This window comes from Castanea sativa, chromosome 8 (genome assembly GCF_040712315.1).
Source record: "Castanea sativa cultivar Marrone di Chiusa Pesio chromosome 8, ASM4071231v1".
Taxonomy (NCBI): domain Eukaryota; kingdom Viridiplantae; phylum Streptophyta; class Magnoliopsida; order Fagales; family Fagaceae; genus Castanea; species Castanea sativa.
The window spans coordinates 53,668,412-53,791,305 of NC_134020.1; the positions used below are offsets into that span (position 1 = coordinate 53,668,412).

A 122,894-nucleotide genomic window follows, 5' to 3' on the forward strand; every position below is an offset into this window, starting at 1 on the left:
TTCCCACCGGTCAAAACTGTCACCAACCGCCCAAAATGATAAAAAGTTAAAAATGTAAAATTTTTAACCCCAAAAAAAGAAAAAAAAGGAAAAAAGAAACTAAAGCACCGTCTCATTTCATCATCAATAATATTGATGAGGGTTGAGGGGCTGGGTTCACTTCACCGCAAAGAGAACCAAGCGAGGAGATCCCCACCGACGCGCCGGGAAGCGAGTGGGACGCGCTGATCAGAAACTAGCGGGGACCGACACAGAGGACAATTAAAGTTAAGGTGGTCGAGCCAACCATCGAAGCAATCCTTATGGAACACGTGGCAACAATCCAGCTTTCGAACTTGGTCCCCATCTCTGAAACTGCTAAGGCACACCACGCACTCGGGTCGGGCCACCCGACGACCCATTTCCGACCCCGACCCAGTTGCCGCCTCATCATCATCTTCTTCTTCATCTTCATCTTCTTCATGTTCATCTTGTTGTTGTACGGAGCAGTACTGGTAGGAAAGGGCACGGTTGAGGTTGAGTTGATCGGCTAGGACAATAAGGCCGGCGAGACCCGACCCGACTGAGCCCAAGAAGGCATCGTCGACGTTGTGGTGGTGGTGGTGGTTGAATCGGGTTAGGCCCATGGATTGGAGGAGGCCCAATAGGAAGGAACGGAGGTAGCTGATAGAGTTGGCGATGAGAGCCACAAAGAGTAGTGGGATCGAGTCCGATGACACGTCGTTTAGCTGGCTTTGTAAACCCATATCTCTTCTTCTCTTTTTTTTTATTACTATATTTTGTACGCTTTTTTTGTTTCGGCTTTGGTTCTATTGGTTTTGAAGAATTTTGAGAGAAAAAGAGAGAGTGTGGGGGGTGAGGATATGAAGGGAAGATGGAAGTGTTGTGTTGTGTTGTGTTGTGTTGGGATGGGATATAAAAACGAATTCTAGAGAGAGAGAGAGAGAGAGAGAGAGAGGGAAAGTGGTAAAATTAAAGAGAGAGGAGTTAAAGTTAGAGGATATGGAAAGAGAGATGGGGTAGGCAACAAGGCAGACTTTTGTTGTTGTTTGTGATGAATTGTGATAAGTTTTGTAACAAGCCACCACTTTCCTTGTCATTTTAGAATCCGTTTAGATACTGATTATTGTTAAAAATTAAAAATTGAAAGACAAAAACACTGTAACAAAATTTTTAAATTGTAAATAGTATTATAGAACCCAATTTTAAAGTTAAATTTGTATTTTTTTATATTTGTGGAACCATGGATCCACTAAAAAAACACAGCTACACAAACTCATACTTAAATTATACAAACTTTTTTCCTTTTAATCATTTGGGTTAGGTCAAATTTGTTAGAATCAACTATATTGGTAAGTTATGATTTGTGTAACATTGTTTTTTAACACTTTGCATGTTACAAAATTTTCTCTTTGATCACTTCGTATTGAAAATAAATAAATAAATAACGTGTAGCATACTATGATTGATAAAGTATAAATTAAAATACTTAAAATGAGATGAGTGATTTTTATTCCATCAATGTTAGTTTTTTTTTTACTACTCAATATGTCATCTCAACCGCTATGAAAAAATTTAAATTAAATTGTATATAGATGATATGAAAATAGTACGTAACTAACTTTTTTTTTTTAATTTTAAGAATCACCTTCAACATTTACGTGTAAATAAATGAATCATTAACAAGTGTATTTTCCTTATTTAAAAAACTCGAACATTAATATTGTTAGCATGTGCTTTTAGAGCACTCTTCAACAATATACTACAGTAAATAATGATTTATTTTATTGTGAATATTTAATTATGAATAATAGTGTTAATCATTTAAAAATGAATAGAGAAGATTCTTGTACAAATGAAATTTAATACTCAACTAACACATCAAATCAAATTAGACTTTATGTGTAAGGTTCCGGCCATTCAATTTAGGTTATGTTTGCAAAGACAAAAATGAAAGAAAAAAGAGAAGAAGGTGGATGGAAAGGAAATATAAGTCTCTTCCTTTAGATAGTTGGAAAGAAAAATAGGATTGGAAAGAGAAGGCAAAATGAAGGGAAATAGAAGATAAAGACTATAATTTTTTTTCTTTATTATGTGTTAAAATAAAATATGTAGAGAGAGTGAGAATAAATGCTTACATTGTTTGGTCTAATAGCCTTCATCCACAATGAAAAGACCATGGTGGCTACATTTTTATTATTTTAACTTGTTTTTTCTATAAACCTTAAATAGACTATTAATAAGAACTAAAGTTGACTTAAAATAATTTCTTGATTTGACTAACATAAAAGACAGTTAATTTTCCTCGATTAACTACAATTAAGGATATTAACATGTGCTAAATGAATATGACATGCATGACACACCAACATCATGCAAGAACCACAATTTAATTTCTTATACCTTTATTTTCCTCTAAGCGACCAAACACTACAAGAGAAGCAATTTTTCGCGTCCTTTCCTTTTCCTCCCTTCCATCTAAAAAAAGGTCCATTCTACAAATTAATTGAAGAGGAATTTATAGTTTTTTTTTACTCATTTATCTAAAACACAAAATTTATTGAGCATGATAGAAAAAGTATATAGTTATTTATTTTAACTTCCTTTTTTTTTAATAAACTCTTAAACGCATTAGAATAGAAAAAATATATTTATTTATTTTTGATTCATTTATGTCTATCTCTTCCCTTATCCTCTTTTTTTCTCTTACTCATTTTACTCCATCCAAACACACCCTTAATTTGATGAAATTTAGAAATTTCCTTGATTATTTTATGAGTAGGTTAGATTTTTTTAAAAAAAAATCCATTTCATATTATCAGTTATGAGTCTTATGACATTTGCTTTTGTAAAGATACAAATGCTTGTTTGGTTGAGATATATTTTCTCCTAAAAGAAGAGAATGTATAATTTTCATTTTAAAAAATAACATTATCCTTTATAATAAATAGCTCTATAGAATAAGTTAATGAAAATAAACTCATCCAAACACACCCTACAAATGATGATATTGCCTCTAGTTCTTAAAATTAAATTAAAGAAATTTTGTTGTCTTAAAATCAAAAAGGATCGGCGCTTCCTCAGAAGACACATTGAAAATTGATTTAAAATAATGCCGACCACATGAATTTGGGTCAATGAAGCTAAACTAGTGTAAACTTGTGCGAAAAGATCAAGTGGAGAGAAGAATTTTTTGTTTATCTAAACCACTTGAGATTAGATAAGGATAAAGCTTGCGTCTTTCAATTTAGATTGCTAACCCAATCCATTCATCACTTGGCGTGGATGCCTTTTCAAGTTTCATACAAAATTGGTCTCAAAGTAAAAAACAAAAAAGTGATTGCTTAATGTCAGAAAAGTTTGCTTTGTTTTAATTTTAAGTTGTCCTTTCTATTTAGTGATATATTTTCATTTGAAAAAAAAAAGATTTTTTTTTTCCTTTCATTTTTATTTTCTACATTAATTAAGTAGGGAAAGAGGGTCGAATCCTAAACGTTCTCTTTGAAAACGTCAAGAGTTACTAATTTACTCAAAAGTAATTAGTTGTTTTCCTTCAAGTCTACAATAAAAGTATATAATGGTTTAATTTTCTTTATTCTTAGGCCCATATTATTGAAACCTCGTACAAAATCCACATCAAATGTAGTAGATAATATTTGCTCTTTCGATGCATCAGTGTATGCAAGTTTTGCATAACACGAAAGCAAAAAAAATTAACAACAAGACATCTAAACAAATTACGAGAAACCTCTCTCTCGCTCTCACACACAACACATAAATATAGAAGAAAGGAAAAGAAAATAATTGAATCTTAGCAAATCGAAATGCATTACTTTTTTTTGTTACTTAAAACCTGCACAATATATTATAGTAAGCTTGCAAATTCACATTGAAAGATACCTAAACTAAATTCACCAATGAGAATTATACTTAGGTATAGATTTTCAAGTGAACATTTTCAGAGAGAGAGAGAGAGAGAGAGAATTGTCAAGAATCTTCGCATGGCATCAGAAAATGGTCACGTTATCATCACTGATGTTAACTGATCAAAGTTAGTGATTATTATCATTGATTTTGATAAGAATAAAACACGAAAACCAGCCCCCCTACCCTCCTGCAAGAAGTCTTTTTTGTTTTACACAAACCCCACATATCAGATATCACATGCAATGTTCGACGAAGGCAGACGCGAAGCTAGGCTTTATTTGAAAGAGGAATATTGCGCAGATCTTTTATGAGGAATGTTACCAGAAACATGTGCTGCAATTACAGTGATCGATGACTAATTAATAAGAGAAGCGTGGAGGGATAGAGACCTCAATTCTAGTTTCAGCTTTTGTAAGATCGATGCAAAGGCCAATTTCATTTTATAAAAAGTTGATCCATCATTCATAGGCTTTTTTTTTTTTTTCATTATTGTCCTTTTTTTTCAAACCTCTCTCTCTCTCTCTCTCTCTCTCTCTCTCTCTCTCTCTCTCTCTCTCTCTCTCTCTCTCTCTCTCTCTCTCTCTCTCTCTCTCTCTCTCTCTCTCTCAAAAGTATGCATATTAGAATAATTCAAATTACATTACTTGTTTTTACTAGAATAATGATTAAACGATTAGATACATATTTTCTTAACATCTTAAATTATAGGGAGAATGCGTAATTTATTTGTTTGTTTTCGTAGTTTATATCTTCTGCTCTTCTCAGATATTTATTCTTCCACTTTAAAGGGTTTATGAGACACAAGATTTTTCATTGGTGAATCTTTAATTAAAAGGTTTCTTTTTGGTCAAATTCTTAACTTGTACGAAATTAAATCAGTATTTTGCTTACAACACTCTTGTCCAATCCCCAAAACTAAAATGATAATTTTCAACTCATACAAGCATCTATCTCAATCAAAAGAGTACCATCTACCCAATAGTCCCATAAATTCACTGAATTAATAAGCTATAATGTCGGGTGAAACAAAAAAGAGGGGCTTGAGGGATCCACTTGTACTAAAGTAGATATCTTGCTTCTTAATAATAATGAGCTTTTCAATGTTTTTCTTTCCACCTATTTGTTTAGTAAACCACTTGGATTTATACGAATATCCTTTCAAGTTTAAGCAACTGTTCTTTGTTGATTAAGATGCTGCCTTGGGGGTGGTAGTGAATAAAAAATACTTCAACATGTATAATTTACAATTTTATGTACCATATGATAGTGAGAAGAAAAATAAAATCTAATATGTAGATTAGACATTGATTTGAGCACTCCAATGTTGATTAGATGCATGATTGCTTTGTGTTTGAAATTTTGTGAAAGGGCTTGGTTTGATTGTGGGCAGTTGAGGGGTGTTTTGGCTGTTTTCTAAATGCATGCACTTTCTAATAAACATGGCTTGTACTACTAGTATATATAGCTTTGCCAGATATGCTCTCATCCTCATCTTCACAACATTCATCTCAAAATTCATAGTCATTCTAGTCATATCTGCTAAAATCACTAAAAATATATATTTTTAAAAAAAGCAAATAGAAGTTTTTTAACCTAAGAGAAAAAAAAAATTATGGGAATCAGAATATATTATTTTGATAGACATGTTAAATTTGAATCTTTAATGTCCACTTATAAAGATTGGTAATGGGTGTGACCAGATTGTGAAAATAATGGAAAGGAAAAAAAAAAAAACAAATATAGAAGGGAGAGAGAATATATTTTTACCCTTTTTTTAAGGGTGATGTGTAATGACAGTTAGAGGATTGAAGTATTGAACCACATGTATTCAAGGTACAAGTTTTCATACCATGGATAAGTAATGTATAATTGTCTCACATTACAAGTGGACAAAGTATAATTATTTCTAAATTCTTTTTAATAATATATAGTTGGGGAGGAGGAATTTGAAACCTAAACGTTTTCGTTGGAAACACCAAAAAGCATAAGCTAAGTTACAAGGCTTTTGACACTGGATAAAGTTTGACTTCAAACCCGTATTATGTGACAAATTATAAAACTATCTATATGTATTATTTAAACAAATCACATAACTCATTAAAAAATTCATATGATTAAACTTACACACAGATAGTCTTTTCAATTACTACATAATATATTAAAGCAAGATAGCTCCCAGTTTCAACTTTCAAGCCAATCTTTTTCTTTTAACAATTATCCCTTAAATTTTGAAAAAATTAGTTCTATGATTTTTTTTTTAATCAACCCTTGCCTAAATGATTGTAATATTAATCTTATTGAGTTGGTAATCCAAGGAAATTAAAGTGCCCCATTTAGAAAGGGGGGTGGCAAAAAGAAATTGTCTCCAAGATTTCCAACATGCATGTGATTAAATAAACAAATAAGATAAACCGGGTTGGGCGGTGGAGGATTAGACAATTAATAAAGACAGGGACCAACTCTGAGATAGAGAGATTTTCCGCGATCTCAGCTCATTAATATTTACAATTACAGGGTTAATACTAATAATTACTTAGGACCACAAAATAAAATTAAATAAGTACAAAATTAATCATAGGCTTAGAGTTGAAATTGACAAGCTTTAGCATCATGCTATCTCAACCGTCCAAGAAGATCCGCAGATCCACCGACCAAATAGATTTTTGGCTTTAAAAAAATCTCCTATTTGAAAATTGAAACTATTCACAACTTGTTGTTATTAAGCAATTATAAGTTTTCGATTTCAAATACGGCCTGTATCCCGTATATTAATGCACTGTACACATTGAAATACAAATACTTAAAACTGGATATGCGTTCGCATTTTAACATATCCAGTGCATTTTGATGCACTGGACACAACTCACAAGCTCTTTCTTTCAACTTCAGTCACTTGCCAATTTTTTCCATGGGGGTCCTTCTCACTTGCCACCTTTGCCATGCATGGTTTTGACAGCTTTGTATGGTATATGACAGCTTAACCTAATGATTTTTTGAACTCTATTTGGAATGTTGCTTCATCGGGTACCCTATCATCCTTATCACCAATTGTCATAATTGGAATACTTGGTCATAATTCAATTGGGAGAAATTAACACAGTAAAGTGTGTTTTTGTAGTGCCAAACGTGTGGTTGACACTAACACTAGGCTTTCCCATCCACTCACCCCCTTAATTGGTGTGAACTATTGACTTCATACGTAATGGGTGGAGTTCAAGGACTTGGAGAGCACAAATGTTTATTAGATATATATGGTCATCCCCAAGTATGATTCATCAGTACTTTTGAACCTTTTGATACATAATAAACTACACCTATTTATGCTTAATTTTAATTTGTAATTTAACTATTAAAAAGTTGATGATACTAATCCATTGTTAATTCTCGTTACACACACATAATTGGTGGAAGAAAAGAAGAAGTTTAAAATGTTATTTACGGTTAAGTCTAAGGGATTTTTCCAAATGATTTCTAAGATCAAATGAAATTTATGAGGTCTTCGATTCAAAACTCCTAAAACTATTGTTGTTAATTACTTAATTTACCCAATAACGATTTGTTGGATGGAAAAAAGAAATTGACATTATTTGTAGGTGGGCTAAGAACAAAAATGTGGCTGATCATAAATGAATGAACACATCATCATCATCGTTGCATTTAAGTTGCATTTAAGCCAAAGAAGAAATACTAATTCCAAAATTCACATAAAATTAAGTTCCAAACCACCTAATTTCTTACTTGATAACTGTTAGGTAGCAAATTAGCAATATACTTCAACAAGAAAATAAACTTCACTTTGGTACGAGCTTGTACAAAAATCCACCACTTTCACATTGTCCTTGCATTGTGAAACTTTACACCACTCGTTTCACACGTAAATTCAAGAATTCTTCTATTCTTTGTGCATGACCCTACCACGATCGAGCACCATACTTCTTCAAGAATGTACTTGCTATCACGTTCCCTAATTCAAGAATCGTACGTACATACCACCTTTCAACATGAAGCAATGCTAAATAAAATAAAATAAAATAAAATTTGAAAAAAAAAAAATCTAAAATCATATTCTAATGTGCCACAACTTTGTCGTCGTAACTCTAACGTGACAGTGACAAGTTGTGTGTAGTTAAAAAAATAATTGTGAGTTAATGTAAAAGTGTGACATATAATCATAGTTTACCATATAAAATAATTATAGAAAATTGTATGGTAAAATGTGTGGCATTAGAATTATTCCAAAAAAAAGTGAATACATTTTTTACAACAGTCGAATTGGCAAGCTTATATTAGCTCTTATTTGGGTCCATCATTGACATTATTTTTTTACTTGCTATTGACAATCTAGCACAACAACTAGTGTCAAATCTTTTGAGTCTCTTATTTTTCGTCTCTTTTGAGCCATTATTCTTACTATCATTTCTAATACCTTACTGTGAGCTTTAATTAATGGTTAGGAAAGTCTTCGTATTCAATCTTGATAGTTAGGAAAGGTATTGTTTATTCTCAAAAAAAAAAAAAATTCTTGATAGTTAGGAAAGTCTTCACAAAACTAGGTTAACCTAAAAGTTCAAAGCTTTTTAAGTTCTAGGTATAGGGTTCCAATCATGTACGTGATCAATCTCTCTCACTTTTATGTTATCCTTACCGTTTAGGACTCTACATTATTCACCTAGCTAGCTAATACTAGCTTCTAGCTACCATTAAATTAGAAACATGAATCAACAACAACCACAAATCCGGCCAAAGCTTTGGGGTTAGTTATGGTCCCTCATAAACTAATTACATGTATTCTTTTTTAATTATTCCTTATATAAAATTATAATTATTATTACAATTATTATTTATTAAGTTATATAACATGTTAATTTTTTTTATAAATTAACATGTTAATTTTAATTTATTGTATAAGACCGTGCCACACGTCAAGAAAGGTAAATAGAAGTCCAATAGAGGACCCTTTTTTTTTTTCTTTTTTCTTTTTTAAATCGCACTGCAACTTTTGAAACAGTTTTTTTTTTTTTTTAAAGATTTTTAAACAGTTTTTAAAATTGCATCTCGTTGGATATTTAATGCCTTGCAATTTTTTTCCCCCAATGATTACTACTTCTTAGTGATAGAGTCAGGGATTTGTCCTTTGGGGACAAATTAAAAAAATATGGATAATTAGTATTTATGTGTACTGTAAAAAAGTATATTTATTAAACTTGACAAATTTTGTAAATATTGACAAATTTTTAAAATTATTGGGCACTAAAAAAGTACAAAAATAAATAATAATTTTTTGAGAAAGTAAATAATACAGTAATAATTAAAGGTATGTATCTTTATTTAATTACAATCTATAGTACAAAATCTAACTACACAACTTGTAAAAAATTATATGCTTTTAAAAAATATATTTTTTATTTATAAATATATAAATTTTTAATTGAGATTTAGACTTTAGAGTATTATAAGCCTAGCTACTTTCCCTTTTCGTATGTATAATTTTTTTTTTTAACTTATACATAAGTAATATATTTTTAATGAATTTACATAAGATTTTTACAATTTTGAGGGACCCGACCCTGATGTAGTTTCGCCAATCTGTACTCTCTTGGATATAATAATCATTTTAAGATCACTCCTAAAGCACATTAAAAAATACAAAATCCTACTTAGGTGTAACAATCCGGCCCAAAGAACATTTTTTATTATTTCTTTTTTGCTTGACAAGGCTCTAGAAACTTGGACTATATAGGTAAGTCTTTTGAAAGATAAGCAAGGAGATTATAAAATTACACAAATGCTGAAAATGGCAAACTCATCCCCATTATAGAAAGATGAGAATGTCCCAAAGAAATTGTTTTCAAATGGGCCTCCCTTCCTTTCTCTATCTCTCTCAACAAATTCAATGCGTTCTTCATTCTGATTTGTTACCGCTGAGTATGAGTTTGTTTAGCACTGTGTCCGCGTTGAAGTTGCGTTTTTGTTTTTTGGCTGGTCCCATGGCACTGTTCATGGACCAACCAAAACACAAAAACGCGTGAATAGAATTTGAATGATGACGATAATAATGACAATAACATATAATTATATATATAAAAGGGATTAATTTAAAAGATCACCTCAAAGAGTAGATTGAATTAGAAGAAACAAAATTGTGCAATAAAAAATTATGTTAGGAAATGGTACTTTAATCGATTTGAAGAGTCTAGAGTATAATTAAGAAAGTCTCTTGGTACATATAATAAGTGAATTCAGCCTAGAAGATTCTTTAATTAATAATTAGGTATAGATAAAACTAATGGAAAATCATGCCCATTCGTTGTATATGGGTAGCCTCAGAAGAGAGAACAATAAACATTAAAGAATAAATTAAGAGCATCATCACAAGTTCATACTTTCAAAGGATCCTCAAAAGTGTCACCATTTAATAACTAGCCACAATATTAGATGTAATTAAACATCTATAGTCTAGTGACTCATTGATACTAAATAGATATCTCATAACAAAGAATCTAAATGTATCGAAATATACACCATCTCTCTCATAGTGTGTGTGAATTATATAGTTGCGTAAAATCACACACTATTAGAGGGAGAAATCATATATCTGAAATTATAGACAACCTCTCAAAAATTCAGGAAAAAAACCAAGTTGGTGCGAAATGAAAGTAATAAAACTATTGTGGTCTAAAGCCTAACTCAGATTTATACAAACACACTAATAACTATCCCTAAAATTTTCAAAAAATAGACACCAGCAATTTCATTCCATGGAAAATTGCACCTTTGCATCGATTTATCTTCTTTTTTTTTATCTTTTTTTTTTTTTTTTTGCTAAAAAAAAAAGAGTTTTTAATGTAAACTCATCAACCCCATATAACGGTATAGACAATATCACGTGTACCACTAGAGTCTTGATAAAACTATTGTTGTGGATACACACAACACATTTTTTTAAGAGTCATTATTCAAACCACTCAATTCTTATCAAGTATCATGTGAAGTATAGTGTAAAGTAACATGAGTACTATAACCACGCCACACCCCCACGTTAGTCCCTTCATCGATCTATCACTACCGTCAATTTGCAACCAGATATGCCCATAACTCTAGGTCAGTTACCTGTAACTTCGAGAAAAAATCTAGCACAAAAGCCATTCTTAGTGATGTTAGGTACTGCATTTGGTCACATCATCAGGACATGGTTTATGTTGCTACGTACATGCCTACAAATTTGCTCGATGGTGATTTTCTGCAGTCTGGGTCGTTGCTATAGATGCGGTCGATCATGTTCACGTGGACAAACAGAGAAAGGTAGAGACTACGATTGATGATAGGTCTATATTTGTAGGGTCTTGGCTCTGCTAAAACTTTTCTTGATAGGAAGGTACAAGAAGAATCCAAAAGGACACTTGACAGGTTCATGCATTCCACACCTTCCAATTTTGTAATAAGGACTTTGCAGAATATAATAATATGGGTAACTTTTACTTTCACCTCCATATGGTTTTACAAATTACTGAAAATACTATAAAGGTATTCAAATTACTGGACCTTAATTTTTAGTTTTTATAGCTTTTCTGTCTTGATTTCAAGAGGTTGTGTTCTCCCTCACAGAGAGTGATAAAATATTTTTGAAATTTTTATTTAAATTTTACAAAATAAAAAATTAACTTGAAAACTGAACTTAGAAGTGGGTTTGTAAAGAATTAAGCTGAAATAATCCAATTTCTTGGGAGCAATTTGATGCCTATCTTATTATTTGTAGTTTTGATATTTCATAGGATACCTATCCTTAACCATTTGTTATGTAGAGTGTAGTACGATTGGATATGGGTGCTGAAGTGGGTTGATAATAGGGATATAGTGGCTTTTGTCCAACAATTATTCTCTTTTTCCTCAAAATTAAACAAATTTTCAGTCGTGTAGTAACATAATAATACATCAAACGAGAACCCTACGAACCACATCCTTAAAACTTTGTGGATATGGGTTAGTACTGTAGTAGGCCCTCAATATTGAAGAGAAAGAGACCTTTGGAAGAGCCAAATCTCTGGGATCTTCTAAGATTTGATTTGTCATTTTAGCGAAAATATAAACATGTAACATAGGTGCATTAATGCCAGTATATCTTTTTCGTTACACTTCTTTTGTTTATTTTTTGTTTTACCAATGTGGAGTAAAATTTATGGTTGGCTTATTATTAGATTGAGAATTTTCCAACCCAACCCATCATATATGTAAAAACCAAAGTCGAATTAGACCGGTGAGTTGTGCTTATATGTCTTACAAAACATTAGATTTTCATTAGCCATTAAATTATTTTTTTTAATAAATTATTACAACATAATATGCCTAAATTGTAATGCAATTCCATATTTGTCAAAACCAAAATAAATCAATCTAAAAAATTACAATAAGAGTAATAAAATATAAACTAATATATTTGGTTAGTTGAGTTTGGATCATATAAGTTAAAAAAAACTAGGACTCAAAATAAGATTTTTAACCCAACCCAACTAAACATCCCACAAAAACCAATCCGAGGGGACATAGAATTGAGTTGGATTGGTGAGTTAGATGCACAACCCAAGTTGGGATTAGCAAAGGTGCTCTTATTGGGTCCAATAGGGATCTCATACGCTAATTTTGACCAGAGGTAAACCTGCACTGTTACTTTGTTGGCTTCAAGTCTTCAACCTTGTTTTGGACCTTCTATCATAAAAAAGGACATTAGAAGCCCATCAGAATGTTTCCTCAGATTACCACATCGTTCTGTTGCTTTGTTTAGTTTATTTTTTCTCTTTTAGTGGGAATCTAAGAAAAAAAATAACTGTAAGATGGGACACCTTTGCAGTTACTACTAAATTTTTGCAAAGGAACTACTTTCATTAAAGCTGAGAGCGCATTTTACTGTAACTACTAACTAGTAACTAGAAAATACTAGCACAAGTACATCGACTATGATTTGATATATTTCATTGTTAGCTGATAATGAGACATTGCAATTAAGCTACCTCATGTTATCAACAAAGGGCTAAGGAAAGTAGATTTTCCATGCTACCAATTACCAAGGCAAAGAAATACCCCAATTACCCCTAATATATTACCAACAAAAGCCTATGCAATAATGCAAAATATATGTATAACCAAGTGTTGATGAGGATTAGATTCTGCAAATTTACAACTTCAGAAGTATGACTTGCATGCGAAATAGCTCATGAAGTGGGTTTCTGTAACCTCTTGAATAATTCCTACGAATCAAAACCAACGAGATCAATCAATAAATGGTATATAATTAGATCCTCCTAATAACCTTTTTCCATATATATCAGATGTACCATACCTGTTTGGTTGCACCAACTGCCAGACGTTGCCTTTCTTTCTTCTCACGTTGACACTCTCCACACCATTTAGAGAAATCTTTCTGGTATTTTTTCAGCTCTCTGAATACCGAACTACAGTAAAGATTGTGCGTACAAATTGACCAAATTAGTAAACAGCACTACATGATAAACAGCAATCATTGCATAACTTATGACTCTGCTTGGAAAATCGGGCCAATGGTTTAAAACCCAACATAACATGGACATTCCCCGTAAGGATACATAGAAAAGCTTCACAAATCTAATTGTTATGGTACACTTAAATGATAGTATTTCAATGTCAAGGTTCTCTTACTTTTCCTTCTCGACGGACTATTGCAACTTGCATGTTAACACTAAACAATGACCAGCAAAGACTTGCATATTGAAAAAGTAGAAATTCATGCATCAAACAAGAAGGTTCTCATACTTTCCTTCTTGACAAACATATTATTGCAACTTGCAGTTACTGCTACATAATGACCAGCCAAGAAATGCATTGCAAAAAGTTGAAACATTCATCATTATAGAAATTGATGTTAGTCTCCATTATTAAATAATAATTAAAAGAAAAATAAGAAGAAACAACAACCTTGCATTATATAATGAGTGAAAAAATTCATTTCATTTTGCTTCCACAAGAGTTAAAGCATGTATACACAAGATATCAAAACATTATACAAGTACTGCTAAATATGAAAAAATCAGAATCAGTACCCAGTTTAAAGAAGATAAAAACAGAAGACAAAAAACATAAAAGTAAATCAAACAAGCAAACATAAACCCCTGACAAGCAAAAACTATGTTATTACAAGCAAATAAGTTGTTTGGAGAAAGAATTTGATTTCGCAAAAACTGGCAGTGTTGTCATGAACCAATTATGTAAGGACATAAGGCTCCAAATAGCCAATGAAGTTTAGTAGACTCCAGGTTCATGGTGTGTTAGAATGTATAAAAAAAAATAGAGAGACGATTCATATCAGAATGCAGAGACAGTTCATTCAGAAAATTAACTGAAAAGAAAGAAATCCAGTTGTTCAAGGATCAGCCTCTTGGAGAACTTGGAGAAAACAGTTTCAGACTTCAAACTTTTCTTTTTCAAGACTCTTCTGGATTGGGTTGCAGTGTTAGGATGTCAATCTTTCATTTCAGTCCATGATTTATTTTCTGTTCATGGGTTTTTGGATTTTTGTACTTTATGCTCTTGATTTGTAGTTTTGTACTTTGTCCCTGATATATACTCCCTGTATACTCAGGTGACACTTTTTCTTCTTTTAATAATATATTTTTATTACTTATAAAAAAAAATAAATAAATAAAAAAGGATCAGCCTCCTCTCCCAAAACATAATAACTATACAAGGAAAGAAAAATCAGAGCAGCAGCAGAAAAATATGATACAGTTGTGTAGCAACACCCTCAATCGACAGTTCCAAATTTAACACACTGAGATTTCTGATATAGTCCTTTCTTTCTTACCAAATATTTTAAATATAACTGTAATGCTAGTGTCCCCAAATTATTAAGAACAATATCTACTCATATTCTATTTCCCCAGCTAATGCTAATATTCAGACCATGAACAAATTGGAAAGTAGTATTTGAAGTGGTATTCTTTTCATATGGGGGAGCAAAGTGATGCTGATTTCACAACTTGGACTAGGCTTCTTGCAAATTTTTAAGGGAGTAAACACAGAGGAAAAGGTACCTTCTACACCACAAAAGTAAGTTGACCCTCTGCCCAGATGTTGTGGCTCTAGCACCATGCCGATGGCGACCACGATGAAGAACAGCATGCCCAGGAACATGGGAGTAATCTATTATTTCCTACGAATTACCATTTAGGGGGAAAGCAACAAGTAAGACTACAAAAAATAAGAAATGATAACCTAAAATAAATAACAAAATATTCATATTAAGAAATATAACAAAAGTTTCCACGTTGGGCATAGTTAATAATGGAAAGGAGCAGGAAATTTCATTGTTCATCAATTATTAGTTTGTTTTCCTCTTCTTTAATCTCCTAATTTAGAATAGAATAAAGAGTTGCAAAGGACCAGCTAGTGAGTCACATTAAGGCCTACCACAGTAAACTATTAGCCCTGAAGTGCAGGTAAAAAATAAATAAATAAAATAGGACTAGAAGCATCAATGACCTTTAATGGGTCTTTTCTTTTCTTTTTTGGAATTTAATGGGCCTATTTTGAAACTCGGTAGAATTGAAAGCTTTCTTATGAATTTTATAATGATTGAATATGATTTTAGAAAGAATATGCAAGTTTTAAAGCTGAAGGATTAATTAAAATATGACCGGTTGGTTAGTGAATCAAAGATAAGTGCTGCTTCCAGAGGTCGTTGGACTCAAAGAAACGATATTAAGGTTACTATACCTCTGGTTGGGACTCTGAGTGTACATGTTCATCACATCTAACACCACGGAAGAACAAAGCTCCACCAGAAAATTGCTTACCCAAGCAAACATTCAATGTAACTTCCGAGTCATCCACATGGAAACCTACATAAAAATAAGCAGCCCAAATTTCATAAAACTTATGAAGCTACTAACCAAATAACCAGAGTTTGAGAAAGTGAGGCACAAATACCAAGAAATAGAAGAAATTAATAAAGGAAAAAAATTCATTACAAGTAACCATAAATTTACACTTTGTATCAGTCATAAGAAATGCAGCAAACTAATAAAATTGAGAGAAAGCAAATCTAATGGTGCAAAACCTTAAAAGTAAAGCTGTGGGAGAAAATGAGAAGTAGTTACATGAAGTCAGATATAAAAGAAAGAGGAGTCAAATCCTTGACTCGGTTCTCATTGCGAATGAGTGTGTGGATAGTCGTGGGAAAAGTAGGGTTCCTGGAGTCATTTGTAAGCTCGATATGGAGAAAGCCTACGATCATGTGAATTGGGAGGCTTTGTTGTATCTTCTGAATAGGATGGGTTTTGGAGTGAAGTGGTGTAAGTGGATCCGTTCTTGTATATCCACAATTCAGTTCTCTGTTTTGATTAATGGGTCCCCAGCTGATTTCTTTGGTAGCTCAAGGGGTTTAAGACAAGGAGATCCGCTATCTCCTATGCTGTTTTTGATCTTGATGGAGGTGCTTAGTAGGATGTTGAGAAGAATGGAGGGAGCTGGCTTGATTCGTAGTTTTAATTTTAAGGGTAGGAGGGATGGTGGGGAACGTGTTTCACATCTATTATTTGCAGATGATACCATCCTCTTTTGTGATGCAGATGTGAAGCAAATTCTTCATATTCGGTTGTTGCTCCTTAGTTTTCAGGCGGTAACAGGTTTGAAGGTCAATGTGCATAAGAGCGAAATGGTTCCTATAGGGGAGGTTGGTGATGTGCATGCTCTGGCGGATATATTGGGCTACAGAGTTGGATCTTTACCTATGTTGTATCTTGGCATGCCGCTGGGGGCTCCTCACAACTCCCCTTCAATCTGGAATACAATTTTGGAAAATATTAACTGAAAATTATCTAGATGGAAGAAGTTGTACTTGTCTAAGGGGGGTCGTTTGATGTTACTCAAGAGTACGCTTTCTAGTCTTCCGACTTACTTTCTATCGTTGTTCTCAATTCCTACTCATGTGGCTAATAAAATTGAAAAGATGCAAAGGGATTTCCTGTGGGGAGATAGCAAGATTCATTTGGTAGGATGGGACAAAGTTTGTGCGCCTATAGCCAATGGTGGCTTAGGGATAAGGAAACTCACTACCTTTAATAAGGCTTTATTGGGGAAATGGTTGTGGCGGTTTGGTAAGGAAGAGGGTCATTTATGGAGGCGGGTAGTAGCTTCAAAATATGGGGAAGATTGGGGGGGATGGACCTCAAAGCTGGGTAGGGGAGCTCATGGGTGTGGTTTGTGGAGAAGCATCCACATGGGTTGGGAGGATTTCAGCAAAAATTGTTAGTTTGTGGTTGGGTTGGGGAATAGGGTGAGGTTTTGGCAGGATGGGTGGTATGGGGATCAACCTTTTCAATTGGCTTTTCCTAGGCTGTATGGCATTGCCATTGATAAGGAGGCTTCTGTTGAAGCTTCTTTGCATAGGCAGAGGGCGGAGGATAGAAGATTTTGGAATGTTCGGTTTAGTAGATTTTTTAATGATTGGGAGATGGATGAAGGGCTGCGGTTTCTTCGTATGTTGGGTGCTATAATCCCTCCTATGGATGTTGGAGACCGGATGAGTTGGAAATTGAAGCCTAATGGGGCTTTTGACATCCGGTCGTACTATAACAAATTAAGAAATTCTCCTTCAACTATCTTTCCTTGGAAAGCTATTTGGAGAGTAAAGGCCCCTAGGCGAGTTTCTTTTTTTGTTTGGTGTGTAGCTTGGAATAAGATCCTAACGGGAGACAATCTGAGATTGAGGAGATTGGTTTTTGTGGATTGGTGCATTATGTGCCGTCATTGTGGAGAGACGGTAGATCACCTTCTTCTTCATTGTGAGGTGGCCTATCGGTTATGGAGCTTTGTTTTTAAAACTTTTGGCTTGGCTTGGGTTATGCCTAGTTCGATTCCAGACTTGCTTTTTGGATGGTGGAATTGGCTGGGGAAGCATTCGTCTCAGATCTGGAATTTAGTCCCGTTGTGCATCCTTTGGTGTATTTGGAAGGAGCGGAACCGGAGGACTTTTGAGGACTTGGATAGCTCTAGTGATCAGTTGCTTGCTTCTTTTTGTGGAACTCTATTTGATTGGTCTCGGGCATGGAGACTCACGTCTAGTGATTCCCTCCCCTCTTTTCTTTGTTCCCTTCTCCTATTGTAATTTCTTTGTGTTTATGTTTTGCTTTTGTTACCTGAAAGAAAGAGGAGGTTGCCTGAAATTTAGCCGTCAATGTCCAAACATTTTTTTCCTTCATGAACAAACTTTTTTTTTCCAAACATATCTAACTAATTAATAGGCTGTTGCACTTATCACTAACAATCTATCAACTAACTTTCTACAAGCAAAATGAACTACTTATCATACAACATAAGCACTAGTAAACAACTAGCTTTACCAGTTAGGCAAGAATGACATTTCTTGTAGATTGCTTGACAACTAAAATGCTGAAGAATTAGCCAGAAATCCTGTTTTAGTTATTATGTACTAGGATCAATATGGGGGGATTCCGAAGTTTCTTCATTGAATCTAAGTTTTTTCAGTTGGTGGTGGAGGAAGGAGGGAATTTTTTTTCTCTTAAGATCTTTGAACGGGGAAAATTCTACATGCAATCGGTGTTTTTGGGCAAGAGAGCAGCCCTTTGGTTGGTACGGAATCTGGAACACTTTGTGATTGGGGTTAGTCCTAAGCAATTTTTCACGCTTAGGGAAGGTGCTACGGCGTACACCTTACAACGGGGGTCCAACTCTTTTGGGCAGTACGCATCAGTGACAGAGCTTAAGGTTGGTGGGCGGCGGCGAACTATCATTATTCCTGCAGGTAAATTACAACATGGATGGAGAATTTTTGGGGTTGAATTACGAAGGATGTTGGAACCAGCCCAATATGCGCTGGGTGGAGTGCAGTTTGTACCGTATAGGTCTAAGCAGATCCCCAAACATCATCCTCCCAGGTCTTATGTGGAAGCTGTCAAAGCTCCAGTGCAGGCGAGGTTGAAGCATGTTCAGCAGCCCTTCAACAATGATAAGCCTAAGGCTGATTTTGTGAAGAATATTGTGGAGTTTCCTAGTGAAAAGTCTCATACACAGGTTGTAGCTTTTGAAACGCAGGATGGTAGTTCTCATCAGGCAGCCGTGGGTGGTGGGGAGGGTGGAGCAGGTGATATTAATGGCAAGAATAAACTTGATGAGAAAATCTTGGAAGGAAATAATTGTAATATTCCTTTGAAAGTTAATTTGAATTCAAAAATGGTGGAGTTTGGAAAGTTGCGTGATAATAGGAAGGGACGTTGGCTGGGGAGAGGGCTGACTGTGAGTGTGAATGAATTTGGAAAGAGGCGGGTATTATGGGATGCTGTTAAGGGAGAACAACAGGCTGGCAAATGGGTTCCACGTAATTCTGTTTCTACTAAGGCGGTGGGTATGGGTCCATCCAAGCTGAAGGCCCAAGCCTCGTTGGGTAATGAAGAACCCACGTTGGGCCTGGGATTGTTAAGCCCAACTAATTTTGAGGCCGGTGAGAGCTCACTTAGTGGATCTATGAGTCTGGAGTCTTCTTTCCAGGAAGGAGTCACTTTGCCAAGTCCAGGTGGAAATAAACTTACTGCCACGAAGGTGTATCGGCGCTCAATGGTCAGACCCAACACATCGGAGCATCCAGCGATGCCGTCGAAGGCATCTGCGATCTCTTCCAGCACATCGGAGCACCTGGTGACATCGCCGACAGCTCCGATGGTCACACCCATCACCTCGGTGCAAACTTCGACAGCGCCGACAGCTCCGATGGTCTTCGCTGTGACGGAGGTTGAACTTGAGGGTGGTCAGCTCAGCTCGGTTCGTCTAGTCCAGCCACCCACTGAGCCGACAGAACCGGTGGTGGTGGCCCAAGTCTCCCAAGAACAGGTTCCGCTGTTAGATGCTCCGTTTGGGTCAAGGTTGGGGCCGGTGGTGTCATCGGACTCAATAACGGAACAAGTTATGACTCTTGATGACCCGATAGTGTCGGAGGTGGTACCTTTGTCGTCTTCAGTGGCATCGGAGGATGGGGTTGAGGACTTTGTGGGGTTGGAAGGATTGGATTATTCTGACTCTGAGGGAGTTCATCTCCCTGGCCCAAATATAAGGGAATTGGTTGGAGATTTGGATAAGACTTGGGGTAACTCCAAAGACTGGATTTTACAAATGCGTGATGGCCGGCAATTAGTACTCCCATTATCCCTGTATCGTTCTCCAGATTGTTTGTCAGTCTGCTCTAGTATAGAGGGTGAGTGTGTACCAGGCAGCGTTCCTTGTACTAATGGAGGGCAGAGGGTTACTTGGGCAGATGAGAGTGAGGGGCTAGTAAACTCCTTGGCTGTGGTTCCCGGATTAGTAAGTGAGCCTTGGGAGTCTGATGGAAGGTTGAGGTCTTCTGAGGGAGGTGATGAGCCGTTAGTTGTGGTACCTTTGGCCACTGAAGGTCCGTTGGAGTTGGAGTCTAGTCCTATGAAGGAGATTGGGTGTAAGGAGAATGCAGATAATTGTCAACTTTCACAATGGGTAACAAATAGGATTAGGGCTTTCAAGAAATCTGTGGGTACTTCACTAGAAGGTTTTGAGGAGCAGATTACAGGACTGTTATTAGCCATAGAGGCCAGAAAGAAAGATAGACAGAAACTTGTGGTGGGTGATCAGACGAAGTTGGTTAAGTCCGGACAGAAGGGGCAGCGGGAGCTGAAAAATTTGCTGTCTTCTTTGAATGTTGAGTATGATATAAATAAAGCAAGGAGTGCAAGTTTTGAGCGGGCGGTTGTGTCTTATCAATGAATTTGAAGATTATTTCTTGGAACGTTAGAGGGTTGAATGAGCGGGATAAAAGGTTCAGGGTTAGAAACTTGATTAGGAAATGGGGGCCAGATGTGGTTTGTCTTCAAGAAACCAAAATGGGGCTGATTAATAGAGCAGTGATTCGTAGCTTGTGGGGTAGCCAACATGTTGACTGGTCATACTTAGGCTCTTGTGGTGCTTCTGGTGGGGTATTAGTGATGTGGGACACTCGGGTAGTGAATAAATTGGAGGAGGCAGTGGGGAGATTTTCGGTTTCCTGTAAGTTTACGAGTGTGTCAGATCAGTTTGTATGGGCGTTTATGGGTGTTTATGGTCCTAATTTATACCGAGATAGGAGATTATTATGGGAGGAACTTTGTGGCTTGAATAGCTGGTGGAGTGTCCCATGGTGTGTGGGGGGTGACTTTAATGTGGTTAGGTTCCCTTCTGAACGATTGGGGTCTACTTCTTTCACTACTGCTATGAGGGAGTTCTCCAATTTTATCTCAGAACAGGGTCTCATTGATCTGCCATTGCAAGGAGGTACTTTCACTTGGTCTAATTCTAGAGAAGCTGTTTCGAAGGCTAGGTTGGACAGATTTTTGTTTTCTGCAGATTGGGAGGATAAATTCCCAACAATTTCTCAAAAACGGCTGTCTAAATTGTGTTCAGATCATTTTCCAATTGTCCTTGAGGGTGGATTTTTTCAGAGAGGGAGTATGCCATTTAGATTTGAGAATATGTGGCTGAAGGATGAAGGTTTTGTGGATAGGGTTCGGTCATGGTGGGATTCCTACCAGGTTCATGGTGTACCGAGTTATATTCTGGCCACTAAATTAAAGCTCCTTAAAAATGATCTGAAAAGATGGAATGTGGAGGTGTTTGGTCATGTTGATGTCCGGATTAGAAAATTGTGGAAGGACCTTAGTGTTCTAGAGAAAAGGGAGGAGAGTCAGGGATTATCAGCAGAGGATAGGGTGGAAATGGGCAGAATTCGTGATGAGTTAGAGAAAGCTATCCTGTTGGAAGAGATTTGTTGGAGACAGAAATCCAGAGTTCTTTGTGTTAGGGAAGGAGACAAGAATACTAAGTTTTTCCATCGTATAGCTAATTCTCACAGGAGGGTTAATTCTATTGATAGGCTTATGGTGGATGGGGTGTTGTCATCGGACCCGGCTGCGATAGCAAACTGTATCTCTCAATTTTATAGGCAGCTTTATTTTGAGGAGGTGGCTCACAGACCTGTCTTAGATGATGTAGATTTTTCTAGCATCTCGGTGGAAGATGCGAGTTGGTTAGATAGGCCTTTCGAGGAAGAAGAGGTGTTTCAGGTGATCCATGACTTTAATGGTGATAAGGCACCTGGCCCGGATGGCTTTTCCATGGCATTTTTCCAGTCTTGTTGGGGTGTTTTGAAAAATGAAATTATGGCTGTATTCCACAACTTCCATACTCAGGCGGTTTTTGAGAAGAGTCTTAATGCTTCATTCCTAGCCCTTATTCCTAAGAAAGTGGATGCTGTGGAGGTCAAGGATTATCGGCCTATTAGCTTAGTTGGTGGGATGTATAAAATTATTTCTAAGGTGCTAGCTAATCGGCTTCATAGGGTGGCACATGGACTTATTTCGGATTCACAAAATGCTTTTGTGAAGGGCAGACAAATTTTGGATTCCGTCTTGATTGCTTCTGAATGTATTGATAGTAGATTGAAGTCGGGAGTTCCGGGGGTGCTATGTAAGTTGGATGTGGAGAAGGCGTATGATCATGTGAGTTGGGATTTTTTAATGTATATGTTGCGGCGTTGTGGTTTCTCAGAAAAATGGAGAAAATGGATAAGGTATTGCATTTCAACTGTGAAGTTTTCCATTTTGATCAATGGTAACCCATCTGATTTCTTTGGAAGTTCTAGAGGACTTCGGCAAGGGGATCCCTTATCTCCATTGTTGTTTGATATTGTGATGGAGGCGTTGAGTCGTATGTTGGATGTGGCTATATCCACTGGGCAATTCTCAGGCTTTTCTGTGGGCAGTATGACTGGTTCTTCAGTAATGGTATCTCACCTTTTATTTGCGGATGACACATTGATTTTTTGTGATGCTGAACCTTCTCAGATTGCTAATTTGAGGGCGATTCTTGCTAGATTTGAGGAGGTGTCAGGGCTTCGTATTAATTTAGGGAAATCTGAGTTGGTACCTGTTGGAGGGGTACCCAATTTGGAGGCTTTGGTGGGTTTGTTGGGGTGTGGACAGTCTTCTCTGCCCTTGAAATATTTGGGCCTTCCTTTAGGTGCAAAATTCAAGGACTTATCTGTTTGGAACCCTATTCTTGAGAGAATGGAGAGGAGATTAGCAGGTTGGAAGAGAATGTATTTATCTAAAGGAGGTAAGGTGACACTCATTAAAAGCTCACTCTCGTCCTTACCTACATATTTCCTTTCCCTTCTTCCTTTACCGGGTAAGGTGGCTAAGCGTATGGAGAAGTTACAGAGAGATTTTTTGTGGGATGGGATTGGTGGTGAACCTAAATTTCATTTAGTTCATTGGGCCAAGGTTTGTAGGCCTTTGCAGGATGGGGGGTTGGGTATAAGACAGTTGAGTAATTTTAATTCTGCCTTATTAGGTAAATGGTTGTGGAGGTATGGTACCGAGACTGATGCTTTATGGAGGAGGGTTATAGAGGCAAAATATGGGAACATGTGGGGTGGTTGGTGTACGAAGAAGGTGACAAGTCCTTATGGGGTCAGCTTGTGGAGATATATTAGAAGTGGTTGGTTGAACTTCTCTAAACTTCTTGTTTATGATGTGGGGGATGGTACTAGAGTAAAATTTTGGAAGCATGTATGGTGTGGGGATTGTACTCTCCAAGAGGCCTTTCCGGAGCTATATTGTCTTAGTAGGTCCAAGGACTCCTCAGTGGCTGAAGTTATGGGTTGGTCTGCTGGGAGGTTTCATTGGAACGTGCAATTTCGTCGTCCACCACAAGATTGGGAAGAGGAAGCTTTTGACCGGTTCATGGGGCTAGTCTATTCCTCGTCACCGAGAGGGATTGGTCCAGATAAGGTTTGTTGGAAGTCTACAAGGAATACAAGTTTTGAGGTTAGAAGTTATTACAGTTCCTTCTACCCTAATAATCTTGTTTCCTTTCCATGGAAAATGATATGGCAATCGAAGGCGCCTCCAAGGGTAGCCTTCTTTTCTTGGTCTGCTTCCTTAGGTAAGATCTTAACAACAGACAACCTTCGTAAAAGACGAGTGTTAGTTCTTGACTGGTGCTTTATGTGTAAGAGGTGTGGGGAGTCGGTGGATCATCTCCTACTTCATTGCACCATAGCTTGGGAGTTGTGGTCTTTGGTTTTTTGTTTGTTTGGCATTCAGTGGGTTATGCCTCGTACTGTTATTGAGGTGTTTGAGGCTTGGCAAGGAAAGTTTGCGCGACATTGTCACATTGATGTTTGGAGATTAGTACCTCACTGCTTGATTTGGTGCATTTGGCGAGAAAGGAATGCTAGAAGTTTTGAGGGTTGTGAACGATCTTTGCTGGAGATTAAGTCATTTTTCTTACACACACTTTTTGAATGGAGTGTGGTTTTTTCTCATTTTTCTTGTTCTTCCTTTTCTATTTTTCTTGACCGTTGTTCTTTTGTTTCTTGATTTTTGTACCCATAGTACATCCCCAATGTACTCATCTTGGCTTTTTCTTTATTATTTTTAATAATACTCTTACGTTATTTATCAAAAAAAAAATTTCTTTGTTGTTTGGTTTTCTCTCTTGTTTCTCTTTGTTTTCTTTTTCTTGTATTTCTGGGTTGCTATGTGTTTTTCAGGCATAGAGTAACTTTCGTATATATATCATTCTTACTTATCAAAAAAAAAAAATAAATAAAGAGGAGTCAGATGTTCCAGAAGCAAAAATAATCTTTTGATCAATTTGGGATCAATCAAGAACTCTCAAAATGGCTTCAAGAGTTAGACTCGGTATAAATTAGACTCTTCATTATAATGTAGGATGGAATAAATGTATATGCCCCCCCCCCCACCCGCGCCCACCAAAAAAAAAAAGGTAGGCTACCTTCAGTCACTGTAACCAGCTAGATAACAACAGTTAATTGAACACGAGATATAGGGAGGCTTAAGTGAGAAGGGGAGCATGCACATAGTGAACACCAACCCACGGGTATTATTGGCCAAATGCTGGACAGCAGTAAAACCTTGCATGTTGGAGTGCTAAGAGATAGAAGCAGTAATGGGTTTGAGAATGGAACTAATAGTAACAGTTTTTTCAGATCATATCACACAACATGTGCATGCAATAAGTCGGACAATATTTTAATTGACAAAAACTGGTAAGAAAAATAAAGAAGGTTAAGGTAAGAACCTACCAAGCTCGACATCTCTATTCACTCCGTATTCAACAACAAAACCATGATGAGAATCCAGAGTGGATCCACCAACTTCTGGAAAGAAAACTACAAATATAAACCACAAAAAATGAGTCTAAACCATAATGCCGATCCATCTACCCTATGTCTAAGTTTCCAGGAAGAATCTCATGGCGGATAGAAATATATTACCTCTGGATATAGGACATATAAAGCCCTCCATTAACTTTTCAAGCATGGTTTCAAATCCAAAGTCATCAAGAACAGCACCATATCTGTTCATTGTGTTAGGTCGCATGATTCTGTATTTTTTCTCATGGACCCATCTTTCAAAATTTTCCACCTAAGCAATCAGAACCTGATAAGAAAACATTAAAAAAAAAAAAAAAAACTATATGAAAGAAAAAAATCAAAATCTTTCATGCAGAAGACATGAAGAAAGGCTGATGATACCTCAGATAACAACAATTCACAGAAGCGTGGCTGAAGCATTTCAAATGTATAAATTCCTGGAGAGGGCTCAGCCATTATACTTCTAAAACTCTCCTCTGTATTTTCAGCGATTGCTTTAAGAAATGAGGGGACAAAGAAGTTTGCCTCATGCATAGTATATAGCTCCCTATGTAGAGGCTGCAAAAAAAAAAAAAAAAACAAATGAGAGAGAGAAAACAGGGGGCCGCCAGGGGGGTTGTAAGTTATGAGGATGATTAGCATTTATGCCATAAGCAAAAAGTAAACTCCAAACAGTTGAAAATATAAGCATCAACAAAATGCAACTCACATTTCCTCTATGACACCCACAAAGGGTCTAATCATGATTTAATAGATTTATCCCACAAAAGTAAATACTCAATATTATTGCACTAGTTTTGAGGAGATACCCCAAGCAAAAGTCACCACAAAACACACCTGATAGTTTAATATTATCTTCTGCCTGTATTCTTTATGCCTTTTAACCTGTTACATAAAACACGGGAAACTATGAACAATAGTTTGTCCAATGAATAAAGAATAGTAAAAATCAGGGGAAAAAAATGTTGCCATTGATACTTGTCCCAGAAAATTGAGTCGTTAGGAAAAGATGAATTTAATCATTTGACCATTATGCTAACACTCCCCTTCACATGTGGCCCCACAATTCCCCCTTAATAAACGGGGCCAACACATTAGATTTTTAATTTTTTTTTTTTTTAAATGGGAAGTAGATTGCTAAGAATGTTGGAAAATAATAGATACGGCTGACCCTAACTAAACCGGTAAGGATCCATAGCGGACCCAAAATTTTTTGGTCTAAGACTTTGTTGTTGTTGTAATTGGGAGGTAGATTGGAGAGACATGCTCAAACTCAGAACCATCTGACCTGATAACGTGATAAATTACCACTAATTCCAAAAGCTTAAGCAGTTAAAAAATGGTGAATTTAATTGTTTAAACTTTCTAACTGCTGACACGGAAATTTTATCCACATGAGGATTGAGGAGAGGGACAAAGAAAAACAATGAGTCTGTGAGTCAACACCTAAGATTACTTGGAGTCAAACACTAAACATGAAAATAAGGATAACCCAAGAAATGAAGAAAGATTGCTTGCACTGGACGAAAATTTCTGAACAAATATCCTTAATTTCTCAACCTAGCAAAGTAAATAACAGCTCTACAGAAATGAATTAATTCCGAATTCTTCAACTTTAATCCAAAATAGTAACAATCAAAACCAACACATTTTCCATTTTTACGTGTCTTCTTTTCGTTTTTATAAGTGCATACTACTTTCATGTGTGATATTGATTTGCATTTAAAGTTCTTCACTTTCTTCGTTCCCTACATTTTCTTAGCAACCAAACAAAAAACAAAGCAGATTTTTTTAAAAAAAATAACTAAAAGTAGAAGAATAAGAAGAAGAAAGTGTTACAATTTCACGTTTCTTTATTCTAGATAAAGTGCGTATTATTTTTCATGTGTGATGATAACAAAAAGAACAAAACATTTTTATTTTCAAAACTTCTCACTTTCTCTTCGTTTTCCTTCATTTTCTTAGCAACCAAACAACAAGAAGAAAGTGTTACACACTTACACGAGCGCGTTCGCCTTCGGGAGAGTAACGGAGGAGAATATGGCGCATGTACTGGAGCTTGAGTTCACGCGAGACGTGGAGCATGTTGAAAGGCAAGTACTGCTCGAGCGAGCTGAAGAGCAGAGGGCTAAACTCCAGTTGCATTTGCAAGTCCTCGTAGCTCTCCGGCTTGTGATTCTCGTTCGCTCGTAGTTTCAGCCTCAGCTTCTCCTCCTCCTCCTCCTCCTCCTCCTCCCCCTCCTCCTCCTCCTCCTCCGCCGCCGATGCGACGCCGTTTGCGTTTCCGTTTACGGCGGTCGGAGCTTGGGGCTGCTTTCTGCGGTCCACGGAAGCTTCCATTGAAGAGAGAGAGAGGGATTGGAATTAGGGTTTTGGGGGGATTGAGAGGAAGAAGAAGAAGATGAAGAGTTGAGAAAGGGAGTGAGAGATTTGGGCTGTGCCAGTTGGATTTGGCGTTCTCTTTTTTTTTTTGGGGGTGGACTTGTTTTCGGATCGGGAAAGGTGGGGAGTCAGCTTAGTCTTGAAGTGGGCCCGGTGATGACGTGGCAGGGCACTGTCCTAATCTCCATATTTTTTCTTTTTTTAATAAAAGAATAATTATGAAATATTCTCTCAGTGTAATAAATGTGATTGGCTCATGACATGTAGGGCTGTCACTGTTCCGATTGAATCAGGTTTGGGCTCAACTTGCATCCGACCTGAACTGATCGGATGTAACAATCATCAACCCGCCGTCAACTAGGGGAGAATCGGATCGGGCAGTCGGAGTTTTAACAAATGTCGGGCAAATCGATCGGGGTTGAGGATTTGGAAAACATCAATAATCATGCGAGAAAAGATGAAAAATGACCAAACTCCAGTGAGAAAAAAAAATTGCAAAACGGCCTAAATCCAAATCTTCCCAAAAAAATCCTAGATAGCCCTAATGACATGTAAGACTTAAAAATAATTGATTTTTTAATAATTTTTTATATTCCTATTTTCTATAAAAGTAATATTAGAAGTTTCCTAAGATTGTTAACTCGGACTTTATTTAAAAGCTAATATTTTTTCACCCAATATAATTAAAAACATGACTTGATTTCAAATTGCCCTTATTTAAACAAGTTACATGACTATTTAAAAAGATATATGACTAAAACTACACATAAATGATCTCTTCGATTACTAGTTTACTTCATAATAACTTCTTCTTTTTTTTAGAAGAATTATATAATAACTTAAAGTAAGATACATTCAAACATGTTTAGAGTCAAACTTGTCTCATATTAATTAGTGAAACTTACTGTTATGTAAAAAGAAAAATTAAGCATTTCTTATATTCCTAAAGTATTCTATAATACTTTAGGAATACTTGTGGGGTGTGGGAGTAAGGGTCGAGGTTTAAATAAATAATTATTCTATAATTTTCCAATAAGTCTTGAAAAACTTTTTTTTTTTGGGTTAAAAAAAATGGCCAAAAAGGGTAACCAATATAACTTCTCTACCTAAACATAACCATAATCGTCCCTAACCACTCCTAAACTAAGACCTCATTTTGATAAATTATAAGGAGCATCAATATATTGTTAGTGGGAAAGGGATAACTCAAACCCAAAAGACTCCATATAGCGAAGTCTTGTTAGCCCAAGGCCCAGCCACTAGGCCACCAATCATGTTGATAATCTTGAAAACTTACCAGAATGTGGAGAGATGTCTTAAACCCAGGCACAAGGAATCAAGCATTCTTTCCATTTTATGCTAAATAGAGTAGTTAAAATTTTATTTCTAAAGAAAATTGATTAATTTCATGTTGAAAAAAGTGAGTATATTACTACATTCCCACTATTTATTTAGTGAAAAAAAAACTTTAAATAATGTGATGTCATTGCTTTAAAAAAAAATAAAAAAAAATGTGATGTCATTCTCATATACACCCTTTTTTAGACGTTCATATACACTTTTAAGTTAATGAAAACTAAATTTGAACCAATAAATAAACTCTTTATATTTCGAGAGTAACCAAATAAGCTAATACTTTAAAAGGACCTTCTTCTTTTTTCTTTTTTTTTTTGAGAAACTTAAAAGGACCTAAACAAGAAATTTTATACAAGTCAATTTAGCTCTTTAATTAGAGAAACTCATTATTATGTAAGATAAAAAATTACGTCATTATTGTACTCTCTGAGTATTATATAATTTCCCCTTAAACAGGCCTAATAAGAGGCTAAAATATGAGATATAAGTAAATTGATCTAAGAATGCATACTCAGGGACGGAACTACCTTGGGGCTGAGGGGGGCCACCCTCCAGACTTTGAAAAAAAATTCCCTAGTATATATATTAGCATAAAAAATATGCTTTTGGCTCTGAAATTAATATACTTTGGCCCCCCTCTCCCAAAAAATTAACAATTTGACCCATGAAACCAAAAATGAAAAAAAATTATCAAATCATCCCTTGTCTAGTTGTCCCAATAATATCAAGAAAAACATTTAGCTAAACATTTTGACAATTTACAAATCCGAATAACAAGGAAAATCTACAAAACAATTCACATATTCAGATAATAAAAAAGATCTTTGGACATGGTCTAAGTAAACAAAAAAATTATAAATTCTAGCAAAACAAATCACAAAAATCCAATAATCTTTACCCAATTTCTACCTCTCATTTGAGAGCTCTTTATCCCTCTTAAATAATTCCACCCCATAGTCACAAAGACAACTCCTATGCTGCTAATCATTCCATCCACACACCAATTAGTGTCTCCAGCAACTTGGATCAGTTGCTGTCTTCAAATCAATCAATGAAAAAAAAAAAAAAATATATATATATATATATATATATATATATATATATTTTAAAGAGCTACTGCTCTTTAACACAAGCCGTGGAATATTTTTTTATTTTTTTTTATTTTTGAATGATAGAATTTTATTAATTTTTAATGTTTTATTAACTTTAGGACACATTTGGCATGCATGCATAAATGTAATACACGTATGAAACAACAACAATCTACTGTTTTGTGTCTTGCCAAAATTGCTACCAGATTATGTGTGTAATTAGTTTATTAGTAATAAACTTTGTGCCTTAACTAAATTAATTTAGTGATGGAAAAAACTTTATTATTTACATAGTTGAGGGATCAAAATTACCGTTCATTATTATGTGATTGTTTAACAGGTCTTTTTTTCTTTTCTTCCTTTACTACTTTTTTCAAAATGGAAATTTTTTAAAGGAAAAGATCTCACATCTTTATGCTACCTCACCTTAACTAAGTAATTATATAAAAAAATCCTTAACCAAGACATCAATAATTGTCTCACCCTTTTTATGCTTATTATTAGTGCATGATGTTGATTAACCATTTTAGTTATTTTATTAAAGTAATACTAGACATGGATTTGAACTTTTAACTATAGCTTTTGATTTTTTTTTTTTTTTTTGAATCTTTTATATGTAGCATTATGAAGTTATTAGGTATAGAATTATGTGAAAAGAATAAATAGATTTATATATATATATGTGGATAGAATAAAGAATTGGTCTAACGTTAGTTAGACCTTAAAAATATCAAGACGTGCCAATTGACTTATAGAACTCTTGATTATAAATATCTATAATTGCTTTTTTTTTAAAAGAAAAAATACAAAAAAAAATTAATCCTAATAATACATCGCTGTTAACCTCTAATATTAATATTCCAACTTTTTAAAATTATTCAACAAAGAACTTTGGCCCCCCCCCAAAGTTTGAATCTTGGTTCCGTCCCTGTGCATACTTTCTTATAGGGCCACTAATCCAAGTCTAATGAACTCCTTATATTTGTGAAAGTTACTACAATATGATTCTTCATCCCTTTTCCCCCTCAAATTTTTGGAGCATAACTGCATCAGCAAGGATAAACCACCAAATTTTGAGATTTCTTGAGATAATAGGATAGTGTGACCTTTATCCCTAAACCATCAATTTTAAGTGAAATTCAATATTAAATCACTAATATAATACATACCAGCTACACTAACTGAATCACCTAAACTTTAAGATTTACATTCTAGATTGAAAATATTAATGACACCAATAACATTCTCCTGTTGTGAGGCTCAAATTGGTTTGAGGCTAATACTTGGGTTGTTAAGAACTTAAGACATTTTCTAAACACATTCAAATATCTTACCAGCCTCAAGTTGTAGTTGAAACTTAGAAGGGATGGAAGTAGATCACTGACACTATTAATCAGGGGCCTTTTTCCTTTGATTAAGTCACAGCTCCCAACTCAAACCATATAAAAGCGCTAAACTGATATTAACACAAGTGCTTCACATACAAAAGAAAAGGCTTTTAACTATGGATAACCCCTGCCAATTTACACAAAGTTAGCAAGATAAGCAGACTTTTTGTTTTTTGTTTTTTTTCAAAATGACTATATATATATATATATATATATATATATATATATATATATATATATATATATCCCTAAGCTTGGTATTTGCCATATATATCACCCCTGGCTAATTACACCACCTGATCAACCCAGAATGTCATCTTGTAATAAGAGCCTATCTATTGCTACTACCTTCAGATCAATGTGTCCAATGGTCCAAGCTCGGTTACAAACTTCCAAATTAATTCCAAGCTGGGGCTTAGTTGCTGTGGGCTCATTTGAGGCTGTAGATCATATTCTTGCATGGTAAAAGGCACACCCGCATTCCCAGCTAGACTAGCCACTGCAGGAGGTTGGAGAAGTGATTTCATTTCCTCTAGCTGCTGCAGCATATGTAGTTGTTCTGGTAATTGTAGATGCATCTGCCGCTGGTTGTTCAAGTTACTTGCCATGCCTGGAAGATTCAATGTGTCCATTGTCATTCCACTAGTAATTCTCTGACTTGGAACTCCACTGAACAAGGTTCTCCCTTGTCCTTCTGCTGTCCTCAGCATTGCCATATCTACTGCTGGATGATTAGAAAATATGTTTCCAGGGGAAAGCAAGTGATATCTAGAGAAAATGTCTGGTGATAGTAATGGCATGGCATTACTGGCTGAGAAGCTGGAAGGCATTGGATTGAGCATGGAGGATGATATCCCAGAAATCAAAGTTGGGGAAGGAAGTCCAACTGTTCCAGTTGCTGGAGTAGCATTAGCTATGACAATTGACTGAGGACTGCTAGAGTCAACATCAGTGTCAAAAGAAATAGGCTCTACATGATTGAGAGCTATGTGGTATCCTTCATCCCCCATCTATAGAATAAAATAGGAGTAATAAATAGTTCTGATTAAGAATCAAAAAGATCTTTCACATAAAATAACAAGTGCAATTAGCCTACCAATGAGGTGAACTGAGAAGCAAAAAGGTCCGCTGAAGGCTGCCAAGCAAACACCAAAATATCAGAATGATCAATTTAATCAAATAATTCAGATAGTAAGCTGTGTTAAGTTTGTGACAGATTTAACTACCAGAAAAAGTCCTACAATACTAATGTGTATGCAGCACTAAAAGATAGTTGAGACCTTCTGCAACAAGTCATACAGCAGTATGATTCTAAAATGAAAATACTCACCGTGCACCCCCTCCCCCCACCCCCTTCCATTTTCCTCAGATGCAGGATAACAATTTATATAACAGAACATAGGCTGACTAGATATATATTATTTATTCATACAATGAATAAATTATGGTGCAACCATTGTGTAATTAGACAAAACCCTTTGAAAGCCTGAGATTAAGGCAATGCCTAATAATAAGTGTCCAGGTTTGTTAATTAGAGCATTTCTTTTCTTTTCTTTTTTGCTTTTCTAGGGTCAAAGGTGATCTTATTGAGCTCTAGTCAATTTTAAGCCCTAAACCCTTTTTCCACAACTCTAAACCCTAGATTTACAATTTTCCTAACATCAAATCCATCACAAGCATAGGTAGATAGATTCAATAAACTTCAATTATATTAATATCACATTCCAACATCAAACTTCATATGCTAATGTGCTCTAACTTAAATGGCACCTTTTATGGGGTGGACGATGTGGCTGTGAGTTCAACCACACTCAGAAGAGGGGGGAAACATCAGTAAATTGTACAAAAAGTTGTTATTCAAGCATCATTGAACATCGTAACAAACAAATATTTAAACGTTATATTGTAGCATGGAAGACAGATGTGAGAGAAAATTATGTTAAAATGATTGATTCCGAATTGACAAAAAAATAATTGAAATGATTTGATATAATTTCTGATTTGAGAATATATAAACAACTGAAGTCAGCACAATTCGGCATATTCATCTAAATAGAGAAAATAGAAAACAGCACATTAGCTATATTCACAATACCTGTTAAACATCAGTAAAATTATTGATATTAGAAAATCATATAGATTCCATGTACTTGATGGAAAAGGTTTAGAGTTGTTATCAAATCCAAAGAATTATCAAACAAACATTTATCAGAAAAAGAAATTTTTTCAGTTATGGTAAATGGTGAACTCACAGTGCTAGAAAAAGCGAGAGGGATAACAAAAGAATTAATCTCTTCTTCATTTCCATAACGAAGACTTGCTTCCAATATTCCCTCTCTAAGTTTTTCTGATATGACCAGTGTGATCTGATCCTTGCTTTCAACCATATGGATCTCATTTCCTACAAATTACTCAGCAAGAGAAAGATCATAAGACCCGATATGAGAAAAGGTAAAAGAAAAGAAATGAAATGAAAACAGAAGCACTTTCTTACCTTGATAAACATGACATTGACGTACAAATTTCATGGTTCTAGTCTTACAGACATTAGGTCTCCTGTCCATAGACATAGGAACTTCATCTATAGCAGCATCCTTTGACTTTCTGTTCCCCTCAGAACATAAGAACTGCAAAGCAATTGGAGAAGTTGTACATAAAACCGAGTTTCTTTGCAGAAACTGGTTTAATTTGCGCTTCATGTTGTTCAGTTCATACCTAAACAAAGTGCAATGTCATGCATCATAACCCAGTAAGATCACAAATGATAAGAATATGCAGTACATCAAATGTAAGAATAATGAAAAAGGATCCTCTCCATTTGATTTTGAAGTGGAGAGGTGATGCAGGAGTCTAATACATACATGGATAATGATGATATGGCACATGGTAATGTGGTAAAGGCCAGCTGAGTCTAAAGGCTGAATTTCACATGTGCCATATAGCTTTTGTAGATTATTTTACATGTGCCAAGTTTGTTGTACTATTTGAAAATTGGAGTGAAAATCAGTTAGTAGCACATGTGAAATTCAGCTCTTGGGCTTAGCTGCCCTTGTGGCATGTCACCCCTCATGCCACATTACCATGCCACACCATCTTCATCCATATTATGCATTAAAATCCTGCATCAAGATTTTTACCAAGACATGAACCCTCTTCATTTCAGAGCAAATGGATAAAATCTTGATCCAACAAGAATTATGACCATACCGTCGAGTCACCCCTTCAATCTTTAAGAATCTCTCAAGAACAGGGTTGACTTCAGTTTGTGAAGGCTTAAGTAAAGGAACATTTCCAACTGGAAGGTTGCTTCCATTGGCTGCATTCGAGTTTCTCATGCTAGCAGAAGAATCAACTACTTTTATATTCAAGCCTGTAGACTGAAAAATTTTTGTTTTCTGCTTTGCAGGATCTGATGCTTTTTTTGCCAGATAATCATTGTGTTGAGAACTTATATTTGCACTTCTCAAAACAGTTGTAGCCTGTGGATTCTGCAAAGCTTTTCTCTTGTGAGTGGCACTTTCATTTCTCAGACTTTTGTTAACTTGAGCAACTTGATTACACAATGAGTAGTTAGGCAGGGCCTGGGCATTGGCTCTTAAACGTGGTGATGGTTGTTGTTGTTCTGATTGCTGAAGAATATATTGACTAATTCTTCTATCCATCACAAAGTTATCAGTTATCTTTCTAACATCTGAACCACAGAAACTAGTTTCTGCAGGCTCTTGTTTCACAGAAAAAGTGGGCATTCCAGCAAGCAGCCTATGAATACCACTGTTTGTTAACAGCGAATTTGATTCGTCCTGAAAATTTTCACCTCTAAGTTTTTCAGCCACATTTTTCTGATGTAACAGGTTGTTCATCCACTGTAGTTCAGGTGTGAGAATGCTTTCAGGTTGATTTCCAGGAAGCTGCTTTTGGCAAAACTCTACAGGCTCTTGCTTGGGTTTCTTAAGGATGTGTTCTTGAAGTGCTCTTGTTTCACATCTAGCATTCTCACCAGGAGCCATTAACAGGGATTTTGTCAGATCACTTCTACGGTTACTAAAATGTTGTTTTGGTATGCTGACAATATTCAATGTGGTCAGAGCCGTCAAACCAGATTTGTTACAACCATCTGTTAATCGATTGTTTGCTGTCGAAGGATTGGATTGTGATGTAGTCTCTACCACAACATTTCTTTCTTGTGGATTAAGATTAGAGTTCAAAATCTTATGCTGTAAACATGTAACTTCTCGATCTTGATTTGCTATGCCAGATTGAGAACTAGAATTCTGGACAGCAGAACTACCTGAAATTTGGGCAGCAAGATATGGATTGCTGAATGTTGTATCAGTCGCTATTGTATCACTCACCTTTCTCCTTTTCCAGCTCCAAGCAATTCCCAAATTGAGCTGCCAGAAACCAACATTTTCATGGATATTTAATCATGCATGCTGAAAAGGATTTTATTAATATCTCCATTGGAATCTCAATTTCAAATTGAGTTGAGAATTACTCACTGTTGGCAATAACCCAAAATCATGTATGATGCAGACACAAGATATGAGCCTCCCTTTATGCAAAAGGAAAACAGCCTAACCTATGGTCTAGTGGATGGAGCCTATTATTAATTGGGCCTAAAGACCTAAGCCCAATCTCCTAATAATAAGGATTTCATTTTATGTGATTGGTTATTTTCTTTTCCTATTTGTTTTAGGAGTTTAATTTATTTTCTTGCAAAAGAAGTAAAGTTATTTTCTATTCCTACTTGGAAAATAAGTTTGGAACTCCTTTTAAAGAACCCAAGTTTCAGTTTTGTTTAGTTAATAAATTTTTTTGGTAATTTTTCCAATGTTTGGTGTTGACTCTTAGGAATTTCTCTGCTGATGCTAACTCCAAGCAGCCTAGGTGCCAACTCCTAGGTCATCTATTCTTAATGCAGAAAAGGAGAAATAGATGTTGGCAATCTGAAATCAGTCCCTAATACATAACTCAGAAGTTTAAACATACAGTTCTGTAATTGTTTGTCATAATCACCAAAAAAAAAAACTGTATGTGATAACTTTAGGTTATAGACTTGTAATAAGACTCATAAATTTTAAACTCCTCCAAAACATACAAGATATTACCAAAACTACTACCTTCTTTGTCAGGGCTTCACCGTAATATCTGTCCTGCAATGGCTTTGGGTTCAGGTGTAGATCAGGTTGCAAAGACTTAAGAATACGGGACTCGATTTTCTGAAAAAAAGAATGACCGACTGTATAAAAGATCAGCGTAATATGCTGGAGAGGAAACCAAGAAGTGAACTAATGCTCATTAGAAAAGCTTATTCACCAATAGATCTTCATAGGTCCAAGAATCCTCCGAAATCAAGGAGATATCCTTGACCACCTGTTCCATACACATACGTAGTAGCACTTTATGAACAATTGGAGAGCTCTCCATTGAAGCAGCAGTACCTCCTTTCTGGGTCAATAAATTACGATAATCTCGAATCTGAAAAGGAACCATGTCTAGTGGTTGATATAGATTGTTAGATTAAAATCATAAACTACAATCATCCACTATGGCATAAAATATTTGAGGATTTTTCATATCTCAAAAGAATAGATATCGCTTCAGTGCAATCAATATTCCATGCAAAATGAGCCGATTCACATCATATATTAAACAAAACATATCAATTTTCAATCTGTAATAGGTCATGCACAGAATTTAAAAAATCATTCAGTGTTGTACCAATCAATATTCATTGTTATGATGAAGTGGACACTTTTTTTAGGCCAGATAATGAAGTAGCATTTGAGACTAATCATCTACTAATTACTAGAGAATACATTTCTTAAGAAATCCATGCAGTTAATTTCTTTCACAAGTAATAAAGAATTTTATTTAAGAAAGAAGAATTCAAGTATACATGAAGTAATCATTGATGCAGTTAATAAGAGACAATTGTATTGTCTATCATTCTCTTTCTTTCTCCCACAAGCCAACAGATAAAGCTGCTGAAGTAAACTTCACCGTCTTCCTCTTCCCCTTAAAATCAAGCATAGTGTTCACTGTTCACTCTTAAAAAAAATTAAGACACGTGGAAGCATGGAAGTGAGACAGAGAGTGATCCAATGCTAAAAATATATAAAATGAAATATGTTGTCTTGGTACGCTGACATTATCGTATTGTGTCGTGTTCATGTACATTTCCATGCTTCTTCTACCGCAATCAACAATATATACAAGAATATCAATAAGTGAATCACTAAAAAACTTCTATTCTAAGGAGGAATATGTACATACAAACTTTTATATAGTTTTGCCTCACCTCACATAGAAGTGCCCCGTTGACATATTTGCAGGGTATATCATCAAAAAGATCGCCAGGTAGTCGACCATATTCAATTGCCTAAAATGAAAAACAAGCATGGAGAAAGATAACAGATTAGAAAAACAGACCATCAGTAATCTGCAGCTCACTTCTCAAACTGGGAAAATGTTGTAAAGATAACTAATAATAAAACTATTAAATGCATAGGAAAATGTTAGCTGAATGCATATCAAACACTTGGTATCTTCCATTCTAGTAATCAAATTTCCAATTTCAATACATCTTTGGAATACCAAATGTTTATAAATTAATTTATGGCCTAACATGAAAATTTGGGATGAGAATGTTTGCAAACATGCTAGAAGAGAAGATGGGACAATTCTCTTAAAGATGAATAGCTTTACCATCAATTGACCTTCCTATCTTTCAAATGTTCTTTTCCAATTTATCTTTGGCAATCATTTTTCCACTTCTTAGAAAGCAAGAGACAAAATAATACTAGACGGACTTCACAAGCAAGATTGACTAGCTGAAGAAGTAGATTTCCAATGAATTCTATGCATGGAAAAAGAAGCAGCTAGAAAAGGTAAATCCACCCGTCAATAACCGTATCAAATAAGACTAAATTAAAATAAATTTTTCCTTGCTCTTCCTGCAACAAAAGGTTAGGCTTTAGAAAAACATTGTTCTCATGGTAATGCACTCCTAAAAATCTTCAAAAGTATTTGCATTTAAGAAAACCATGGTGCCAGTTCAAGTCCTCTGATGGATAAGATTCCAAAGGTTTAGACCTTAAAATAAATTTCCTTATAAAAAAATTGAGGCATGCTCGGAGAAACTTCAGCACAGCCAGTGGCAAAAGTAAAATGACATAAAGAAAACAAGCCTGTAAGTTAGAACGGAACATTTTGTAGTTGAAAATATGAGACGGGAATGGAAGCACAAAAACCCAGGAACGTATGAGTATGCATGTATTAACTATTAAGTATGAGAAAGGTACTTAATTATACAATTATTGAAAGAATTGAACAATTGGCGATGCTTGTGTGCGAATATTTTACTTCAAACCGCAGAGAATTGTGTTGCCTCTTTATCTTGTTGCCAGCATAGGCCCCATGAGTAAATAAATAGACACAAGGCATATAAGGTAAAGAAGAGAGTTTCAGGGGGATACAACAACTGAACCAAAGATTATTTTGCTCATTATTTCCCAATGATCATCATTGATCAAAGAACTAATTGACTGGATACATTCATTAGACACAAACACTTCATGCTGCATATACTATCAAGAATTTGCACATGCTTATATTTATATTACACTAATGTGCATATAGGCAAGATCTCTATGACTAGTTGCAATATGATCACTATTTGTTAAAGCATCCAATCGAGAAGCGTAAGGTAACAGGTAGGGAGACCCAAGTAGCAAATAGAACTCACATTTAAATTACAATGAACAAACTTACAGAGAAAAGTGTCTCTGATGTCCTATCATAGGGATGCCATTGCTTTGGTTCATCATTGAACAACTGCAACATAATTAGAGATCATGCTAATAGTCATTGGAAGCAATATATGACCTTATCGTTCTATAGATAAATAAAATAACTTCTGAAATTTTATAATGTTACGGTTGCTGACCTCAGTAGCTTTTCCAATAGAAAATCCATTTGGAAATAAATTCAGTGAAAAGGACACTTCAAGATCTACACAAACGCAAACTTTCAAACATGTAGGGCTTCGCAGCACATCATTAATACATAATAAAAGTGGTTTGCATTACCATCTGAAACTGTGTCTGGTGCAGAGTTGCTCAACACATTTGAATGCTCAACAACCTTGGCTCCTATTCCAGAAATATTGCTAATGCCCTACACCCAAAACAGCTAAGCTATGCGTTCATTTCAAGTAAATAAATCGTGTACAAATATATCACCATGTCACAAACTTTGTCCAATGTATTCCAGTACAAGATGTTGAAATAATTAATTAACAATAAATAATGTTGTGCAAGGAGCAATTCAGAACAGATATAGTTACAAGTTGAACAGAAATCTGGCATATCTCTTAATCTAATAAAACAACACAGATAATAATAAGCCCACTGAACCACACCCCCCCTGCCCAAAAAAAAAGAACCTTTCCCCTTTTCAAAAGCAAAATAAATAATCAACCATTCATAGTTGAAACACTTCTTACAACAACAAAGTCTTAGTCCCAAAATTTTGAGTTCTCGAAATCTTAGGAGCAAATACAAGAAGTTGTATATTTGAGGAAGACCACTTAAATCTTAATAATTAACACATGATGAACCACTCTACAAAGCAAGCCAAACATAGATAATAGTAAAGCAAACAACGAGCATTTCCCATCCTATACACGGGAACATAATTGATAAGGATGAGTAAACTAGCTAATAAATAACTCTTTTAAACTAATCCCCAACACAATCAATTAGAACAAAAGCACTACAAAAGAAATGCATAATTTATTATTATCTAATCTCCCACTCTATGTCCCAACAGCCATCGAAGATTCATGAACACTTCATTTGGGTGTCGGACCCGTGTTGTAGTGGTGTCTTATTGTATCATGTTATAATTTTTCAAAAAAATATTATAATTTTTCAAAAATTACTCATGTCGCCTATTGTACCTGTACTCTTGTCCGTGCATCTTAGGTAAGAATTAATCACCTATTGCCCCCCAAAAGGATAGCATGCAAATGTAATTTGCACCATATCAACATGAAAAGAAAAACAAACCCAATAAACCATTTTTAACTTACACTATGCAAACATTGAAACATCCATAGTTGACAGCATCACTAGTATTAGCCCAATTCAAAAAAAAAAAAAAAAAAACTGATACCCCCCATTAAACCAAATACAAAACTAAAATCTCTCCCATAAAATCCCGCAAAACAACCTGAAAAAATAACCCATGTAACAGAAGAAAAAAGTTTTTTTTTTTTTTTTTAAATTTAAAAAAGAGTATAACTGTGCGTATACATTAGTATATATAGTTATAGACCTCTTTAACACTATGCTTATGAGACTCAGTGTCAGAGGCGCTGTCGTTGTCGTTGTCGTTGTCGTTGTTCTCAGTCTGAATCTGCTTCGGCCGGTATCTCCTACCTGTCTTTGAAACCTTGAAAGACACACCCATTTTTGGCTCACTTTTGTGTGTTTTGTGTTTCACTGAGAAATTTGAGCAAACACTTTGTGTGTGTGTGTGCGTGCGCTGTGGGGGTTGAAATCTTTGAGAATATAAGAGGAAGTAGAAGAGAGCGTTACGGGCACTGTGCCCACAGCGCAAGAAAAACTGCCGAGTACCGAGTGGAGTACGTTCTTGCTTTTATAGGTTGCCAACTTAGCCATGAAGGTTTTACACGTAGAAATATATATTATTTGTGGACCCTTGTTAGTTGATTAATTTACTTTTAATTCCTTTTTTTTTTTTTAGTTTCCTTTTTTTTTTTCTTTTGATTTTATTATTATTATATATAGGTCGTGTTTTATATTAGAATTTTTTATTATTAATAATTTGATAGTTATGGGTGAGTATGTTTTAGTTTGAAGCACTAGAAATATTGATTAAGTTACAAGTTTTTTAGTTTTTTTTAAAAAAAATTACATGATTCTTAGTATTTTATATTAAAAAGTTAAAGAATAATTTTTTTTTTTTTGGTTAATAATAGCAATCGGGAAATATGGATTTAAATTATGATTCGCATAAAAAAAAGAGTAATGATGATACTGAGTTACAAAACTTTTGACTAAAGAACATAACTTGTTATTACATTTTTTTTTTTCACTAATGTTATAAGTATTATCTATACTACTATTTAAGGAGCTTCTCCTGTTTGGACCGGATTTTTTTTGTTCTAAAATACCCCTACATCCTTATGTTTAAGTAGAGACAAAACTAAAGGACAATCCGAAAAAAATACAATCCTAACTTCTACTAAAACATTGCCTAAAAAATAGGGTCAGTCTTTTATTGATTTTCAAATTTATTTATCCACTTATAAATTAAATTCTCAAAATAAAATTATATATATAATAAAAAACATAGTTTTTTTTTTTGCTACTACCACTAAAAAAAAAAACTCTCATCGCACATGCAAAGCGCTTGTGATGAGGCTAGTAAATTTTACTCATATCAAAAAGATAATAAAATTAAAAATTAGGAAATTTAATTATTTTTTAATAAAAAATTAAGAAAATTTTTTTTTAAAAAATTATTTTGTTGTTGAAGTTGGATTGTGGTGTTAATCTCATGCATTGTCATATTAAACAAATATTTTGTAGAGTAATTGGTAATATATTAATCATTTTTCCAAAACTTTTTCATAAATTGTTGACTTTACTAGTTGTGCTAATGAAGTTGTGCAACTTGTACCAATGAAATTAAAAAATAAAAATAATAATGGAGAAAGAGATTACACTCCATTTACAGTTACAACCTCAATGAGTTACAAAATCAACTGCACAAATTTTCTTGCAATTGAATTTAAAAACTAAAAATAATAATAGAGAAAGAGATTACACACCATTTACAGTTACAGCTTCAATGAGTTACTAAAAAAAATGTGAAGTAAAAGCCAAAGGCCATGGCCATTTGGCACCTATGTTGCATGGCATAAATGTGTGTTGAGGGTTTGGTGAGATTTGCTTTTCTCTTATCTTATCTGACTATTTATTGCTTATTAATTAATAAGTTGACCAAGCCACTGTGTTACTGTGGTCCATGGTTTTTGTATGGACACTACTACTATCAACCGTTGATTTGAAATTGTTGTGGATTGAGTAATGCGCATGGCCTTTATAAAAAAAAATTCTTAAAAAAAAAATAGCCTCATTATACTCGTTTGGTAAGTGTAATGTGTCTTTTTCTTTTCTTTTTCTTTTTTGGTTTAGTATGATAGTTTTCTATTCATTCATCTCTTTTCGTGAACTAAAAACCTGTGGTGAATTTGAGTTTGTTAAATGCATAGAAATTTTTATGTTCAAAATAAAAGAGAATGTAAAAAAACAAAGAAAAAAAATATAGAGTGCGTCTGTGTAAATTTTAAAAAAAGATAAGAGATGGGGAGCTAAATAGGGTGCGTTTATTTAAATTTCAAAAAATTAATAAAGATAAGAGATTATAAACAGTTGAGAACGTGGATTTAGTGGAAAGTTTTAAATTATGAGCTATTATTTTATGAATTTGTCCACTTAATTGAAAATGTGTTAAGTAAACATGGAGGGGATATTTTGAGATATCTAACTGTCAATGCCTTAAACGACTTGGAAGCCCCTTAAATAGTAAGTAGTATAGATAAGTCATAAAAAGATGGTAAAACCAATTTAGATTTCTATAATTTTAATGGTCCGGTTAATACAAGCCTTTAGGGCATTTGTTAATGGGTTATTTTAGGAGAGTTTTAATATCAGTAATATGGCAAATATAAAAATATATTAAAAAATCAATTATTTTTTTCTTTTCCTATAAAAAGTTTCTAAAAATACTTCCTAAGCCAATTCTCTTATGTGGTATTTGGTACGGGATAATATTTTAGAATTTTCAAGAATGTTTAAAGATTCCCATGTTTGGTTGCAAATCATGCTAGAGAATCAAATGTCAGGGGAATTTGGATTCCCCTTTAAACTTCTCTCAGTAGTAATGTGGATTCTCTTTAAAACAGGTGAGTATCCAGATTCTCAAGTTTAAAGAAAATTGTATTTTTTTATAAATTGACAATTTTAACCTTTTTTCTTTATCATTTAAGCAATTAAGATAAAATGTAAAACAAATCATCAATATCTTTTTTCTTGTCTTTATCTTTTCCTGCCAAAATAGCATAAACAGGATAGACAAAGTTCTATTCAGGTTTCACTTGGGGGAAAAAATGTTTGAAGGGGACCCTCCATTATTATCAGGTATTTACTTTTGCTGGTGTGTGTGTAGCTCAACAAATTATTAATAGTTTATATTTTTTTTTTCATTATTTATTTAGAGGAAGATTTTTTTTAAAGGATTTGGTAGTTCACATTCAAATATAAGGATTGAATAGGAAAAATAAATAATTCATTTAAGATTCCTAGGAATAAACCAAACATTATCATCTCACATTCTTAGACATTCAGATTGCAAGGAATCACATTCCTAGGAATCTGGATGCCAGGAGTAATGCAAATTCTCCCATATCAAACACTACATTAGGGCATCCATTAACTTTTCCCTAAATTTAATTACAACAACAATGCTATACCATGTTATAAAGCTGTAAGATTTCATATCTTCCTATCTTAGTGTAAATTGTAGAGTGGTCTTATTTGCAATTAAATGCAGCTGATTAGGCTAATACATGCTTCCTTTACTTGATGGAATTCTGTTCTGCAGAAACATTTCTGGGTCATTCTTAAGGGGATATCTTGCACTAGAATTGGGGCAACTTGCCTACTTGCAAGAATTGTATGCTCTTGTTTTTCTTTTTTATTTATCCCCTACACCTGAAGTTTTTTTTTTTTTTTCTTTTAATATATTGAGAATATGATGGTTAAAGCTTTATTTCATAGATTGATGGTTTGTAGGATATTGCATGGGAACAATCTGATTGGGATAATACCTAAAGAAATGGCATGTTGACATTCCTCAAGATTTTGGATTTGGGGATGACAAGTCTAGTGAAAATGTAAAAAGAATTGGGTTAGTGATCTGTTGTTTAAAGTTAGGCTGTGTTGGGTTCTCAGAATTAATTAACTTTTGTTGTTGCAGAAATCTTCAGTCAAATGGATTGACTGGTTTAATACCTTCCTGAGCTTAGCAATTTGAATCATCTCCCAGATTTCTCATCTGATATACGTGGAAAGTAAGTGGAAGATACTTCAAGTGGAAATGTTTGATTAAGTTCTGAAGATGATGCTCCATTTAGTGTGCAATTCTGGTTGTGGATGTGTGTGTGTGAAGATGGGTACAATATAAATCTTAATATCCCAATAAGAAGAATTGATCAACTGATGCTAAAAGTATGCATTGCATAATCTGCTTTCCTTGCAAATTTATTGAGTTTCAGTATATGCATATATAATATAGATAGCTCATACACAAGCAGTGTGGTGTCATCAAATACATCTACATCTTCTTTTTTTTGACAAATTTCACCTGTTAGAGGGGAGTTTAAAAAGATTCTCTCTTCTTATCATTTTTGTATAATTAATTTCATCTTTGCTTTGGCAATGGATATGGTAAACTGCTCATCTGTCCTATGAATGTGAATATGGAAATTTATTTAACTCTTAGCGTCTAGTATTGATGAGACAAGTCATCTTGGCTTTGGCAATGGATATGGTAAACTGCTCATATGTCCTGTGTGAATATGGAAATTTATGTAACTTTTAGCGTCTAGTATTGAGACAAGTCATCGCGAGTAATGTTCTGGGGCTTCATTCAAATTTGGTGTATGGTGATATTAATTTTAAGATATTGGGTGGCTTACTAAAATGGAAAATGTTGTGTTACTTAAACCTGCTTAAGGTTTTGATTTTATTAAAGTGTATCTCTCCAATTCTGCTTCAGGTATACCTCAAGTGCAAACATAACTGGCTTCTGTCGCAGTTCTCAATTACAAGTTGCAGATTTCTCATACAACTTCTTGGTTGGGAGCATACCTAAGTGCTTGGAGCATCTTCCAAGGTTCCTTCTTCTGAGCTTTTCTCATGCTTGCTTCTTTTTGCTTAAGTCTTCTTTTACTTGACATTTTCCATACAGGTCAAGCTTTCAAGGGAACTGCCTCCAAAACAAAGATCCCAAACAACGTTTAACCGTGCAATGCAGTATATAAGTTTTCCCTCGTGCAATGCTGTTTATTGGGACACATATACATATAAGTTTCAGTAAATAGTAAATGCAAAATGAAGAACAAACCCTTGAACATTTAAACTTGATGACAATATAATATGCTCTAAGCGAACTAGCTTAATCAATTTTTCAAGAACATCCTAATTTGCAATTCAATGTCAAGCTGGTGATGCAATTGGCTGATCCCAGTTTCTGCACTGGAACTGAACTCATTCTCACAATTTTATAAGCCTTGTGGCCTATAATAATTAATTTCTAACTATTGTAGTTAGTAGTGACAGTTTTTCTTTTGTAGGTGGTGCTCCACCTTCCAAAAGCCATCCAGGACCCAACTCAAACCACCAGCCAACTGATAATATACCCAAGCATCAGGGGGCATCAAAACCTACCTGGCTTTTGGCTCTGGAAATAGCAACAGGAACCATGGTCGGTTCTCTCTTTCGGGTTGGTATTATCACTGCTCTTCAGAAGCTCAATGGCAAATCTTCTATCATAATGCCCTGGAAGAAATCAGCAAGTGGAAAGGACCATATGACTGTATACATAGGTTGGGTTCCTTAGCTCATGCTATCTCTGCCTAAATGCATTTGAAGTTCAGAAGACTAGAAGCGTATTGAAAAAAAATCTATTGGTTAATTTGGTGGGTTTTCTTTCAGATTCTGAAATATTGAAAGATGTTGTAAGATACGGCAGACAGGATCTAGAAGTAGCCTGTGAAGACTTCAGCAACATTATTGGCTCCTCACCAGACAGTGTGGTCTACAAAGGTACAATGAAAAGTGGGCCTGATATAGCTGTGATATCCCTCTGCATCAAAGAAGAGCATTGGACAGGCTATCTTGAGCTTTATTTTCAGAGAGAGGTAACCAGTATTATTACTGCAAAAAACTGTAGCCTAAAGCATGCAACGAAAAATACAATCACAGAATGTAAGGGGCCGTTTGGTAAAGAAGTTTAACAACATGTTTTCAGTTTTTAAACAACATTATACGTATTTTCACGTACTTTTTCACTCACGCGTATTTCCAAAAAATACAAACACCGTTACTAGAACAACGTTACTAAACGGCTCCTAAGATTTGGCAATTCAACCATGTTCAAAACAACCATTTGACCTGAAATGCCATCCAGGTGGCAGATTTGGCAAGACTAAATCACGAGAATACAGGAAAATTACTGGGATATTGTAAAGAGAGCACTCCCTTTACAAGGATGCTTGTTTTTGAATATGCATCAAATGGAACACTGTATGAGTACCTACATTGTAAGTCAAATTTCGTAATTGCGATGTTTGTCTACTTTCACCTGCTTCACTGGAAATTTATTCTTTTACATGCTTCACTGACTCAAACCCTGAGCATTTATCTTTTATTGCAGATGGAGAAGGATGCCAATTTTCTTGGACTATGCGTATGAAAATTATTATTGGCATTGCACGTGGACTCAAGTATCTTCACACAGAACTTGAGCCACCATTTACCATATCAGAGTTGAATTCTAGTGCCATTTATCTTACAGAAGATTTTTCCCCCAAGGCATGTCCCAAGCCTCTTCTTTTTTAATTTATTTGTTTTTATCGTGACATAATGAATATCTATTTCCTCTTCTTAATCCAATGGTAAATCAGTGAGCTATCTTTGTTTTTGCCAGAATAATAATTCTTGTCACTGTTTATCCATTTTTTAGATAGTGTGGTTTTTAATACTAGTAAAAATGTTTTGATAAAACTCCAAATCCCTCTTCATAAGTCCTTTTGTACTGGCTTTTCCTCATAAAATTCTGAAGTACATTCATCTTCGCTTCAACTGCAGCTGGTTGATTTTGAAGGTTGGAAGACAATTCTTGCAAGGTCAGAAAAGATTTCAGGTGCTATTGGCAATCAAGGTGCTATCTGTGTTCTTCCAAATTCTCTGGAGGCACGCCATCTGGATGTCCAAGGCAATGTGTATGCTTTTGGTGTACTTATGCTGGAAATAATCAGCGGAAGACCTCCATATTGTAGGGATAAAGGGTGCTTGGTAGATTGGGTAAGAAACTCTCTAAATTATGAATATGTATGACTATAACAAGCTTCCTTTTAAATTAAAATGTGATCTTAAAGGGATGGTTAAAAAGTATATAATAGTTTAAGGTAGTTAATGCACCAAAACTTCTCTCTGCTGCAGGCTAAGGAATATCTTGACCTGCCAGAAGTTATGTCTTATGCGGTGGACCCAGAGTTGAAACATTTCAGATTTGAAGACCTCAAAGTTGTATGTGAGGTAGTTAATCTTTGCATTAATCCTGACTCCAGCAAGCAGTTGTCCATGAAGGAACTGTGTACCATGTTAGAGAGTGGAATTGACACATCAATATCGGTCGACTTTAAGTCATCTTCTTTGGCATGGGCTGAACTTGCTCTTTCTTCATAAATAAGTTGAAGCCTAACACACTGTAAAGCGGGAGTATACAGTAGTACATTTTTCTTTCTTTCTCTCCCACCTCAATTTTATCAGTTCCTTGTAAATGCTTCCATGCGAGAGGAAAAGTAAAGCTTCAGGCATGACAAAGTCTCTTTGTATACGAGTGGTTAACTAGTAAAGTTCTGAGATTAATTGAATCACAATCTTCTTAGAAATTGTTCTTTGGGTGCAAATCAGAAATGAATTTATTTTACATGATGGAACATTGACTTTTTGAGTTGTGGTGAGCTGTTTATAAAGAAAGCAGTCAGCAAGTACTTATCCATTTGACCAGCATTCACCCTTCCCCCACTTCCTCATAGAAGAAAAAAAAAATCTACAAACCATGCCCCTCCTGCTTTCTTGAGCATCAAAGCATTAGATATAGTCACAATCAAAGTGCTTTGAAGATGTGTCTGGTTCATGTTTATCAATTCTGTCTTTGCCAATTGGCTTCCTTGTATCATCTATCAATAACATTGTGGCCTTCAGTTCAGGGCTCTTATAGAACAAATTCTAGGGTTCTCTAAGTAGTTAAAGGAATTTTTGAATTTGAAGAGTTCTTACACAATCAAAAGATCCAGCACTGTTAACTACTTAAATTTAGAGGGATACTACCATCTTGAAAGATAATTTCAAAACGAAGGATAGGTTTTACAAATAATAATTCACAGGGGACAATCCAAGTTGGATTTGGGAAAAGGCAAGCAAGGATTTACTTGCATCTTTTTTTTATAAGCACATGATTCTTGGCTGGCCTCATCTCCTATTCTTATGAGCTTGGAACGAAAACTTTTTTTTTTTTATACCAGCATTAACATTAAAGAACTAAGGGAGAATACAAAGTTAAGCCTTACTAGGCAGGTTCAAGGTACACAAAAACGACCAGGACATTTAGCAGCTACATAGGCTGTGCTAAACACATTTGTCATAACTAGTCTAGGAACAAAATAGACAAATATACACAGATTTTGCTGCTTAAGCTGCCTAAGGTCTGAAAGGAGAGCTTGATCATGCCATGAGGGTGTGCTGGAAAAGTTGCAGATCTGCACTAATTTCTTGTGGTTGTACAGAATGAGGATTCTACTAAAATCTTGATCTTTGGCTTTGAAAACTGCTTCCACTATAGCCTCCTGAGTCACCATATAGATTGATTTCCTACCACTGTTGGCTGCACCTCTGAAAATAGTGGCTCCATCCATAGTAGTTGCTTCAAAAGCAAAGCCATATCTCTTAGTCCTATTTCTGCTAGCTGCCACTTTGATGAGAATCTGCCAGTCCTGGTGAGGAAGTCTTTGCCTAGTTTGTTGAACACTTGGTCTGATTTTCTGCATATGGCTGAAGGCATCTTGATACATGCACATGAGAGATTGAGAGATTAGAATTCTTCAATAGGGTTAGGAGTTAGGCCCTGATGTAGAATCATATTTCTATGGTTCCAAATTTACCAAAGAGTGGTAAAGATAGCTTGCAGGAAACCCATTCTTTTCTGCTCCAAATCTTTACTTGACAGAATACAATGACTAAGCCACTGATCAATAGAGGTAAAATCCAAAGCAGAGGTTCTCAAACCAAGATTTGTTCCATGCCAAATGTCTCTAGCACAGTTACAACTTAAAAAGAGGTGAACTGCAGTCTCTTCCAAATCATTACACATTAAACATGTACCTGCTACTCGGCTATCTCTTTTTCTCAAATTATCAAAAGTAGGCAAACAATTATGCAACAGTTTCCAAATAAACATAAGAATCCTCATAGGTAATTTTACTTTCCAGAAAAAACTCCAAACTGATGGACATAGGATAGAAGCATTTTGGGGAGAAGGGTTCTGTTATTGGTGGATCAGAGTATATGCTTGACTGACTTTGTATGTTCCTGAGGCAGAATGCTTCCAAATCAACTTATCATTATTGCCCTGGGTTTTAGGTAGAGGGATCTGCAGAATCTCTTTAGCCTCTGAAGGTTGATAAACTTTTCTAATTAGATCACAATTCCATGTCCTGGATTGATTATCCACCAAGTCTGCCACTATGCCATTATGAAGACCATGATCCCTAAGGACTTGATTTGGGCATTGAAACCAATCTGGATGGGAGAGTGGAATCTGATTCCCATTCCCAATCAGCCAACGGCCTTGATGAAGGGAAGTGTGTTGACAATCAGTGATATTCCTCCGTATCCAAGAATGGTGTGACTTAGGTTGGTATTCTCTTAAAGAACAAGTAGGGAAATATTTTTTCTTGAAAGTCCTAGTCAGAAGGGAATTGGGGTTTTCTTGAATTTTCCAAAACTGTTTTGCTATCATTGCTTTGTTGAAAAGGCTAAAGCTTTTGAACCCTTAACCACCAAACCTTTTTGGTTTGCATAGCTTATTCCAATTGACCAAATGCAGTTTTTTAGTTCCAATCTCATGTCTCCACCAAAAAGACCTTACAATGGTGTCCAATTTCTTGCATACAGAATCAGGGACCCTGAAGCATGAGAAGGTATAGAGAGGTAAGGACTGTAAGACAGAAGAAATTAAGGTTGCCCTCCCAGCTTGGCATAAGAGTCTAGCCTTCCACCCTTGAAGCTTATTCTGGACTTTGTCCACTAAATCCTGAAAATCACAAACTCTCCTACCTCTAAGTTTAAAATTAATACCTATATACCTACTAGGATGTTGAACAAGGTTGACCTGTAGAGAGTTGGCAATGCTGACTTGTTCATTTTGTGGAGTATTAGGAGAACAATAGAGGTTAGACTTGGCAAAATTGATGCACTGACCAGAGAGAGAACAATACCACAGGATAATCTGTTTTAGATTAGAAAGGGATGAAACATCATTTTGGAAGAAAAAGAGGGAGTCATCAGCAAAAAGGAGATGAGTGAAAGAGACCCCCTGCCTTCCAATGGCAATACCCTTGATCAGTTTCCTATTTTCAGCTTGTATAAGAGCAATGGAGAGAATGTTGGCACAAAGGAGAAAGAGATAGGGGAAATGGGATCACCTTGTCTAATGCCCCTAGTTGGTTGGAAGGATTTAGTTGGGCTGCCATTAACAAGTAAGGTATATTTAACTGTAGTGACACACTCCATGATCCAGTTGACCCAAGTGGGACTGAAGTTCATAGCTAGCATAACTGCTTGAAGGAAAGTCCAATTGACTCTATCATAAGCTTTACGCATGTCAATTTTCAAGGCTCCAAAACCTTTTTTCCTTCCTTTTTTCTTTTTTAAGGTATCAAATATTTCATGAGCAAGGAGGATGTTATTAGTGATACTCCTACCTTGAATAAAAGCATTCTGGAAAGGAGATATCAGTTTATCCCTGAGAGGTTTAAGCCTATTCACTAGGATTTTGGATATGATCTTATAAGAGACATTGTAAAGACTAATAGGCCTGAAATGTGACACCTCCTCAGGATTGCTCACTTTGGGAATAAGGGTGAGGAAAGTTTGGTTTAGTGATTTAAGAAGGGAGCCAGAGTGAAAAAAAGCCTTGACAGAGAGAAGAATATCCAGCTTGACAATGTCCTAGAATTCCTGGAAGAAAAAAGCAGGAATTCCATTAGGTCCAGGGGCTTTATGGGATCCCAATTGAAAAACAGCTCTTTCAATTTCATCTTCTGTTACAGGCAGGTCTAGGATATGTCGCTGGCGTTGATCAATTTGAGGAATGGGAAGGGTTTGAAGTATCCAAAATAGATTGCAGGGATCTAGATTCTAATTCTGTAGATTGATTCTGAAAATGACTAACCAAAGTATTCTCAATAACCTCAAAGTCCTCAGTGCAAGTCCCATCCTCAATAGGAAACTGATCAAGGGAACGAAAACTGGAATGTTGTTATACATGAGAAAAACTGTGCTCACACTACAGCAAAATAACCGACTTCTTCATTTTTTTGTTCTGGTTATTATTTCATCAAATTCTCATTAAGATACCCTGAGGTACGACTAGCTTGTTAGGCAGACCATGATTAGAACTTATGAAAACGCATCTTTGATCAAATCGAAATCTAGGGCCAATAGATTTGGAAGGTTCGCAGCATATGACCATCCATTTATATGGGAACCCAGTACCTAGTTTGATATTACAAATTTTGAACATACTTCCAGATCTTGGCCTATGAGAACAATACTGCAATTGGTATGCAATGATTGCAATCCCTTTCTGCAATCTAGCATGAGGGGTAAAAGAAGATAAAGAAAGAAACATAAAAGGTAAAACCTGACCAAAACTGTGCTCACATTTTAAGCAAAATATCTATAGAACATAGTAATCATAGGTGACAGTTCACTAGAGGTCTCACTCAACACGACAAAGCTTTCACCACTTTGGTGGCATTAAACTTTTAAATATCAAAACCAGTTTTGATACATTTTCCAAGAAAACAGCGAGAACAAAATTTCAGTTAACCAACTAATGCTTAGAACGAGAAAAATGGTTGTCATTAGGATTCCTCTTTCCACTGAAAACTGCTAATGCCTTTCTTACAGGAGGCTGCAGGGGGGCTCTTTTATCAACATGGCGGCCAAAGTCATCTGCAGTGTAGATGTCGTCTCCCTGAGAATCAAATATACAGTAGTCTCAGTTATGATTAAGACATGATCTCCAAAAAAACGAAAAATTAAAAATACAAGAATCAGCAGGTACACAAACCAAAACAAACCTGCTTATTCATTTTCTTCTTTGTCTTGGGATGAAGAAACTTTTGTGGGAGTTGATCTTCACGCAAGATGAGGTTCTTGGTTATGGCCTCCCTTCCACCCTGGGGTAAAGGCAGTGAAAACTGCAGAGGGGCAAATGTCAAAACACATGCATGCAAATAGCCAGTAAAGCTCCAATCTGGATTCTAAAAAGCCTTGAGAATGAAATATCCACCAAACAAATCCAAAAAATACTTATCCTCTATAATGTATTAATATTTTCATCATAATAGGTAGGAACCAGTAAGGAGGGGATAGTTTCTGTAACCAAATGGCAGGAAGCAGTGATAATAAGACAAAGTACACAACAATCAAATGGTAGGAACAAGATAGAGAACACTACACTTGTATAGAACAAGTGTTTGCTAGTTAGAAACTGACAGAATTAAGCTACAATTAGAAGCATAATAATTCCTGTGAGTCGCACATTTGGATATACTTACTTTAGTGCCACGCAATCTAATCCGTGGCCGACGATCTGCTAAAACAACTCCATTTTCACCAACTGTAACAGCTACCTTGCGTAAAGTGCCACCATTTCCACACTTTGGGCAAAAAATCCTCCCAATCTCAGCAGTCACTGTATAGCATGCATGGCATTTCAGAATCCACCTGGAAGGACAGAACTGTCAACAATAAGCATATATATGGTGTAAAAATTTCATTGAGATAAAAACAGATTTTCTGGTCGAGAAAAAGGATAACAGTATACACCACTCAGACCAACAATCCAGATGAAGCATATTAAGACAGTTTCCATCACTTAATATGAAGCAATGCACATAATTTCTACGTTTTTTACCCAAAAATAGGGGATGGATGAGAGGAAAATAAATACAACAAAATGCAAAAGATAACACTAACTAGTAATCACCCAATGAAGTGTATATGAAATATATACCTGTGCAGCTGTCGTATCTGCATTCCTCCAGGTGCCAGCAAGCGTAAACCCATCTGTAGAAGAACATTTTGCATTGCGAAGTCACTAGTTACACAGGCCACACTGGACTCAGACAACGATCTCAGCATCCAGCTTTGCTCACTACTACCATCATCAGCATAGGATGCATCAACACTTTCATCGGCCTGGCTTGACATCTCCACATGATCCAATCCTTCATTAACCATATCAACCTCATCTTCACCATCTACCTCAGCTTCATTGCTCTCAAACGAAGCCCCTGCTAATTCAGGATTGCTGGATCCAAGCCTCTCAGAAGATATGTCCAGCTCATTTGACGTGTCTTCTTCTTCTTCTTCCAACCTCATTTGTTCCAAAATCGTAGATAAACTTTCATCACCATTCTCCCCCTCCTTCATCTCATTTTCCAAGCTTCTACCATCTTCAACAACATTGCTATCCCTATTTTTTTCAGCATCCTCTTGAGCATCCTTTTCAGCCATCGCCTCATAATGCTCACGCCTAGCTTTCCTTCTAAGAAACCGTCTATGAGTACTTCGACTAACAGCAGGCATCCAATCACCAGCATCCTCATCAAACTCTCCTTGAGACGCATCAACGCCACTCGCAACCATCTTCTTCCCTTCAATCGTTACCTCTTTCTTCTTTGGCAAAAATCTCCTAGGCCTCACCCCACTTACACCACCACCTTCCACCTCACCCTCTTGATTCTCAGAACCAACCTCCGACTCCTTATCATCCACAACATTCAAGTTCAAGTCCTGCAAAGGTAGGATTCTCGAATTGGAATTCGACATACCACCATCCCCATCCCCAAGCGATGCACGTTCTAATGCTTCCCATTCTCCCAAATTGGGCACATTGGAACCCCAGCCTGGCAATTCCTTCTCAGGTAATCTTTTCGCATTGACCACATGGACAGGTGGAGGACATTCCCTAATATGTTTGGTCCCATGAATCTGAGCCTCCAATGTATAAGTCAATGCAATCAATTTTAAATCAACATCTGATAGCGTCTGTAAGTCACCCGTCGCCCTCGCAAACTTTATAACTGTCATAATAATCAGAGACTATCATTCTTCTAATTCGAGATTAATTTTCAAATATATGTCTAGTTGTCTAGATTAAAATATTAGTACTCAGCTAGATTAAGATCAACATTTCAAATCGTAAGAAACTAGTTAGTTTCTCGAGAAAACGATTATTTATTTTCTGGGAAAGTAAAGAAGAAGAAATACCTTTGTTGAGGGAGTCGGGGGAGGGGTCCATGGAGTGCAGGGAGGAAGGGAGAAGGAAGGAGAGGCGGTGACGGGAGGCAGGGTCACGAACCTCGGCCATGACCTCAGGGACGGTGACCAACTTGTCGGCGGCACAACTGCGGGTGAGTTTATCGCCTCCTTCGATTAAGGCGTTGGCATCGACTACGGCCACCGCTATGCCCTTTGTGGTGGAGTTGGAGTTGGAGTTGGAGTTGTCGACGACGAAGACTCCACCGGTTGATGAAGGGGTTTCGGGGCTGGGCTTTGGAGGCGGTGGTTGGCTCTTCTTCACTATGCTGCTCCACATTGGAGCTGGAGCTGGAGCTGTTGGGGTTGTGTTGTCCTCCATGGGCGGAGAAAAGAGATAGGGAGGCGGAGAAAGAAGAGAAGGAGGCGAGAAAGAATATGAGGGCAAACCAACTCTGGGCCTAGTTTATACAAAATAAACCAACTAAGCCCGCTCTAGTCTCTATAAATCAAGGTAAAGTTTGCTTTTGCTTTTACTTTTGACTTCCAACAGTAAAAAATTTCCACTCATCTTTCATCAACGTTTAACGCTCTGTTTGTTTCAGCAATGACGTTTTCTAGAAACCGAGTTATTTTCAAAGAAGTATTTTTTATAAAACTATCTTATTTTCTAATGTTTGGTAGCAACTTTAAATTAGTTGAAAAACAACCTCCTAACTTTCTTTATTTAGCTTGCTATAAGATATAGTTGTTTTCTAAAAAAATTTAATGGAAAACAATCTCTAAAAATAAACCATACTTTTTAAGTTGACCAAAGATAGTTTTCCTTTGACTCATCTTTTTTTATGCTACCAAACACTATAAAATATGAAAAATTATCTTTACACAAAGTTTTTCATTGAAACAAACGGAGCGCTTATATATATAAATGTTTAACCACAAATTGGAAACATTTTTTTTCCTTAATAGGAGTTTGATCTCTCTTTTTATCTCTTCAATTTACTTAATTTAATGGTGAAGGAGACAGATTATCTAACTTACCCACATTAAGTCAGGAATTAACGCAGTAATAATTTTGTTGCTATCTATGCACACGTTTCATAGACATGGTCATAGAATCAACTATCAAATGATAGAGGAAATATTTAATTTCACAAAGGGGGAATAGTTTTAATTTCTTATTTATATTACATGATTCAAAGTTTTTTGAATGAACTTTTTAGGATACGTTACAACTTATATATAAGTGTGCCAATTGAAAATTTTCTTTACCTAACTAATCTCTTTTTTATTTTTTAGATCAAACTTATGTACAATACAATTTCTTAAGGGAAATACTTAAATTCTCTAGCTGATTCACATTATTTAATTTAATGTTTCTAGAAAAAAAAAATCAATTACTTTTTTTCTTTTTTAATAAAAAGTTTCTACGAATACTTCCTAAGCCAATTCTCTTAGGGCATCTTTAAGGACCAAAAATCACGTAAAAGACTTAGCAACCACCACAACGTTTTATGACTAAAGATCCTAAAACAATGAATTTGTAAAGAGGGTAGCAACAACAAAGCTTTAGACTTCCCCCTCCTGTGTCTCTCCTCTCTTATTTATACCCTTTGCCCTTACTATCTCAGCCCTACACCTCTCCATCTACTCCACCCCATCTACTCCACCCCTTCTACTGACATTTGTCCATTCCCTTGTAGTCGGTAATGGAGAGAAGCTTTAACTCTGTGTTTTGTACTGTTCAAGTCATTTCTACATTAATGCAACGGATAAAGCTGGTACTCCCTATTCAATGCGGCCAGAATGGTTGGTGCAGAACATTCAATGCAACGTTCATAGTTATACAGCCCCCACCCAGATATTTGCAATATACCCCATATATCATAAATCTACCTTTCGTCCTTTGCCCGGCCATCCTACTTCATCCTCGGGAAAGTGACTTTTATTCTCCTCTACTCCTTATGCCTTTCATTATGTCCTCGGGTCTTCAGATCTTTGGGTCCTCGGATCTTGGGGTCCTCACAGCATCCATTAAAATTTTCCTAAATTTAATTACAACAACAATGTTACACCAACAGTTTTCATAATAAATTTCACACCTACTAGGTTTGTAGGTTATTATTGATAGTCGTATGGTCCCACTACTAACATTGTTTTTCTATCCGCTAATAACTTTTTCACCTTAGATAATTGTAAAATTTGTTATAAATGTTGTTGAATCTCTAGACTTATTGTAATTGCAATGAGTTAATGAGCATGAGCAAGTTATTGTTTAATTGGCAGCCACTAGTCAATCATAGCATGCCACACAAGTAGTGAAAAGTTAAATTTTAAGTTATTTGAGAAATTTGTAAGGGTGTTGCAACTTGCAAGTATGTAAGGTTGTATGACGGTAATAGAAAATGTTTAGGGACACAAAAAATTTGACATTTGTTGATACAGTTGATTGTTAGTGATAGGTAAAAAAATGATATAAATGGTGAACCCAATGAGAACAAATGAAAGCTTTCCAACTCAATAAGTGTGAAAAAATTATCAATTTTATTGTGCATGTAGCATTATTCCATATAGATAATATGGTCACCAAGCGTAGCATGTGGCTGAAGGGATAGCAGCAAGACATATTCCCTCGAATCTCAACCTACTCCCATTTTGGGATGGGTTTTTGGCCTTTTTACTTTAACAGTTAGATCTCTCTCTCTCTCTCTCTCTCTCTCTCTCTCTCTATATATATATATATATGTAAGTGCACAATTGCACCTGGACCCAAGAACAGTTATGGGCTCAGGCCCAATGAGCCTTAAACAATGAAAATTTGTAAAGAGTGGGCTTGAAACCCAGGTTAGAAGTGAGTGAAGATTAAATGACAAACTAAAGATTGCCAGTATTAGGAAACAGCAAAGAGTAATGTAAATAGGTCTCCTCGGACGTAAGCCGAGAGCTGTTCTTATATTATCTCTCTCTCTTTGTCTTTTTTCTTTTTAGGTTACAAACAGTTCCGTCCCTCTTTCTGTTCTAGGTCCTCCCTTAAATACTCTTCTTCTTAATACTTTATACACGTGTTGCCCTCAACTCCTCCCTTAGTATAGATATTTCTTTTCTTAGTGCCTTTGAACAGTAACTAGAAGTTTCCCTTCCACTGTTCAAGTGTCACCTCCCCATTAATGCGGCCAGGGTGGTAGGTGCAGGGTCTTTAATGTGGAGGTAGCAGCCTTTGTCTTTGTCATTTCTTCAACACCGGTGCTTCGGGGCATTCAAGGGTTCACCCCTTTTAACCATTGGTCTTGACCGTGTCATTCCCTAACCCGTACCATGAAGTCCCGGTTCTCCGGTGTCGTCCGAGGATAAGTTCACCCTCGCCGAGTCCTCGACCCTCGGCGCATGGGCCGACCCATAGTATTAACAACTTCCAAACCTGTGGTCGTCGGCCTTCCTTAACACGGCCCAAAAGGCCCACGTTCCCATCAGGATCTTTTTACCCCCCACAATAGCCCCTCAAAACTCTAATTTTCAACGTCCGAGGAGAAAAATAGGGTTTTGATCCGACGAGAACCTGCTCTACACACTTTATAAGTAATGGCACGTGTGGAAATCGTTTTGCGTCCCAGAAGATGACACTTGGCGGTTTTATTTTCGAAAATGCGCGCATTTATTACTGTAAGTTGCTCTTTGTCTCCCACGTTCAACGGTGAGATGGGCATCCAACGGTTCTCATTACTCCACGAAATTTTAGGCGGGACGTACATAATTTCGAGGCCGCCTTTTCGCACGTCGTGACGCTTCGGAACCCGCGCCTTCATTTAATTCCTCAGGGGGTAATCCCATCAAGACATCAGCCATCATACATTACTCTGCAGAAAACCGTGGAGATTTGCACATCTTCGACCTTGTAAGTTCTTACTCCTATTCTAAACCTTTTCTCCTCAATATTTGTCCTCGGCTACCAATACAAACACTCTCCCTTTTAAAGTTTAGTCTATCGTCTCTCTGTTAATGGGAAAATTCAAGTGTCTAGTTGATACCGCCGCTGGGATGGAAGGCTTTAGAGCCAAATACCATATTCCCAGCGACGTAGGGTTAGAATACTGCCCGGCAACAGCCGTGGCCGGTTCTAGGAAAGAGGGAGAGGTTATCATCCCTATGATAGCCTTCATAGAGGGTGGGATGACCCTTCCAATGAAACCCGTAATGAGGGAGTATCTTCGCAACCACAGGTTGTGTCCCGACCAATGCCTTCCAAACGTTTTTAGAGTTCTAGGTAGTGTAGATGCTCTAAACGAGCAGATGAGTTTAAACCTCACACGGCACGATGTTGTGTTCCTATATGAGTCCCACAAACTTTCTAAAGTAGGTTATTATATGAAATCTCAGTCTAGCACCGTTAGGCTAATCTCCTGTCTGCCCAAATCAAACAAAGGCATGAAGGACGACTACTTGATCGTGTCTGGGAACTGGCACGATGGCTTTCACTGCCCAGTTCAGTGGGGGGATCCAGGTGCGACGCCGTAGGATTAATCTCCCCACAACACAACTTCTCCTAACACACACACAGAAATGCGTATTTGTATTTACTTAAACTTGTTAAATATTTGTGTGAATCTAATCAGGTTTGTTTGTTTTGACGTCTTTTTTGCAGATAAGCAGCACGTGCGTCCTCGTCTGAGTCACTGTAACGTTGCCGATTTAAACCGAGTACTTCGCTCCGAGGTGTTCGTTAGCGAAGACTTACAACTTCGGGCGGCTCACCTCATTCTCGGATACACTCCCCTTTCCAAAGACTTCCAAGAGATCGAGGACGCCATTATTGCAGGCGACCGAAGACGGAAGAGGATCAACGTAGCTCGGCGCCATTTTCTGGACGACCGTGACCTCCCGGACGCTCCTAACACCATTCTGTACAACCGAGCGATAGCAGCAGTCCCCCTTGCCGTGCACGCACAAACACCGTCATTCCAGAGAAGAGCAGGTGTCTTCTTCACACACCCTTGACGACGAGATAGATCAATTCCATCTCGAAGACACCGAGAGACCTCGCGGGAACCAGTTTGTAGTGCTTTCCGACGAGGAAGAAGAAGCAACCGAGGCCTCTGGAATTGCAGGGTTCGTAGTTGCCCTTCCCGAGGACGAATCCGTAGAAAACATGGGACGAATGGAGGGTCTTCTCACTAATAGGGCTGCCAAAGTTGCAGAGAAGAAGAAAAAGGGGACGTCCCAAGTTCTCCCAATTTTACCTCCTCCTCCTCCTCCAGCTGAGCCCAAACTGCTAGCCGAGGATCCCAAGAAGAAGAGGAAAGGGGATGATGAGGGGACGACTAATAAAGAGCCCAAGAAACCACGCCAACAACTCCCCGCCCATCGCCGAAGCCGGATAAGGGCAAGGGTAGATCCCGTTCGCCTGAACTCGGGGAAATCGGGACGAGGCCAGCAGTGCACCGAGCACCGGCCACTTGGTCCCCCGATCTAAGGCCGGACGGCGCTCCTATCTCCCCGCTCCGCATAAGGGCAGCTCAACAAGGCCACGCCCACCACCCGGCCGAGGTCCTAGAACGCCCTCTTCGCCGCCCAAGGACATGGAGACCTTGGAAAAGATGGGCCAACCACAACTATTCCTCTCTCTAAAAAGAGACTTAGCGCTGGTAAGTGTTCCTCCTTTTAACAATATTTATAAGTAAATTAGTTTTTGTTATTCCTAACTCCATCATGCTTTTTTACTGTGCTATTCAGAGGTCTTTGTAGCTGAAAAGTTTATTGAAGACGCTCGGAAAGTAGCCGTGGCTGATCTCGAAACTAGGTTGGAGACTGAGAGTACCTTAGGTACAGCCCTTGCCGAGAACGAGAAGCTGACCTCGGAGGTAGCAGAGCTGAGGAGAGAGAAGAATGGGGTCGAGTCAAACTTGAAGACCATGAAGACCCAGATAGAAGGACAGCGCAAACTCCTTAAGGAAAGAAATGAAGAGCTCTCCCAAGCTCAAAGGGAGTGCTCGGATCTTAAGAAGCAACTAGCGCTGATGAAAGAAGAAGCCAATTCCTTCCAACTCTCTCTCCAAGCTGCCAAGCGTGCAAGTTTGGATGAAGGGGTAGCCACCACCGAGGAGCAGCTGACAGAGGAGTTCGCGGCTTTATGCCGCGAATACTGTCAAAAAGTATGGGGGGAAGCTCTAAACGTAGCAGGGGTTCCTCAATCTTCGGATTTGAGGAAGTCCGAGAACGTTTGGCTTCCCCTAGAAATACAGGAGATTGAAGAGGCTCCTGCTGCTACTCCTACCCCCGAGACAACTCTTCCTGCCCTACCTCTGATGGTCCCACAAAGAAATTCCTCGATCCTACGTAACCTTCGGTTCCAATAAAGAGAAGGAAGGAGGAGGGGATGCAGAGAAGGACTTGAGCGTACAGTGGAACCCATCGTCCTTTCAACAACGACAGTGGATAAAGGAAAGCAGATTATGACTCCTTTTGAGCTGGAGTTGAGAAAGACCGAGGGCACTAGCACCTCTCAGCAAGATCCTCCTCCAACAGCTTAGGACTTAGCTTAGGGCTTCTCTTTTTCCATTCTTTTCTGTTTTTTTTTTTTTGAACTTATCTATTGTAATGTATATTCAATTTGATTAATAAAGAACAATTTCGTTTGCTTTTCACTTGGATTGTGTCTGCTTTTACTCTATTCCTTTTATTGTACTTATTACAAAAGTTTCCCATTAAGTCATATCAAAAGTTTCTCAGAGTATAAAAATTTAACTCCAAGGATTGCACAATCGTAACTTCCACATAATCATGCGTATATTACTAAAGATTTAATACGAGGTGACATAGTTAACACGCTTGAACAATGCCTTGATAAAAAAGGAAAGAGGACCTCATACAACGATTAAGCCTTTATAATGCATAACATTGTTTCTAGTAGGATGTAAGATCCGAGGACCATTCCTCACACAAATTCACTCAATACTTAAAGATATAAACCTTAAGATCCAAGTTAATAAACAATAAGGTATTAACATGCAGACACAATCAGAAGTTAACTTTAAGCAAAGTCATAGTCCGAAGACAAATCTTAAGCAATCTTTCGTTTAACTGTAAACGTTAGTTTTCCCAAAGTAGGAGGTCCGAGGACCCGGCATAACTAAGCTTCTGTTTAACAAATGACAAGACATCAATTTTCACAAGGTTTGTGGTCCGAGGACCGTACTTAACCAATTTTCTGTTTGATTCTTTAAAACAATAACTTCACATGTTAATTTTCCCAAAGTAGGAGGTCCGAAGACCCGGCATAACTAAGGTTCTGTTTAACAAATGATAAGACATCAATTTCCACAAGGTTTGTCGTCCGAGGACTACACTTAACTAAGTTTCTGTTTGATTCTTTAGAACAGTAATTTCAAACGTTAATTTTCCCAAAGTAGGAGGTCCGAAGACCCGGCATAACTAAGGTTCTGTTTAACAAATGATAAGACATCAATTTCCACAAGGTTTGTGGTCCGAGGACTACACTTAACCAAGTTTCTGTTTGATTCTTTAAAACAATAACTTCACATGTTAATTTTCCCAAAGTAGGAGGTCCGAAGACCCGGCATAACTAAGGTTCTGTTTAACAAATGATAAGACATCAATTTCCACAAGGTTTGTGGTCCGAGGACTACACTTAACCAAGTTTCTGTTTGATTCTTTAAAACAATAACTTCACATGTTAATTTTCCCAAAGTAGGAGGTCCGAAGACCCGGCATAACTAAGGTTCTGTTTAACAAATGATAAGACATCAATTTCCACAAGGTTTGTGGTCCGAGGACTACACTTAACCAAGTTTCTGTTTGATTCTTTAAAACAATAACTTCACATGTTAATTTTCCCAAAGTAGGAGGTCCGAAGACCCGGCATAACTAAGGTTCTGTTTAACAAATGATAAGACATCAATTTCCACAAGGTTTGTCGTCCGAGGACTACACTTAACCAAGTTTCTGTTTGATTCTTTAGAACAGCAACTTCAAGTATGAGAGCCAGCCATAACTTTGAAACATTAATTGACGAAAGCTTATTTGATTAATAATAATACCTTCGAAGATTATTTACATTCCATGGACGTGGTACAACTCGTTCATCCAGGTCAACTAACCTATACGACCCTACGCCTGCTATTGAAACAATGCGGTAGGGGCCTTCCCAGTTAGGTCCTAGCTTACCCCATGCTGGGTTCTTAGAAGTGCCTACAACTTTCCTTAATACAAGATCACTGTGCGCAAGTGGCCTTAGTTTCACGTGGGCATCATGTCCTTGTTTTAGCTTCGCCGATAATAAGCCATTTGGACCATAGCCGCCTCACGCCGTTCTTCAAGTAAATCAAGATTTCTCTCTAGAAGTTCCTTGTTATTCTCTCGGACTAAAAGAACTTGTCTTTAGAGTAGGAAATCCAGACTCCAATGGTATCACCGCCTCGGCTCCATAAGCCATAGAGAATGGCGTTTCTCCAAAGGGACCCGCGCGGAGTGGTCCGATACGTCCACAGGACATGAGGGAGCTCTTCCACCCATCCGCCTTTCGCATCATCCAACCTCTTCTTGAGCCCGTTGACAATGACCTTGTTAACGGCCTCGGCCCGTCCATTTCCTCGAGGATAAGCCGGGTAGAGTATCCGTTTGTGATGCCCATGTCACTACAAGCATCGCCTAAAGGCGTTGTCGTCAAATTGAACGCCATTGTCCGAGATAAGAGTATGTGGTATACCAAATCTAGTAACAATATTCTTCCAAATAAACCTCTTGGAATCAACATCTCGGATATTGGCTAAGGGCTCGCCTTCGACCCATTTAGTGAAGTAGTCCGTCCCTACAAGCAGCCATCTTTTGTTTCCCGCAGCCTCTCGGAATGGCCCTACAATGTCCAAGCCCCATTGTGCGAAGGGCCAAGGGCTAGACAGGGATTAAGAACCCCTCCAGGTTGGTGGATATTAGGGGCGAACCTCCGACACCGATCACACTTTCTCGGCATAATCCCGAGCCTCCCTCTCGCATATTAGGCCACCAATAACCCCGAGTCGTGGCTCTATGGGCTAAGGACCTTCCCCGCATGACTCCCACAAATTCCTTCATGCAATTCCTCCAAAGAACGATTCTCGTTGATTCAGTGGTGTACACACAACAAATACGGTCCCGAAAAGGATCGTTTGTATAGCTTCGATCCTCTGACAACCGAAGCGTGGCGCCTTTCGACGCACCTTTTCTCGCTTCAACTTTGTCTTCGGGAAGGATGTCATTTTTGAGAAAAGATATGATCGAATCCATCCAACTAGGACCAGGCCTTATTAAATGGATGCGAGGTGCGTTAGCGCTATAAGAGAAGGTTCTATCGCATCCTCAACGAGAATCACCCTTGGTAGACCTTGAGCCGAGGATGTGGCCAATGTAGCCAAAGAATCCGCATGAGTGTTTCCACTCCTAGAGACATGAGCTAAGGCAAATGAGTCGAATTCAGCCGCCGACGTTTAACCCGGGCCAAATATTCTTGCATTCGGGGTCTCTAGCCTCCATGGTCCCCATGACTTGGCCGACCACTAATCGAGAGTCCGAGAACACATGGATTTCTTTGCCACCCATCTTATGTACCATTTGCATGCCTACCAAGACTGCTTCATACTCGGCCTCATTATTAGTAGCCGAGAAGGCCAATCTCAAAGATTTTTCAAAGACAATCCCTTCAGGGGACACTAGAACAAGCCCAACACCAGACCCTCTTTGATTAACAGCCCCATCCACGTGAACTCTCCAAACCGAGGGTGATACATCTGTGATCACACCAACTGATTTTCCACCCATGTGTGTTTCTTTTGAAGTTTCTTCTATCAATGGTTCCGCAGAACTCGCCACCAAATCTGCGAGGACCCGTCCCTTCACCGATGTGCGAGGCTCCGTATTTAACATCAAAGGCTCCCAAAATGGTTCCCCATTTCGCCACCTTGCCGAATAATCGCACTACGCAACACAAATTGAGAGGCAACTGGGTCAAAACAACCACAGTATGAGATTGGAAATAATGAGGAAGTTTGCGCGTGGCGTGGACTACAGCCAGAAGTGCTTTTTCCAAGGGCAAATAGCGCACCTCGGCTTCATTCAAGGACTTACTAACATAGTAGATCGGCCTCTGCACCCCATTTTCATTCCTTATAAGGACTAGACTCACCGCATGAATAGCCACGGCCAGATAAGCGAATAACACCTCGTCCACCTCAGGGCGAGATAAAATGGGTGGCCGAGATAGATATCGCTTAAGCTGTTGGAAAGCTGACTCACAATCCTCGGTCCATTGAAATCATTTCCACTTGTTCAGCAACTGAAAGAAAGGACGGCACCGGCCACCGACCGAGAAATAAATCCGTTCAACGCAAAGAATCATTCCGGTCAATTTTTGAATATCTTTTGGGTTCCGAGGCGGCCGCAAATTCGAATAGCCTTAACCTCGCACCGGGTTCACCTCTATGCCCCTATGAGTGATCATATACCCTAGGAACTTTCCGGATCCCACGCCAAAAGAACACTTGGAAGCGTTAAGGCGCAACTTATACTTCCTCGCATTTGGAAGGTGTCGGCCAAATCCGTCATGTGCGAAGGTACCGTCTTACTCTTCACCACCATATCATCCACGTATACTTCTATGGTTTTCCCCCTGTCGTTCAAACATTCGGGTCATCATTCTTTGGTAAGTAGCCCCGCATTTTTTAACCCAAATGGCATGACCTTATAATGATAGTTCCCGGTTGGAGTAATGAAAGCGCTTTTCTCCCGATCCTCTAACGCCAAGGGAATTTGGTGGTAACCCCGGAAGGCGTCCAAGAAACTCATCCGAGGATGTCCAACAAGTAGCATCTACCAGTTGATCAATCCGTGGCATTGGGAACGAATCTTTAGGACAGGCCTTGTTCGGATCGCAAAATCTACACACACTCTCCACCTGCCGTTCTTCTTCTTAACGACAACAGTATGAGCCAACCATTCAGGGTAGAAAACTTCTTTGATAGCCCCCGCCCTTTTGAGTTTAAGAACCTCTTCCTTCACAGCCTCAGAATGTTCTCGGGAAGATCGCCGAGGTGGCTGCCTCCTCGGAACAATGGCCGGATTGACGTTTAAACGATGACAAATAAAGCTCGGATCCACGCCTGGAGCCTCATAAGGGTCCCACGCAAAGACATCTATATTGTCCTTTAGGAATTTTAACAACTCCATCTTCTCTTGGTATGGCAAAAGTATGCCAACTTGGAAGAATCTCTCTGGATCATCTGCTATTACAAACTTCTCTAACTCCTCGCAAACCGCCTCATCTTCTGTCATCGCTCCAGGTGCCTCCGGAGCTGTTAATTGCTATGACTCCTGGATGGGCAAGGTTGATAACTCGATTTCTGACTGACGAAGTACTGCCGCCGATATGCATTGCCTGGCCACTACCTGGCTGCCGAGGATCTCCTCAACGTGTTCCCCCGAGGGGAATTTAACCTTAACATGCAAGGTAGAGGAGACGGCTCCCAGAGCATGCAGCCATGGTCTGGCGAGGATGGCTGTATATGGAGAGTACGCGTCAACCACAATGAAATCTACTTCAACCGTTTCTGTGCCAGATTGAACGGGTAAACGGATCTGTCCTTTTGGCATAACGGCTCTCCCTTCAAAGCTGATAAGGGGTGAGTCATAAGGAGTTAAATCTTCCAACTCCAACCTTAACCCCTTAAATAGATCAGGGTACATGATATCTGCACCGCTGCCCTGATCTATCATCACCCTTCTCACATCATAGTTGCCTATTCTGAGGGTAACGACAAGAGCATCGTTATGGGGCTGGATAGTCCCTACCTTATCCTCCTCGGAGAAACCCAAGACAGGTAAGGTGCTCCTTAATCTCTTCGGCCTGCTACCGACATCCTCGGCTCGCGGATGAGAAACCGCCATAATCCTAGTGGGACCTGAACCGGTCCTACCAGGTGCAGCGAAGATAACATTAATTGTTCCCAATGCTGGCCGAGATGAACTGTTCCTCTGGTTGTTTGAACCAACTTGGCTTACTTGCCCAGTGGGCTGACACAAGTGCTGCTTTAACTTTCCCTCACCGACGAGTTGCTCCAGATGGTTCCACAGGGTCCGACAGTTCTCAGTAATATGACCCACATCCTGATGGTACTGACAGAAAAGGTTTTGATTTCTTCTCGCAGGGTCCCCTGCCATCTTGCCGGGCCATCTGAAAAAGGGCTCTTTACGAACTTTTTCTAATAACTGATGCACTGGTTCTCGGAACACAGTATTTACAACCTGGGGTGCTGCCGAGCCGGATTGTCCGAAGTAATCCCTCCTTGGCTTGTTGTTGTGATATCTGTCTGACCTGAAATCCCTTCTCTCCTGCGGGATAACCTTCTCCTTTCCTTTTCCTTGCTGCTGGTCTTCCTCTACCCTTTTATATTCGTCGATACGATCCATAAGACGGCGTACGCTGCGGACGGGCTTTTTCGTCAAAGACTTTCTTAGGTCGTGATCAGTAGGGAGGCCTACCTTAAAGGTATTAAGCGCCACCTCATCAAAGTCGCCATCTATTTCATTAAACATCTCCCAATATCTGTCGGAGTATGCTTTCAGTGTCTCCCCTCCTTCATGACCATGGATAGCAGCGAATCCAATGGCCGAGGGACTCGCTACACGTGATGAAGCGCGAAGCAAATGCCCTAGTTAACTCCCCAAACGAGCCCACAGACCCCGATTCGAGACCGTTAAACCATCTCATAGCCACAGTCCCAAGCCGGGAGGGGAAGACTTTACACATCAAAGTCTCGTTATGGGAGTGCACCGCCATCCTTTGGTTGAAGTGGCTCACGTGTTCCACCGGATCAGTCCGGCCATTGTAGATGGTAAAGGTGGGCCGGGTGAACCTCCCGGGAAGCCTTCCCTCTCAATCCTCCGCGAAAACGGAGATTTAGAGAGTTGGTGCAACGCTCTACTCATGGTATCGTTGCCTAAGCCCCTAGAACGAAGCTTCTTACGTCCGCGAGTTGATTGGTCGTCCTCCCCGCCGGAGGATGTTGCGCTAGCGGGGGAATATGACCTTGAACCGTAGCCAACCCCCCTATCCTTCTCCGAGGAAGAACTAGACGAGGACGGAGAAACCTTACGTTTAGCACGGCGTAACTTCTTCTTCAAACGATTAATTTCCTTCGCATGGATTTAGAGCCCTCATCGTAGGTAGTGCTACCCCCTCGAGTATGGCTATCCCCCGGGTATTCGTATGGACGCTTCCCTCACGATCCCTATGACGTTCAAGACGTTCGAAATGATCTTCCGATTGTGATCCTTGTGACTCGCATGGTGAGAGCCTAAGCCTCGCCATAATATCTCTACTACTTCCAGACTAGATTTCCCACGTACGGCGCCAATTGTAAGTGCACAATTGCACTGGACCCAAGAACAAGCATGGGCTCGTGCCCAATGAGCCTTAAACAATGAAAATTTGTAAAGAGTGGGCTTGAAACCCAGGTTAGAAGTGAGTGAAGATTAAATGACAAACTAAAGATTGCCGTATTAGGAAACAAAAAAGAGTAATGTAAATAGGTCTCCTCGGACGTAAGCCGAGAGCTGTTCTTATATTATCTCTCTCTCTTTGTCTTTTTTCTTTTTAGGTTACAAACAGTTCCGTCCCTCTTTCTGTTCTAGGTCCTCCCTTAAATACTCTTCTTCTTAATACTTTATACACGTGTTGCCCTCAACTCCTCCCTTAGTATAGATATTTCTTTTCTTAGTGCCTTTGAACAGTAACTAGAAGTTTCCCTTCCACTGTTCAAGTGTCACCTCCCCATTAATGCGGCCAGGGTGGTAGGTGCAGGGTCTTTAATGTGGAGGTAGCAGCCTTTGTCTTTGTCATTTCTTCAACACTGGTGCTTCTGGGGCATTCAAGGGTTCACCCCTTTTAACCATTGGTCTTGACCGTGTCATTCCCTAACCTGTACCATGAAGTCCCGGGTTCTCTGGTGTCAGTCCGAGGATAAGTTCACCCTCGGCTGAGTCCTCGGACCCTCGGCTGAGTCCTCGGACCCTCGGCGCATGGGCCGACCCATAGTATTAACAACTTCCAAACCCAGGGTCAGGTCGGCCTTCCTTAACACGGCCCAAAAGGCCCACGTTCCCATCAGGATCTTTTTACCCCCCACAATATATATATAATATTTATTAAAAATTGATTACATAATATTCCCTACATTAAAAAAAAATTAAGTTTTAATATTACACCAAATTCTCAAAGCATTATAATCCAACTAATCAAGTATTAAAAAAAACCAACAAAAATAAAACAGTAATTAAAAAAAATCAATTCTTAAAACCTAAAGTAAATAATACGACACTTCAAATCATAAAGACTAATTAACATACACGTACGCGCGCACTCACACACACATATATGCCTTAAAAAAAACTAAAAAAAAAAAAAATATATATATATATATATATATATATATAATATAATCAAGTTGGTGCAGGGCCGGCCCAAGGTATTGTGGGGCCTAAGACGGCAACTTTAAGTAAGATCTATTTTTATACTTTGAATATTAATAAAATATTTATTTAACTTTAATTTTTTTCATTAAAAATCTATTTTTTTAGAAAAAAAAATTACAAATAAAAATGAACCCATCGCATTACTCAATGACTATACAGCTAAAATAAACACTATTTATTGAATAAAGTAACCAAATACTAAAAAATTATGATTGCAAAGTTTAATAAAGTTATATATTTGATATTTCTAAATAGAATTTGAGTATAAACTTATTTACTAGTGTAAGATTAAGGAGTTCTTTTAACATATATATGTGAGAGATTAATTGATTGACCCATCCAATGAAAATATTTTTCTTTAACTGGTTTTTCTTTGATAAAAAACAACTACTTTTTATTTATTGGTGAATATTTAAGACTTAATTAATACTTCCATTGGTACAAGAATATCTCTATTGATAAAAATTTAGGGGCAATTTTTCATTGGAACCCTTAGGCAGTTTCCTATTTGGCTCACCCATTGAGCCGGCACTGAGTTGGTGTATGGATGGGGCCCCTAATACCCACCCTTGAACTTGTTTCGGGGTGGGGGTGGGGGGGGGGGGGAATTAGCCATTGTGCCTGCCCCATTTGATACGCAAGGCAAGGCGGGTTTAAGTGACCCTAACATTACAAATGTCTCTTTTTGGCTATTATAAAATGACACACTCTACAAAGGTACTTTATTTTTTCACAACGAAAGGAAAAATAAGTTTTTATTAAGGCTTAACAATACCAGTTTAATAATATTTTCCCATCAACATGAACTAATATATATTATGAATACAATAGATTTGAATTTTTGATGTGCTTTCTATAAAAATTACCTTTTGTCATCAAGTTAATGTACCAATTGGTTTTGGTGTAGTCAGTATTCAAACTCAAGTCTTGTATTTAACAACCAAAAATCTTTACCAACTGAAGTTAACTTCAATAGTAGTAGATTCTTTGCGAGTAGTAATATTGGTACTTAAATAATCAGTCATAAATCTCATACAAGTTAAACTAATTTTTTTATGCATATGCCATAATATCATATCATATACTATATAATAAAAGTTGGGCTTAGAAGCCGTGGTTGTGTCAAGTGGCTGCACTAAATTGCATAAATTTTTTTAGAATTTTAAAAAAATAAATATAAAATTTGTTGGTACTTATATTCTTCTCCTATAATTTTTAAATTGATAAAAATTTTAATTTGATTACAATCCAAACTCTTCATCTAATTCTTTTTTATTATTATAATTTATAAGTTGATAAATTTGTTTAATTTGATTATTGTGAGGTTCCGAGGACCCAAGAACCCGAAGACCCGAAGAGAGGAAGACCGAAATGCAGTAGGTAAGATGGAGCAAAGGAGTAAGGGAAGTTACCTGAAAATACCCGAAGATGAGGTGGCATGGGCGTTGCTGACATAAGGGTTACAAATATCCGAAGGTGGTAGGCTAAGTTAGAGGGATGCATTAAATGCCCGGCAACAACCATTCTGGCCGCATTAATTGGAAAATACCAGATCAATCCGTTGCATTAATGTGGATATGACCTGAACAGTGTTGAACGCAAAGCTAGAGCTCTGCTCCATTACCGACAGACAGGTGTCAGAAGGAAAAACATAGTAGATTGTGAGGTGTAGGGCCATGATGAAAAGAGCAAATAGTATAAATAAGAGTCGGAACATTATAGAAAAGGGCTTTTTGTTGTTGAACCCTCCCTACCAAATGTATTGTATGAGGACTTTTAAGTGAATAAAGGAGCAGTAACGTTTTTAAGCTGGTTTTATGAGTTTTTGGTCCTTACAATTATAATTCAAACTCTTTATCTAATTTTTTTATTTAAATTATATTACTACGTGTAAAAAAAAAAAAAAAAACACAGTCACATAAAAAACAAAAAAAAACAAGAATCTTCATCTATTCCCTTTTTTAAATTTAAATTATATTACTCTGTGTAAAAAAAAAAAAACAACATAATACCTGTAAAAAAAAAAAGTAACGTATTCAACAACTAAATCTTCCTCTTCACATGTGACCTTTTTTTTAGATAATTTTTGTTCATACAAATTTACCAAAGGTGTTTTTGGATAAAGGTAAAAATAATTGTAAATAAGGTAGTAAATATTTAACTTTAAAGTAAACACCTTCTCTTTCTTCTTAAAAAAAAGTATATATATATTGATAGGGGAATAATATAGCCCATCTCCAAGTCGTCCATACAGGTCGTCCATAGCCCACCTACTACCATAAACACCCTCAGTAACTTACCTACAAGTGCCTCGTCCAGGGAAGAAGAGCTCAAGACGAAGTACGCACCATCAGAGTGATGCACTCGTCCAGAGTGTCGACATCCTCGTCTTGAGCAAATTCACCCGTTAGACGAGGCAGCCCCCTCGCGTGAAACAAAGCACGCCCAACTGAGGAACTCAAGGACGAGGGTGTCACACTTAGGAAAATCTCCAAATGAGATATGATAATCCCTTATCCCACGCGTAACCGCCAGGTATCCGTTGTGAAACAAGAGCATAACTTCCAGACGGTTATGCAAGTTACGTTTGATTTCTATCTCTCCTTGAAGCCAGGAGAAGTTCCAATTTTGGTAACCGCCTATGATAACACTATATAAAGGCTGTTTCAGACAAACCCAAGGTATGTTCAGTTTTCACTCCAAAAAAGTTGGAATTCGAATAACTTAGAGGAAAAAACTAACTTTGCCATCGGAGGATTTTTGGCCGGCAGCCCCGGTCGCCTTTGATACGCTTTTCTTTCTTTTTCAGGCCGTAGAAAGATCCAGTAGTCCTTTCAAGTCCGAAGCATCCAGCCTACTGATTTTCTTGGCATCATCATATATATATAAATAAATGTTTGTTCTTCTAAAAAAAAAAAAGTTTTTTTTTTTTTTTTGCCTATAAAAGAAAAGTTTCATTTTTTCCATAAAAAAATGTTTTCTGTTTCTTTCTATTCATATGACCTTTCTTTTATTCCACTTTTAATGGGATTTATGAGATAGCAACAAACAAATTGATTAGAAATCATAATTCCAATTGGATTTAAATTCTATATCAAATGAAACTCTACCTATATATATATATATATATATATATATATATATATATATATATCATTTTTGAAGTGAATTTTATTCCAATATGTAAATGCCTAAATCTCATGACAGGTATGCATTCTTTCTTCGTTATTATTTTTTCATTTTGTTTAAGCTATATTTCTTCAACTTCAAAAAAATTAATAAAAACTTATCGTATATGTTTTAACCCAATTCATAATATTAAACTTTTGTATTCATTTATTCTCTTCTATAATAATTGGTTCAGGTTTTAGTTACATACTCACACTTTCAGTTCTCAAAGTTAAAGTGATAGAGAAAACAAACAGGTTTATTCTTTATTTTTTTTCTAAATTTATATCTTAATTTATAATTTGTGTTAATTTATTAATTTTAAATTATGAATAAGTTTGATTATATTCTTTATATTGAATGTAAATTGTTGTTTATAGGTTTTTGGTTGTGTTATATTCTTCAAAAAAAGAAAAATAAATAAAAGAGTTTATATAAATTTGGCAACAAAGCTAAATAGATAAGCGTAATAAATGTTTACTAATAATAGTTTTATCAGTAAATTTTTATTAACATGATTTAAAAAAATTGAATAGATAGATAATTTATTAACGTGATTTAAAAACTACTAAAACTTTTTTAAGGGATTGGTTTAAAAAAAATCAAAAAATTTCAAATTATTAACTATTAGGCGCTAACTTCTAACTACCAAAACCCATAATTGAAATACTAATCTGTATGCGATACCACTTCCAAAAATTAACATCTTAGCTATTATATATTATACGTTGACTTTTTTTTCCAAAAGAAGTGTTTCTCTCTCTAACTTGCAAAACAAAGGGATTATAATAAGAATTAGCTAGACAGGGGTAAGACTACAACATCTTTTCTTTACAATAAATGTTAAATTCAGATAGTTTTCTATACATGCTACACAAAAGGATTATAACAAAAACTAGCTAGACAGGAGTAATACTGCACCACATTTTTTCTACAATAAATGTTGATAGGGGAATAATATAGCCCATCTCCAAGTCGTCCATACAGGTCGTCCATAGCCCACCTACTACCATAAACACCCTCAGTAACTTACCTACAAGTGCCTCGTCCAGGGAAGAAGAGCTCAAGACGAAGTACGCACCATCAGAGTGATGCACTCGTCCAGAGTGTCGACATCCTCGTCTTGAGCAAATTCACCCGTTAGACGAGGCAGCCCCCTCGCGTGAAACAAAGCACGCCCAACTGAGGAACTCAAGGACGAGGGTGTCACACTTAGGAAAATCTCCAAATGAGATATGATAATCCCTTATCCCACGCGTAACCGCCAGGTATCCGTTGTGAAACAAGAGCATAACTTCCAGACGGTTATGCAAGTTACGTTTGATTTCTATCTCTCCTTGAAGCCAGGAGAAGTTCCAATTTTGGTAACCGCCTATGATAACACTATATAAAGGCTGTTTCAGACAAACCCAAGGTATGTTCAGTTTTCACTCCAAAAAAGTTGGAATTCGAATAACTTAGAGGAAAAAACTAACTTTGCCATCGGAGGATTTTTGGCCGGCAGCCCCGGTCGCCTTTGATACGCTTTTCTTTCTTTTTCAGGCCGTAGAAAGATCCAGTAGTCCTTTCAAGTCCGAAGCATCCAGCCTACTGATTTTCTTGGCATCATCAGTTGGCGCCGTCTGTGGGAAAAGAAGTAAACTTGTTATTCTATCCCAGACAAAAGGTTGAATGGTTCGAACAAGATCAAGGGCTACTAGCCCAGGCCACCAGGAGAGTAGGGATGCTTCCAGCAATCCCCTTCGTGATCGCAGATCAGCACCTGTCATGCCACCGCCTTCTATGCAGCACATACAATCCATGGCGGCTGCTATGGCAGAACTGACGCGTCAGAACCAGGAATTGAATAAGGAGATCAACTTCAGGAGGCAGCGTCAAGGACACATTGAGGGAAGAGCCCCAAGTCAGGAAGGAGGAGGGGAGAATGTAGAGTCCGAAGATCAAACAAGGGGTACCGCTTCAAGAAGGGTGCCGCACTTGGAAAAAGAAATGGACCAGATGAGAAAAGCCATGGATGAAATGAGGGAAAACATGAGGCGAGCAAACCCAGTAGATGATATGGTCCACCGAACGGACTCCCCTTTTTCAGCCTCCGTCAACAGTCACCCTCTACCCCCGAAGTTCAAAATGCCTTCTCTAGACTCGTACGATGGAAATCGCGACCCCTGCGATCACATTGCAACTTTCAAGACGACCATGCACCTGCAAGGGGTCCCAGACGAGATCATGTGCAGAGCTTTTCCCACCACACTCAAGGGACCAGCGCGAGTGTGGTTCAGCAAGATTCCCCCAAACTTAGTGGGATCATTTGAAGAACTGAGTAAGCTGTTTGTCAACAACTTCATTGGGGGACAGCGTCACAAGCGATCCTCCTCTAGCCTACTGACCATAGAGCAAGGGGACAATGAGAGTTTGCGATCTTTTATCACCCGGTTTAACAGAGAAGCCTTGACGGTGGACGAGATGGATGACAAGCTATTGCTGGCCGCTTTCCACAATGGGGTCAATTCTGACTTGTTTATTCATAAGCTCTACGAGCAGGAACCACAGACTATGGCCGAGCTTGTCCATTCGGCCCAGAATTTTATGAATGCTGAAGACGCCATCATAGCCAAGAAGAGAAAAAGGGCAGAGCGCTCGGAAGGGGGCCACCATCGCTACCAGGACCAAGGACCTCGTCCGAAGAAGGTTCGGGTAGACGAGAGAAAAGATAAGGATGGTAAGAAGGCCAGTTCCTCTGCAAGGAATCAGCAATACACGCCCCTGACTATGCCATTAGAGCAGGTTCTTATGCAGATCAAGGATGATCCGTCCTTGAAGTGGCCGGACAAATTGAAGGGAGACCCCAACAAGCGCAATAGGAGCAAGTACTGCCGTTTTCATAGGGACCATGGGCATGATACGGACGAGTGCTTTGACTTGAAGCAGCAGATAGAAAATCTCATTAGACAGGGAAAATTGAGGAACTTCCTTGGACGAGACCAGAGAGATGAGAAAATGAAGGCCAAGATGGAAGAATCATCACGCCCCCCACTAGGAGAAATAAGGGTAATTATGGGAGGAAGCTCGGCGGTACAATCGTCCAAATCAAGGAAGACATACCTGAGGGTGGTGCAGAACATCCAACAGTCTGGACGACCTCCTAGAACGACGGAGGTAGACCAACAGGCTGTTACTTTCACGGACGAGGAGGCAGGACGAATTCACCACCCACACGATGACGCGATAGTCATTACACTACTCATCTCTGACTACACGACCAGGAGGGTATTGATTGACAATGGCAGCTCTGCAGACATTCTCTACTACCCCGCGTTCCAACAAATGAAGCTAGGACGAGATCGGCTTCGACCAGTGAACTCTCCGTTGGTGGGATTCGGAGGAATGAAGGTGCAACCTGTGGGCACCATCACGTTGCCGGTGGCTGTCGGGACGTATCCACAGCAGATAACCAAGGAGGTGAATTTCCTTGTTGTTGATTGTGCATCGTCATACAATGCAATCATTGGAAGGCCAACTTTGAACAGCTGGAAGGCGGTAACCTCCACCTACCACCTGTCCGTCAAATTCCCGACCGAGCACGGAGTAGGCCAGGTACAAGGAGACCAGCTAGCTGCCAGGGAATGCTACCTAGCCATGCTGGCCATGGACGAGCACATGCAAGCGATGAATATAGAAGGAAGAAGGGTCGTGGCTGAGCCCACTGAAGCATTAGAGGACGTCCCTTTGGACGATGACCATCCCGAGAAGTCTACCAGAGTTGGGGCAAGCATGGAAGAGGGGGCAAAGCACGCTTTGGTTCGATTTCTGAAGAAAAACCTCGATGTCTTTGCATGGAGTCATGAGGACATGCCTGGCATTGATCCGAGCGTCATTACCCACAGCCTGAACGTGTGTCCCTATTCGAAACCAGTGCGTCAGAAGAGAAGAGTTTTTGCTCCCGAGCGAGACAATGCCATCAAGGAAGAAGTGCAGAAGTTGGTCGCCGCGAAGTTTATCCGAGAAGTTCATTACCCAGACTGGTTGGCGAACGTAGTCATGGTCAAGAAAGCCAATGGCAAGTGGCGGATGTGCGTGGACTTCACTGATCTCAACAAAGCTTGCCCCAAGGATAGCTATCCATTGCCGCGCATTGACCAGTTAGTGGACTCGACGGCAGGTCACAGGATACTTAGCTTCATGGATGCTTTCTCAGGGTATAACCAGATTCAGATGAATGAAGCGGATCAGGAGAAGACCTCATTCGTCACGAGCCAAGGGTTGTATTGCTACAAGGTTATGCCCTTCGGTTTGAAGAACGCAGGGGCGACTTACCAAAGGCTGGTTAACCATATGTTCCGTCCTCAAATCGGGCGAAATGTGGAAGTTTATGTGGACGACATGCTGGTGAAGAGCCAGGACGAGGATAAACATCTTGACGACCTTCAAGAGACTTTTGATACGTTGCGACGGTACCACATGAAGTTAAATCCGAGCAAGTGTGCTTTTGGGGTTTCATCGGGTAAATTCTTGGGGTTTATGGTGTCGCACAGAGGAATTGAGGCGAACCCAGATAAAATCCAGGCGATACTGAACATGGAGCCACCAAGAAATATCAAGGAAGTCCAGTCTCTTACTGGACGAGTCGCCGCCCTCAACAGGTTTGTATCAAAAGCCACTGACAAATGTTTACCTTTCTTTAAAATCCTTAGGAAGGCTTTTGAATGGACGGACGAGTGTCAGAAGGCCTTCCAGGACTTGAAGACGTATCTAATGACAACCCCGTTGTTGAGTCCGTCTGTACCTGGGGAAGAGTTGTACTTGTACTTGGCAGTGTCCCCACACGCAGTAAGCTCAGCGTTGGTCCGAGAAGAGGGGAGAGTCCAGAAGCCGGTCTATTACACAAGCCACGCGATGAGAGGGGCAGAAGGACGGTACCCGATGATGGAGAAACTAGCCTTCGCATTAGTCACGGCTTCCAGGAAGCTGAGACATTATTTTCAGGCACACGTCATCAACGTCCTGACAGACCATCCCATAAAAAAGGCTATGAGCAGGTTGGAAGCCGCTGGACGGTTAGTACAGTGGGCCGTTGAGCTCAGCGAGTTCGATGTCAGGTACCTCCCGAGGAGCGCAATAAAAGCGCAAGCATTGGCAGATTTCATTGCAGAATTCACCCCCAGTCAGGACGACCTGAGCAAGGACGAAGTAAATGAAATGTGGGTGGTAAATGTAGACGGATCGTCCACACTGTATGCAGGAGGGGTTGGAATTGTACTGAAGTCCCCTGAGGGTGACAAGCTGGAGTATGCGGTCCGTCTGCAGTATCCAACTACCAACAACGAAGCTGAGTACGAGGCTCTACTCAAGGGGTTGGAATTGGCCAAGTCCTTAGGGGCGGAGTCGTTAGCAATCAGAGGAGACTCTCAACTGGTCATTAACCAAGTAAATGGGATGTGTGATGTCAAAGAAGATCGAATGAAGAAGTACCTTAACAAAGTGAAACGCCTTGCCCGGAAATTTTCAACTATAAGTTTTATTCAACTTCCCAGGGAGGAGAACGCTGAAGCAGACGCCTTGGCAAAAGCCGCCTCGGCAGGAGTCATAGACGAGTTTGACGACGTCCAGTACATGCCGAGCATAGACATCCCTGACATACAGCAGATAGGAGAAGAAGAAAATTGGATGAGTCCAATAATAATCTATCTCAAAGAGGGGAGGCTTCCAGAAGACAAGGATGAAGCGAGAAAGTTAAGGGTCAGGTCGGCCAAGTATGTCATCATAAATGAGGTGTTGTACAAGCGAGGCTTTTCTCAACCCTACTTAAGATGCTTAGCTCCTGACGAGTCAAACTATGTTCTGAGGGAAGTTCATGAAGGATCGTGTGGAAATCATTCAGGGGCAAGGTCCCTCGTCCATAAGATCGTCCGTGCAGGCTACTATTGGCCAACAATGCAGGCAGACGCTAAAGCCTATGTCAAGGTATGTGACCAATGCCAGCGTTATAGCAATATACCCAGACAGCCGTCAGAGTATCAGACCCCAATGACAGCCCCATGGCCCTTCGCACAGTGGGGACTGGATATCCTGGGTCCTTTTCCAATAGGAGTCCGGCAAATGAAGTTTTTGGTGGTAGGGATAGATTACTTTACCAAATGGGTAGAAGCTGAGCCTCTTGCAGCAATCACTCAGCAGAACGTGAAGAATTTTGTATGGAAGAATATCCTATGCAGGTTCGGAGTACCCAGGGTATTAGTATCTGACAACGGACGTCAATTTGACAACGCACCCTTCAGGGATTTCTGCAATCATTTTGGAATCAAGAATCACTATTCTTCACCCTCCCATCCACAGGCAAATGGGCAAGCGGAAGTAGCAAACCGATCCCTGCTGAAAATCATCAAGACTCGGCTTGAGGGGGCAAAAGGGATATGGCCAGACGAGCTACCTGGTGTTCTGTGGGCCTATAGGACGACTGCACGAACTCCGACAGGAGAGACCCCTTTTAAGCTAGCCTATGGGAGTGAAGCTGTTATACCGGCAGAGGTCCATATGGCAAGCCACCGAGTGATGAAGTACCAGGAGAAAGACAACGGGGAACAACTTCGCCTTGACCTCGATCTTATTGATGAGGTAAGAATGGATGCGGAGCAAAGGACAGCAAGATACAAAAATCTCATGGCCAGACAGCATGACGCCATGGTAAGGCCCAGACGGTTCAGTGTTGGGGACCTTGTCCTCAAAAGGGTCTCCTTGGCGACCAGGAACCCAGCTCATGGAAAACTGGGACCCAATTGGGAAGGACCCTACAAAGTAGTCAATTGCAAAAGGCAGGGGTCCTACTACCTGGAAGCCCTGGATGGACGGAAGTTAGAACATCCTTGGAACGTGGAACATCTGCGAAAGTACTATCAGTGATGAGCAGGGACGAAGGAAGTCAATGGCAAAACTACAGTTGTGGTTTGCGTGTTTGCTTATATTTACTTGTGCTTTTACTATTATTATAGCGTGTTATGAATAAAAGTGCACTAGTTCTTAAACTCTTGCACTACTTGCAGACTAGTTTATGAAAGACGATGCTATGTACTTGGTATCTTAATAAGGCACTAGCTTATAAGCGTGTGCCAAGTTCGTGAACAATGTTTATGTAATAATATGGTTTGGATTTCTTATGTACTTGAATTCCAGTTTCCCTGATAATATCCAAGGACGAGGAAAAAGCCTTTGACAAATAAAATCACTGGACGAATACAAACCCGTCTAAGCTCTGAGGCATGCTCGTCCAAAAACAAAAAATGAGGATAAAGCAAAAATGCTAAGGCATGCTCGTCCAAGCTTTCCTTAAAAAAAAAATGAGGATAAAGCAAAAATGCTAAGGCATGCTCGTCCAAGCTTTCCTTAAAAAAGAATGAGGATAAAGCAAAAATGCTAAGGCATGCTCGTCCAAGCTTTCCTTAAAAAAAAAAATGAGGATAAAGCAACAAAGTTAAGACATGCTCGTCCAAGTTTTCCTTAGCCAGGGCATACTCGTCTAAGAAGGGAAGTAGGCCTTAACACCTGCGTTCTAACGGCGAGCATATGATCGTCCTAATACAATCGTCCATAAGGGCATCATGTAAACAATCACCCAACACTGGGAAACATTGCTTAAAAGGCAAATGAATGAAAATACATACACTCGTCCATGGAACAACAACGATGATAACTGAAAGTAAGCATTCATTAAACAATAAAAGGGTGAACGACCACCGTCCAAAAACCCTTGAAAAGTAAGCCTTGAAAGGCATTGTTTATAAAGCCGTCAAAAGTGCTCAGGACGAAACAAATGTACTCTTATACATTTTTTTAAAAAAAAAAACAGGAAGAAAACACTTGAACAAATGATGAAAATTTTCAAACGGGCATCAGGCATTAGGGTCGTCTTCAGCAGGCTTGGTAGAGGCATCGTCTTCAACATTGACATCTTCAGAGCTAGTCTGAAGAAAGGAACTAGCAGCACCTCCAAGTTGAAGGACGATAGGACTGAAGTCAACTTCTGGAAACCTTTCTTTCGCCTCCATGCGAAAGTCTTCAAATCCAGCCGCATAGTTGGCGTCCAGAAGGTCCGTAAACTGCTTCGAAGCCCTGAACTCCTCCACAGCCTCGTCCTTAGCCCTCACAAGGGAATTGCTTAGCTCGTCGGTCTTTTTCTGAAAGTGGTCAAGACGAGAGTCCTTTTCCACTACATCAGCCTTTAATTCCTCGACGAGGTTTAGCAAATCCTTGGCTGCGTCCTTAGCCTCGCCAGCCTGCCTCGGCCAGCTCTTGCACTCATCCTTAACCTCCTTGATCCTCCTCTCCAACAGCAGCCTCGTCCTGTCCAACTCAGTAGCCTGCCTAGACGCAGCTATAAACTTGGACATGGCCTGCACAAACAAATAAGAATTTTTGTATCAAGCAAAGTAAACAAGCATGAAAAGCTAACGACGAGAACAAATTTGTATCCATTACCTTGAAAAGATCGTGGACACCCGAGTGTTCAAAATCCGTCAAGGACATGTTGTAGCATGCAGCCACGTCCTCGTCAGACACTGCCTGTTGGAACCTCTCCCAAGCCAAGCCCTCACTCTCGAGCGGGTTGGGCAAAACATCAACGGGAGGTTGGGACGGGCAGGAACGCTGGTCTTGGACGGTGGAGTGGGAGCAGGCTCAGACGACTCCACGTCGAAGATTGGGACGGACGGTGGTGGAGGAGGAACAGGGACAGCAGGAGAAACGACCCCAGCCTTGGACGACTTTCTGTGCTTGGCTCTCCTGCTGGGAAGGTTTTCAAGGTTGATGGCCTTTGACAGGCTCCTCTTATCGCCAACAGAAGGACGAGCCCTAGTTTCAGTGTCTTGCTTGCCACGCTCGTCCACGACCCCTTTGCCTTTGTTTTCCTTCATGGTAGCCATCCCTAAAATAAATAATAATAATTAGAAGTAAAACAAAAAAAAAAAAAAAAAAAAAAAGGAGAGGAAAGGCAAGACGAGAACTCACGTCGGCGGACTGTAATCTCGTGGGCTAAGGCTTCAGGAGAGGGCTCAGGGCCAAGTCCCCAAGTTGCAAGACGCTGCAAGGTAACCAAAGAGTGGAAGTCCCTCTCTGGGTGAAGACGAGCTTTCTGGACGCGTCCTAGATGGAACTGGCTCAACGACGGCCTCCTAACACCTGCAACAAGGACGAAGAAATTAGCCTAGAAAGATATATAATGAAGGCGATGCTACAGTAGTGGTGAGCATACCTTCAGGACGAAGGTTCCCTAAATCTCCTGTATATGGGGGAAATGAATCCCTGCCCACATCAGCAGGGCGTCCTGCCCAAAAACCTGAGACGAAGAAGAACTCCGTCTTCCAACTCCTATCTGAGGTAACCAAAGATTTAATTATCCTACGCCTTTTCTCCCCGTCGTGAATTGATAAAAGCCACGAGATTGACTAATTTCAGAGGGTTTATAGCAAAAAAGGAACTCGTCCACGGTAAGAGGACAGTCCCCTTCGAAGACCTCTCTCCACAAAATTTGCATAGAAACAACTAGTCTCCATGCATTAGGATTTAATTGACATAAACCTATACCTAACCTAGTAAGCAACTCCCTGGCAAAAGCATTGAGAGGCAGCCTAAGACCCCCTAGAAGATAGGCTTCATAAACCCCAATGCCAAAATGAGGTTGGCAACACCACTCATCACGGACGGCCAATCTAGGATTTAGCTCGTCCGGGATTTGGTACCAACTCCTAAGGGACGTTAGTTTTCTCTCGTCTGTCTTGGCTGGAACCCCAACAGCGCAGCTGTATACAGTCTCAACCTCGTCCCTTCTAGTGGACGATGGCGCGCTAGAAGGACCAGCCCTAGACCCAGATGCTACCCTCTTCCTAAATTCTTCCTGGAAAACTTCTACGGGAACCCCAGGAACCCCAGAAACATACTCGTCTGAGGTGTTACCACTACTCCTACTGCTGTCACTACTAGAGCCACTATAGCTAGTTGTGTTACGATATTCATCTATCTCCCTATCAACGCTATTGCTAGACGAAGAAAAACTTTCGGACATTTTGGAAATGTAAGGGAAGCCTAAAACGAGCGTAGAGAAAATACCTGGCTCTAGACGGAGAAAACTAAAGGACGTTGGAATACTCCTAGACGAGGCGATGGACGAGAGATGTCAAACGAGAGAATTTTAAGAATGAGGAGGGTAGGGGAGGAAATCCACTATTTATAGGCGTTGAAAAGTAAAACCCAGAACGCAATGACCAATCAGGAAGAACCACGTGGCAACCTCCTCGAAAACCCAAACCAACACAACGGTTAACTCGGGTAAGTAATGACACGTGACATAATATGAAGCCTTTGCAACCTCGTCCCTTACATGAGACACGTGGAATAATGTGTTGAAACGAGTCGAAGAAACAAAAGAACTTTGGACGACCTTAGAACAGGGGGCAACTGATAGGGGAATAATATAGCCCATCTCCAAGTCGTCCATACAGGTCGTCCATAGCCCACCTACTACCATAAACACCCTCAGTAACTTACCTACAAGTGCCTCGTCCAGGGAAGAAGAGCTCAAGACGAAGTACGCACCATCAGAGTGATGCACTCGTCCAGAGTGTCGACATCCTCGTCTTGAGCAAATTCACCCGTTAGACGAGGCAGCCCCCTCGCGTGAAACAAAGCACGCCCAACTGAGGAACTCAAGGACGAGGGTGTCACACTTAGGAAAATCTCCAAATGAGATATGATAATCCCTTATCCCACGCGTAACCGCCAGGTATCCGTTGTGAAACAAGAGCATAACTTCCAGACGGTTATGCAAGTTACGTTTGATTTCTATCTCTCCTTGAAGCCAGGAGAAGTTCCAATTTTGGTAACCGCCTATGATAACACTATATAAAGGCTGTTTCAGACAAACCCAAGGTATGTTCAGTTTTCACTCCAAAAAAGTTGGAATTCGAATAACTTAGAGGAAAAAACTAACTTTGCCATCGGAGGATTTTTGGCCGGCAGCCCCGGTCGCCTTTGATACGCTTTTCTTTCTTTTTCAGGCCGTAGAAAGATCCAGTAGTCCTTTCAAGTCCGAAGCATCCAGCCTACTGATTTTCTTGGCATCATCAAATGTTAAATTCAAATAATTTTTCATGCATATACACACACATGTAGCGTGCAACGCATATGACTTAAACTTGGTAGGGTGAAACTCACTCAAGTTTTAGTGTCTCTTCCATGTTTTCAAGGACAAAAATTATATTCTCATGTGAGTCTTTCTACTTCAAATTTTTAAATGTTTAATAATTTAGATTATTCTTAATTATTGAATTGAGGTTTCTACTTAAACATGATTTCAATTATTGTTTTGGATAGTTCTTAACTATTAAATTCAAGGGTTTTTCATTTAAATATATGTAATTAATTGAGCCTTAAAGTTCAATGTATTATTGAAAATCATTTTATATATATTTTGTAGGTACCTCTATCATATTCCATTCAATTATATATATATATATATATATATATATATATATGCATTTTATTATACCTTAGTCTCACATAACATGCATTTATTATGTAATTTAAAAGTAAAATATTTATTTATTTTAAGTAAATTAATAAAACAATTATTTACATATGAATTTTGATTAAGCCGTGCGAGTCGCATGGGAATAATGCTAGTGCCATCTCAATAATAGTGATAAATTATGAAGTATTTTGTATCCCTAATTTTGTTGGTGTTAATTCCAATATCCTATGGGGAGTTAATATGAATAATGCAAAGAATTTCTTAATCTTCTCCTCACATCAATATTTGTATCTATATATTGAACAAAAATCCTCTATCTCACACTCAATATGCCACTTTATACTCCAATTACAGTATATCATGTGTCTTATTGAGTTTCGTATTATTAAATTATATGGTGGACAAGAATTTTTTTCAAACGTGTTTCTAGATAATTCAAATAGTTATATTTAATCTCGTGACTCACTAGAAAATGTGAATACAAATACTCATAGATAATCACTTGATTAACAAATATCAATTGGAAAATAATTCCTCACATTTTTTTAGAGAATCGCAATCTATAGCGTCCGGTCCTAATTATAGCTTTTTATCATCAAATCAAGATATCAATAAGTTTTTGGTGAAGGTGGGGATTGAATCCTATATTTCTTATTCAACCATCAGATACTTTACCAACAGAGTTATTTGGAACCCACAATTCCTCACATTTTAGAAAGACCAATTGTACTAAAAATAAAATAACAATTAACTATAGGAGTAGACCTTTTTTTTTTTCTCAAACATAATTCATAGGTGTAGACACAGTGTAAAATTACTTTTTTTTAGAGTAATGCTATTGACACATAAAATGCACAATTTTATGTCACAACTTGCCACATGATGAGTTGTGATTGGTGGATGTGTGATGGTGGGCCATGTGGGGATACGCTTCAACCATTCACAACTTACCACGTGACGAGTTGTGACACAAAATTAAGTATCTTTATATATCCATAGACTTTTTCATTTATTTATGGGATAAGGTGTAAAATTAATTTTTTTATATAAGATAAAAATTATACTTTAACCTAATCTAAATATATATATATATATATATATATATATATATATATATGAAACATTATTTTAGAGACTCAAATCCTAACATTTACCTTCACATCTCACGACCATTTATAGTTGTAGAGTATAAATGTGCGATGGTGGGTGTAAAATTTATTAGAAAGGAAGAAAGCTTATCATGTGTGGGTGCGACATCCAAGGCAAATTTGGAAAGTTGGGCTCAATAGTACAGTGTTTGTTAAGCTCGAGTCCAAAATGTAGATATAAACGGGAAAGTGAAACGGAAGGGAAGATTGTCTTTTTGTCAAGCCACGGTGGAGGTTGTCAATTTGTTTAGGTTAGAGAGAAGGTGGCTGCTTTACCTAACTCCCAAACGCATCTTTGACTGCATCCAAAATGTTATCCCTTTTTTGCTCAAAAAAATAAATGTTATGCCCCCCCCCCCCCTTTTTTTTTAAAAGAAAGTTATGCTTTTTATTTATTTTTTATAAACTCAAATGTTATCCTTTGATAAGTACCATTCATTTAGGGGGAGTTTATTTATTTATGTATTATTATTGATTAATGGATGATTTATCATAAACTAGTATGTAGACTTTTTTTTTTATTTAAAAAAAAATTATATTCTTCAAGGTACAATGATAATTTTACCCAACAAACAAAACAAAATGACGAACATAAGTTCATGAAAATACTGTTTTAATTTTAATGTAACTTAAGCAATTTTCTTAATAATCAAGAGAAAAAACATAATCGAATGGTTAATGTATAATTTTTAAATATAGTAAGACCATCACTTTATGTGAAAATTATCGTAGTGCTAGTTCTATGAAGTGGGCCTCTTGCAAACTTGTGATCGTGAGCCCCATAAGCATGGGACCCACTTGTATGTAAGAGAGCCCACTCTCAGAGTGAGTTTAATTTGTTAATAAAATGTTTAAAAATTAGGTTTTAAATATACTCAAAGAACACAAAAAAATAAAAAATAAAAACCACTTATGTAATATGTTTTAAGGATATTTAAAATGATGGCTATGTTTTTTTATTTATTTTAAATTCAAAAGTAAAAAATGATGATGGGTAGGTTTAGGCTAACTTAAATAAAACTTTTGCTTATAAACTTTAAATAGTTTAAAAAAGAAGTGACAATTCATCAACAAAAACAAAGTTACTAAAAGAATAATATTTTTGAAAGTTTTATATAAGCTGAGTTAGTAGTTGACACATCTCATTATAAGTATATCATATATAGTAAGAAAGAACAAATAAATCTAATCTATAACTTTCTATATCTTTTTTTTAAATATTATTTTGGTTTTAAAAAACGTGTCTAAGCTGTTTATTAAAGTTTTTTTATTTTATGAGTCGGTTAATGTATACCCTTAGTGCATATGTTAATCTTTCATTTAATTTTTTTTTAATAAAAAATTGTAAATGCCAATAAAAAAGTTAGTTACTTTTTCATTTTCTCATAAAAATTTGTATAAAATGATTTCCTAATGTATGAAAAACTCTTATTTTATATATAAAAAATTTTAAATATTTTTTTGTAGTTACAATTGCATCTTTATTCAAATACCCCCCCCCCCCCCTTTTTTTTTTAAACCTAGTCAATGAAAATAATATTTTATTTAACATTTAAAATTTTAAAACTAGAATCCAACAAATTTGGATTCCGTTTGATAGAGTAGTTTAATAACATATTTTCAGTTTTTATACAATATTACACATATTTTCATCTACATGTATTTCAAAAAATATAAACAAAGTTACTAAAACAACGACCTATTGATTTTGCTAAAAAAAGAGCTGGCCAGAAAGGAAAGAAAATCTAAACAAAAGGATAATATGGTAATTTGGCAACAAAAACTTTGAGATAATGACGAAATCCAGTAAGGACTGTTTGGTAGTGCCGCACAACTCTTGTCACAGTGCCACACCAATTACTCATCAGCGGAAACTCCAAGAAAAACAGTGTCTTATTATAATTATTTTCCTCACTCTTTAAAACCCCACACACACTCTCTCATTTCCTAACCCACCACCCACCTACCCACCCGAAAAGTCGTTCAAAAAACCGCCGATATTTTTTTTCCACACCGTATCGGGTTTTTCGTAATTCGCCGAAATAGCCATGGCCTGCGCGAAGCTAAATGCGGCGTCGTCTCAGTGGATCGGACAACAGTCTTTCACTCAGCGTCAAGGATCGTCTTCGTCGTCTTCGACTCGGTTCGCGACTCGCCGAGTCTCGTTCCCGATCCGCGCCAAGGCTTACAACGAAGAACTCGTCCAAACCGCTGTGAGTACTATTATAGTATTATCGTTTGTTTCTGATTTTGCTTTTGCCTTTTGGATCGGTATTTTGATTGTTTTTGAATCTATCACTGTTTTTCAATATGGACAAAAATTTTGAGCTTTGACTGTTCTGAATCTATCGCTGTTGTTAAAATTCTGTGTGTGTACCGTTTGGTTGTGGACAAAATTTGAGCTTTGACTTTGAAGTTGATCGATCACAACTCACAAGTGTGATAGATATGTTAGTAGCTTATTTGTGTAATTCAAGTTGATTTATTAATCAATATATTTGATTCATATAGAACTCGTTCTATTTGTTTAATTGAATAATTTTGTTAGTAAAAAAAAAAGTGTAATTGAGATCTAACTGCTTTTGATTGAAATTATATATACACACACACATACACTAGTTGAGTTGAGTTCAAGTTACACTTGGTGTAAGTTTTTACTGTCATATTTTGAAAATCTCACCGTTAGATTACACATTCGCGATTGAATTTCATGCTAATCGAATATTGTTTACAATTTGATCTATAAACACATTTTTTTATGCAGAATTTGAACTAAAAAACTTGAAATTTAATAGTTAATTGATGACATAGCTATTTGATCATCTTAAAAATTTGCAAGCATAGAAGATATTAGAAGGAAATGTAATCTAATGGTGGATTTATCAAAATTTATATTTGAGGAAAAAAATATTGAGTGGTGTAACATTGCTTAAAGTTACACCAGTTATAATTTGAACCTAACCATATATATATATAATTATGGTTGGAATGGTTAATAATATTTGACACAAAATTTGGCATAAGTGTTTTGTGTGTAATCCATCAGTTGGATTTTCAAAATATACTAATATACTAAAAAGTTGTTACAAGATTTAAGTGTAACATCAAAGAAGAATTACACCATGTGGAAAATGTGTAAAACTTCCCCCATTTTTGTCACAAATTGGAGGAAAATTTTCCTTAGTGTATTTATTGAATCGTGTTCTTTGAAATTGCAACATTTGTTTTTTGTTTTTTAATTTTAAATTGTTAATATCTTGGTAAAAAATGATACCATATTGTAGTTGACCTTTATTTTTCTTTGATACATGAAATAATTAAGTTGGACTTTGTGTTTCGTGTGCTTATGGTTGCTCTTAATCTTAGCATCAGAGTTATTAATGTCAAGAAAGTTTCAAAAGATGGAGAGATTAAATCAAATCTTGAACATTTAGTGTTTTGTTTCTAAAGCTCTCTTAGTTCACTCGCAAAATGCATACACGTGAAAATAATAATTTACAATTTCAACTGCTAAAAAGGCATAAGAATGACACTGTTAATTTGTTGATAGCTTATTTTGTTTAACTGATCCTTTGTGATGGTGTAGAAAACAATTGCATCACCTGGTCGTGGGATCCTTGCAATTGATGAATCCAATGCAACGTGTGGAAAAAGGCTATCGTCGATTGGATTGGATAATACTGAGACCAACCGACAGGCGTACAGGCAACTTTTGTTGACCACTCCTGGCCTGGGAGAATACATTTCTGGTGCCATTCTTTTTGAGGAAACACTGTACCAGTCGACCACAGATGGGAAGAAATTTGTGGACTGCTTGCGTGATGCGAAAATTGTTCCTGGAATCAAAGTTGACAAGGTGTAATTTTAATAGAATGTACAAATTTTTTCTATTGGTGCTTTATGTGATTTTGTGCATAGTCAGCTATGTGTTCCCCTGGTTCTCAATTTTCAACTTTTTTGGGATTCAGGGCTTGGTTCCCCTACCAGGATCAAACAATGAGTCTTGGTGCCAAGGTTTAGATGGATTGGCTTCAAGATCTGCTGAATACTACAAGCAAGGTGCTCGTTTTGCTAAGTGGTAAGTCATTTAGTATTCTTTATGATCTTGTGCTGTATGTGGTGTACATAAAACTTGCTATTTGTGTTCAATGCGACAAATGCTTATTGTCTCAATATCTTGTTGAAATATCCAGGAGAACAGTAGTTAGCATTCCTTGTGGCCCTTCTGCTCTAGCTGTTAAGGAAGCTGCATGGGGACTTGCACGTTATGCTGCTATTTCTCAGGTATGCCTTCAATTTGAAAGAACTATATAATTTGGATTCAGAAAAACCTTTTAGCAGAGTTAGGAATACAGGATTTGCTGGCACATGGTGGGTTTGGCAGTGTCAATGTATCAAATACAAGTGGATCAGATTTTCATCTATATGTTTATCTCTCTTTGTAATGCATAACTTGAGTTAGCAACCAATTCAAGATGGATGTACATATGTATGTGTGTGTGTGCGCGCACGCTTTAGATGTGACATTCAACCAAAGAGGATTCATTTTCTTCCATGTGTCATCATTCTGATTTCGTGTGCAGGACAATGGTCTTGTGCCAATTGTGGAACCTGAGATTCTTCTTGATGGGGACCACCCAATTGACAGGACACTTGAAGTGGCAGAAAAGGTCTGGTCAGAAGTCTTCTTTTACTTGGCTGAAAACAATGTTTTGTTCGAGGGAATCCTACTTAAGCCCAGCATGGTGACCCCGGGGGCTGAACACAAGGAGAAGGCTTCTCCAGAGACCATTGCCAAATATACACTCACAATGCTCAAAAGGAGAGTTCCTCCAGCAGTTCCAGGAATCATGGTAAGAATGCCTTTACTGTTTCTGACGATTTCAAAGTGAAATATCTTCCCTCTTTCCATAATAGTGAGTTAAGACTCTAAATCAGTTGAGATTTATAGCCAAATATCTCGTTTTTGTCCCAACTAAGTGCATGCTCAGCCACAAAAAGTGTGTAAAATATTCTTGAATATGCCTCTCAAGTAGTAATTTACTAATTTTCATGGTTGAGATGGGTTTAAAAATGCGAGCTCAAAGCTTTCAGTGCTAGATGGTTGTTTTCTTCTTTAATTAAGATGATAAATTATTTTTTCTGCCTCATTGATGTTGTATGTGGTTATTGATTTCCATTTGCAGATATACATGCTTGTGATTTCCTTGTCCAACTTATTGATTTGTGATTAAGATTTAAAAAGTAACTGATCCTTGTTCTGTTCACTTCTCAGTTTTTGTCAGGAGGACAATCTGAGGCGGAAGCAACCTTGAACCTGAATGCAATGAACCAAAGCCCCAACCCATGGCATGTTTCCTTCTCATATGCTCGTGCACTGCAAAACTCTGTGCTTAAGTCATGGCAAGGACGTCCTGAGAACATTGAAGCCGCGCAGAAATCACTTTTGGTGCGTGCAAAGGCAAACTCCCTGGCTCAGCTGGGAAAATATTCTGCTGAGGGTGAGAACGAGGAAGCCAAGAAAGGAATGTTTGTCAAGGGCTACACCTACTAAGCCTGAGTCTAAGGCAACTCATGCCTCTTGGCCGTTGAATGTGTACTTTCTGTTTTGGTTTTTTGTTATCTTAGCTGTGTATGCTGATGAGACTGTCACTATTAGATGAGCAATTTCGTTTCTTTCTCCCCCTTCTCATTCAAGACTAGATAGGCTAATAATACCTGTGAGAAAGGGAATGTTTTTTGAATTGTAACGTAGCGAGTTGTGATTAGTGAAAGCAAGAATATATGAGTTTGTATCCTTATAAAGTCATGGTCCTTGAAATTTTATGTACGTTGAGACTGTTTCTTGTTGATCCTGTCTTGTCTTAAAATCATGTTTGTTTTACTCTCTCTCTCTAACACACACACACACACTCCTGTCTGTCTTGCCTTTATCTCACAATTGCTGAGTTTGGGCAAAAGTTCCCTCGTAATGAATTAACCTTGTGCTGTATAATGCCCTTTCTAATGCTGATGCTTGCAATGGTAATGAACCATATGAAATTATGGATCATATATGCCTCGAGTCTCACCATCAACATGTATACAGACAGATATTGGTCGGACACAAAAATATTTGGTACTTTGTTGAAGCGGTTAGAACTTCGAACTTCGAACTCAGTAGTCTAAAATATCTAGTGCATTTTATTTTCCTTGGCAGAACGAAGGAACCACAATTGGCCTTTTCTTTTTCCCAACCAAAAAAAAAAAAACACAATTGGCCTTTTCTTTTTCTTTTTAGTTTTCGTTTTCTTTTGGAAAAGGAAATTTAAAATTTAAAAAGAAATTAAATTAACTAAGATTTAAGACACCATAGTCTAGGTAGCTAACACCTCAAGCATATGCCAGTAGACTTCAGTAAAAGTGGGATGGTCTGCGTAATGGTTTCTTACTACTTCGTGTTAGTGTTGTATGGGCCACCTCAAGACACCGCACGAGTGAAATATGTCAAAAAGGTTTTCACAAGTTATTATTAGTTATTAACTTACTATTTGAGCCTAAGTTATTATTTAAACTCATTTATTAACCTAACTTTTTTAACTACTACAAACAATCTTCCACATCAGTTGAGTGTGAAATTTTTTATTTTTTGCTTTTTTGTTCTATGTACTTTTCTCAAAGGTTTATGGAATGGTGTGAGGATTTCTACTACTCATTTGACATATAATTAGGTTCAACTGATCTTAAGACCCTAGAGTTTAGCTACCATTGTGATCGAGTGCCCAAATTTTTTTGAGAAGCCTCTAAATCATAAGTCTCTAATACAATACATGGAAGATGTTCACATGGAATGGTGATGTGGCTGGTCAAGGTATTTAGGTTTGGATTTAGGCTTCAAGAAAGGATCTTTTATGAGTTCTTGCAAGGTTCTTAAAGTGCAAGACTCAAGGGAGATGAAGGCTGAGGTATGGCAAATGTTAGGCTCTGATATCAAGACAGTGCAAACTATTTTAAGGCTATGCTAGATTTTAGAAAGAGATTAGGTCGTTAGATCTAAGTTGTGTCAAAGGGAATGAAAGAGAGTCAAGTCTTTAAGAATCTTAGAACAAAGCTCTCAAGACTTATTTAAAAGCTTATCTAGAATTGTTGTACATTTACAATAACGATACTATTTATAGATACATAGTCTTCATTTAGTCTCTAGAATCTCCAACTAACTCGGCCAACAAGCGATAAATCAGATTACAACTATCTCTTAACTAAATTGACTCCTATCTTATCCAATACAGCTAGTTACAAAAAGACTAACGGTTAAAATTACAAGTGGTAAGCTAAGCTAAAAGTAATTTTAAGTAAAATTCAAACACGATTTCAGCTGACACAGTATCATACAGAGTGTAACTGTCGTCGCTACGGAGAAAAGAAAAAAAAGAGAATAGTAGTGGGGCCATTAAAAATGCTGATGTGGAATCAAATTCGAAAACTTCACACGCCACCTAGTGTGTGCAAACACAAAAGAAAGAGAGAAGCCAATAACACAAACACAAACACAAACACACTGTGACCAGATCCTCCAGCTTTTCTATCTCTCAGACTCTTCAGTACTGTTTTCGTCATATCCAATTCCACCACCATTCTCTCTCTTTAAACAAAACAGAAACCCCATAAGAAACGCAACCACCTAACTGAATCACCAACAAACAATTCCAAAGAAACTACTACTTCAAAAAACGACGCCGTTTCTCCTCAGTTCTCAACCCAACCAACCTTGCATGCTCTCTTTCTCTCCTTCTCTCTCTCATCATCATCATCATCTTCTTCTTCTTCTCCACAATTCTCTTCCACTCCAAAACCCTAAAACCCTCACAATGAAGGATCGACCTCGCTCTTCCTACGGCGCCGTTTACGTTCCTCCGCACCACCGCTTACGCTCCGTCATTACTACTCCCAACTACACTTCCTCCGCCGCCGCCGAAACCGCCGGTTCCGGTGCCGGAGCCGGAGATATCGTCGACTCCAAGCTCCGCGAGCCTCCACAAACCGCTGTGATAAGCCCTAGACAAACTCGTAGTCCTTCCTCGCAACAGGAACAGCTCCACAACAGGACTTCGCACTTCAATTCGCCGCGGCCACCGCCGACCTGCGACGATTCCGTCTCCGAAGAAGGCTCCGATCGCGAGCTCGATTCCTTTCCTCTACCGGTAAGACTCTCTATATATCAATATTTTAGTTGAATTTTTTGGTTTTGGTTTATTGACTACGGTATTCACTATTTGAATTTTGTGACTAGCGGTTTAAAATTCTGGTGCGTGTGTGATCATTTGTGGAAATAATTTACTTGCATAAGATAATGTAGAAGTTTAGTGGTTGCTGCTAAGTCGAACCTGAGTTCAAAATTCTGGTGTGTGTTGGCCATTTAAGATGAACCGCGGGCAGTTGTTGAAGATTTACATTTAGGTTAACATGAATGATGTGCTAATTATGAAAGATTTACTTATGGATAGTCCTGGCGACTTAATAGGATTGATGAGGTCAAGTTTGGTTGAGTTCGGACCAAGGATGGAGCTAGCGCGATTGAATGTAGCTTTTTGCTGAAAGTTGGTTGACGAGTAGTTGTACCTAGGCTTTAAAGAGTTGTACATAAGCAAAGCAGATGTTAGTCAGCTTCTTTACAAACGGTACCAAAATGAAGTTTTTTAGATTTACCCTAGCTTCAAATGCATTAGGACATATAATCTAGGAAGAGACATGAATATAAGCAAGATATTTTGCAAATCCGTAAATTTTAGAAGAGTAGGACACGGTCACGGCAAAAGGATGTTTTGTTTCGTGGATTCTTCTAAATTCGATATATAATAAATGAATATCTACTTTTGAAAAATGAATAGCAAGTCAGAATGAAGAAACTCTTAGAAAGTTTTGAAATGAAATGTGGTTCTTTAGTACTTTTAAAGTTTAAAGGCGGTGGTCATGTTTCTGAAGCTGTTTACTTTCTTTAGGAAAAAAAAGAAAAATGAAAGGTAACTAGCAATTTATTGGAAATGGAACAGATGGTTAAGATAGATACAGAACTCTGTATTAGGAGGTTGTTTGAGGGTAAAATTGTGCAATCAAGAATGGAGCCAGATTTCGTGGCTCTTGCATATGCTCAAAGACTTCATTGAAGAGGTTAACATTTATCAAATGCTATGCAACAGAATTTGGGTGGAAATCTAGGATTTGGCTTGGAATCTCAAAGTATGACATTTCAAATGGCACATTTTATATTATATGAAGTTTTGTGACTTTTCACATCTACTGGGATTCATATTTTACAAATGCAATACAAGTGCTGCAAATGATTAATTTTAAGCTGTAAATAAATACAGGTGTGTGTACGCCTACCCGGGGGGGGGGGGGGGGGGTTTGATATGCCTCCACATTATCTGGGCATAATATTCTCTTCCAGTTCCTAGAAACGATAATCTGAAAATTTTAATGTGTGCTTATTTATAAAATAAAAGAATAGAATTCTTTCCATGTTGAAATCCTATAAGTTGAAGTTGCCTCTCTCTCTCTCTCTCCCCCTCCTGTCACCTTTGTTAAATCATTTTATGCAGTGCTTGAGAAGTGGATTGTTACCATGGTATGGTACACCAGTGAACAAAGGTATGCTTAATTGGTGTAATCCATGGAGTTGGCTTTGCATTTGCCTTAAAGAGAATGAGGAGGAAGTCCATGGATATGAAATTACCAAATTATGCAGCTATTTATTCTTAAAGAACTGAGAGAACTAGGGCAGATATGTCCAGCTATTCACATTGCTGATGGCCTCAAAAGGTGGGTATGCTAGTGGAAAGTGATTGTGGTAGAAAGGGGAGAGGGATATTGTTGATTGTTACTTGAGTGGCTCCCTCATCACTTATATTATAAATATGACCTTTGACCTATGTTAATGAAATGTAATCTAGACCTCAATCTGTTTTAACCCTTGTCTTGTTTGTGTTTGATTTGCTGGTGGTTTATTTTTGTTAACTACATAAATGTTTGTGTATATTTATGTATGTGTGTATGAAATTTTCACCATGTTTTTCAGGGTGCTTCCCCCTTTGATAACATTGATGAGTGGACACGGAAGTTTACAATGCTTTTACGTGACAAGGAGAAGCAAGAATTTGTCTCAAGGGAGAAAAAGGATAGACGTGACTTTGAGCAAATATCAGATTTGGCAAGCAGAATGGGGCTGTACAGGTATTTTCTGCTTCATCAAAGTAGATGCTTTAATTAGCAAAATACTGTTAGTCATCATAAAGTAACTTTTATGAATCAAAATTATATTTGGCAGCCATCTGTATGCAAAAGTTGTTGTCTTTAGCAAGGTCCCGCTGCCTAACTACAGATTCGATCTGGATGACAAACGTCCACAGAGGGAGGTACTTTCTCATTAGTTCTGTTTCACAAAATGTTTTCATTTTTATTTTTCACCCTCTTTTTGGCAACCAAAAAATACCTACTCTCTGTGTTTACCTTCAAACTTGGCAATAAATATGTTTTAATTATGGCCCAAACTCTTAGCCTTTTTTTGAGAGAGGCAAGAGGAGAAGGGGGGGGGGGGGATCTTATGATGTTTTATATCTTCAAAGTTTTTTGTAGGTTTTTATATACCTCCTCCAGCATGTAATGTTTGCCCAAATTTGCAACTTTTATTGTCTTATAATGTTTTTCCAAGTTCAAAAATCAAACACAAAGTTTTATTTTTTTACAGTCCCATAGTACCCTTTGCTCGTTCTTTTCCACTACAGATCTTCATTTTTTTAAAAGTAAAATTTGGAAAGTTTTTTGTAAAAAAATTGAGATGATTGAGCATTTTCTATCTTCTCTTAGAATGTGGCATTTGGCAACTTGGATGGACATTATGGGATGTGAGGGCGTAAATGTTTCATAGGAATCTAATCTAAGCTTTTAATATATGACAGGTGGCTTTGCCTCTTGGGTTGCTAAGAAGAGTTGATTCCTATTTTGGAGAATACCTCTCTCAAAAGTCTAAGACTAGGGAAAGCTATCCAGATATATCATTTTCGAGATCAAACAGTAGCTGTAGTATTGCCACTGATGAAGGGCTTTTCGAACAGCCTGAGCCACTAGGAGCCAGTAAGTCTGTAATGGAGAAAATTCATCAACGGCGAAGTTTGCAACTCCGTGATCAGCAACGAGTTTGGCAGGTTCTTCTTAACCTGAGAAGTTATATCAATGCTTCTTTCTAATGTTATGTTGATAAAACTCTTTTTAAAGTTCTATTTCAGAACTCAGAAGCACGGATGGCTTTCCCATGTATGACAGGGTACTTTGCACAAAATATTACTTAAAATTGTATTGCATAACCACCTCTATTATAAAGTTTGTTTCTTTTTCTTAGTGTCCGTTAGCTAAGTTCTCTGCAGTTTTATGTATTACTTTATAAAACAAACAGAAAGCCGGAAAAAAGTTGTTCTTATCAAGGAAAAAGAGTGTGAAGAAGTTTCCACAATCTTATTGGTGTCCTCTAGTTAAAAAAAAAAAAAATTGTCAGTAAAATTCATCAAAATGGGCACCACGCCACCCATGTACACAGGAAGTGTACAATAGATGCACCTGAATTAAATGTTAAAGTACAATGATCAAGTAAGTCAGGCAAAGCAGTAAAAGAAAACATGTCAAATAACAAATCAAAGATAAATTACTTAAACAAGTCACATGACTCATTAAATAGGTTATGTGACTAAAAAGTATATGTGGATGGTCATTTGAGTCTCCACGTAGTGGGTTGGAGAAATTTTCCACCAAACTGGTCTAGAGGTCCCAAAAATTTGGACTAAGGCTCTGTTGTTGTAAAATAACGTAATAAGTCATATGATTTAATATATGTGGATGGTTTTCATAATCGCCACAGGGTTGGAGGATATTCCAAGTAGAACTAAGTCCTTCAAGTTACAATGTACAAGCCAAACAAATTGTTTCTTATATAAATGGAATCAATGGATACCCTCTCAAAGAAAAAAAAATGAAATTATAAAATAAATGGGTGTTTGGATATAGGCAAGTCCAAAGGACTACGTTATATATAAAAAAAGGTGTCAACAAATGACCAAAACATAAGAAACAAATTACTTATAAAAAAAAACATAAGAAACAAATTCAAATTTTAGGTTCAGGTTTAATTGAATTTGAAGCAGAGCAGTAGGAAAAAAAGGATTCAGAAAGGGAAGAAAAAAGGAGGAATTAAAATGTTGTCCTAGAAGTTTGGGATGGATGTGAACAAAAGAATGAAATAAAAGAAGTTGTTGGACTCTAATTGGATTGGTTATGAATGTGGAACTCTGGAGCTTGTGCATTATTGGCTGGTAAAGTTCCTGTAGTATACAGCTGAAATAAGAAAGAAGACTTTCCTCAAAGTACGATGTAGTTGACAAAGCACTCTGTACTGCTTTTTTTTATTTGTTAACATGCTTGGTGTTCACTTTCACCCATGAGTTTTATTGATTTGTGTTTACCTTGTTGGATGGCTCCATTGGCTTGTGGCTAGGGCATGTCAAGGTGTTTGAGGTCTTAGGATGCAAATTTGTTTGTGAGACCCGTGCCTAAGAAGACTTAATACTTATCTGATATTGCACTGCTCGCCTGGACCTGCACCAAAAAGATTCCTTTCAAAATGTTTTTTTTGTTGTTGCTACCCTTAGTTAATTTTTCTGGTTGAATTCCAACATATCACATATGTGCTGGGCATGATTTAAATTTTAAAGTATATTTTTGCAATCAGGTTGAGCATTAACTTATTCATAAATGATAATCAGGATGCACAGAAAAAAAAGAGTGTAAAAAAGAATTCTAAATGCTAGATATAAAAACTCAACCCTATTGTTAGGGTCTATTGACATCCTGCTGAGAGGTTTGATTTACAAGCTATTTTAGAAGTATTTAAATCATATATAAATGTTTGATATAATATTTAAAAAATAATTATACAATAGGAAGATTTATTTAGTTAAATAACTATAATTAATAACAAATTATTTAAACTTTTCAATCGATTTTTGTATTTTTTTCTGGTCCTTTGTGTGGATACCTCATCATTGTGAACTTAAAAGTTTTTTCTCTATCGATTAGATTGTATTACTTACCTATCAAAAAAAAAACTAATTGGGTTGATTACTGGTCTGTCGCTTGAGGACTTTATTGGACGCAGTGTGGTTTTATCAAGTGGGTTTCAGGAATACTAATTGTTACTAGGTCCATACATTCCCAAGACTAACCTAAATGCATTTTTTTGGAGTTGGGTTAGAAATTAGGCAGACTTTTTCTTTGTCATTTAGGTACTCATGATGTCTAGGTGATGTTAAGGCAATTTGTTGCCCTTAAGAATGGTTGTTACGTGAGGCTTTACAGATAGATTGAGGTCGTTGGAAAATATGTAGATAATCTGTCTTTGTGTGCAGATTTTGTTTAACATATCTTTTTCAGATTTTAAATCATGCTATTGCTTTCAATGTCAAAAATATGGTGGAATGAACCATTGTGATATATATTTCTTTTTCTTTTTCTATAGGAATCTCCTGAAGGTAGAAAAATGCTGGAGTTTCGTAGGAGTCTCCCTGCTTATAAAGAGAAGGATACATTACTGACAGCTGTTTCACGAAATCAGGTGTGTCAAACTTTAGTTTTTTAATGACTAATTGCATGAAGCTCTTCAATATGAAGCTCCTGGTACAGGACGATCATAATGACATGCAATATATCAGTTATCAATTTGATTTTCTCTTGATTTGCTTTTTAGTAAAAGGCTTTTTGGCCTGCATGGTATTAAATTCTTACATTTTTTTGCTGAATTAAAAAAAAAAAATGGTAAGAATTCTTACCATAGCCACCCTTGAAGTCTCTCTTCATTTCATGTCATCAACAGGTCCAAATGCTTGTAACTAGATGCTCTAACCTATAGTTAGTGCTGAACTGTGGAGATTAATAAATTGATACTGATTAAATATTTTGCCATTTACAATGACTAATGATGGTAACTTTTTATTTATTTTGATAAGTAATGATGGTCACCTTTTATTTGATTTTCACGAATTCCTGTAAACCATTTCATGAAGATACCCACCTATGGCGTCGTGTTATCTCCTCAAAATATGGCGAGGGTCAAGGGGGGTGGAGGACTATTGTTTGCAGGAGGTCCCATGGGTGCGGCCTTTGGAGAAGCATTAACGAAGGTTGGGAGAGCTTTTCTAAGCATCTGTCTTTTGTAGTGGGGGAAGACACTCGTATCCGCTTTTGGCATGACAGGTGGATTGGTGACGCTACTCTAAAAGTTCTCTATCCTGAGCTTTATGTGTGTTCAGCGGTCAAGGATGCCTGTATCTCTGAGGTTTTGTGGATTCCAGAAGGGGGTACTGTTAGAGTGTGGAATTTAACGTTTTATAGAGCTTTTGAAGATTGGGAGTTGGCTGCTTCGTATTCTCTTCTTCGGCTTATCCAAACTCGTATTCCACAGGGTAGTAGGAGAGATACCCTTTACTGGCGGCTTAAAGGGATGGTAAGTTTGACACTCGGTCTTACTACCTCGCGATCCGGGGTGCTTCGAATTCTTGGCTTCCTTGGAAGGGGGTTTGGAAACCAAAGATCCCTAAGCGCGTGGCGTTCTTTCTGTGGTCTGCTGCTCATGGTCGGATCCTCACCTTGGATAACCTTATGCTTAAGGGTCACCCTTTGGTTAATAGGTGTTGTATGTGTTGCAAGGATGGGGAGTCGGTTAACCACCTTCTTCTTCATTGTCCTATTACCCATTCCCTATGGACTTGTTTGCTTTAGGCCTCTGGGATTCTTTGGGTTATGCCAGGATCGGTGGCGGGTTTGATATCTTGCTGGCATCAGTGGCATGGAAAGCATAAGTCGGACATATGGAACTTGGTTTCAGGGTGCTTAATGTGGATTGTGTGGTTGGAACGAAATCGTCGATCCTTTGAGGACAAAGAGAAGACTTTGGTTGAGTTAAAACTTTTATGCCAGCGTAGTCTTTTAGAATGGTCTCGTTGTTGGGGCTTTACTAATTGTTCTTCTCTCTCTGAGTTTTTGTCCTCCCTTAGCTTAGTTTCCTATTAGCTTTTTCTTATTGTTCATCATCATGAACTTCTTGTATGTCTTTTTTTCTATCATTTATAAAAGCTTTCTGATTACCTATAAAAAAAAAAAGACACTTTGGCTTATTTCCAATGCAAGTACATAACTGTGCCCATAATTATTTTTATTTTTATTTTTATTCTTTGTGGGGGAGGGGGGGGGGGTAAGTTTACACTGGTGTTATGTTTTGTATTCACTTGTGAGGGGTAAATTTGTAATAATGTATTAATTAACCCTAAGCACACTCCCAAAGTTAATACAGTATTAGAGTTTAGAGTAGAAATGGCGCTGATGCTGGTATTTTGATGTCAACTCTGACCCCCAATCACTGGCGACCACACAACTAGAACCTCTATTGCTGTCACTGATGACCAAAAATACACTCAAAACCCCATGGATCAGGTTGATGGACTTCTATTTTTTATTATTTTTTTTATAGAAGAAAGACGATGAATATCATTAATCAAGAAAGTTAGCCCCAATCGACTAAGATAACATCATGAAGGTGAGATGGAACTTCCTCCATTCACACCATTAAACCACTAACATGTCTAGCTAAGTTATGAGCCACAACACTCCCTTGTCTACGAGTATGAGAAAAAGAAACCATATCAAAGGAAGCTATAAGGGATTTTGTAGAAGCAAGCAAATGGCCATAGGAGGCAAAAGAATCATCTTCACTTCTCAAAGCATTGATGACAATCTCAGAATCTCCCCCAAGAACAAAGGATGAATGACCAAGCTCTTGAGCAAAGCGAATAGCCCTTGCTGCCGCTATCGTTTCTTATCATCAACTGAAGGAGGGGAAGTGATCTTTTTAGCAAGTGAAGCTAAGACCAGCCCTTGAGAAGTTCGAGCAATTACACCCAAACCTGCCTCACCCAACTCTTTAAAGACAGCCCCATCAAGGTTGATGGATTTGGTGACAAATCCTGCCTTCACTAAGACCTCAAAATAACGTCACCCAACCCATCTATTGTCTTGGGTTGAGTCAACTAAGTTTGGAAACTCGAAAAGACTGTAGTTCTCGTTCTGATGCTCCATCCCCGCAGCTGTGAACTGCCTCAGGAGTATCACGGACTCTCAGAAAATTGTCTGAAATCCTTTCTAAGGTGCTGATGTGATATGTTTTTGCACTAATTGCTTGATTCAGGTTTGGTTTGTGTTGATTTGTCAATTATCATTTGCCATTCTTTCTGTGTTGTGGTTATGGTTGGTTATTTTTCTTTATTGATGCCATTGTGGGTTGTTTATGTCTGTTGTTGATTTGGTGAATGGTTTTCTGATGTATGAAGAAGTGGTTGATATCTCTTGCTGTTCTGAGTGTGCCGCTCCCTTTGGTACTGTTTGTAGTTAAATCTGTTCACTTTTGTCAGTGTGGGTCAGTTGTTATCTTGTTGGTTTACTACATATACTCTTCATAGATTGAGTGGTGATATAGTCTCATAAGACGGCATCCAACCAAATTTCTTGTTGTCTCTTGATAGTCTCGATTACCATTTGTCTTAATGGGAGTAAGAGTGGCTATGCACTGTGGGCCTAAGCTGTTGAGGTCTTCCTATTAGGAAGAATTTTTTTTCACTATTTGATTACTTGTCCCCCTTCTACGAACTCTAAATATGCTGATTGGAAAGCAGATGATGCAACAAATTAGGAGTTGCTTGTGGAAAAACATGTAATTTATGTTAAGTTTTAGTCTTTTTTTTTTTTTTTTTACCAAGTGTCAAACTTGTGTGGGAACAGGCTAAATAGTTGGCTAAAAAGTTGAACTCTGGTGTCAATAATTTTATGTGTGTTTATGACCTCCATCAAAATTATTTCTCCCTTACTCTCAATGATTTATCTTAGAAGATTACTATGCAAAATAGGGTACATGTGAAGAAGTCCATCTTTGCCAGTTACATGGGCTGTATAGACTATGATGCTAATGGTGTTGACATAATTTATAGAGATATTAATATACTACTATCTCATGCAACTATGTCTACTGTGCATATACTTCCCAAAAGGAGTTGGATGTGTTATAACAGCATCAAATTAGCATCTATGCTTCCATATAAAAATGTATTTAAGCCTCTTTAATAGAATTTGTTACGTTACTCATAAAAAAAAAAAAAATTCTATATACAGGTTATTGTTGTCTCAGGTGAAACTGGCTGTGGCAAGACCACACAAATTCCCCAATTCATTTTGGAATCAGAGATAGAATCTGTTCATGGAGCTGTTTGTAGCATTATATGTACGCAGCCAAGACGAATATCTGCTATGTCTGTTTCTGAAAGAGTTGCTTCAGAGAGAGGGGAGAAATTGGGTGAATCTGTGAGTTTACCTTTTAAATGCAATTTCCTTGGAATACTTGCAGTTGTCAGTCCTTTTCCTTCCTACCCTTTCATGTGAAATTCATTTTGTGGTGTTTTTTCCTGTCTTCCTTTTTTTGCAGGTTGGATATAAAGTTCGTTTGGAAGGTATGAAAGGGAGGGATACCCACCTTCTCTTTTGCACCACTGGCATCTTGTTGAGAAGATTGCTAATTGATAGAAACTTAAAAGGTGTAACTCATGTTATCGTGGATGAGATTCATGAACGTGGAATGAATGAAGGTAAAATCTGGAGTTGATTTAAGGTTCTGACTTTGAAACTATGAGGTGTGATTTCTAAATGTGATACACATTTGATGGCAGATTTTCTGCTTATTGTCCTAAAAGATCTCCTTCCTCGCCGGCCAGAGCTTAGGCTGATTCTGATGAGTGCAACCCTTGATGCAGAGCTTTTCTCATCCTACTTTGGTGGAGCTCAGATAATTCGCATCCCAGTATGTCAGAAATTTTAGTGAGCAATGTTATCTGATTCAGCTTTGAATATTGTTCCTTGTTTCCATGATTGAATGGTGATAAAATTTTGATATGCATGTTGCCACCCTTGTTTTCACAAATTCCATATCTTTTGTTGTTACACTTATCTTTTTCTAATTTTAAGTTGTGGTTATTAACTGCATTATCCCTACCCTTTATGCATGAAGGTTTCATTAGAGTAAGTCTTTTTTTTTTTGGATCAGTAAGAATAAGTCATTTCTCTCTCTCTCTCTCCCCCCCCCCCCCCACTTTTTTTATTTCTTTTAGCCACATCAGGAACTGATAGGTGGATTTGACCTTCTGACAATGTGCATGCCGATGATTTATCTTTTGAAATTTGGATGACCTATCTTTGTTTCAAGAAGGCATATTATTGTATTCTTCTCATTTAGATATTAAAATTTCTTCTGTTGGCCCCTAATGTCTTAGAGTTTTTTTTTCTCAAAGGATTTGCTAATATTACTGTATCATTTGTTTTTGGATCTCCTTTCTCTTGTTTGAGTCGCTTCTATGTTTTAATTTTTGTTATTATCTATCATATAATAACTGAATGTAGCCAAGTCAGGGATATATTTTGTATGTAGTTTGAGTGTCAAGGTCTGATTGAGTAGCTTGGTTGGTTGGAGGTGACTTCCTTATGATGCATTTTGAGTTGTAATCAGGAGGATTTAGTTTGTTCATTTTTTAGAAGCAAACATATTGGTTGTGCAGATAAGATTTGTAGTCCAACTTCTTTGAAATATTTTGGTTCACCTTTTAACATACATCATCAGCTGTTAGTGGGGCTTTAGAATTGGCATTGTGTGTAATGCAGTGACTACTATCTGATGATAATAGTAGAATGCAGGTGCTAGTCATGTTTTATCTCTCTGTGTGTGTATGCATATCTGTGTACGTGTAACTACTGTAATATATTGTTTCTTATTCATTTTCTTATATACTATTTTATGAGGATGTGTCTTGCACAATGCTTTTAACATGATTATTAAAAGTTCAAGACCAATCAAGCTTGTTAATCTTTGTATTAATAGGATTTAGCTGATTTAATTTGGGTGTTACATACCTTTGGGGGGGTGTTTGGTGCACCCCAGCCTCAGGCTGGGCATGACTCTTTAATTAGTCTACAAATTTTAACTGTCTGGTTAAAAACCCTCAGTCTCAGTTTGTTTCCTGGTGAAGCTTATTTCACAGTGCAGATTTTGATAATTTTAGGACTTTCCCATTCTCAGATCTCTCTTTCCCCTTTTTCCTTTCTAATTTAGGGCTTTACATACCCGGTCCGGACTCATTTCCTGGAGAATATTTTGGAAATGACTGGTTACAAATTGACACCATACAACCAAATCGATGATTATGGTCAAGAAAAGATGTGGAAGATGAGCAAACAAGCACCAAGAAAGAGGAAAAGCCAAATTGCTTCTGTTGTTGAGGTATGCAAATTTTTATATGTCTATTACTGCCCAAACTTTTGTGTGTGTTTTAATTTTCATTCTTGAAATATGTTATCAGGATGCACTCAGAGCAGCCGATTTTAAAGAGTATAGACCCCAGACTCAGGAGTCTTTGTCATTTTGGAATCCTGAATGTATTGGTTTCAATCTCATAGAGTATCTTTTGTGCTATATATGTGAAAATGAGAAGCCTGGTGCAGTCCTAGTTTTTATGACTGGCTGGGATGACATAAGTTCTCTGAAAGATAAGCTGCAAGCTCATCCTCTATTAGGTGATCCAAGCCAAGTTTTGTTGCTAGCATGTCATGGGTCTATGGCCAGTTCAGAGCAGGTAATTTTGCTTTGTATAAATTTTATATTCTAATGCCAGATTTCACTTGTGTTTTTTTGCCGTGTTTCTATTGCAAATATAATTGATTTGGAATGCTTGCAGAGGTTAATATTTGATGAGCCTGAAGATGGAGTGAGGAAAATTGTTCTTGCTACTAATATTGCCGAAACAAGTATCACCATTAATGATGTTGTATTTGTTCTTGACTGTGGAAAGGCTAAAGAGACTTCTTATGATGCATTAAATAACACTCCTTGTTTGCTCCCTTCCTGGATTTCGAAGGTTTCTGCTCAACAAGTAAGGTTATATTCTTGCTGAAAGTTTGATCCTTAGGATAGAGATGCGTTGGCACTGCATAAGTATTCTTTGATAAATTTTTGTTGTTCGCTCATATTTGATTCTGGTATTTATGATTTTTTTTCTTATTAGCTGTCCATTTTCTGTGAAGTTTCCTTTGTGTCGAAAGGACTTGAAGCATGCTAGTGTGAAATGGCATTATACTTGGCTAAAATGGTATAAGGGCCAATGAACTTTCCCTTTACTATAAACAAAGAAAGTACAGTTCCGCAATTCTCTGTAGTTTTATGCTCAGGGTTCATGACTAGCATCAATCCTTACCTAAATCTTTATGAGGTAGAACATATAAGTTTTATATTTCATTTGAAAAACCTCAAGGTGCTGCATAGTTGGCTAGGCTGCCTCATGAAATGGACATCACTCTTGAATCTTTGCTTTCCCACCCTTCCCTTTGGGCCAGACTTATTCATCAAATATGTTTGTGTGTGTATATTGTGACTAAGAGGGGTTATTCTAGCTGGACTACATATAAAATGTTCAAATTAAGTTATGATCATATGGACAATAGATTAAAATGACAATTTTATGTACATTTTATCCAAACGAATGGCTCTCTCTCTCAAACTACTTTTGCAATATAGGAAGATATCACAATGGAGTTCAGGTCTCTAGTTGACATTATATTTGGCATGCCATGAGGATGAGATATTTTAGTGCTTATAGAATGCTCTTTCCTCTATGTATCTGATCTGATGTAGACACCTTAGGTTTGGCTTTTGCAGTTTGCTTAGTGTTCAGTTGTGGGGGCCTTACATAACAAATTATAGAACTTTGTCTGTCTTGCTGCATGTTGAGTTTTTGGACAGTTAATTTTGATTAAATATGTTCTATTTGTCTGTGTTTATGTTTGTTATAGAGAAGAGGAAGAGCTGGCCGTGTTCAACCTGGAGAGTGTTACTATCTCTATCCTAGATGTGTATACAACGCTTTTGCAGAGTATCAATTGCCAGAAATTTTAAGGACACCTTTGCAATCTCTTTGTCTGCAAATAAAAAGTTTGAAACTTGGGAGTATTTCTGAGTTCCTTTCTAGGGCTTTGCAGTCACCAGAATTACTAGCGGTAACTGTCATTTTGATATATTTTTTTCCAATCTTATTTTGATATTGATAAGTTATACCTAGAGGGGTTGATTTTCTTTTTATTTTTCTTTGGGGTCAATTGTCAGTGCACCTTCTATCACCTTCTTTTCATGCATGTGATTTTTTGGATGTCTACTACTTTTCCCATTTTGGTTTGATTGGAATTGGTTTGTAGGTTCAAAATGCTATTGATTATCTAAAAATCATTGGTGCCCTGGATGAGAACGAAGATTTGACAGTCTTGGGTGGGTAGAGAAATCTAATTTTTAGCTATCAATTTTTTATTCTCCTAACTTCTGTTTTATTTAAGATTTTATTTCTAGAACATAACCTCATGCAATTTTGGTCACTTGACAGGACGCTATTTGACTATGCTTCCAGTGGAGCCAAAACTTGGAAAGATGCTCATCTTAGGGGCCATCTTCAATTGCCTGGATCCAGTATTGACTATTGTTTCTGGCCTTAGTGTCAGAGATCCTTTCTTAACACCATTTGACAAGAAGGATGTAAGTAAACTTTTCATCACATATTTAAGTATACATACTTCTTTGTTTTCTGGTAGGATTAGAAACAAATAATCAAATTATTTTTATTTTTCATTCTGTATTTGTATTTACAGACAGAACACACAGATGCATCATTAGACATGTATAATGCATGACGTTATATGCACACATCCAGATACAAATATTCATATATATAGACACACATAAACATAAGTACATGCAGTAAAAATGTATTAGATCAGCTCTTCCTGGATCTTGCTTGGCAAAGCAACACTAGGTAACAGCCTTTATGCTCTAGGGCCGAAGATTAAGTTTGTTCACCAGAGAGAAAGAAACAGAACAAAAAAGAAAAAGCTACACTGAAGGCACAACCAATTAAAGCAATTATCTACTAGGTGCCAAGAGCCTTGTAGCTTAGTCGCATTACTTTAGTCTTCTTTATGAGGAGAATTAGGTTCAAATGCCCCCTCCCCTCACTTGGTGTAACAATTGAATTATCAAAAATAAAGAAGCAATTATCTACCAGGTAGAAATGAAAATCTGCAATATGGCTAATAGCAACCAGCATAAATGGATCATCCAAAATAAATAATTAAAAAAAAAAAAAAACAGTGGAACTATTCATCCTTGCCCAACCCTAGGGTGCGAGAGAACCTTTATCCCGAATGTCACTAAAATTTTCCTTAGCATTTATATGGCAGATCTTTGATTTTGAGAAATTGATAAGAGATTTGATTCCTGAGTTCATGGAGCATACATTTCACTAATTATTGTTAGGGTACTGATAAAAAAAAAGGAGTCCATGGAGCGTACAAAAAACTAATGTTGGTTACTAATACCCTTGTCACCTTTATTGAGCACAGATACTGCATTCGTTTTGTTTTCCGTAAGACACTTGATTTTCTCTGCATTGCATTTGGGAAATACAATAATTGGGGTGAAGAGTGAAGACTCAGAAAGTCATAACTAGTCTGCCATGAGTAAGTCCATACTAGATTGGAGAAAGGAATGTTAGATAGAGAGAATTTATTGGCAAATGTGGGCATGAAGATTCGTTTTAGATTGATAGTGGTCCTCACTAGAGATCAATGTATTGGGAAATACAACCAGTTTTGTGTGTGCTTTTTTGGGTCATCATTAGGTCTTAAAAATAGCCACTATACAGTATGGTCTGCCTAAGTAGGGTTGTAGCATCCTACAGCAACATTTTTGTTCAAACTCTCTGTTCTTAAGAAACATGTGCCCCGCCATTGCTTGTCGACCGAAGACTCACTATTGCACCAATTAGTAGCCCCTAAAGAAGTGATTATGCAAGATGAGGATGGGATTAGGAGTTTCTGTTTAATGGGGCTTTCCTAGGCAATTGGCTTTGGCGATTTGTGCTGGAGATGGATGGTTTGTGGATGGGGGTGCTAGGTTTATAGTATATGTTGTAGTTAGATGTGGTTGGATGACTCCTACCATGAGGTCTTTTGCATCTGTGTTAGGTGGATGCTTTCATGATGAATATGCCTTTTCTTTTGGGGTGGAATTAAGATTGATGTGTTGTATGCCAAGGTGCCTTTGCCAGAGTATCTCTTGATTTATTTTCTATTACACTAAATAAAAGAACAAGGATGGATTTTTACATGGGCTGGCTTGGAGAGATGTCGCATTGTAATTTCTGTTATTATTATTATTTTTTAAAAAGTGAAAATGGTTCTATCTTTCATTTCCTTTATGATGCTAAGGGGTTTGGTACAGGAGAGGTTATTATGCGTTTGAAATTGAATTTGATGCATAGTGAAAAGACTGAGGTGGTTTTGGGGCCTTCGGAATTAAGGTTTATTTAGGGAAAAATTTGTGCAACCAAACAAGTTTTTTGTTTTTGTTGTTAAAAATAGTTCCTTTGAGCTGTATCTTTCCAAACATATTTTAATGTTCTTACTCTGATGGAGGAGCAGATTTAGGAATTGTTATCTTTTCTTTCTTTTTTTTTAGATGGGGGGGGGGGGTGGGGGGTTGTTTTCAAGCATCATAATTGCGCATTATATTAGAGGTAGCTTCCTCAAATCCCAAAACTGTAATTGTTGCTTATATACTTGGAAAATGAACTAAACTGAATGTACTTGTTTTCTAATTTACAGCTTGCAGAGGCTGCAAAATATCAGTTTTCCCGAGATTACAGTGATCACCTTGCCCTTGTCAGGGCCTATGAGGGCTGGATAGATGCTGAAAGAGATCTTGCTGGTTATGAATACTGCTGGAGAAATTTTCTTTCAGTGCAATCCATAAAAGCTATTGATTCTCTAAGGAGAGAGTTTTTCTCTTTGCTCAAGGATACTGGCTTGGTTGATGGCAACACAACCTCTTACAATGCATGGAGTCATGATGAGCATCTTGTTCGAGCAGTTATTTGCTATGGACTATATCCTGGGATTTGCTCTGTTGTGGTTAGTCATGGACCATATTTGATTAAGCTTTGATATTTTCATATAATTTCCCCAACCATTTGATTCCTTTCATCGGCTATTCTCAATGGTTGTTTCTTCAAATAATCATCATGTGATTAGTTTCCTTCTGTGTAATTTTCATTGTACTAACGAAAATGCATATGCAGCACAACGAAAAGTCATTTTCACTGAAATCTATGGAGGATGGCCAGGTGTTTCTTTACTCGGTAAGTTTGTTTGTCCATTGTATCAATGTAATAGTCAGGTATTCTGTCCTGCTTTTTTTTTCAACATTATTTTTCATTTGCCTAGAACTCAGTCAATGCTCGGGAATCTAAAATTCCGTACCCATGGCTGGTTTTCAATGAGAAGATAAAAGTGAATTCTGTTTTCCTCCGGGACTCAACTGCTGTTTCTGATTCAGTACTACTACTATTTGGTGGAACAATCTCAAGAGGGGAAACTGTAAGTTATCTGTTTGTATGTACTTACTTTTTTCATCTCTTTTTGCTTAATTATAAGAAAACATGAGTACATGTATGACAATTTGATTGCTAATATTGCCACTGAATCTTCATCATGAATGATAATTTAAAAGTTAACATACATTGCTGTGGTGGTTTCTCTAACCAGTTAATTTTTTTGGACACCTCCTATGGTATTAAAGCCTTGCTTGACTGAGAGGTCTTTGGTTCAAGTCTAGGCTCCCACATATCTTCACATCTATTTGCATGTGCAAAGCCCATGTTCTATCATGGCTGTTAGTAGGACTACACGAGAGGGGTGCTGGTGTAAGCTTTTTATACATTTTTGGGTCCGATTCTTCATAGCTTAACTGCTTAAGCTTTCGGGACTATTGGTTTTCGTAACATATATGTAATTGATTGGTACCTAACAGATACATTGGTGGCCTTCTTTTATGGCAGGATGGGCACTTGAAAATGCTGGGAGGATTTCTTGAATTCTTCCTGAATCCTACATTAGCAGACATGTATCAAAATTTGAGGAGAGAACTTGATGAGCTAATTCAGAAAAAAGTAAGTGGAGCTTGAATAAGAAGTCAGTAGCTGATCTTTTGTGAAGTAATGGTTTCTTTTGATTTTTTTTCTCATCAGTTTCTTCTTGAAATCCTAGTTAGCTCTTAGTACCTGCCTTAGAGTGAATGTAAATTGTCTTTTCTGGTTCATTTCAAACATGTGATAGTCTACTTTAATAAAATTTTCGTTACTTATCAAAAAAAAAAACATGTGATAGTCTACTTGGTTGATAATTGACACTGGTGAATATGTGCAGCTACTGTATCCCAGGATGGACATGCACACCCATCATGAGCTCCTATCAGCTGTTCGGTTGTTGGTTTCAGAGGACCGATGTGATGGCAGATTTGTATTTGGCCGCCAGGTCCTTAAGCCTTCGAAGCCATCTGTTTTGGAAACAAAGACGACCTTGATTTCAAGAATTGAAAGTGGACCTGGGGGTGATAATTCTAAGAGTCAACTCCAAACATTGCTCACCAGGGCTGGATATGCTGCACCTACTTACAAGAATAAGCAACTGAAGAACAACCAGTTCCGGGCCACTGTGGAGTTTAATGGGATGCAGATTATGGGTCAGCCTTGTAACAACAAGAAGAGTGCAGAAAAGGATGCTGCAGCTGAGGCTCTTCAGTGGCTTATGGGTGGTAATCAAGCAGGCTACGAGCATTTAAATCATATGTCAATGTTGCTAAAGAAAAGCAAGAAAGATCATAACTAAACTGATGTAGTAAGCTCTCCCATTAAGGGCTTTCGGGGGAAGACAATATTACAATGATTGGTTTTTAGGAATTCCATATCACATGGAATGTAGTTGTGTGACCATGTGGATCCAGACCCCCCTCTTCCGTCGAGGATAAGGAAAAAAACGAAAACACGAGGTGGTATTTTTGCTTTGAAAAACCAGCCAACTTGTTTGCGTGACACGTCCATTCAGTCACAAGCAGTCAGGCTCAGGCATACTTCACCAACAAAGATCAGAGTAGAATTCAAGTTAAAACATTTTTCAGGTTGATTTATGATGTCAAGTCATCTGTTTTGGATCATGAATCTACAGACAACTGAATAAAGTTTTGAGAGGGACTGCAGTTGACCTATTTTGTTGATTTCATGCTTTTTTGATTATACTGGGGACATTTGATGGTGACCATTAGAGTTGGTACAAGACAGGCTTAGTGGGCAGTTAGTACATAGCATCAATGGACAATATATACACATTGGAAGGAAGCGGTGATATATCATTATTACCCCATGTTTTTAAAATCAGATATAATTGAGATTGTAATCACCTTATGTATATTACTATTATTTGAAAATAACCAGTAGGCTTGTATTTTGTAAGGGGTGATATAATTTTTCCTGCCTTGTGTTAATTATTTTTCCTTTGTTCAATTTCTTGTGTTACTCTGGTGTTAGAAGAAAAGCTATGCCTGTTCCCATTACATTATGTGTATAACTATAGTCACATGAGCAAAAATTGTCAGATCCTGTGGTTGGGGTGAATTAATAATCTATCTTTCATTAGTTCAAGGGGGATTTCTAGTTACTATAAACAAGTCTCTTTTTAATTAATTTATTTTTTCCCAATGTAGCTTGAATATATAATTGTCAGATCCTGCTGAGTGCTGAGTTATGGGCTGTTCATTGTTGAAAATGAAGAATTACAAAATAGGTCTATTCTTTTCTCTCTTTTTAGGGGGGGTGGGAGGGAGTTTGCTAAGAAACAATGAAATTCGTTAAAAGGAAACAGTGTTCGTACAGGTACATCACCCTTCAAGACAATAGAAAAACACAAAGGGAACACAACATAGAGAAACTTCCACTATAGCTAGAGATGATGGCCCGCTAGGCGCTATGCCACATGATGATTGAGAAGCTCATCTCTCTTGCAAATTTACAATAGAACCATGAACTTAGAATTGGACTAAATTTGGCCATTGCAAAATTTTCAGAAGATCAAAGACCTATAGTTATGTCATCAGTTATATATTTAAAATTTAATTTAAAATTTAAGTTTTTGTAGTTTAAAATTATGCATAAAAAAAAAGAAGCTTATGGATTGAATAGTAAATAATATTTGGGTAGCATGAAATTTGACAAGCATCTATGGTTAGATTATCAAAATATGTAGTAATGTTAATTTTTTTAATGGGAGTTAAAGCCCTCGTGCTTTATATTCCTTCTAAAATCTAAAAAGGAATATTCCTTCTAAAATCTAAAAAGGAAAAGAGATGGAAAGAAAGAAAAAGAAAAAGAAGAGGATATTGGATGAGACTATTTCTTTTTCTTCAAATTTATTAATTGAAAGGAAAGAGTAATACTTAGGAATCTGAAGCCTATCTCAAAAGAAGCTAAATAAATCAAACTTGGCACTATAGATAGGGCTTGGCTTGTGCAATAATCTCCGACCTTAAATCTAAAGGCTCACTTGTGACAATATTTCTAGTTAGCCCCCAACCAGGGCCAACCTGCCCTTGACTTAGATATGAAAAATTGAAAAAATATTGGTCACATGCGACTGGTTTTTTGTCTCTGTCACTTTCTTTTATAGGCCAGGCCAGGCAGCCTGGCAGCACGGGCTGCATAGCCCATTGGTGGGGCGGGCTCAGGAACTTTAAAATAAAAACAGTAACGTAGGAGAAACTTATACAGTGGAATTATTTATGACACACACGTTAACCTCTGTGGCCTCTTTCATTACTCATATGAAATGAATCTCCTTCCCAAGGGCACTTTTTGTCTAATAAGGAACAAGTCTCATTAAAAATTCCTTCTCCAAATCTAAGTTACCTAACCACCCATTATAAAATGCAACCATATTTTAATATAGTCTGAAGTTTAGGTTAATACCAACCAGATTCAAGACTTTTCAAAACTTACAAATTTAGTCCTTAAAGCTAACTTAGTTACTAAACACTGTTAGGCCAGTTAGTCATTTTTCTCAACAGTATTTAGAGACTAAGTTAGTTTTAGCCTTTTAGGGACTAAATTGGTCAGTTTTGGACTTGATTAACATTAATCCAAACCTTATGGTTTTTTTACTTCTTAATGAACAAGTGATATTAGAGATATTACAAATTTTACTACATAATCCTTACAAATGTGTCATATATCATACAAAAATAATTAAACATTTTATTGTCACAGTTTTTAAGTCTTTTGTAAAAAAATTTGCAATAGTTTCAACATTTTTCTTTCCCAATAGAAATCCTCACCACCATCCCCTTCCCTAAACTTATCCAATAGGGCTACTTAAAAGCCCTAAAGTTGTTACATGTTTAGATGTTCTAATACAAACAAATTCTAAATTGATGCGAAAATAAATGTATTTAATATATATATATATAAAATCTTAAATGTTTGAATATATATATATATATATTTTGGTAACTAGTGACACATTTGTTTATAAAATTTGATATCCCTTGATCCAATTTCTTACCCTAACCACAAAATAATGTTGATGAAGCTGTCTCTATAATATATATATATATATATATATATATATATATATATATATATATATATATATATAAAGTATTTGTTTTTAAAATTCAAGACCAGCCTCGAAATGGGACATTGATTTGGCTGTCGGGGTATGCCTTAATTGATTAGATAAATAATGGTGAGAGCAAAAAATGGAATCTGACCATACGAGTATGAGACAGGCTGGGAAGGTCTGTTCCCTCCATCTATGTCCTTTTGATTCCTAAGAAAAAAAATTTGGACCTCATTAAATTAAATTAAAGGAATTGCTGGGTATTAGAGAAGAAAAATTTTATGTCAGATCTGAGTGCAAATGTGTTATTGTCTCTAAAACTTTATGATCCTCACAAGTCACAACAAGTCACAACAAGTACTTTATATCTCTCTCTCTCTCCTTGTTTTTTTAAGGTCTACAACAAGTGCTAGAAAGACCCAATTAAATGTGAGACCCCCCCAAAAGCATGTGTGTTTTATTTTTTTGGCAATCTTCGTCGTCATGCTGTGTGGTTGTCTTGCCTAACTTTCGGGTCAGACTAATTGAGTTCGAATTGACCAAAGTTAAATGCTATACGTGTGTATATTCAATTTGAAGTTGACAGTGTGTTAGGGGACCCCTTTTGTTTTATAGAGTTTTTAAGTGTGTGGATTATATGCAAAGGGAGGTTTTCCCTTTGGGCCACATTGTTGGATCAGAGTTTTGTGAATCCCGTGACAAATTTTAAAGTCTGAAAAAGAAAATATATTTGGGTCATCTCTGTTGGTAGTATAAAACCTACAAAGAGGGCATGTGGGGAGCTTGTCAGCTTAGGAAGATATATGATATATATATACATACATACATATATATATATATATATATATATAATGTACTCATTTGATTAAACAGCTTAGTCTATCTATATATGGAGACCAAAATTTCTGATTCACAAGTATTATTGGTGAGCTTTGATATGAGTATTAGCTTAGTTATTAAACATTTGATTTAAACATTTTTTTTTGTTGAGAAAACAGTAATATTTATTAGAATACACGATCATAAAAGTAGTATATAGAGTTTTTAAAACAGGTTTATAATATATTACATAACCAATTAATTTAACTCTTTAAATATATTAGGTTTATGGTGTATCTTTATGTTAGAGTCTCATTCATTCTTTATTGCGTGTGCGTGTGTTGTTTCCAGAATTATATATATTTTCAATTTAACCGTATTTATTTTAATACTCATTTCATCATCTGCACACATAATAATTGTAATAATCATCTACTTCGTTTTTAAGAGATTTAGAAGAAGGGTAATTGTGTTTTTTCACATGATGTCACACTTTTTCATACAAGTTAACACTAAACTTGATGTCAAGGTGCAAAGTGTAACAAGTGTCATAGTTTAGAGTGCAAAAAATGTATTTAAACAGTTTAGAATGCCAAGTGTAATCAAATATGTAGTTTACAGTAAATTGTAATTTTCTCAAATTATTGATAATATAACAAAAATCATGTGCATATTACGCTGTCAAATTCTTTATGTTTTACCAATAAATACTAATAAACATTTTAATTACCACAAATCTAATACTCTTAAATTAATTATTCATTTTGGAAGTTCAACAAATCACATTCTTACTCAACTGAAAGTGTAACAAAAAAGATATTTGTAAAAACTATATATATGTGTGTGGATGGAATGGAAAACATGGCTCATATAATTTTGCAAAAAGCTATCTTTTTTTCTGGATGAATATCTGCAAAAAGTTTTATCAAAGAAAATAAAAACGAATCATATTCACAAAAAGGAACCAAAAAACAAAAGGATGGGAAGAATTAATTTGTACTAGTCTCTACTAGCTTTTCAATAGATTTATGATAATTTGGAAGTGCTTTTTGAACACTGAAAAATGGTCGCCACCTTTATGGATAATGGAATCCCTTTTTTAGGACAATACCTATTCAGTAAGTCAATATAACTCATTACCCTCTTCCATTATTCGAGGCTCTCTCTCTCTCTCTGTCTCTCTAGCTAACACCTTCATATCTAGACTTGGTACACAATTATTGCCAAATGGTACTAAAATACTAATCCCTCCCCTTTTAACTTTTTAACCAAGTTCAACCCTGAAATGAAGAGTACTAGTAGGCACCAATAGTGGGGGCCAATCTGTTCCTGTGTTCACTGCTTGTGTTATTAATGGCTATTTGGCACTAGGTATTTGGCCTGTGGCTACAACATCATGCTAATTGCTAACAACAATGATACAAATATAAAAAAATAATAAGAGGGTTTTTATTTTCTCAAGATTCATTTTTATTTTCAAAATTTCTTCAATGTTTTACTGAAACTTAAATTTGAAAATATTTGGATAAAATTTGAATTACTAATTACATTATCTTCTCTTGAAATTTGGGAGGACAATACTCTAACTTGAGGGATAAAAAAACACTATTTTTCTTTGAGATTTGAAGAAATTAACACTCTCCTATTTTGTTTATATTAGTAATGAAATATTTTAAATTTTCATAAGAATCTTTTTACAAAAGTTTAACCATGGTTAATAAAAAAAAATAACCGATAAAATTAGAATAAAAATGCAAAATTTCTCAAGCACCAAAATAATTGAAACGGCAAATCCCTCCATAACTCGTTGAAAAAAAGAAAAAAAATAATAAGCAAAATTCATACTTAATATTTTAATATACACTTTAATTAAAAATTAAAAATTATGAATTTTAATTATGAATTTGAAGATAATTTTTGAAAATATGCCCTTAAGCAAATTAAATGGCAGGTTAGTACACAACATTTTTAATATTAATTTATCAAAACTTGATCAATCGGATGTCAAGAGAAAAAATATTTTTTCCTTTCAATTTTGGAGTGAAGTGTCATTTTTCCAAATATCAAGGGAGGAAAGTGTAATTACTCAAATTTGAATATTTTGCTCATTCTCGTAATTTAAAATTATTTTTCTATATAATACATTGTTTTGAAAGACTAATGTATGATTTTCTAAACACAATGTGAAAAATAAATATAATGCAACCTTTTTTTTAAGGTCCATATAATCCATCAAACTAATCAGCAAGATCCAAGAAGCATGCAGATACAAGAGAACTATTGGTAAAAGGAAGAAAGAGACAGTAATCCAACGACAAAGAACCATGGAGCATATGTATGGAATATATAGAGCATTTGGTATCTTCTTTCTTTCTTTTTTCTTTTAGTGTCGACTTTGATCATGTGGTGATCGTTTTCTAATGGCATCTTTTCTTCTTTTTTTCTTTTTTTTTTTTTTGGTGAAAGTTCGAGTGGAATTGTACAATACATGTTCATATTCCTCAAACATAGTGATGCGACAATTCTTCTCTTTCGGTTTTTGTTGATTTCCCATTACAAGTATCATTATCATATTAGTTTTTTTCAGCAAATCTAAGTCCCCTATCTTGTGGGATCTATGATCTATCACATGAGTGAGGGTACATGTTAACATGAAGAAATAATATTTTTTGTCACATCTATTTTATCTTAGGGTATCTTCAACAACTTCATTTAGCTAATTTACTTAGTCTATTTCCCCAAAACTCTCCTCCAACAATTGCTACTCGTAAGAGCATCTCCATATTTTTTCTCCAATCGAGCCCCCTCCCAAAGTAGAGATAGAGGCAAAAACACATTTTTTGATTTTTCTAGTTCTTTATCAAAAGTAGTTGATTCCATGAAAGCAATGGGTTAATTTCGGTGCTAGCATTATAGCGGAATTCATAAGAATTGGATCCTAAAGAAGTGTGGAGATTCCTTTCTTCAAGCTGACTCTTTTCATTGAGTGTAAATTTTAGCTAAAGGGCTATTTTAATATCTTAGCTAAACAACATTTTCAAATGCACTCTCCAACGAACTTTGTATTATTTACGGATCTATTTAAATATGAATTTTTACATAGATAGGATTTTTTAGTTACGTGTCTCTCTCTCTCTCTCTCTCTCTCTCTCTCTCACACACACACAATCCCCTTTCATTTCTTTGATCTTTGATCGATGATTCGATTCTCCCACTATCTCTCCTCTCTCATACTTTTTCACTTTCACACTCTCACTATTTGAGCCACTCGTGCCCATAGTCTACAATATATGTAATAGCATTGATTGCTCCTCTTTGGCCCACTTCCTCTACTTTTACTAGTCTACTACTCCTCAACAGGGGCGGCTTGATGCATTTAGGGGCTTAAGGCAAAAAAATGATTATATTGTTTTAGATGTAAAATTACTACTAATTAACATGAATAACGTATAATTTTTTCTCTTTTTGGAAATTTTATAGATACAAAAAATTTAACAAAACTTTTTACACTTGTTGATGTAGCAGATTGATAGTGGTAAGTAACAGTGTAGGGTTAATGGTAGACCTAAATGAAAACTAGTAAAAGTTTGCTAACTCAAATCTTATGATTATTTTTATTTTTTTAAAGTGCAACATTTACAATATTCTTCACAACAAATCCTAGGTTTTAAGTTGCTTCTTATTTTCTATTTGGAAACACCACTATAATTTTTTTTTTCCATCAATAACATGATGTAACAACCTATTATTTAGCATTTGTTGTAAAAGTGTTTTGAAAAATATTGTGGACGTAGCATTTTTCTCTCTTTTTTGTTCGTTTTTCATTTGATAAAAAAATATAATTTTATTTATTAATTATAAATAACACTATTGGTTAAAATTTGCAGGCCTTTTTTTACTTGGGGTCTTATACAACTGCATCTATTGCTTTTACTATTCGGCCGGCCCTGCTCCTCAAACTCCAACCCCTTCTCAAGTCAAAAAGTTGAGGGTCACACTGTCACGTCCATTGATTGCGCTAGTATAGGACATTTTAGGCTATACCGACACTTTTTGGTGCTATCCTAGCGCTTTAAAAACGTTAGGATAGTCCCGCCTTTTTGTAGTGATTCCAAGATTTTCCATCAATTAATCATTTCTCAATTCAATATAGGACTCAACACATGCATGCACAATACACATGTATCCAATCCAATACACATAAGTTGGGGTATCATTATAAAACTTAGACCATTTCTCAATTTATGTGCATTTAGGGGCCATGCTACTAATCTTCTTTCTATCATTTCAACATTACTGGATGTCTTCATAGGGATAAGTGTGTTGTGAAGGCATCATTTGAGTCTCACATTGGATATTTACTCAATCAAATTAGTCTTTATAATGGATCACGAGGAATCTCAATTGTAACTAGTCATTTTGAGATATAGACTCAAATATGGCTAATGATTTCCTTGGATCATAGCAAATTGTCAAAGATTCAAAATCTACCTACAATGTGGACATGTTGAGCTAGCCTCTCGATATGCCTTTTTAGGTTGAGCTGGGTTATTCGAGTAGTGACCTAGGATGAAGATAGGGAAAGTATATAAGAATATGAAACTAAATGACAACACTTGAAAATCTAATCCAATCCAACTCTATTGAAGCACTCCCCCAAGTATTGACTCCTATAGTCATCATTTCGCTCACCTTTTGCTCACAATCGGCCAAAGCATGTGGGAGTCATCTGACAAGTTTAGAGAAAAAAGGAAAGAAATTAGGTCAGGGTGGCGACTGAAAGTAATGGTAAAGAGAGAAAAAAGGCAAAAGATTAGGGGAAACGGGGAATAAGAGATGCTAATTCATGATGGGTTTGAAATCAAAACAAAGAGATGATTACAAAGGAATAAACAAATGATCAAATCGAATATAACAAGAATATTTAGTTTGATTGGAAAGTGTTTTTGGAAGATTGGCTAACTAAAGGTAAAAAAGGACCTTTTGACTAACAAAAGTAGAGTATTGCTCATGATGCTCTTATAAGATCTAATAATGAATGAAATCATAAAAGCAACCTTTTTAAATGTAGGTTGATTAGGTTGATGTTAACGGTTCTTGGGGCAATTATTTATAAGAGATGCTAACAATCTATCTAAAGAAAGTTTTTAAGGGAAAAAAACAATTAATATTATGACAGCTTTTTTATTTCCTATAAAAGTGGTGCTAAAACTTTTATAAAATGGATTGTTAACTATTGCCCTAAGGGCATTTATTAGCATGACCATTATTAATGAACAACTTTTAAAAAAATTTGACATCACTTTTATAGAGAATATAAAAAAACATTAAAAAAATTATTATTTTATTCTTTTTTCATAAAATGTTTCTAAACATATTTCCTAAACTAATAGCCTTTGGGCTATTAGTTTGATAATTGTATAAATGTATAAATAATTGTTATTTCAATTTCATAATTTTATTTTTTTAATAAATATGATGAAATTTTAACCTATGACATTTGTTACTTGATGATTGTTCTTTATTAGCAGGTTAAGACACTAATTGATATTTTGGTGTAGGCAAAGTTTAAATCCCAAATCTATTATTTGACAAAAAAAAATATTATTAATTGAGCAAACTAAAACCCACCAATTTCATAGGTTATTGCTTCAACACGTCTCTCTTATACGGTGTTTTCATAAGAGTAAGTTTCATTAAAACTCCTAATCATTTTTTTAGGTTCTTTTATGTATGGTAAAAGAATTATATTATACGCATTGTTTTTTTTTTAATATATCATATCTACTTAATTATTAACTAGCCTCATCACATGCAAGTTTTTTTTTAACAGTGTCATAATTTTTCATTCATTTCAATTTTAGGTTTACAACTTTTCTCATTAATATTATACATTTAGAACTACTAATACAACTATGAGTGTCGTGAGGTTAGCTTCAAAAATGAACAAATATTACACGTTTGTTTTGTAGCAAAAGAAAAAACCTGTGTTTTTATTTTATATATATAATTTTTATTTTAAGAATCTAATTTATAAGTGGATAAAGTAATTCAAAAATCAATAGGAAAGTGACCCTATTTTTTAGGCAATATTTTAGTGGGAGTTAAAGTTGTATTTTTACCAAATTGTCTTTTAATTTTGTCTCTATTTAAACATATGGATGTATGAGCATTTTTTAACCAAAAAAAAAAAAAAATGAGGATCTCAAACCGAGGAAGCCCTTTAAATAGTAGTAGTATCTATACTCTCCTATTGATTTTCAAATTGCTTTATCCACTTATAAATTAAATTCTCAAAATAAAAATTATATATATATATATATATATATATAATAAAAACATAGGTTTTTTTTACAAAATAAATGTGTAATATTTGTTCAATTTTTGAAGCTAGTCTGATGACACTCCTGATTGTATTAGTAGTTCTAAATGCAGAATATTAATAAGAAAACATGTAAATCTCAAATTGAAATGAACGAAAAATTATGACACTATAAAAATAAAAATAAAAATAAAAATCTCATCGCACACATTTTCACTCTTTTTTTCAGTCTACTTTTTCTCCTTTTATCTTCTCTCTTTTTTTTTTTTAGTTTTCTTTCTTCTAAATTCTAATCTCACGTTTTTTTTTCAAATCTCTTCTTATTTATTTTTGAATTATTAAAAAAAAGTGATTTTTAATATACTCCCTTTTTTCTTTTTATTGATTTATTTATTTATCTTGGTGTTTGAATTGTTTTCTCTTCACATTTGTTTGTACTACATTTTTTTATAATGAATGTATTTTCTATGTACACAATAAAAATAATTATGCGTGTGGTTTAATTAAATAGAAGAGAGAAACGTCTCGAATTGAAATGAATAAAAAATTATAACACTAAACTAAAAAAAAAGCTTCTTTGCGAAACATGTGTAATAAAACTAGTAGATATAAAATATTTTATTATTTTATATATATATATTATAATGACAAATAAACAGTTAAAAATAGATAAGTATGAACGATAACTGAAAAAAAAAAAAGTTTACATAAAAGTTTATTTAATGTATCTTTTTGGCTCAGCCTGCACTAAAACTTTATATGTGTCTCCATCTCAGATATGCAAAACAACTTTGTCCTTCTTTCTCTATGTAAGTCAAATTTCAATCTCATAATAATAAGAACATTGTCAATTTTTTTATTATTTTCTACACTTTTTAATATATTTTATTTGTTTCCCACCAAAGAAAAATTACAGCTAATACAGAATTCATTCATGATCATAAATGCAAGGTCAAGATGAGAGTAAAGTAGTACTACAAGTATCTGCCACATTTTGGCGACTCACATTTGGACTCGTACGGAATCAGAGCCCCAAAAGGGACGGGTCATTTAGGACACTGACTTAATATGAGATGATCATGAGATCCCTAACACACTCTCCAACCCCCCAAAAAATATATATATTTTAATAATTTATTTATGTTCTAGTGTAAGAGTTCCGTAGTGAAAATCTCCCATAAAAAATAATTAAAAAATTAACTTAGTATTTATTTTATTTTTTATAAATAATAATTAATATTGAAGGACCACAAACAGTCAGTGAGTCAAGCAACAAGTATTTTTTTTTTAAATATGAATATTAGTGTATTAGTGTGTTTAGATACCATTTATTTTGTTAAAATTGAAAAATTATTACTGAAAGTATTATAGATAAAAGTAAAATTTAATTAAAATAGTATAATTTTTGGCACAATAAGACTTAGAATAGTAATAAAAATAAGCTGAATAGTGAAATAATTTTAATTTTTCATTTCAATCCAAACGCAGATTAAAATGTCGGTAGTGAAAATCTCCCACAAAAAATAATTATAAAATTAACTTAGTATTTATTTATTTTTAAAATAATAATTAATATGAAGGACCACAAACAGTCAGTGAGTCAAGCAACAAGCATTTCATTCTTTTTTTTGGTACGAACATTAACTATGTCTTGGAGTTTGGTAGGGCCACTCTTTAAAAGCACATACCATTTATAATTATTGTTATTTTTTCTTTTTATTACATTCAAATTATTTATTAGAACATCTTAAATGTTGTTGAGAACAAATCCTTAAAAAAAAAAAATTCCTCTTTATATAATATTGTTTTTATTTGAATGCTATTTCATTTTCAATCCTAGTGAGCTGTAACACATTGAGATAACATTTTTTTTTATTTGTTTTTGTCTCTTGTTGGTTTCAAAATACAAAAACAAGTGTGCATGTCAACTTATTTACCATCCCAACCCTGTGGCAT

The 122,894-nt window shown here is 36.8% G+C and overlaps 6 protein-coding genes and 1 pseudogene across 10 annotated transcripts in view; 3 read left to right on the plus strand and 4 right to left on the minus strand.

Moving 5' to 3' along the window:
- Positions 1–997, minus strand: part of LOC142605636 (E3 ubiquitin-protein ligase RHA2A-like) — a 1,145-nt gene extending 148 nt beyond the window's left edge. The window contains exon 1 of the mRNA XM_075777068.1: positions 1–997. This exon is cut by the window's left edge and continues 148 nt beyond it. Coding sequence (XP_075633183.1) covers positions 162–746 — 585 coding nt within the window. The 5' untranslated portion in view covers positions 747–997 and the 3' untranslated portion in view covers positions 1–161.
- An 11,748-nt stretch (positions 998–12,745) lies between these two features.
- Positions 12,746–27,604, minus strand: LOC142608024 (2-oxoglutarate and iron-dependent oxygenase domain-containing protein CP2-like). Of its 2 annotated transcripts, none has more exons than XR_012839410.1 (9): positions 27,155–27,604; positions 25,991–26,038; positions 25,535–25,711; positions 25,274–25,424; positions 25,082–25,168; positions 15,670–15,794; positions 14,988–15,096; positions 13,262–13,373; positions 12,746–13,169 (listed from the first exon to the last, which is right to left on the minus strand). XR_012839410.1 is itself a non-coding variant. In XM_075779729.1 (9 exons), exons 1-9 carry the CDS (start codon positions 27,491–27,493, stop codon positions 13,134–13,136), a joined length of 1,194 nt encoding a protein of 397 aa, XP_075635844.1. In that variant the 5' UTR covers positions 27,494–27,599; the 3' UTR covers positions 12,746–13,133. The 2 variants fall into 2 exon arrangements, 1 of the variants encoding a protein (XP_075635844.1); XM_075779729.1 differs by having other exon boundaries at positions 14,988–15,106; positions 27,155–27,599.
- A 4,005-nt stretch (positions 27,605–31,609) lies between these two features.
- On the minus strand, positions 31,610–40,893 carry LOC142606551 (protein PHYTOCHROME-DEPENDENT LATE-FLOWERING-like). Its single transcript, XM_075777874.1, has 12 exons — positions 40,710–40,893; positions 39,461–39,548; positions 39,319–39,383; positions 39,144–39,206; positions 37,672–37,752; positions 36,687–36,848; positions 36,491–36,589; positions 34,578–35,761; positions 33,865–34,085; positions 33,623–33,771; positions 32,467–32,505; positions 31,610–32,380 (listed from the first exon to the last, which is right to left on the minus strand). The coding sequence occupies exons 1-12, from the start codon at positions 40,842–40,844 to the stop codon at positions 31,721–31,723; spliced, it is 2,946 nt and encodes a 981-aa protein (XP_075633989.1). The 5' UTR covers positions 40,845–40,893; the 3' UTR covers positions 31,610–31,720.
- A 3,033-nt stretch (positions 40,894–43,926) lies between these two features.
- LOC142606552 (putative LRR receptor-like serine/threonine-protein kinase At1g63430) lies at positions 43,927–48,107 on the plus strand (annotated as a pseudogene).
- Positions 48,108–52,171: 4,064 nt separating this feature from the next.
- On the minus strand, positions 52,172–55,278 carry LOC142607722 (RNA-binding NOB1-like protein). Its single transcript, XM_075779319.1, has 5 exons — positions 54,815–55,278; positions 53,556–54,627; positions 53,098–53,266; positions 52,618–52,737; positions 52,172–52,511 (listed from the first exon to the last, which is right to left on the minus strand). The coding sequence occupies exons 1-5, from the start codon at positions 55,182–55,184 to the stop codon at positions 52,368–52,370; spliced, it is 1,875 nt and encodes a 624-aa protein (XP_075635434.1). The 5' UTR covers positions 55,185–55,278; the 3' UTR covers positions 52,172–52,367.
- Positions 55,279–86,966: 31,688 nt separating this feature from the next.
- LOC142606624 (fructose-bisphosphate aldolase 3, chloroplastic) lies at positions 86,967–90,997 on the plus strand. The gene is made up of 6 exons (XM_075777939.1): positions 86,967–87,360; positions 88,734–89,003; positions 89,116–89,225; positions 89,341–89,431; positions 89,731–90,000; positions 90,423–90,997. The coding sequence occupies exons 1-6, from the start codon at positions 87,196–87,198 to the stop codon at positions 90,699–90,701; spliced, it is 1,185 nt and encodes a 394-aa protein (XP_075634054.1). The 5' UTR covers positions 86,967–87,195; the 3' UTR covers positions 90,702–90,997.
- A 1,661-nt stretch (positions 90,998–92,658) lies between these two features.
- LOC142607392 (DExH-box ATP-dependent RNA helicase DExH5, mitochondrial) lies at positions 92,659–111,690 on the plus strand. Of its 4 annotated transcripts, XR_012839313.1 has the most exons (20): positions 92,659–93,327; positions 95,202–95,356; positions 95,451–95,538; positions 96,082–96,327; positions 98,688–98,783; positions 102,386–102,574; positions 102,696–102,855; positions 102,937–103,067; positions 104,370–104,537; positions 104,617–104,889; positions 104,992–105,186; positions 106,103–106,306; positions 106,502–106,571; positions 106,684–106,832; positions 108,959–109,264; positions 109,432–109,491; positions 109,577–109,729; positions 109,932–110,055; positions 110,191–110,301; positions 110,558–110,587. XR_012839313.1 is itself a non-coding variant. In XM_075778854.1 (19 exons), the coding sequence occupies exons 1-19, from the start codon at positions 92,899–92,901 to the stop codon at positions 111,017–111,019; spliced, it is 3,645 nt and encodes a 1,214-aa protein (XP_075634969.1). In that variant the 5' UTR covers positions 92,659–92,898; the 3' UTR covers positions 111,020–111,690. The 4 variants fall into 4 exon arrangements, 3 of the variants coding, with proteins under 3 accessions (XP_075634969.1, XP_075634971.1, XP_075634970.1); XM_075778854.1 differs by lacking the exon at positions 109,932–110,055 and having other exon boundaries at positions 110,558–111,690; XM_075778856.1 differs by lacking the exons at positions 92,659–93,327; positions 95,202–95,356; positions 95,451–95,538; positions 109,932–110,055 and having other exon boundaries at positions 96,327–96,446; positions 110,558–111,690.
- Positions 111,691–122,894: the final 11,204 nt, after the last annotated feature.

What these genes read in the sequence shown, in the direction of transcription:
- LOC142608024 (XM_075779729.1), bottom strand. Translation starts at nt 27,493, where the DNA reads ATGGAAGCTTCCGTGGACCGCAGAAAGCAGCCCCAAGCTCCGACCGCC. An exon ending in GTGAATTGTTGTTATCTGAG is followed by an intron (nt 25,425 to 25,534) that starts GTATCATCAGCC and finishes CTGATTGCTTAG; the next exon opens with GTGGAAAATTTTGAAAGATG. An exon ending in GAATAGAGATGTCGAGCTTG is followed by an intron (nt 15,795 to 25,081) that starts GTAGGTTCTTAC and finishes ATTTTTATGTAG; the next exon opens with GTTTCCATGTGGATGACTCG.
- LOC142606551 (XM_075777874.1), bottom strand. Translation starts at nt 40,844, where the DNA reads ATGGGTGTGTCTTTCAAGGTTTCAAAGACAGGTAGGAGATACCGGCCG. An exon ending in GGACCTATGAAGATCTATTG is followed by an intron (nt 36,590 to 36,686) that starts GTGAATAAGCTT and finishes TCTTTTTTTCAG; the next exon opens with AAAATCGAGTCCCGTATTCT. An exon ending in ATTGAAGGGGTGACTCGACG is followed by an intron (nt 34,086 to 34,577) that starts GTATGGTCATAA and finishes CACTTTGTTTAG; the next exon opens with GTATGAACTGAACAACATGA.
- LOC142607722 (XM_075779319.1), bottom strand. Translation starts at nt 55,184, where the DNA reads ATGGAGGACAACACAACCCCAACAGCTCCAGCTCCAGCTCCAATGTGG. An exon ending in CAGATACGACAGCTGCACAG is followed by an intron (nt 53,267 to 53,555) that starts GTATATATTTCA and finishes CTGTCCTTCCAG; the next exon opens with GTGGATTCTGAAATGCCATG. An exon ending in TTAGATTGCGTGGCACTAAA is followed by an intron (nt 52,738 to 53,097) that starts GTAAGTATATCC and finishes GCCCCTCTGCAG; the next exon opens with TTTTCACTGCCTTTACCCCA.
- LOC142606624 (XM_075777939.1), top strand. Translation starts at nt 87,196, where the DNA reads ATGGCCTGCGCGAAGCTAAATGCGGCGTCGTCTCAGTGGATCGGACAA. An exon ending in CTGGAATCAAAGTTGACAAG is followed by an intron (nt 89,004 to 89,115) that starts GTGTAATTTTAA and finishes TTTGGGATTCAG; the next exon opens with GGCTTGGTTCCCCTACCAGG. An exon ending in GGTGCTCGTTTTGCTAAGTG is followed by an intron (nt 89,226 to 89,340) that starts GTAAGTCATTTA and finishes TGAAATATCCAG; the next exon opens with GAGAACAGTAGTTAGCATTC.
- LOC142607392 (XM_075778854.1), top strand. Translation starts at nt 92,899, where the DNA reads ATGCTCTCTTTCTCTCCTTCTCTCTCTCATCATCATCATCATCTTCTT. An exon ending in GGGAGAAATTGGGTGAATCT is followed by an intron (nt 102,575 to 102,695) that starts GTGAGTTTACCT and finishes CTTTTTTTGCAG; the next exon opens with GTTGGATATAAAGTTCGTTT. An exon ending in CAATCTCAAGAGGGGAAACT is followed by an intron (nt 109,730 to 110,190) that starts GTAAGTTATCTG and finishes CTTTTATGGCAG; the next exon opens with GATGGGCACTTGAAAATGCT.